At 40.7% G+C, this 112,986-nt stretch overlaps 3 protein-coding genes across 7 annotated transcripts; 1 reads left to right on the top strand and 2 right to left on the bottom strand.

Moving 5' to 3' along the window:
- The first annotated feature begins 10,147 nt into the window (after window positions 1–10,147).
- GRSF1 (G-rich RNA sequence binding factor 1) lies at window positions 10,148–24,643 on the top strand. Its single transcript, XM_029911918.1, has 9 exons — window positions 10,148–10,489; window positions 11,988–12,141; window positions 14,461–14,616; window positions 16,453–16,596; window positions 18,883–19,018; window positions 21,946–22,130; window positions 22,264–22,388; window positions 23,908–24,043; window positions 24,274–24,643. Exons 1-9 carry the CDS (start codon window positions 10,196–10,198, stop codon window positions 24,330–24,332), a joined length of 1,389 nt encoding a protein of 462 aa, XP_029767778.1. The 5' UTR covers window positions 10,148–10,195; the 3' UTR covers window positions 24,333–24,643.
- A 5,217-nt stretch (window positions 24,644–29,860) lies between these two features.
- RUFY3 (RUN and FYVE domain containing 3) lies at window positions 29,861–102,289 on the bottom strand. Of its 5 annotated transcripts, none has more exons than XM_024215879.3 (18): window positions 101,969–102,289; window positions 66,187–66,360; window positions 62,146–62,263; window positions 59,426–59,527; window positions 57,461–57,584; window positions 56,401–56,462; window positions 54,672–54,737; window positions 54,501–54,570; window positions 51,525–51,617; window positions 50,980–51,063; window positions 50,121–50,288; window positions 48,498–48,595; window positions 44,440–44,559; window positions 41,368–41,491; window positions 39,408–39,487; window positions 36,950–36,977; window positions 35,205–35,279; window positions 29,861–30,772 (listed from the first exon to the last, which is right to left on the bottom strand). In XM_024215879.3, the coding sequence occupies exons 1-18, from the start codon at window positions 102,204–102,206 to the stop codon at window positions 30,629–30,631; spliced, it is 1,968 nt and encodes a 655-aa protein (XP_024071647.3). In that variant the 5' UTR covers window positions 102,207–102,289; the 3' UTR covers window positions 29,861–30,628. The 5 variants fall into 5 exon arrangements, with proteins under 5 accessions (XP_024071647.3, XP_024071648.2, XP_024071649.3 ...); XM_024215880.3 differs by lacking the exon at window positions 101,969–102,289 and adding an exon at window positions 90,682–91,215; XM_024215881.3 differs by lacking the exons at window positions 29,861–30,772; window positions 35,205–35,279; window positions 36,950–36,977; window positions 39,408–39,487 and having other exon boundaries at window positions 41,375–41,491; window positions 44,440–44,579.
- A 7,973-nt stretch (window positions 102,290–110,262) lies between these two features.
- On the bottom strand, window positions 110,263–112,986 carry UTP3 (UTP3 small subunit processome component; the record flags this gene model as incomplete). Its single annotated transcript, XM_024215889.3, has 1 exon — window positions 110,263–112,986. A coding segment is annotated over one exon (1,068 nt), but the record flags the coding sequence as incomplete, so codon positions are not given.

The raw sequence follows: 112,986 nt of genomic DNA, 5'->3' as shown, positions 1-112,986 counted from the left end.
CTCCAAACACCACCCATAGCACCCTACTTCCTCCCATCCAAACACTACACCCCATTTCTACAGCACCTCACTCCCCCAAACCTCCTACTGCCTCCCTTTTAGTACCTCACTCACCTAACACTACTTCCTGCAACACCCTCTCCCCAATCAAGGCACCCCCCTACCAGCACTTCCTCCAAATACCTCCCACCTCTCCCCCTATTGCCTCCTCCCTAACCTCCAAGAATCCATTTGCAACAGGACAACTGTCTCCACCAAATCCCCAATAGCGTTTCCCTCATAACAAGCCTATCAGCATTCCAGACCTTCCCCCAAACCTTCATTAGTGCTTGCCCCATCCAAAGCCCCTACCAGTATTTTCCTCATAACATACCCTCAACACCTCCCCATTAGCATTTCTCTAAACTGAAGAGTCCCCCACTACACCCCATTCCCAACACCCACCATTCTGCACTAACATCTCCCAGTAACAAGATTAGTCTAGTGGACAAGGCACTGGACTGGGACTCTGAAAACCTGGGTCCATTTCCCAACTGACTCACAGATTTCATGTCTGTCCTTGGGTAAATCGCATAATCATTCTGTGCCTCAGTTTCCCATCTGCTGCAAAGACAATAGTTCCCTATTTCATGAGGGTGCTGTGAGGATAAAATCCACTAATTAGTATGATGCAACTCAGATATTTTGGTGAAAAAAGACATTTAAGTAGATAGCAAATCTATCCAAAGCCCCCAACATTCCCTCTCCCCAGTTCTCCCAACAGCCCCACAAAACACCCAAGCCCCCCACTCATACCATTTTGTCATCATCCCCTTGCCTTCACTAAAGCCAAATGCCCCTTTACACACCAGCATGCCTCCTAACAGCAAAACCTTCCCAATTTACCCCATCTCAGGCCACCCCAACAGCAAGGTCTCGCAAAAGCCCCTTCACCCAAACCTCCACCACTCAGTCCAGTCCACACTGCATACCCAGGACTGCCAACCTGTGTGTGTACTATTCATTACCTTAGGTGGTTCAGATAAACCACTGAAATTATCCTACCTCTGTTGTTTGTACCCCAAGTTCAGGCCCCTCTTTAACGTATGTTTCATATAAGGATGCAGCACTCCCTGCTAAGACTACAGCTGCAGGAAACATTACTGTATGAGGAAAATATATGGCTTTAACTTACAAATTGTCACAGGACAAACGTGCATCATAACATTATGCATTCTGCAGCCTATCGGCCCTGAGCCCTCCCTCTCTTCACCAAAAGGAATTTAATAACCCGTTAATGTCCTATGAGTTAGGTTTGCAAGGAATATAATACTTTGCACTTCTATAGAACCATTTTTCCCCCACCCTGAAAGATTTGCTTTAGTTCCACAGGAATTAATTCAGGGAACTCCTATGTCCTATACTGGAGGACATACTAGATGATCGCAGTGGTCCCTTTTGGCCTTATAATCATGAAACTATTAACCTTCCATTCAAGGAACTCAAAAAACATTATCCCGATTTTACAGGTGTGGAAACTGTGGCACACAGAGGTTTATTTGCCCACCAACAAACAGGAAATCTGTGACTGTCAGAAATAGAACCCACAAGTGCTGGCTCTCACATTTCTACTCTAGTCACTTAACAATTCTGAGGAAAGAAATCAAGTGCTTTAAAAATATCAAGACAAGTAGGAACCCTAGTTTAGCATGTAATCTTTGTCCAACCAGGCTAAACCCAGCAGTCAGTTAGGGCCACACTTCTGAATTAAAGATCAGGGCAGTTACAATCCAATCCAGTTTGTGCAAACTGCTGCACTCAAACTTCTTGGAAATTGCCAGCATTGCCCTTACCTGAGCCCCCACCCTAGCAACTTTCCTTTTCCACAGGAAGGTGGAGGTATAATCTCTTTTCTCATTAACAGGAGTTCAGTGTGCAAAGTGCTAGAGATACATTTTGAAATAAAAATCAATGCAAATAATCGTAATATTTTGCTTGCAAGTTATACTTTGATTGAATAGTGGGGAGGCAGGTGTTCACGGTCCGGGAACCCCAACCGCAGGGGGCGTCCAGTGTTCAGGCAGATTGGGACCCTCTTCCTTTTCGCGCACCCGGATCCAGGGACCAATTGGGACTTCCCTCCTCGGGGCTGCCCAGGCGTGTGCCCAGCCCTTCATGCGTGAGGCTGTCTGACCGAGATCACCGCCGTGCGAGGTCGAGCAGCTCCCGCAGACCACCCAGGGGTCCAAAAACCTAGGGAGCTGCGAGGCTCAGCAGGGCTAAACACGGTCATGAGAGCGATCAGGGGCGTGCTGCGGTCCCCCACCACACCTGACGGGCCCACACCACGCACACCCCGCGGCGCAAGCGGCAGGAGGTGGGGTGGCCATCAGCGTTGGTGGGACCTTCATACCGCCCTCTCGCTGGAGCCCCAGTAACCCCTGCTGCCCTCCCTGTCTGGGTCGCTGACTTCTTCTCTAGGTTTTTTTCCCCCTTTTCTTTTATATGGGGGAGAGGGATAGCTCAGTGGTTTGAGCATTGGCCTGCTAAACCCAGGGTTTTGAATTCAATCCTTGAGGGGGCCATTTAGGGAACTGGGGTAAAAATCTGTCTGGGGTTTGGATTAGATTAGATGATCTCCTGAGATCCCTTCCAACCCTGATATTCTATGATAAGGGACCCAACATCTGGGTGGAATTCAGGGTGCACAGCACCTCTCAAAAGGTGCTCAGCAACTGATAAAATCAAAGTATTGGAGAATAGCTGCAGGCCACATTTTTGGGCTGTTTGGACTGTGCTTTGGGTGTCCCTACCTTACAAGACAACTCCTAGATCAAGCAAGAGACTCTTACTTTTCTTGGTCTCTCACCCAGTTGCTGCTTGTATTCTAGTCTAAACAAAATAAAAAGTGCAATCTAAAGATATAGGCTGTTGGTGAAACCTTAGCCCTATTGAAGTCAATGGCAAAACTCCTATGGCTTTAGAAGGCCCAGGATTTCACTCCTTTATTTAGTTGCTGGGTGCAAGCAAATGCCCGCTGCGGGATCCCTGAATTCCACGTCAGTGGCTGTAGAGTCTGTCCATGTGGAACAACTTGTAGGATCAGGGCCATAGTTTGAGACAAACAAACAAAAATGCAGTTTAGCATTCAAATACATGAGAAAGGCAGGAGACCTTCAGGGTTGCTGTAAGGCAAGTTAGACTTTGCCAAAAGATGTTAGAACTTAACACAGAGTTTTAAAATGTTTATAGGATAAGTTCTAGGGTTTTTTTTCAATAATTTGCCTTACAACTTTGAAAGTCTCCTGCTTTACTCATGCATTTAAAAGTTGAACGGCTTTTTCTGCGTTCCAAACTAAGTCAGAATGTCACGTTGGTGTCTCCCTGCTCTATTCATAATATATTTTAATACTCTGTATTCAAGACACTTTTTTAAAAAATGATTTATTGGGGAGAATTGGGGTGTAATTAGAATGCATTTAAGATGACATTGCACTTTTATCAATACATTTGTTAACAATCTGTATTTAGAGGGTATTTCTGCATTTGTTGGCCAGGTAGATCAGGCCCTATGCCAAAAAATATTGGGGGGAAATGCAAATGCAGATCTATTCTGGTTTTGACCTGAATAATCCGCATTCCCTCCTCCCACCCAAATGCACTCTTCTGCCTGCAGAATGTTGTATTTTAGTAGCAAGCTAAATTTCAAAGTCTTACTGCAGTATACTATAGAAGACGCTTTACCTTGGTAACTGTCATGGGAGATTACATAACCTGTATACTTTATGCCTTGTAGCATTTTTCTATTCCTAAGGGCAGCAGAGTTGTTTATTCCAGACAGTGGGGATATGAGGAATCAGCAGCAGACTGCAGTGTTACATAAGCATAGAACTGCTCAGCTGAGCAAGTAAAGACATGTTGAATCTAACAGATAGGAGGAGACAGAGGGCCAGCACCAGCGCTAATAGGTTCTTGGGCTGCCACAACATCCACAACACCAACCTTAGTGCTTGGAGAATTAAGAGCCAGAGGGCCTTATGCTCCACTAAAAGTACTGCTCACAGGAACCTGATTGGAAGAGCTTTGGAGCCCCTGATTGGAGCGGGTACACTATTTAAGCCGGAAAGAGACAGAAAGTAATCTGTGCAACAAGATGGATCTTTGTTTCCTGCTACAACATACTGTGCTGTCAACTACTTGACTCCCAGCCTTGTCCCCGACTTCAGTCATGCCCTGCCCTGTTCCCTAATCCTTTTTGCTGAGTCCAACCCTTGGTTTGACTCTCTGACTTTGATCCTGGGTCTGACCCTCGTCTCTGACTGGTTCTGACCCTTGGCTCCATTTCCTGTCTCCTGCTCTGACTACTAGCTCAGACTGCCCATGATAGCAATGGCCTCACATCTACTTTACCACAAAGCATAAAAAACTACTTCGAAAGGGCCCTAAAGCTAACACTTGACAAAATGCTTTGGTTCCAAATGAAAGTTTCCAGGTTCTATTCACTAATCAACATTAATTCATTTGGTGCTCGTAGCACAAAAATGTACTTAAAATGATAGGAAATATGTACTTTCTAAGGTGTATAGTGAGAGGAAAACAATGTTTAATCACAACATTCACTTCTGCAACTAATATAATGCAGTACATTAATGCCAGGGCTCTAGGAATATTGTACCCTACATCTTGGATGAACTCTACAGTATATAACAAGGTGGTTTTTTAGCAGGTGTATTGTTTTCCTGATTAATGTACGGTATTTGTCTCCAGGGGAATGGATACCTAGATGACTGATTAATATGATAACTGAATATTTACAGGTGGATATCTGACAGACTCCATGGTCAGTACCTCTAGAGTTATTTTCGTGTACTAAATCAAATCCTGAACAAACAAGCAAAGCATGAATAAGTGATTTTTACCCCAGGAATTACAAAAGATTACGTGACGGAACATAATTCTCACCCCCAAACCAGAAGTAGGACACGTCTTCAACCTGACCATGTCCAGTTATGGCTGGGTATTAGGAAGAATAATAAATATGGTCATTTGTTACCTCCTACACATCCCATGGATTTCTTCTACCATGCTGTGTGTGGCCGCTACTTCCTGACATGCTAACAATATGCATCTCTGAGATAAAGTGTGGAAGCTTTCTCCAGAGATCTCCACGGTGTTTGTGATATGGAGTTCCTTTGCATAGGTTCATGCAGATTTTATTCCCTCATGCACTGAGGCTCAGCGATGGATGTTTTGCAGTATCATTCAATGTAGCCCAGAGTAGGCACATAATATGATACTACATATGCACAGGGTTTGCAGGTTAGGCTATTAGAATATAGAATAGTCTCCTATGAAAAATCATGGAAACCCCATTACTTGAATCATTTAAAGTAAAACAAATCACTTATGACTATACTGAAGGCAACAATTGTGCTTTGGCAAGATGATACGCAGAGTATCCTACTGGAAGAGTAGCACCTGTTCTGATGCATGACTTGTTCAAGACTTTTCTTCTTTCTGCATCTCAGGCTACAGAAAACAAGAATTTGTGTAAGTAATTTTTAACACACCTCTTTGCTACCAATAACATCGTTAACAATGAACAATACACTGTCTTCCTAGGAATATAAATCCTCTAAATCCTTAATCAAATATGATATTGATGGGGAAGCTCAGAGGTACTTATAACAGATAGGCTTTCTTAACCAGGGTTTCTGACGAATAAATAAATACAGGGTGCATTTGACATATGTAATGAACCTTTTTCTTATCCTGGGTGTAGGGTCTTTGCTTCATTAATACATTCATGTTTACATATAAATGTTTTGTTACAGGAGTCACAGTGATGCCTGGAAGATATCAGTGTCATATTAAGCCATAATACATGTGGAATCATTGTCATATATTGCTTATAGGCTGTTTTGCCAACAAACTGTTGCCTGATAAAGGTAATCTTGCAGACACTTTGAAAACTGCAAGATGGGTTCTAGAATGGGATACTATCCACATAGATATTCTTCACATCAGTGGAGGAACAGATATGTTGAAGGCAAGATGGGTGAAAACAGATGTGCATACACCTATTGTTGAAGGGAATCCTGCTTGTGCCCTACTCAGTTGAGAAATCTTCAAGAACAATTTCTCTATATGAAAATAAGATCTATGTAGCACTGCCACAGTCGGCGAGGCTCAATGATCTGGTTATGCAGAGAAAAGCTCTCTGGCCTGAAAGCTGATTTATGTTATAGGTCAAACTGTCAAAAGCAGCTTCTAAAATTGTACCTGCAAAGTTTCTGCACGCAAGTTTTTGTATATGCAAAACTTGGGTCTGCATATTCAAATATATATTATGAATGCAAACCTCGGGTTTGGCACATGTAAAAAACTTGAACATTAAAAAACAACAGGCTCAGCTTTAAAAGCTGGGCTGAAGCCCCTTTGCAAAGTCATATATGTGACTTCTTGTGTCCAAAATCCAATAAATCTGAGAGGAGTGTTGTCCAAGGTAACAAAAGTCCAACTCAACCTATTACATAAAATTGTTTATAAATATGAGCAAAAATTAGGAGAGAAATAGATTGGTACAAAATGGGCTGTTTATTTTCAAAGAATGGTAATAAGGGGCCTTCAAGGCTCCTGGTAAAGTCATGCGTTGGCATAACAAGCTCATTCTAGAAACGGGAAAAAGTGTTTACAGTTTAAATCACCAAAATGTTTTGATTGGTTAATTTTAATGGGAGAGGTTGCCGCCCCTTCTTTGACATTGTTTATCTGGGCTTGCACTAGATAGAAGCAGTGGAATGTGAGACTGAAAGGTGTGAGCTTCACCGTCTTGGCTGCCAATACCCCCACCATCTTCTGGAAGCCTGGGATCCACCATGACAGCGTGGGTTTTCACTGTTCCAATTCTAAAAGAATCCTTACCGGAGCAGAGCAGAGAGAGGGAAAACCAGAGAACATCACCAGCTTTGGCTACATCCTGACAACCTTGCAAGCAAGCCTTAGGGTCCTGCTGTCACGTCCTCCCTCATGTGTCATTTTCCTTTCCTACCTTTTTTCTTTTCTGCATTATTTCTTTTTGCCTCGGACTGCTAAGAATTTGGCTTATTTGGCCACGATAACTCCACCTTTTTCAACACTGCTGTGAGCCTGTGACCAGAAAGGCCAGCTAACAGCAATAGCTTGAAAGCCCAGTGCACAGGTCACAGGGTGGCTGATCAGATAACGAGCTGGGCCTGTGTTACTCCCAACACTGAGGATGTAAGTGAAAGTCAGTACGAGAAACAGAAGCTGCATATCTATTATTCTTTTCTTTCCCCTGTTGTATGCTTGTCTCATCTTAAAGGAACAACAACAGCAGTTCTATGCCATCTAAAGTAACCTTTTCTCTCCGCACCAAAAAAAAAGGACAGTTAGGACTGTCTTTAATACCAATTAATACCATGTAAAAGACTCTCAAGCGTAGTGATGGTGGTGGGTTTCCCTATGTACTCCTTTAAGGGAAAGGGCATAAGGAATAAATAAAATAAAACTAAAAAAAACCTTAATGCTTTACATTCCATATACTTTAACTGTTTATCCTTCTTCTTCGGTGTCTTTTTTAATAAAAAGTTTAAAAGATTGTAATGGCGGTTATTACAATGGGAGTAAGCCTACAATAACTCAACATGAAACCCTGAACCACACTTCACTGTTTAATGTTGTAACTGAACAAGCCTTCATTTACATCTTAAACCTAATTGGGCCTGAGATACCCATTTATCAACCCAACAGGACACATGTATCTTAGGGCTTGTTCACATTTTACTCCTGGGGAAATTCTGCGCCACTGCACATGTGCAGAATTTATGTCTCCCGCAGATTTCTTTGCTTTCTTGCAGAAAAATGACTTTTTGATGGGGAAGCAAAGGGAAGCCACAAGAGCAGTCAAACGACCCTCTCCAGCAGTATGTTTTGGGTGCACAAGGCAGCTGGCAGAGAAGTAAATCACTGTGGGGCAGGGGGCAAGACTGGGGAAGACCCGGCTGGGCTGGGGAGGTTGGGACTTCCTCTTCCCCTGCATGGCATCCGGGGCTATGTCAGACCCACCCCCAGATTTCTCCCAGCTGTAGGAAGCTCTGTAAACTGCCCCCCACACACACTTCCTGCACCCATCGCTCCTCAGCTGTAGGGGGAGGGATCACTGTACAGGGAGCTGCTCCCCTATCTGCCCAACCCCCATGCATCCAGACCCCCTCGTGCCCAGACCCTCCCGCCGAGCCTCACTCCCCCCGCACCCAGAATCCCCTGACAAGCCCCACTCCCCCTGCACCTGGACCACCCCGACAAGCCACCCATACCCAGAACCCCACCCTACCAAGCCCCAACCCGCTGCACCTGGATCCCCACCCCACTGAGCCCCACTCCCCCTGCATCTGGACCTCCCCACTGAGCTCCCCACACCCAGACCCCCCTGCTGAGCTCTATCCCCCCCACCCAGACCTCCCGCACTAAGCCCCAACCACTTTCATCTGGACCCCTCTGCAGAGTCCCATTACCATTGCACCTAGACCCCCCCACACCCAGATTCCCCCACTGAGCCACCCGCACCCAGATTGCCCCACACAGAATCCTCTTAACCCACAACGGGATTCCCCCCATGCTAATCCCCTCCCTGCCCACACCTGATGCACCTGGCACAGAGGGGCAGGGCCCTGGGATGTTTCTGGGGCAGGCCCAGTCCTTGCGCTGTGTTAGGTTTGGTGCAGCCTCATCACTGAGTCCATGTCCCGTGGGGGAGGAAGCTGCACAATGATCTCTCATCTCTGTGCAGCCAGTGGCCTGTGCTTCCCAATGCCATGCTGGAGCCTCCGCATTTATATGACATATAAAATTTGTAGAATTTTAAAATACTGTGTGCAGAATTTATAATTTTTTTGCGCAGAATGCCCCCAGGAGTAACACTTAAAATGCTACAGTGGTGCAGCTACGCTGCTACAACACTTCAGTGAAGACACTACCTGCATTGATGAAAGGGCCCTTCCTGTCAGCATAGGAATTCTACCTCCCTGAGAGGAGGAGAATTCTCCTGGTTGACCTATTGCTGTTTACACCGGAGGTTAGGTCTGTTTAACTGCATCACCAGGAGTGTGGATTTTTCCAAATTAATGTAGTTATACTGAGCTAATTTCCTAGTGTAGATCAGGCCTTATTCATTTGAGACAATTCCTCTTTTTCCTGCTGCCTCCACCCTGTTAGTTGCATAATTTCTTTTGCCTTAGCGACCAAGCTTTTCAAAATAGGAAACAGTGTTTTAGAAGGGAAAATAGGAACTAACTATAATTTAAATGGGAGAGGACAACATGGTTAAATGATTAAGGCAGGGACATGGGAGTCCAGATTCATGGGTTCTTTTCCCACCTCCGCTAGACTCACTGTTTGAGCCTAGAAAAGCTACCCAAGCGCACCATGCCTCAGTTTACTCAGCTGCAAGATGGACATATTCGCTATTATAACACCACCTCGCTCTTAAGTAGACTTCAATGTGCTTTACAAAGGAGATGGGCATTGTTAAACTGAGCCACCGGGAGGTGAAGCCCCTTGCTCAAGGTCACCCAGCAGGCCAGTGGATTAGCCAGGGACAGCGTGCTGAGTCTCGCCCAGTGCTCTACCCACTAGGGAACACCGCCTCCCTCTTTCAAAGCGCACTAAGCTAAAGGGCGACCAGGCTCCCTTATTCGGGGTGGAGCCTCCACCCAGTCATGGGGAGCCGCTGCTCCCGACCAACCCCAGGGGCAGACAAGCCCTGACCCCTGCCTTTGGTCGGTCTAGTCCAGGTCTTTTCTCCAGGGGTTTCAGCAACCGGGTGTGTGTGTGTGGGGGAAGGTGTCTCTCTTCTTCCGGGCTCGGAGCGTCCACACTAGGAGTTACCCGGCACGACCCCCGCCCCGTGTAACCGAGCGCTCACAGCCCCCTAAGCCCGGTATCACTGCAGGGGCTAACCACAGCCCGCCCGGGGCAGCCCCACACGGGAGGGGGCGGCGGGAGGCGCTAAGCCCCCAGGCCAGGCCGGGCCCCGCACGCCATGGAGGCCAGCCCGGGACCCGCCCCGCCGCCGCGCCAGGGCCTCCTGGGAAGGGGAGGCGGAGCCGCCCGCCCCGGGCCCCCTGGTGTCCCCGCAGCAGCGCATGTGCCGGGCCTGCTCCGCCTTCGCCGCCGCCTCGCCTCGCCGCCGCCCATGGCCGGGACGCGCTGGGTGCTGGGCGCGCTGCTCCGGGGCTGCGGCTGTAGCTGCAGCAGCTGCCAGCGCACGGGGGCGGCCTGCCTGCCCCTGCGCCCCGCCGCGGCCTCCGCCTCCGGCCTGTCGGGCCGCCGCCGGCTCCTGCTGCTGCTGGGGAGGGCGGCCGCGCAGAGCCGGGGCCTGCAAGTGGCGGTGGCCGCCGGCAGCCTGCCCAGCCCGGCCGGGCCCGGGTTCGGGGCCTTGCGGGGCCCGCTGCTGCACCAGGCCCACCCGGGGCGGAGCTACGGCCTGGTACGATGGGCTCCCCCCCGCCCCCGGCAGCATAGGGGGCGCAGGCCCTCAGCCCGCACCCCCTTCCCCGGGGAACCTCCCCCCACCCTAGGGGTCGCTGCCCCCCGTTTCTTGGAGGGGGTCCCCAAAGGGGCCGCTGTCCCCTCCCCCGACGTCTTGCCTTCAAATCTCGGGGGGACCCTAAAGGGAGGGTAACTGTCCCCCCGACTGACCCTGACCCCCAATCTCGGGGGGGATCTTGTGGGTGTTGCTTCATCCTCCACTGCCCCCAGATCTCTGCCCAAGTCCCTCTAAATCTGCTCCCATCCCTTCAATCTGCAGTGGGGCTCCCATCCCTAGCCTCTAGGGGGATCACTCCCTTTTCCATCAACTTGCCCTTCTCTAGGGTCACTAGGGGCAATCTCCCACTAACTGGGGTCACTCTCTGGCTCCCAATCTGTGGGTGATATAAGATTATCCAGGGGAGAGAGGCTGTTTTTTCCCTCCCTCATGTTCTTGTTCCTGTATGTACTCCCTAATCTTTATTGGCCACTGCTTCTGTTTATCCCCAGCAGGTCAGTGGAAAATCCACTTATTGGAGCCCTTATAGGGTTAAGAAAAAACTCTTGTCACCCTTGGGAGAACTCCTCTGCCCAGTGTTGAAGGTCACCTCTGTTGCCTTCTCCATCATGCCTAGGCGGGGAGGACATTCGTTATCTGAGATGTTAAATACCCAGCCTCTTGTCAAGATAGCAAATTAGAAGCCGTAGACTTTTTTGTATAAGTAACTTCTCTAGAATGCTATCCTTCTGTAAAATGACTGTGAACTGTTGTATACAGGCTTTTTTCTGTATTGTCTAATTTCTTGAATACTGAGATTTGTGTAAAACTTTTTTTTAATGATTAATTGCCCAATTATGCTAGATTTGTAGCATAGCATAAATGGTTTTCAGAGGAAGGTCTTGGGTATCCTGTTGCCATTAGGCAACTGGTTCAGGGTCCCTAAAATTAAGTTTCTCATTACCTGTTTAGCTCATTGATTTCACTATTCCTTCCATCCTTTCAGTGAGGAGGGTGTGGACTTTTCAATCCTATGTTTAAGCTTAATAAAAAGTAAAACATAGTGAATTTTTCACAGAAACTGGGTCTGTGTTTGAGTTTGTAACAAAATATGAATAATCTGAGTAGTTTTCCCTTTTCTTCCAAAGATTTCAGGCACCTCTCAGTCATTAGGCATTATCTGTGGTGGAGACCCTGAAAAGCAGACTTTAAGATATAGTTATTTTTGTTTAAGTCATTTACTACTACTGGGACTGAAAAAATCTTTATTAGGAGCAATCCTACAGTTTGACCGGGTAATCTAATGGACTGTTTTTATCTCTGTTTACTTCTCTGAACTGCTGGTGATAGCCAGCACAATATTCATTTAATAGTTTTAACACAGAAGGGAATTATTACTGAAACAAGTAGTTGAGCAGCTGTTATTTTTTAAAAATAATACTCTCCTCTTTTTTCAAAGGATTCAAGTTCTTCATTTCAAGATGAGTCTCCTCCACTCTCAGAGCATGAACCAATTCCATCCAAGACAGGAGAGGAAGATGATGTGTTTCTTATCCGAGCCCAAGGATTGCCATACTCTTGCACTGTTGAAGATGTGCTTAACTTTTTCGCTGGTATAATATCTGGTCTTGTACAGAGATGTGATGTGGTTGAATGTATTTTTAAATATTAATGATTGACCCTAAAACTTAAATCCTGTGTTTACTATTCAGTTACATTTTTATAAGTATTTGATATGGTGGAGCTATTTATTCTGTGTTCAGTCTCTCTTTGTCTCATAAGGGTACAAATTAGGGCTGTCAAGTGATTAAAAGAATTAATTGTGATTAAAAAAATTAATCACGATTAATCGCACTGTTAATAATAGAATACCATTTATTTAAACATTTTTGGATGTTTTATATATTTTCAAATATTGATTTCAATTATAACAGAATACAAAGTGTACAGTTCTCACTTTATATTTTTATTACAAATATTTGCACTGTAAAAAAGAAAATAGTATTTTTCAATTCACCTAGTACAAGTACTGTAGTGCAATCTCTTTATCATGAAAGTTGAACTTACAAATGTAGAACTATGTACAAAAAAATAACTGCACTCAAAAATAAAACAATGTAAAACTTTAGCGCCTACAAGTCCACTCAATCCTACTTCAGCCAATCACTTAGGCAAACAAGTTTGGTTCTGATTTGCAGGAGATAATGCTGCCTGCTTCTTATTTACAGCGTCACCTGAAAGTGAGAACAGGCGTTCACATGGCACTGTCGCAAGATATGAATCTTTAGTGCATCTGCCACGTAAATATGTCCCTTCATGCTTCAGCCACCATTCCAGAAGACGTGTGTCCATGCTGATGACAGGTTCTGCTCAATAACGATCCAAAGCAGAGCGGATGGACGCTTGTTCATTTTCATCATCTGAGTCAGATGCCACCAGCAGAAGGTTGATTATTTTTGTGGTTCGGGTTCTGTAGTTTCTGCATTGGAGCGCTGCTCTTTTTAAGACTTCTGAAAGCATGATCCACACCTCATCCCACTCAAATTTTGGAAGGCACTTGAGATTCTTAAACTTTGGGTCAAGTGCTGTAACTATTTTTAGAAATCTCAGATTGGTACCTTCTTTGTGTTTTATCAGATCTGCTGTGAAAGTGTTCTTAAACGAACATGTGCTGTGTCATCATCCGAGACTGCTATAACATGAAATATATGGCAGAATGCAGGTAAAACAGAACAGGAGACATACAGTTCTCTCGCAAGGAGTTCAGTCACAAATTTAATTAGCGTATTATTTTTTTAATGAGCATCATCAGCATAGAATCATGTCCTCTGGAATGGTGGCTGAAGCATGAAGGAGCATATGAATGTTTAGCATATCTGGCATGTAAATACCTTTCAGTTCCGGCTACAGAAGTGCCATGCAAATGCCTGTTCTCACTTTCAGGTGACATTGTAAATAAGAAGCAGGCAGCAGTATCTCCCGTAAATGTAAACAAACTTGTTTGTCTTAGTGATTGGCTGAACAAGAAGTAGGACTGAGTGGACTTTAGGCCCTAAAGTTTTACATTGTTTTGTTAAGTAACTGTACTCCAAAACAAAACAAAACAAAATCTACATTTGTAAGTTACACTTCCATGATGGAGATTGCACTACAGTACTTGTATGAGATGAATTGAAAAATACTATTTCTTATCATTTTTACAGTGCAAATATTTGTAATAAAAATATAAAGTGAGCACTGTACACTTTGTATTCTGTGTTTTAATAGAAATCAATATATTGGAAAATGTAGAAAAACATCCAAAAATATTTAATAAATTTAAATTGGTATTCTATTGTTTAACAGTGCAATTAAAACTGCAATTAATTTTTTAAATTGCAATTCATTCAGTTAATCGCGTGAGTTAACTGTGCTTAATTGACATCTCTAGTACAAATAAATCATTTAACTTTATTTTTAAGGTTACATTTTAAAATACACTCAAATTAGTTGAATTACAAACTCAAAAAATAAAAATTTGCCAACCAGGTAAGGCCTTGATGCTACAATCTGATCCAAGTGGGTAGATCCTTGCATCTGTGCAGAACTCTGCTGGCTTCTATGGCACTCCTCATGGGTATAAATGTCCACCTGTTTAGAACAGATTGTAGGATCAAGGCCTTAAATTGATAACCAGTTGAAATTAAGGCAATGTATGATCCTAGTTGTGTGTATGTGGAGATATCTCTCTCTATATATCTCTAGATAATGGCATCTGTATGGCATTGACTGTCCTGTGTTTGATATACTGTAGTGTGCTGCTTAGGTGAAATTTTTATATAAGATCAGAATGTTCAGTTTCAATTGGACCAGCAGATTATGGTAAGGAAGAAACACAATAAATCAATATTGTGCTGTTTCCTTAACTGTATCTTTTGTGTGTAACTTTCTAGACTGCAGGATTCGAAATGGCGAGAGTGGGATACATTTCCTTTTAAACAGGGATGGCAAACGCAGAGGAGATGCTTTGATTGAACTAGAGTCAGAACAGGATGTGCAGAATGCCTTAGAAAAGCACCGGCAATATATGGGTCAGCGGTATGTGGAAGGTACGTTTAATCCATCTGTTTTGAAAATAATCTACATGTATTAAAACAGGCAAAGACTATTTCGGAGCAAAACTAAAGATATTACTGTGTTGGGGAACCGAGGGGAAAGCCTTTTAGAAGTTAAAAGGACTGGAACAGTAACTACAAGAAATGTGGTTGTGGCTGTGAAGACTGTTGTATATCAACCAGTGTCAACACACACAGTTTTACTATTTAGTACCTATAAGCAAAAACCTTTAGGCATTGTTCAGTGTTGTTGTTTTTGTTACAACTCTTAATTCTAAAGAGGGCCTGGAGGGTAACTAGAGTTAAAGCTAGCTTCCTGTTTCGAAGTTTATTTTCAAATACGCTTTCCCTCTCTGCTCCCAAACTTCACCAAAACCAAATGAATCCCCTTGAAAGCTCAACTACTACATCTTATCCCACGATTCCATTTTATGAAGAAGGTTGGGCAAATAATACAAAGAGCTTTGGAGAGAAGGGGATTGAAAAGTCATTGTTTACTCTCCAAGAATTGCCTTACATTTTTTTGCTTGTCATTTCTCTGAAATGGATTTACACACTTCAGCCCTTTCTCCTCCTGTCATACTTCCAATAGAACTGGTTGGAAAATGGATTCTTTTCCCATGGAAAATATCAACAAAGAATATTTTATCAAAATTGTCCACAAAAAATCAAAATTTGAGACATTTTGTCCAAAATTAAAAACCATTTCATTTTTGAAATGCCTTCACAACATGGGTATCATGCTCCCATCTTCCTCTATAGGCTGGGATTCCTGGTTGGACTCCATCTTTCATGATGCATCGCAGTCTTCCCTCTTGATGAGGGAGGCTGTGTATCGTGGCATTCATACGGCTGCAGTGCATTATGGTATCCCCAGGGAATTCTGCACCCAACAATTCTGCGCCTAATACTTTAGAATTCTACATATTTGATCTGTCAAAATAACATAATATAATCATGCCATTTTCAATTATTTTGGTAATTTATTTCAAAATACCTGTCAGCAAGTGTCTAACAATACAGACAACAACAACAAAGACTCAGGAGATGTTTTCTGACCAATAGGTTCGTTACTAGGTAGATTAATACAGAACGTTGAGTAATTCATTTAAACGAGCATACAGAAACGTATTTCCCGCATCCCTCAGAAACAATGCAAAGGCTTGAGGGAGTCGGGTGATAGGTGAGTCAAGGGAGAGGGAAGTAATTGCTGGAAAGAAGCCTGGAAGTGAACCTGGAGAGTTGTTAGGTGTGGGTGGGAGAAGTATGGAACAGGATTTGGGGTTTTTTTTTTTTGGAGGGGGGAGGAATTGTTAAGGGGTTGGTGAGCCTCCCCCATGCAGACTCTGGCTGACCCTTAGCCTCTCCCATTCAGTCAGGCCCCTCTCTCCATGTGTCCCTGCACTCCCACTCCCTATTCAGTCAGGGCACATCTGCCCCTGTCCCCCTGTGTTTCCTGCACCGCCGCTCCCCATTCAACCAGGCATATCTGCACATGTTCTCCTGTAGCCCTACACTTTCATTCAGCCAAGGATACCTGCTCCTGTCTTCATCTGTCCCTGTGACCCCACTCAGCCATCCCCAATCCCACACTACAAGATCTATCAGTTGCTGTGTGGCTTGCAGATTCGAAGGTGATGCCTTTCCCCATCACATAGCAAGTCAAACGTTTTTTAAACTTCTCAGGAAACCCAAGCAAAAACTACACTTAAAGTTGAAAGAATCGAATTGCTTGAGCCCAAAACCAAGAAAAGAATGTTTCTTCAGGGTGACTTTGTAGGGGTTGGGGTGCAAAGGAAAATTTACAGTCTTGTCTTGTATTCTTTGCAGTTTTTGAAATACACAATGAAGATGTAGATGCCATATTGAAGAGTCTGCAGTCCAGTTCATCCCCTGCAGTTAACGATGGAGTTGTACGCCTCAGAGGCCTTCCTTACAGTTGTACTGAAGCAGACATTTCAGAGTTCTTTGCAGGTGACTTAAGACTTTTCTTTTCAGCTAATACCTTCTAAATAATATCTTCTGCTTAGCTGATGTAAATTTGAGTTGTAGAAATTCAAGTGCAATATGGTGATGTTGTCGTCTCATGCTGTCTACAGGACATGTTGATGCTTATGGCTGTCACAATTTCTGGGCTAACTTCATTTCTGACCCTTCCTGGTCTGAGTGCATTCAGTCTCAGGCATGGTGGCATCAAGCAATTGTCCCACTCTCACACCGAGCCTTTGGCTGCAGTCCCCTGATACTAACCATGATTAACTTGGCAGGTCCGATTTTAAATTCAGAACCTGCTGCCTTCTTCCCTTCGAGGGCTGTGACCAATGGTATCCAGTGACTAGACAGCCTTCTTAAAGCAAACAGCTTCACAGAGTTTAAGGCCAGAGACCACCAGATCATCTAATCTGACCTCCCTGTATATCACAGGCCACCAGCACCCGCATGCTAAGCCCAACAACCAAAATTAGACATCCCACAGGAGACTAAATCACTGTGTGCCACAGGCAGAGAATAGGAAACCACTGCATTTCAGAAAAAAAAAATCTTAAAACAATAAACCGACTGTAAAATGTTTGACAACCTTCTGCATGTGGATACTGGCAGGTCTAAGCTTCCTGCTGATACCCCTACATGGCAGTCTCTGCCCTTGACTCACAAACCAGTTCACCTCTTTACTTCAGGCAGTGTGTCATCCTGCTCAGTCTTTTGATCACCCTCCTACACAGCTGCTAAGTCATTTTTTAACAGTTTATAACCCTTTGATCTTTTCACTCCCAGCCCTGGTAAAACAAGCCTTGCAGCTCTGTAGCAAACAAAATGTTGTATCCTTGAAGCCAGTATCTTTCCTACTGTCTTTCCAGTGTGTGCTGGGATGTGCCCTCGCTGAATTAAACCAATATAGGTGTATAATAAACCTTTCACTAGCCCGACTATAGTTACACAGTCTGTCTCAGTCACGAGGTCACCTACAGTATTGTTAACACACACATACAGTGCAACTCCACATCTGCTGCTCTAGCATCCTCAGTTGTGAAGAAAAGCTTCAAAATCTGGGCTGAGGAAGGCAACAGTGCAGCAGTTACAAATTCTGCCGACAGCTTCTAGAAGAGGGAGAAGCAGCACCCATTAAGATTTGGGATGCATGCCCAGCACCAAAGCAGAACAGAACCCCGCTGCTGAGGGGCGGCCCACGCAGACTGGGGAGAGAGTTGGCTTCCCTTCTGGGCTCTGCAAGATGGGCTTCCACTTTGTAGAGCCAAGATTATGATGAAAATAAGATGCAAAAGTTAAGGCACATAATAGATAAAATGGTGCCAAAATCAAATGTCACTGACGGTATATTGTGCACCTCTTCATAATATCATCGCTCCTTTCTTATGTAGTTTGAGCATTGAAAGAGTTAATGTTGATATTTAAATGATCCTCACTAGGCATCTTAGTTAACACATGGTTGAGATGAATGTGACATTCTCATAGCCACTGTTTCAGGCTGTCTGCAAACTCAGGCAGATGTTTCTGTGTCACCTTCAAAACATGAACAGAATGTGTTTAAAGTCATAACAGCTAGATATCGTAGTTGTTAACGAATATAATGAAGGAGAACAAGATGACAGCCCTCCAGGAAAAAAAAAAATCAGGTGAGCAACTCAGCCCAACCTGGTCCATTTCAAGCCTTGGTTTAGAGATAGCGTAGAGTTTTAGAAGCTCTACGCTATGTCAAACATCATGATTATTATATCTCTGGCTTCTCTAGAGTGTGGCAGAAAGGATTGCACATTGGAAAAATGATTAATCATAATTTAAGTATGGTTGAATACTTCCCCGGACTTCTGTGTGGGCTGGTAGAAATTGAGAATAAGACTATTCTTCTCAGCTGAGCACCTGCCAGCCGTAGAGTAGGGATAACTTGTTCATGTGCTTTAGGTCCTCTGTCCTTAACCAACCAACCTACCCTAAACAGAAGAATGTAGAGAATTGAAATCTTGTAGTAATCACTTATTTTCCCTTTGAAAACTCAGGCAGACCAACATTTCAGAGAGTAAAGCTCATATAAAAGTAAACTTTATGTACAAATCAAGGAAAAGGTAGAAAAGGAATAAGTTTAAAAAAAATCCAAAATGTTCAGTACTTGATCAGTTCTATTCAGGGCAACTTGAACTGTCAGTTCAGAAGTAGGTACGTTTTCATCTATTTAAAACAAGAGAAGGAAAACTGCGTATGCTACAGCTCACATAGAAAATGCCTTTTTTCCCCCCCCTAAAGGTTTGGATATAGTTGAGATGACTTTTGTCATGGATCAGAGAGGAAGAAGGAAAACAGGAGAAGCTTTTGTGCAGTTTGCAGCACCAGAAATGGCAAATCAAGCCTTGTTAAAGCATAAGGAGGAAATTGGGCATCGGTATGTGTTTCAGTGTGGTTAACTAAGTGTTTGTGTACATTATGATTTTAATCTAAGGATACAGAATAACTTAAAGCTTGTGGCTATAAACAGTGAACAAACATAACTGTGTTCACCTTTTTGTTCCAAATTGTTCATTGACAGTATGCTCTTTCACTCCCCCTCCTTGCTTTTCCCCATTCATACATGCTAGCATGAGTGTCGTTGGAAACATTTTGTGCAGAGTGGAGACTTGGTGAGATGTTTGGATGTAGTATTTAGAATTCTTAAGGGAATTGGATGTTTCATAGACAGTGAAGGTGGAAAGAAGCTTCTGGGACATGTAGTCCATTACTCTGCACTAATCGGGGATTCTGGCTTTAACAATGCCCATCTAATTTAAATGGGAACATTATGGAATAATTTGCAGGAGGATGGGGAAAGCATCTGCTGGGCTGGGATAGTCTTTCCAAGGCAATTTTTTTGATGCCTGCAATTAGGTGGAATCTGGTGCATGCCAAATAAAAAATACGTTCTTCTGAAATGTATTTTAAAGAGTCATCCCTGTCAGAGGTATCCAGACACTAGCAAGAGGGAGGAGTAACAAACTGGGAGGTGTCTGCTTCCCCTTTAATTAGAACATGGCTTGACAAGTATATTCTATCTATTAAAATTCTTTCCTAATATTTAACATTTTTCTTTTTCCTTCTGTTTAGTATTTGTAGATGGTTGTCATAGCTATCTTTTTCTCTGTGTTTTGTTACCTTATTTTCACCTGTAAATCATACGTGCTAAAACCTCGAGCGTCTTTGCTCTCCTTTGCATTTCCTGCACTGTATCCGTTATCTGTAATGAAGATCTCTTAGTTGTATACAATACTGAGCATGGCTTCACCAACGTGGGATTGTTGCCTCTGTCATTACATACAAAATCCTTATTAACACATCCCAGGATAACTGCTTTTGCTTTTTGTTTCTTTTTGTAGTTTCGGCATACTGTGAGCCTCTAATTTGACATCCCTCATCCCTTCTCTCCCCTAGATTTTCCTTCACATTATTGCTTTCTATATCCCCAGCTATAACTAGGAACTGACTAATTTAGCAATTGTGGTTAAACACTATTGAGGCCAACTTAAATACTGTTTCGTCCAGCCTGTGTGAACAGGATCAAATCAGGGTTTAATTAGGTTCTTAATAAAAGGGTAACCTAGATAGAGGCCTAGGCTATTTTGTGATAACTTCCCCCCTTTCATATAAGTGGGGCCCTATTAGTATGCCTTGATGTTGCAGTTCATCTTGGTCCGTTTTTCTAAAACATTCTATTTATCTAAATTGTGTTATCCCATTCATTTTCACTCAGTTCTTTAAAGATTGGGCCCCCTGGCAATCATCTTCCACTCTGTTCTTGATCCCCGCCTAATTTTGGATAATATACGTTTCAATAATTAACTGTTCTTCCTTTTTAATATTTCCTTGTGTTACATCTAACAGCACCTTAAAGAGAAAGGACATTCTAAGTGACTTTCCCCTGTCCATGCAGCTTGCATCTCTCGGTTTAGCCACTGAAAATAGACTAGATGGTTTGTTTTCCTGCACCAGTACAGTGCTGATCCACTGGAATTCATGCTGCTGCAGAAGTTCAAGTTTAAAAAACATTTTTTTAAAATGCAAATTATTCCTTATTTATGCACCAAAACACAAATTTTGGTTCTGAATTAAGTTGATGCCATCCTTTTAAACACTGAAGTAGACTCCATTTAAGAGACTGTAGACTAAAGATCTTGTCCACCCCAAATTGATGTTCTATGTGGCTTTTATTATCACGACTGTTGCACAGAAATGTGATTTGTCTCTTCTCTGGCTCCTAATGTCCCTGGGCACCATCTCTGGGTTCCCCATATTCCTGAATATTCTTTCTTGTCTCTTAGAAGCCCTTCTGAAGGGGCTCAGCACAGTTGATTGCCATTTTCCTGATCTCAGCACTCCCATTTAACTGCTCTAGGACTTAGTACCTTGGATTGCATGGTACCTAATAGCTTGTAAGATTTAAAGACCCAGAATGGCTAAAAGGCTTGCTTGGGGCCTTTTGATGGTTTTATTCAGGTAGGGAAGTATGGAAAGAGGGACACTGAGAGGTGTTGGTGCATTTGTTCATTGAAGGATGAGAGCTGTAATTTTACAGTAGATTTCAATTAGAATAAGACACTTGTCCATCTTATGCTTGCGTCTTTTACCCTGATTAATTTGATTCTGGATCTTTTGCAATTACACTGTTTATGGCCCAACCAGTTTTGTATCAAAACCTCAGTATTTCTAGGCAAGACTGTACTGAAAGCTTTAATGAAATTTACATGTATGAAATCAGTGCATGCCATTGGAACACCACACTTGCAATTGTATCAGATGAAGAAAGTGGTTCATCTCATGCTCTTTGGAACTGTGCTTGTTATGTAGAGATCATGACATTATTTTCTTCTACATGCTTTCCTAACTTATTCTGCTATTTTTAGTACTGAACTGGTCTGTAGGAGTGCTGCAAATGTTAAGACCATTCAAGTGGCTGCATAGAGTCACAGAAGTGTTGAAGAGCAAACTGCAGGGTTTTAGAATCCCATCAACACTTGAAATCACTGTGACCATTTTGGATTTACTCCGGAGAAGCAGCAAGTAGTTTTTAAAGCTTTAAAAGATTCATTTTAAGTTGCAGAGGCAGGCTTACGTGGTGCAATTGAAAACTTAGCTTTAAGATGATGGTCCAGAATTCTCTGCTTCTTAATGAATCTCAGGGTAGCTGCAAGTTGTGATGCGTGATTTCGAGCTCCCACAGAGCAGCATCCAGTAGGAACTGTGATAGCATTGCACTTGAAAGTAATTGAACATTTTTGAAAATTCTGTATTCTTTCTATGGGTGTGTGGGCGTACCATGTAATCTTTTCCTTTTAAATCTAGATATATAGAAATATTTCCAAGTAGGAGGAGTGAAGTTCGAACCCATAGCGGTTCGTACTGGGGGAAGAAGATGAATACTTATCCAACTACTAAACTGATAAAAGAATCAGAATCAGTCTTTGAAGAAAATGAATTGAGTCAGCCCCTAGAACCGACTGCAGCTTGTGAAAGTGAAAAAGAAAAGGGTGAGTTCTTGCTTGTTGCATTTGTTCTTTGAAGCACCTTTGCGTATACTCTTGCTTTTGTCTGCACCATGTACACAAGCGTGCAAGAGTGTAATGTTGCAAGTACTAATGCTGCTTTTGTTCACTTGTGAAGACTCTTACAGAGAAGTGATTGACAAGCCTCGGGACGCGTCAGAATTCGGGAGTACCTTGTCACTGCTGCATTTTGTCCATCTGAGAGGTCTGCCTTTCCAAGCTAGTGCCCAAGACATTGTAAATGTACGTTACAGTATGATCACATGACTGTACAGCATTAGTGACAATTTAAACCTTGATTACACTTTGAAGAGTATCAACCTTTTGTGCTATAAATACTTTAATGTTGCCTAATTTCCAGATGGATTGCATGTGGAAACGGGGGATGTTTTAAAGAGTTGGAAGGACAAAATTCAGACACATTGTGGGGGATGGTAGGTGGGCGCAGAAGTCAAGGGATGGGTGGGTAGAACAGGTTCAATAGCTAATTAAAGCCGTATACTTAAAGTGCCCCACTTACTGCTGTAAATGTAACTTTTGGTAAATGCACATATAATTTCTGCCTTGGAGTGTGACCTTCCCAATCCTAAAAAATCCTCTAGCTCTGTTACAAGTAACTTGGCTTGTGGTATCTGAGGCTGTAATCCAGGTCATTATTCCATAGTCTTCGGTCTTGCATATTTTATTTAACATTTATGGTTCAGTAGAGCTTAGAGGCCTCAACTAGGTTGGTGTGCCATTGTGGTAGGCACTGTTCAAATTGTCTGTTCTAAATTGCTGCCAGGCCTTGGTTTTGTGCTAAATTATTTGAGCTAGTACTGCTATTAGCAAAAGGCCAGAGCGTGGGGGAAAAGGTAAAACTAATTTGAATTCCAAGAGCAACAAGAACATTAGAGTGTGAAGCTTCACTAGGAGAATATTTTTGGGTAAAGATGTTACAAACAAAATAGACTATCGTGCTTTCTTCTCCCCATTCTATCTTGCAGGTGTTTTGTTAAAATAACTATAAGAACAGATTTTTACAATAGCTTAAGGCAAACCACTGTGGATGACTGTGCTCTTGTGTACATGTTCATGCCAGATCTTTTAAATAAACTTCTCTACAGATCAATCAAAAAATCTTGATTTAAAACTGAATGGGTTTGATAAGATTTGTCCGATATAACCAGCATTTGTCCCCATGTTTAGCTGTAAGCATGGCTATGCAATGGATACAGCTGATAATTTGTTTTTTTTTCTGGTGAAAAACAAAAGTAAGCACTTCCTCAAAACAAAGTAGAATACAGTTCATCTAAATAGGTAGGAGACATGGAGTTTATTCTGACAAGCAGGACACTTTTCAATGCAAAGTGATGCATGTTGGGGCACAAGCAAATTTGGTCTAAAGGGCTTTTTAGAAGAAAATGGGTTCAGATAAATGATTGTGCTTATCTAAGCAGCATCAAATTTAACTGACCATTTTATTTCAACTTGGGTATTCCCTTTATAGCGAGAAACCAAGTTGTAACAAAATGGTCAGCTAACTTTTATGCTGGAAGGAATCTTGTATATAAGTGGAAGAAAAAATGGTGACCAACTGTAAAACATTAATTGTATCAAATAGGAGTTCCCAAGGTTTGTTGAAATATTACCACTGCAATAAACTTGTAGAATTAAACTACATAGCTTACCTCCTCCCCGTTGCTCCATCTTGCCTTTCAGTTTGACTCTTACCTGCTAGCCATATATATTTGATCTTTCACTTAGGTTTTGTTTTCTTTAGTTTTTTGCTCCACTGAAACCTGCAAAAATCACCATGGAATATAATTTCAGTGGGAAACCTACAGGAGAAGCAGATGTACATTTTGAGACTCATGAAGATGCAGTTGCTGCTATGGCCAAGAACAGGTCACACGTGCGTAAGTAATGCTTGCATCTTTTTCTGCTGTGCATTATTGCTGTTGAGCCCGGTAGTGCCAGTGGGCTGTCTACTCATCATGTAGTACAGAGCACCTTTCAATTTCTAGGCCTTGAATTGTTCAGGCCTGAAATGATTAACTCTACTCAGTGTGACTGTTACATGCACTATATAGACTTTTTTTATTATTCAGAAACTTTATAAACAAAACATTTTGTAATTATTCCCCAGAGCATAGATATATTGAATTATTCCTGAATTCATCTCCAAAAAGAAAACAAGATTGCTAGTGACAGTGGCACAAACCCAAACTAGGTAAGTATATTAACCCCCCTTCCCTCCTTGGTATGTTGTTTCCAAAGATGGACAATTTGACCCTTATTTCATAGGCTTACTCATATAGCACAGTGCCAGTATGCAGTACTTTAGCTATTGAAGACAAGTAGTTTAAAGTCGAAATCTAAGTCTAGAATGTTCAAACAACCATACTTAAAGTTAAGCATCTAAATTTATAATGAATTTCTCATAGATGTCTTATTTCAGGCACCCAAATTTGAATATTTTGACCTCAGGACCCATCCAATTCCTGTTGAAAATATTCTTTTCACATTAATGGAGTTGGATCAGGCCCTCATTTAGACAACACTCAGTAAAGCATGACAGAACTGAGTGGGATGCTGTGGTACATCAGACTCTCCAGTTAAGCAGTGACCTTGTGCTGGAATTCAGGTTTTAAAGGGTTCCCATCCCCCAAATCCACTGATTCTCTGACTACTGTGGAAGGTGAAATGAAAGTCTAGGCTCATGAGTTTCTCAGTTGTGGAACCAATTTTTGAGAGTTGGGTGTAACTGAAAAATGTATTGACCATTTCTACAGCAGTGGAGTGCTATGAGAAGCAAACCTTGTAACCCTTGATTGCATTTGAAATAGCTGACTTGTTCAACATACTTAGTTAGTGACATGGGCGACATGTTGCCTACATCATGGGTGATGGAACTGGGCAAACAAGAGAATGTATGTTAGGGAGCAATCTTGACTGACTTGATTCTGAGGAAGCTGGATCAAAAGTGTTGTTGCCACTGGCCAGGATCAAAATGTGTTTACTTAAGCAAATACCCTTTAAAGCTTTTCATGATAACAGCTGGCTTTCTGTCAGTCATCCTTAAAAAGCCCATGTTGTAGCTGTGCTTGGACTGTGAGCCTGCTACATAAAGTCCATGTGACAGAGAACCATCATGAGCTTTGTTCTAGCATTGAGGTGGAAGAAAGCAAGATGCTCCACAGGAGCATGATACTTGGATCATCTGAGCCAAGAAAAAGGGGTGGAGATTAAACACATGCAGTTGAAGATTTTGCTGATTGAAGTCTATTTAACCTGATGAAATGTAGTTGCCTGTAGTGAACACCTGGGGCTGCTGTCCTGCTGCAGGGAGATTGTCCTCAGGCTATAGGGCTCTGAGACAATTGTAGATCCTTCCCTTAAATATCTTCTGCAGAATATAAATTTTGGCTTTATTTTTTTAAATAACTTGTTTTTGATTGAGTAGACCTTTAGATTATATTCCCTGCATAGAAGAGGGTTCCCATCTTTCCCTCCCTTTGCTTTCCTTGTCTGAGCTCTCTAGCAAATGCAGTGGTAGATGGAACCCTCTCAAGTGCTACATTGATTAGGTTGGAGGTAAGGGACTAGCTGAGTTTCAAGGCTTTAATCTTCCTTGCCAGGTGTAGCAGACACTTATCCCATGCATAGCTTGAAGACCACCTCCACTACTGCTTTTGTTACTTGAGGAAGCAGTAAATGTTCTACACTTGCACTACACATCTCCTGTGAAGTCTTACAAGAGTATTTAGTAACATCTATGACCTCTTTAATGTGCATGGTAGTGAGCAGTCTGGTTGAAAATAGGTTAATTTGCAGAACATGATTTGGATTAGCTCTGTGCTTGGATCTCCTCCACTTCAGCAGACTTGTCAAGAGAACCTGCTTATACCATTTTAAAGAGCTGATCATTTTAGTGGTGGCTTAATTTAGGTAAGCTTTGCATGCTCCTCACAACTTGAGTTATATTCATTCTTGTTGAGAGCTATGCACAGTAGAGAACTCTCAAACAACACAAGGGGAAGGGTGTTGGGGTGGAAGAAAAACTGAGCATTTGGCAAATGAGAGCTTCTGATGCCTAAATCCCTAACATTTTTTCCTTTTTCTTTTCAGTAGGAAGCAAGAACTGTTTTGTTTGCTCATCATTCTTGGAGCTAAAATACAGGTGCTCCTGTTCAGTAGCAAAGAAACCATAAGACATCTTGTTTTTTCAAAGGCAATTCAGTCTGTATCTAAAATTATTCCGTATGGGTTGGTGTAGTAAAGCGCACAATAAATTGTGTTCACACTGTGGAATGTGTCTGTAAAAACAGAATTAAGGTTGAGTCCATTAACTGTCCTTGTATTACAGTAATTGCTACAGTACAGGCAGTGTAAGTTCTGACACTGACACTGAAATATCACCTACTTGTGTTGCATTACTAATCAACAGCTTATTTTTGACATAAGCTGCTTAACAGTTCTTAGTAGGTAAGAACTCTATGTTTAGAGATTCCAGCAGTAGTTGAGCATCTGAACAATTATGTCAACTTAACAAGGGCCGAACTATCTCATAGCTTTAAATTATACAAATATTCTAGAAAATGCAAAAGCATGGCATTGAGAGTCTAAAACACAGAATGAATGTGTTTCTAATATAGATTTTGTAATGGTTCCACAACTCTTACCTATTGCTTAACAAGTGCTTTCCTGTCATCTAAAACTGGCACCTCTTATCCCATTGTACTTAAGGATGGAGTTAACACTTTAAATTGTCTGAGCTTATTAAACTTCTACAAATGTACATACAGTCTGTGGGGTGAAAGGTAGCTGTTCTCTACAGTGCTTAAAGGTACCTACCCAAACATTTAATCAAGGATGTTTCATATTTGCTTTTACTGGATAGTTTCTAAACTGCATATTGTATAATAGCACTGCTTTCCTCCCCCCCCCAATGTACTTTGTTGGGAGACTGAAAGGCATAGCATCATGAAGCTAGACTCAGTACACAGTTGGAAAAGGCTTAAGGTATCTTAAGCTTTTACTGTGATGGTGAAACTAATTTCTCTTCCCTTTTCCATTTTATCACCCCAGCTCCACATGCTGAAATTCATAGGGAGGCATAGGCTGTGATATCAATGTGAAACGCTACAGTTTATAGGTATCTAGTGTGTACCTCATCCTTATTTTTCCAGTCCCCACATGAGACAAAACCAAGCACAGTCTAGTGCTCCAGCTGGGAAAGAAATGATTACATTACCACCATAAGCACTCAGTCCTAAACAAAGTGTTTGAGATTTTGGGGGGGAGAGGTGCCCTCTATTTATATGTCAGTGTTTTCTGGTTCAACTGCTCCCTTCTTGACAAAGCTCTACCACCGCCTCCTGGGTTTAAGAGCTAAGCTGAATTCCTTCACAGATTACCTTCTGTAATAAGTGGTAGAGGCCAAACTAACCTTACGCTTACAGGTGAGTAATCCACATTGTCTTCAGTAACATGGAGTTTAATAAACAGCTGCCAACCCACCAGAAGAAACAGAATCCAGCTCACTCTTAGCTGCATACTGCTGCAGTGCCAGTAAAAACAGGTAATTAAGTAGATGAATGCACACAACCAGCAAAACTGATGAATAAGGTGCCACTTGTGTAAATGGTAATGTTCAGAACTAGCAAACAGCGCTTTTTAATGCAAGTGCCACCTTCCAGATAGTGATGCATTTATAAGGTTACAACTCAGCCTAGTGCAGAAGAACAATCCACAAGCAGAAATGAGAAGCAACTGTGATGGAGAAAGTATTCTTTAAACAGTTTTATTTTGTGTGGAACAAGTGGGCCAGAAAATATCTTCCCCCCCCCACTTAGCTTTCAGGGCTACACCTACAAACAATATTGGAGCAAACATGCTTGAAGAATTTCCCTTAGACATGGTATTCAACATTGTGTACAGTAATGTAGCCAGCACTGCATTTACAAGTCTTTAATACTGAGGATGACATCAGAGGACCTATGTAGGAGCCATCTTGGAGCTCACATTGTAATTCTGACATTTAATTTTAGCTCTCTTCCTGAATCTCAAATGTACACAAATATGTTACTAACTCCTCATGGCTGAAGTAAACTTAAGTTGTTGAGCACAGTAGAGTTTATGTAACTGGGAAAACTTGTTTATATATGTGACTATATCCTGCTTTTAAAAATGGAGACTTTAGAATTGCAGCATTAGTATTTAAGAAGGGTAGCAGCAACTTTCCTTTTTGTGAAGATCAAAAGAAGGTATAAAGGCAACCAAGGAATCAGCTACCATCTTGGAGCTTCTAATCACACTCACAAGGGAATATGGACATGTCAGCATTGACACATGAAAATTAAGCACTATAATATCCAAATGCTCTCAGAATGGCTTACATTTCATTTTCTACTCGGACTAGCACATTTAAAATCCTGTAGATTTGTACAGTATATGAATATTGAATATCCTCCCTGCAAAAGCCATCAACCTCACCTTCGGATAAAAGATCCATTAGTCAAGTATCTTTTCCAGTCAAAGTGCTGTCCCTGACTCTGCACTGGTGACCCTAATTAAAAAACTGTCTTACTGGAAAATAGAAAGTTGAACATATGAAAGCACCATATTTCCCACTTAGATTCCAAACACAAAGCTACTTTATTTTTTAATTCCTCCTGAGAAGTTGCTATAGTCAATTGCAGGAAGATATTCTAATATTTCCCCCTTAAAATAGTAGTTAAGAAACCATTTCAAATTGATCTTGTAATGTTTTCCTCTCTATTCCCCCTACTTTCTTGAGTCCCATTCACTCCCTCCTGTTGGCTCCTATGAAAGAGGCCCCACTAGTTCCCTGCAGTCAGGTGAGGGAGAGTCAGACTAGATTATATACTGATCACCATCACTGGCCCAATCAAGTGGCCTGATCTACACACTTTCAATGTAGTTCTAACAGATTTAATTTGCATATAATCACCTTTAGAGAAATAAACCAGGTTTCCCTATAGATTTGTACAAAAATTAATGCAACACCCTCCAATACATATAAATATACATAAGTCAGTTTTCTAACGATTACAATACATTCTGTGGTCTTAATGGTTCAGTTAGGTTTCCAATACAAAGTAGGCCAAATAAACTAAGCCCCTCTCTTTGGGGAGGGATGCATACAAGCATTTGTAATTTTGCAGTTTTGGCATGGGGGGAGGCTGGAGCCCTCAGAGAGGTACAAGTGGCTGTATACTTCAGAAGGAAGGTGTGTCTTTTGGTGTAGCAGAGAAGCCTTAAATATGACATCTTACTATGTCAGATTATCTTTGTATGAACCATAAAACCTATTTGAAAGTGAATTTCAGATTAGCACATTTGAGCCTCCTGCTAGCAGCCACTCCTCCTTGTGGCTAAAAAATGATCAGTCTTATGACTATATTTTAATAAAAACAACACATTTGCTGCTTGAACAGCTGATTAATGTGCACGACATTAGTAGGAACAGTATGTTGGACAGAATGTACAAACATGCCCCTAAATATTCTGTTTAAATAAAGACCAAGGTGTGTTGTTTTTTTCCCCCCCATTTAAATATTTTGGAATCAAGATCCATCCTCTAATTATCAGGTCGAGACAAAACAGACTTATAGTCTTTAGAATGTCACAGCTACCATAAGTCACGAGAACCTCCCCTATAAAGTTCAGAGGTGTCTGTTTTTACCAAAAAAAAAAACAACAAAAACAAAAAAACCCACAAAGTTGTATTTAAATAATGTTTGAGTATTTTGCAATGAGAACTTTCAAGCGTACTGTGCTGAGCGAAATGGCTGCGATTCAGTTCTCGTATCTCACACACTCCTCAAAAAAATAACCCCCAAATCTTTTAAATTTTTCCCCTCAACTGTTGATGTTACTCCACACAACCAAACTGGAGCCCAAGAGAGGACTGAATTGAGTAACAATGTGCCCCACACGTTTAATTCCCAGTTCTTTTGTGAGATTTTTCTCTTTGAACTGGAGCATCACAGTTCAGTAGAACTGCCAAGGACAGAAGGGAAAAGGGAAAGTGGTGTTTTAAGCAGAGCCACACATGCTGGTGAAAAATACCTTCTCGTTCTTTGTTTCAGTTATCATCTGTTTCATTCCATTTTGCCTTCAAACAAAGCACTTAAGTAAACCTTCGTACATGCGTTTTTACCTCTTCTTGTAGTTGCCATGGTACACGTATTAAGGCTACTCTGACACGAAACTCTGAACAGTTCTTCGCACAGCAGCTCATGCCTGAAAGTGGGGGTGTTTTCCTTAAGGAAGGCTTGGACCAGCATTTTAAATTGACAGTTGTGAGAGAATGTGAACATAATAATGTACTTCCGCTCTTTGACCTTGCAAGAGCAGAGGGAAAAGAGAGCTTCTCTAGAAACTCGCCTGAACAGCTTCAGACCCGAGACCTAAGCTACAAGATTTTATAGCTGGACCAAGCCTTGATTGGTCATCACTGTCCCACATGCGGAGTCCTACAATGGGCTTGTCGAATATTGCTGTATCAGCTGTTTGTGACATGTGTTGCAAACACACTCTGGGTTAATGCTGGATGGAAGGGGCAGTTCATTAGCTGAACAGGCCTCACAGAAGATTCCGCCACAGTTCTTGCAAATGTTCTAAAAAAGGGAAAGAGGAACGAAAAGTGGAAACTACTGTTAATGAGATGAGAGAGACCGCGCCAGCCAATCACAAGGGGCCCAATAACACCACGTGAAGTAACCAGGTTTTCTCACTAACATTCAGTTGGCCAAAAGACTGTACTTTGTCCCTGCAAAGGGCACCTGAAGCTTCTGTCCCTCATCTATCACTAGAGACTACCTGTTGGCCCCTCCACCAACCTTTGAGGGATAAAAGGTTCTTTCCCAAAGGATGAGAATGTTACTTCCGCAGAGTTCCTAAACCCAGAGAGTAAAAATCAAAACCCCAAGAACAGGCTGGAGCAAATTTCACAAACTGTACCCAGATGTGATTTGGCAAAAGTCAATTTAAGCAATCAATACTTAAAAATTCAAATGCTAGTTAATCAGAACACACAGCTACATATGAAACCCTAGTAGTAAAAGTCTTATCCACCAGAGCTACACATGTATTTTTAATTTCATGCACATTAGGGCTGTTAATCACAGTTAACTCACATGATTAACTCAATTAAAAAAATTAATCAGTTTTAATCACACAGTTAAACAATAATAGCATCCAATTTAAATTTATTAGATTTTTAGATGTCTTCTACATTTTCAAATTAGGGCTGTCAATTAATCGCAGTTAACGCGATTAACTCAAAAAAATTAATCGCAATTAAAAACATTAATCGCATTGTTAAACAATACAATACCAATTGAAATTTATTAAATATTTTTGGATGTTTTCTACATTTTCAAATATATTGATTTTAATTACAACACAGAATACAAAGTGTACAGTGCTCACTTTATTTTTATTATAAATATTTGCACGTAAAAGACAAAATAGTATTTTTCAATTCACCTAACACAAGTACTGTAGTGCAATCTCTTTATCATGAAAGTTGAACTTGCAAATGTAGAATTATGTACAAAAAAATAACTGCATTCAAAAATAAAACAATGTAAAACTTTAGAGCTTACAATTACACTCAGTTCTACTTCAACAAATCTCAGGAGTTAATGCTCCCACTTCTTGTAGGTCAGCTGAAAGTGAGAACAGGCATTCGCATTGCCCTATTGTAGCCAGCGCTGCAAGATATTTACGTGCCAGATATGCTAAATATTCGTATGCCCCTTCATTCTTCGGCCACCATTCCAGAGGACATGCTTCCATGCTGATGATGCTCATTAAAAAAAGAATGCGTTAATAAAATTTGTGACTGAACTCCTTGGGGGAGAATTGTATGTCTCCTGTTCTGTTTTACCCGCATTCTGCCTTTTATTTCATGTCATAGCAGTCTCAGATGATGACCCAGCACATGTTCGTTTTAAGAACACTTTCACAGCAGATTTGACAAAATGCAAAGAAGGTACCAATGTGAGATTTCTAAAAATAACTATAGCGCTCAACCCAAGGTTTAAGAATCTGAAGTGCCATCCAAAATCTGAGAGGGATGAGGTGGGGAGCATGTATTCAGAAAACTTAAAAGAGCAACACTCGGATACGGAAACTACAGAACCTGAACCACGAGAAAAGAAAATCAACCTTCTGCTGAGAGGATGAAAATGAACATGCGTTGGTCCGTCCAGCTTTGGATTGTTATCGAGCAGAACCTGTCATCAGCATGGACGCATGTCCTCTGGAATGGTGGTTGAAGCATGAAGGGACATATGAAACTTTAGCGCATCTGGCACGTAAATATCTTGCAGCGCTGGCTACAACAGTGCCATGCGAACGCCTGTTCTCACTTTCAGGTGACATTGTAAACAACGCGGGCAGCATTATCTCCTGCAAATTGTAACCAAACTTGTTTGTCTAAGCAACTGGCTGAAGTAGAACTGAGTTGACTTGTAGGTTCTAAAGTTTTACATTGTTTTATTTTTTAATGCTTTTTTTTGTATATAATTCCACATTTGTAAGTTCAACTTTCACAATAAAGAGACTGCACTACAGTACTTGTATTAGGTGAATTGAAATATACTATTTCTTTTGGTTTTTTTTACAGCGCAAATATTTGTTATCAAAAATAAAGTGAGAACTGTACACTTTGTATTCTGTGTTGTAATTGAAATCAATATATTTGAAAATGTAGAAAGCATCAAAAAATATTTAAATAAATGGTATTATTGATTAATCGTGCAATTAATTGCAATGAACTTTTTAAATTGCTTGACAGCCCTATTTCAAATATACTGATTTCAATTACAACACAGAATACAAAGTGTACAGTGCTCACTTTATATTTATTTTTGATTACAAATATTTGCACTGTAAAAAAACAAAAGAAATACACCTCTACCCCGATATAATACGAATTCGGATATAACGCGGTAAAGCAGTGCTCCGGGGGGGCGGGGCTGCGCACTCCGGCGGATCAAAGCAAGTTCGATATAACGCGGTTTCACCTATAACACGGTAAGATTTTTTGGCTCTCGAGGACAGCGTTATATCAGGGTAGAGGTGTAGTATATTTCAATTCATCTAATACAAGTACTGTAGTGCAGTCTCTTTATTGTGAAAGTTGAACTTACAAATGTAGAATTGTGTACAAAAAAAATACATTAAAAAATAAAAAAATGTAAAACTTCAGAACCTACAAGTCAACTCAGTTCTACTTCAGCCAATCGCTTAGACAAACAAGTTTGGTTACAATCTGCAGGAGATAATGCTGCCCGCTTTGTTTACAATGTCACCTGAAAGTGAGAACAGGCGTTCGCATGGCACTGTTGTAGCCCGTGTTGCAAAGTTTACATGCCAGAGGCGCTAAACATTCGTATGCCCCTTCATGCTTCAACTTGTAGACTGCTCTCTTTTGTTTCATCTTTTTTACATTATATTATTTTTGAATATAAATATTTGCAAAGTGGGCACTCTATACTTTGTATTCTGTATTCTTTGTATTCTGTAATTGAAATGAACAGATTTGAAAATGTAGAAAAACATCAAAAAATATTTATAATAAATGTAAATTGGTATTCTAGTATTAACAGTGCCATTAAAACTGATTAATCGTGATTAATTTTTTTAATAGTTTGACAGCCCTAATATACACATATATGGGAATGTATAGATGTATGTGCATAAGTTATATTGACATATATCTACAACCAAACACTACTCTCATATTTGGGGATTTATAAAAAGTTGGTATAAGACGTGCTGGAATTTGCAGTACTTTTGACTGGTGTGCTTCCTCAAGGCAAGCTGAAAAGCTTCTATAGAAATCACATTGGAGACTCCACAATATTAGCAGCATGTATTCAAAAATAAAAAGGATGTGGTTTACATCCAATGTTTAAGTGGCGGCTTTACCTACCTGCCAACACGGGAGTTCAGGGATCTGTGTCTCTCGTGCCATAAGGGCTGGTGTCCTTGACACCCAACATTGTCAAGAAAGCAGCTCCTTGCTCAATTCCTCGAGTCAGTGACACTCAATAGTTCCAGAGGAAACACAGAACCCCTCAGTTCAGGCCTTGGCAGATACACTAAAAAGCCTTTCAAGTTCTCCCTGAACGTATCCATAATGAAAATGTGACCCAAGCGGCCTTCTAATAGTGGTAATTTTTAGAGCCATAAAGCTAGTGCTATATATAACATGGGACAAATCTTTATGGAACACGAACAAATCTCAGAAAAAATGCCAATTATGCAGGAAGGATTAGGTGGGTCTCCCAGTGATGTTACCAGCTTGCCAGAGGAAGTAGGACAGCAGGGTCCTCTGCGGGTCCTGCTTTCCCTTCTCACCACACAGACAGGGGTTTTCCTATCTAGCTCTCTCAATGCTATTGGGAAGAGTTCAGTAGCTGTGACATGACAGAGAGGACCCGGCAGCCTTAGCAGCAGGGATGTTGGGGGACTGAGAAAGGAAAGTTAATTTAATTAGGGCTTCATTTTCTCTAAGTGAGATGAAGGCCCACTGTATGGCACCATTTCTGTGATTCTGGAAAGGAGAAAGGGCCAGGGAAGAAGAGTGACCTGTTGAAAAGAGAGGAGAGAAAAAAGTGAAGATAAAGGAGAATAAAGGGGGAGGTGGCAGGAAAGAAAGTGGAAAAATGAAATAATGAAAACCACGTGTTCACATGCTCACTACTGACTTTCTCTGGCAGAAATTGGGGGGAGGGCTGATTGTGCTCCCAGGTGTGGATGGGGGGGGTGAATTAAAGGCAGTTCTTCGGGGGAGGGACGCATACCAGCATTTATCATTTTCCAGTGTCAACAGCGGGTGACATGGAGGATCCTGAAGCCCTCTCTGTTTAACAGCTTTGTCCGAATGGGAAGGTGGACAAACACGTATATCCTGGTACCCAGGTAATTAAAGGGAAATCTACTTGTATTTATCAGCTTTTAGAAAATAAACTTAGAGGGCACACATGTGCTACTAGGCTGGCCAAGACACACAAGCCTCCCCTTAACTGAAGTTACCTTTGTTTTGGTGAGACTGCCTTCCTCTTGGCACAGCTGGCATATCTGTGATTTTCCAGGTCCAGATGGCAGTTCCTAAATCATTAACAAACAATTGCTCAGCATTACTTTTCCTGCACCCTCCATTTCAGTATTACTGCTTGTGTCTGCTACCCTCTGCCCTCACAATGCAGCTTTCCCTTTTCCTAGTCAATGTGAGGCACAGTCTGATTGCTCAGGAAGTGGGCAACCTGCAGGAAGCATTTATTTGTGCACATATACAAACAGGACCTCAAACCATTCAGAAAACCACAAGACAAACTGCTCTTCTGGGAAGAAGTATTTAACTCTGGCCAATCAACGTCCAGAATCCACTTCACGGAGTGTAACTGACTCCCTGAACAGTGGCTTCATACTCCAAGCACTGAGTCCTGGAGTGCCCAAAGCCAGAGTAAAAGGGCTAAATGCAGCAAACCAACAAGGCTGCTAGGGGAGACCGATCCTGCCCTCCTAACCTGGAGGGCACCTGTGCAGATGGGTCGGGGACACACACACTCAGTCACTCTGCAGTTGCACCACACTCATTGCCAAGATGTCTGAGCGCTTTACACAAATTAATGCAAAGTGTAAAGAAGCCATTCTTCTGTCTAGTCTAGTTTGCGGGTGCTCAGGCTGCAGCCTCCCTGCCCAACCTTTGCGCTGACTGTTTCTCTGCACTCGGAGAATGCCAGGGCTGTGGGGTCTGGGAGGATCTGGCTCACAACGCTGAAATCCTTACCAGCTCCATTCTGTCGACAGTTACACATCCTAGTAGTATTTGTTTTGCTTCACTTTCTCTTGCTTTCCACTTACCCATATGCATATGGCAAACACACTTGTACTCGGTCTCTATAACTGATGCTTATCCTACAACTGAGCTACCTTGTGGCATTTATTTCACATTTTTAATTAACTTCTTTCCTATCAATTCAAACGTTTTTAGAAATCCCCCATTCCTAACATCTAAGGCTACCATTACAGGGCTGAAATATTTGGAGTGACACATTCTACTGTTCTATTAGCTTTAAGGCATGTTTAGGATCAGAAAAGTGACTATAAAATGGCATTATCTTATTCAATATTTCTGCTCCTAGTGTGTTAACAAATCATATTTTACTTTCCCAGCAGAAAATACTTTTACAAGTATTAACCCTGCAGAATGAAAACTAAATGGATGAGTGAGCTGGCCTCAGGCATCAATGCACAAACACCATTGCCAACTGAGTTCCAATTGCAGAATCTTTAGCATTGGCAATGATGCATGAGCCAGGAAGAACACAGCTTGACATTCAGAGCCCAGAACGAGTCTGCAAGCCTGGGAGTTGTCGCTGTGCGTGCGTTTCGAACCAAACCATCTTTCTAATTGTAAACAGGACCTGACTGATCCTGAAGTCACTGATGGAGACAGAACATGAAACTTTAATGTCATTTTCATAATCAATTTTCTGATCCTAACTGTGCTTTACCAGGCACATTATTTACATGAGGGTAGAAAGAGACTCAACTTTGATACGGAATAACTTGACAAAGCCCTGGCTGGGATGATTTAGTTGGCGTTGGTCCTGCTTTGAGCAGGTGGTTGGACTAGATGACCTCCTGAGGTCTCTTCCAACCCTAATCTTCTATGATCTTAAGGGTGCATGGATTGAAGAAGAAATTGTGAATCCATAAGACTTTTCATCATATTTGTACTTTAGTGTTTCAACATAAGCAGAAGAAATACTAACCTGCTCTTCTTGTATGACAGACTGTATCCTACAATAAAAAAAGAAAACAGTAAGTTAGCAGTATCATTTTATCCACATCTCCCAGAAGAAAATAGCTTGAGTCTCGGATCCATTCTCACTGAAGTTGTTTCTTGTTTGTTTCTTTTTTTAAACACAGTACCACACTATTTTTGTTGTTATTTCTTGAGGTTTATAAAAAGCACCTATTATGAACTCCATATGCTTGCAAAATGTAAAACCATTCATAAACACATACGTATTAGGGAATACAAGATTATGTACTGTGGTGTCAAAACCTATAAGCATGAATGTGGGATGGTCCCCTTACACATTAGTGGCAAAGTCGCTAATTAATTATACTTTGCAACCTGAGTGTCAGGTGCCCATCCCAAACTCATGCTAATATAACCTTTAACCACACCAGCATGCATTTAATATACATTAATGATGATCTGCATAAGAAAAATACACAATTAGGCTCATGCCGTTTCCCTCCTTTATGACATATGAAGAAGACCCAAAAAGTTTTTTCCCCTCCCCCAAAATGTTTTCTTCTCGGCATTATTTTTACGTTAGAAATGTAGATCATGTCTATCTAACTGATGTTATTTCACTATGATGAGAACTAGTGAAATAACATCACAAGAGCCTGGAGCAAAAACAGAGAAATGAGAGGGGAAGGGATTTTTAGTTAGACTGTGTAAAATGGCTTTTGGTAATATCTCTTTAGCTTCAAGAACTAATTAACATTTTGGAGAAAAGCCTTTGTTAAAGGTTCAACATCCCCGCAACTTCAACTAACATGTGAAAGCTTACAATATTCTTCCTCTTAGATTCTCCCCATAAATCCTCCTGCAAAACCACGGAAGACAGGAGTTCATATTTCTGATATAGTCCAAGTAAAAATAAGCAGGGGGGAAAAAAAAAATCTTAAAACCTTCCAGGCCATTTTATATACCATAAAGCAGCTAAAAAGGGCACAAAAGCCCAGTTAATAAAAAAAGATCCTTTTCAGGTCACCTGTAGTTTATAATAACCTGTCTCTCACACAGCATTTCTTTTTAAAAGTGATATTTGAAGGGATTACATAAGTGTCCTTTACTAGGCTTTGAACAAAAATCCTGATTATAGACCTGGGTCCCGACTACAGAAATACAAATTTAAAACGTCTACCCGTTTGAACACAAGTCTTTACCTCATCTCCCGTTGTTGTTTTTTTAAATAATCTTCTAGATAAACAAAAACCCAGCCAAAACAACATAGTCTTATTTTCTGCTGTGATGTTCAATTCACTTTAGCACATTTAAAAAACTAAACTCTTATCTGAATGGGATTTCTACATTAGTATGTTTGTAAGTATTTTGTTTTATTATAGAAGCCATTTCTCTCTAGAACACCCCCCCCCTCAAAAAAAACCCCAAAACAAAACAAACCCCACAATCTTTAGGGTCCAATACATCTTGTTCTTGGTCCTCAACGTTATACTATACCAAAATCCAATACAAGAACAGGGCTTTTTTCCTGAAGCACTAATACCAAAGGGGCATGTCCCTGCAATTTCAGATTTGTGTCTGCAGAACTCCTACCCTGTCAAGGCCTAAAAGTCAGCCTAAGCAATAATGTTCTCCAAATGAAGAAAAAAGAATTACAGCTATATATGAGGTGGCTCAGAGGTAGCTGGGAGAGGAACAGGAATCTCTTCATCACCTCCCCCATTCCAGAGCAAGAAAGCCTGAAGCCTGGCAATAGAATCCGTTTCCCGACTCAGCGCTGTGACGTAGGCACAGTGGAGAACCTCAAACAGTGGGCACAAAGACCATTGCAAACCTTTGTTTGATAGGAGAACTGCAGAACTCGACAAGTCCCTGAGTGTGTTACACACCCCTACAAACCCCTGCCCCCACACAAAAAGCACAATGGGAAAGACAATGCTGGAGTCTTTTCCAAAAGTTTGAGAAATAAACCATATTGTGAACTCCTTGTATGAGGCAGACTACAATTGAAGAAGCCCAAACCAGCTCTAAAACAGGAAACTTCAAGTCCCTCCTGCGTGCACCAACCCCAGAACCACTCCTAAAATCCTGAAATGCCAACTTCTACTACACTTAAAAGTGAATCCCTGTTTCTCTCCCAGGTTACTGTGTAATTGAGAAGAGGAGATCATACCACCCTGGAACTTTAAAATCTCAAATTACAAGTGTCTTCACTTCAAACAGAAAAGTTTAAACTTCACTTAGATTTTAGCATATTGTTTTATTTAGGGTTGGGTTTTTTGTTTTGTTTTTAAGTGAAAGAAAGGGTAAGCCCACAACAAAACTAAATTCTCACCAACACAGTAATTGATACCTTTAGCTGAGAGCATAACAGACTGCTTTTCACATTGCAGAGAAGAACAGAGACAGGAGTGGGAACTGTGAAAGTGAGAAAAAGGGGAAAGGGGATATCTTTCAGTCCATACTTGTTTGGAAGAACAGCATTTTCCCCTCTTCCAGGCTCTCTGAGTCTGGCATTTTCTTCCTGGATTTTCTGCTTTCCATCCTGTCAAAAGAAAACATATTTACAAGTCTCTGAGTATTTCACTAACTGCACTCTACACATTTAGACTGGGATTTCCAAGGCCGCTTAAATGACTTAGTGAACACAAGTCCCACTGACTTTCAATGGGATCTGTATCTAAACCACATGGGTGCTTTTGAAAATCTACCCTTTGACCTCTCACACCAGTGTGGTATACGAGCACCAATCTAAGCACACTAGCTGTTTGCCTTCCTCTTGCTGGGCAGAAAAAAAAACCTGAAATGTCCAAGCTGGCTTCAGATTTTTGGAGAGGTAATCTAACAATTTTTTTTTTTTTTTGAACTGGGAAGGAGGAAGCATAACCCAGCCACCTGGACTGGTATAGCAGAAGCAGGGAGGGTAAATATTACTTTATAGATTTACTCTACAAATATCAATGAGACAAAGGCAAATCCCCAACCAAACGTAGCATTACTTTTCAACACGACTAAGAAAATAAATTGCTATCTGTATTAGTGAGGGTGGGAGCGTGTTAGAACTTTCTCAGCACGATCCATACCTATGATAGTTGCTAGAAATTTGAACTACAGCTTGGACAGGGCATTAAACTGCTGTTAAAATGATACACCTGTATAAAAGTAAACCATCCATAGACCACGAGACACAATAAAAGGAGCAGATGTGTTACATAAATAGATACTTCTGTAAATTAAACCCGTATGTTCCCAAGACAAAGACATGCATGTCCCATTCTAGTGAGAGTTCCACAATGACACACAAATGGAGGAGGATAATCCCATGAAGAAAAGGGCACATCAGAAAAACAAAATCAAACCCTGAAGCAATGAAACATGTACAATGAGAGAAAAGAATTATTTTGCCTTGCAGCTGAATAGCTTGCTTTGGTTTGGAAAGATCAAACAGCAGCTGGTTTTGAGAGCCAGCTGCAATAATTTTTTCATTCTGACGCCTTTTGTTATTGTAGTGTAACAGCTGTTTATAGACCCAATGCTTTTGGCAATTAAGTTATCAAGAGGCATTGCTAACTTTTTTTAAAAAAAGTTATCAATGCTACTGGTTAAAAAAAATTACTGAAGAACTAAAGAAGCCCTCAATGGAGAGAGCAGTACTGCTGAAGTCTCCTGGGGAAACCCAGTGAAGATTAGCCACCTGAAAGAACAGGTGCTGCAGTGTACATGCAGAGTACAGAAATACCCCGTACTATTTCATTGTCTTCATACTTGAGAGTTATGCTAGTGTCTCAGGAAGAGCTGCCCTTTTACTGACACTTCCCAGGAAACAGCCAAGTCTAATAATGTACAACAAGGCAGGGAGAGATCAGATTTTCAAAGTTGTTTTAAGACAAGTTTAGTTAACATGAAAACCAATTTTTTCTTCAAGAATAGAACTTACAACTTTGAAATGCTGCTCTCTTATGCATTAAAAAGCCAGCTTCATTTCTTGAGTTCTACTCTATTTCAGACTGTCAGCATGGTAACTTCCTGCTCATGATGATGTGAAATTATTTTAAAGTGATTTACTCTTAATGAGATGTATTGATTAGAGTATCTTTTATATTGCATTTTTCTTTAGTAAATAGTGCTGATGAACACAATCAATTTCAAGATTCTGTCAAACAGCTGGGAGGGAGGGATACACTCTTATATTACAACTAAACTTGTTGCTTTTAAAAAGACCTCTCAGGCTGAAAAAGGAGAACAATTTCAATTTCATGGTGTGTGAATTAAATAAAAATTTACATGAATTTTTCCTATCCTGACTTCTACCCTCATACCTTTACTACTGCAGCATAACAGCAACGCATATGTGCAGTGATACGAAGCTCCAGATAAAACAGTAGCTAAAATTAAACCATATTTAAATGTGAACAGTGACAATACCATTTTTAATTGCATCTTCTGGAAGCCCTTGCCTTGGGCTACTGTGATTTTGTTTTCTTGGATACCCTGGTGGATTGGTGACCATCTGTCTCTTTCCCGTTTCAATTCTTGTTCAAGTTGACCCCTGCAGTAGAACAAAAGGGAATTGTGGATAAGTGATCTGATTTTACATCACCCAATATGCACAGCTATTAAAAAGGTGATTTATGTTTTTAGCATAAGAGGGCACAAAAGAAATCTTCATTACCAGAATTTTCAGAACTGTACACCTCTGAACGAATTATCCCAACGTATGTTTAACAAGCCCACAATGCGTAAAGTCTGAATCTAAATTCTGGATCTAATCCAGTCAAACTTAATTTTGTTTAGATGTATGAAATGTGCACCCATTCACTAAGTCTGCAGGTCCTTAATTAAAATATACAGTCATATTTTTAACATCTACTGCCAACAACAGTACACAAACTGCCAGAGTCCAAATAGCATGAAATCAGAAGCAACATCTTCAACCAATTTCCAGGAACATCCTTAAAGATGCTTCCCTTCCTGCCTCTCACACAAAACCTTTGTCACTGGGGTGCTTTCCACCATGGCTGGAGATTAAAATTAGGCTGTGTTGGAGCAATTTTGTTCTCAAGCAGAGGGTTCTCCACTGAGAGTACCCTGCCAGCAGATCCCAAGTGTTCGAGTCTAGGGACTGTTAAGCAAGAGCACATCAGCTCAAAAATGGGCAACAAAAATGATTGGGGGGCTGGAGCACATGACTATGAGGAGAGGCTGAGGGAACTGGGATTGTTTAGTCTGCAGAAGAGAAGAATGAGGGGGGATTTGATAGCTGCTTTCAACTACCTGAAAGGGGGTTCCAAAGAGGATGGATCTAGACTGTTCTCAGTGGTACCAGATGACAGAACAAGGAGTAATGGTCTCAAGTTGCAGTGGGAGAGGTTTAGGTTGGATATTAGGAAAAACTTTTTCACCAAGAGGGTGGTGAAGCACTGGAATGGGTTACCTAGAGAGGTCACCTCCTTCCTTAGAGGTTTTTAAGGTCAGGCTTGACAAAGTCCTGGCTGGGATGATTTAGTTGGGGATTGGTCCTGCTCTGAGCAGGGGGCTGGACTAGATGACCTCCTGAGGTCCCTTCCAACCCGGATATTCTATGCTTCTGTGAATGATAAATGAAGACTACAGAACACTGCAGGGAGCCCTCAGAGCAGATAGGTAATAACTCCATGAAAGTGACGGAAATCCCCGCTCTCAGGACTTTTAGAAATACACTGGGCAGAACATGAGAATATACTGTAGGGAACCACCCTGGCTCCAAAAATCAAGGTAAGTGAAGGGCAATAGGTAGCAAAATTAATCAATGTCAAGGGATTATTTTTAGAGAAAGAGGCTAATGACCACTCAGAAGAGACACCAGCATCCTGCCCTCCTTAAAAAAAGCAGGCCCTATTTCCACCCACAGTGCCCATACCTCTCTAATCGTTTTTACAAACCAGGAGGAACACAGGTCTAGCTAGCACATAGCCCAAAGTTTCCAGAGCACAACCCAGGACCTCAGGGAACAGAACTGGGTGAAAATCACTTGAGACATGGATCAGTGCCCACCGATGCACTCAATACCATACAGGTCAGAGCGGTCTTACCTGTAAGATTGTATGAAAACTCATCAGAGCAAAAACACAGTTTCTTAATATGGCAATCCAGTTCAAGGAAGCAGTTTACCACCAACATAGCTACCTCAAGGGCCTTGTCTACCAACAGAATTTGAACTTAACTAAATTGACTTAGAAATCAATATAAATACAGTGATAAAAGAGTGTCCACACAAGGTGCTTGCACTGATTTAGCCGAATTAATTTCTAAACCAATTTAGTTAAATCAGTGCAACGTGTGTGTGTGTGTAGACCAGACCTAAAGCCCTTTTTGCATCTGATAATATTGCTAGCAGCAAAGACACAAAGACTAGCATTTTCATCCTGTTTGATGCAGTCTAATTATACTATTGGCAAAATTTTCAAATGTGGGCACATAAAATGATGTGTTTGTGGGAATAGTTGTGTCACAAATGGGAGCTTAAATATATTTGTTAATAAAAGCCCCCTCAGTCATCACACCCTCCCCCCCATTGTAAACATTTTGTTTTGTATCACTTCACTTTAGCAGACACCTTAAGGCAAAAAGAAGTGTGAGGGTACTCAGTAAAGGGAAAGAGGTCAAATATCTTTTATTCAATGATGATTCATAGTGACCTTGTCATGGGACAGAGAATGTATCATGTATGCAAAATGAGAGGCCATCTTCTATTTCATGGTAAAAGGGTCTGTATTTTCCTGATGTTAGTAAATTGACAACTCTGGAAGAGGAATATGATAGTTTTTCATGCTGAGTTTTCTGTCCTGGACTTTCAGATCTTTTTTTGGTTCCCACCAAAACTAAGGCTGTTTGTGGATTAAAAAAATACAGGTTTATTTATTAGGTTGGTGCCCAAGGATATTTATTGTCTCAGTCTCCTAAAATAGTAGATTTACTTACTAGTGAAAAAGAGGAAACTGTAGATGATAAAATAGCGGTAGCATTCCTGATTATGAATAATCACATTGTTTGCTGTCTAGTCTCTCTCTAAGGTTTATAATCTATAATACAAATGACATGATTAGAGCAGAACTGCATACTGCCAGCCTCTCTTCATGAACTTTTAACTGCCTGGAGAACATTTTTATATTTAATTTCCACCCATGGTGTTCCACAGACTGTTTTTGTAACAAGATTTTTCTTCTTTTAGTGTTCGATGGTGCACTGGACTTGTACTATTCTTGTCATTTTTCCTGATTACGTATTTTGTAATTTTCTTTAAAAGTGGTAAGTTTTTTTAAAAAAATGCAGTTGCAACTCAGATGTCCACATTTGAAAATTTGGTCCACAACATATCAAAGCACTTCCCCATTCTAAGGTTACTCTGCTTGTGTCTAGGATAAACACACTCCCCCATTTACTATGGGTTTTCCCTGACATTTCTGACCTGGCAGAGAAAGCACACCCAATAAATACATTAGAAAACGGTCTCTTCACCGCTGCTTGGTGAGCTGTTCCACTTCCATCTGAAGACTGTTGATCTTGTCACCAAATTCCTGCTTGAAGAGCCGGTTGTCCCCCTCAGCAGACTGACGTTCTCTCTCTGCCTGTCGCAATCTGGATTTGAGCCACATGAACTTGTGATAAAAAACAAAAGCCATGGTGGGGAGGAAGACTGAATTTAAACAAAAATAAACCCAAAAAAGGAAAACAAATTGTATGGTAAAACAATGGGAAGGATGAAAATATTCTAAAGAAAGACAAAATGTAGGTGAACCAGGCAGAAGAAACTCTGATTTTCAATGTTTTTTATTCTATTACTACAGTTTACAGCTATTAGATGATAAACATAAAACATTTTATCCATATTCAAAGCAAACCTCAAGTACACAGAATTTTAAGTCAAATTTTATTTTAATGTACGTTACATTTCAGCTTTACACATGTAACTGGAACTTGCAACATAGGTTATCTACTATATTTAGAATTAGTGCATTTTCCTGGTCTCTTCCACAACTATCACATCAGATTAAGCACACAGGCATTTACACCACAGCAACCTATACTCTGGATCAAATATTAGACATGTTGCCAGATACTTAAGTCTTCAATCCTACTATAGCATTGCTGTGATAGGAGAAAGTTTATTGTCCACCAGAAGAATTTGGCAGGGGGTTGTAACAATCCTAACTAGCCATTTGGATACCCTGATGAAAGCTTTTATTCTGTAGATCATTCAAATGAGTTCAGAATAAAAGATCACAAGGTTAATTTTGTGTTTTCAAACATGTGACTCAACAGCCAGTCTAAAATACTTAGTAGTTGTTTTCCAGGGAGTCTTATAAAGTCTGCCATTGTGCAGTCATCAATTTTACAAGCTAAGGGGTGATACCCACCTGTGTACTGGAGGGCAAGATTGAGCCTCTGAGATTTTTAAGTGTGTCCAGTGCGAATTAATAGTTTTTCCAGCTGCATGAGAGTCATATAAGTCTCCCACTATGTGTCAAGGAGTCCTATTCTACAGGACCGAGTGGGAAATTTACACGAGACAGAATTTTTGCAAGCAATTCACAAGGACAAAAAACTATTAAACACAGAAAAAAACCCAAACTTGATTTCTTGAAGCAAAGTATTTATAGAATTATTTACACCCTAAAGCCTGTATGGGACCAGCCTGGTGACCTCTTGCGACCATAGGGAAGAGGACACTAACTTACAATATTCCAATCTACAATTTTAAAAAATTTGAAGTGAGATGTTAAGCTTATGATTATTTTTCCTAGTCAGAACCATTTCTAAGCTTTAGTTGGTCTTTCATTATTTTGCCAGAACTCTCAGCAAATTCCCTATTCGCATCAAGCAACAGAAACTTAGAAGCAAATGTAACAAGTGTAACAGTGAAAGGCAGCTATTTTGATTTGTTATAGGCTAGCTACTCTGAGACAAGGACTGGCCAGCAAAAAACTACTACTTGTTCCAATCCTTCCTCTCTCTCTCATTTTTTTTAACCCCAACGTATAAAGAGCAGAATATTTTTGTAAAATGTGTAACTATTCCTTTTCTAGGAAGAGGAGAGACCAACAGAACAACTGTCTCTCCTCAGCTTCCTTCAGTTAGGAAGAACTGCAGTATATTTCTAGAGGGAATTATGGCAGAGGTAGAAGGCAATGAAAAGATCAGGAGGTTCTACTGTAACATTACTCTAAGACATCTAGTTACTAATTTTGTCTTCATGAAGTTTAAAGGAATCTATGGTTGATTTACCTCCCCACCCCAAGTCACTAAGGCAAAATTGTTGCAAGTAGTCTTGGTTAATGAGGACTGGATCTTCATGGTGACAAGATATTAAGATGTAATGCCCATTTGTCCTTGTTTTGGGGTTAAACCCAAAGAACAAAAGTGAAAGGGTAATGGTTGGGAATACGCACATAACTACTTTCAACTACTTCCAGGGACACATTTTCTTTGTCTACTTCATAACTGGGTAACAGAGAAAACTAATTTGGCTTCCCCAGAACTGGCCAATCGGATATTGGCATAGAACCACACATCTAATACCCATTCATGTTGAAGACTTGTGCTGTATACAGTACGTATCAAAGGTATGTACAGAGCCACAAATCTCTCATTCCTTAAGCTTTCCTTGTGTATTTATTGGCCAACTCCTCTGTAGCTTAACAAAGTTTATATGGCAAAATAGGAAGCTTCTACCAAATTTTCTCTCTCTGAAAAAAAGCCCAAAGATGTTAAAAATTCAGCAAATTCCAAATCAACTTTAAATGACAATTAACATTTTAACAGTTGCTTTTAACTATTCTTAAGGTTTTTCCCCTCATAACTAAGTTTCGATGTCAGAGTTGTGAGGTGACCAGTTGCAAAAATGCCTAATGGTGCTTATGGATCAGTTTGTTTGCTGCACTATTTAAGGCTTTTGCCTGTTTCACCAAATCTTTTTCACTATATGAAAAATGTCAGAATGATGATGTGGGGGGAAAATGGAAAAAAAAATCAGTAAGAGAAAAGTTCAAATCAGTTAACTGAGCAGATATTGTAGTACATTCAATATAATGTCTGTATAAATTATGAAAGGGTAAACATTTCTCAAAGAGCCACTCAAAAGACTACAGAAACACCAACTCAGAAGAATTTGATGAAAGTTACACACACTACAATAACCATCCTTTTACTGAATAAGGTAATAATTGTAAAAAAAACCATAACTATTCCCCTTACTTCTGTCTTTATTATTTCTAAGTGAAACAGCATTTATCTTTAGGAAATGCACCTCTCATGCTCACCAGTATCATTTAGGATCATAACATGGGGATGGATGCATAGGTGGAGACACTTTGGAGTAAATAAATACAGTTCCATTTGAAGTCAATTCACACCAGCTGAACCCTCTGTGAAAGCAACTGTAAGAGGCTCAGCTCCAAAGATGTTAAAGAAAAAGGAATGCAACCCCCTGAGATCCTCCTCTGGGAGTGAGTGGTTTTACGTCTGACCTCAGAGTCCATCCCAATTATGTGAGAGTTGGTAGTCGGTTGTCAGCACTGTCTCACTAGGATAGGTATTTGAGAATGTGTCCGCATGGCACTAATGGATATTGTTCCCATCCGCCACCTCTGCTAGCTCCTAGTGCCAGAAATAGTCCTCTACAGTCCCAGCCCCCAAGTTAGTTTCACTGTGCTTTCTTGCACTTCAGACCTCCCAGAAAGAAACATGGGTCTCAGTTTTCACAGAGATGGAAGTTCCAGTTTTAATATAGGATAGTTTTAAAAATAGAACTAGAGTCTTATGTAACAATAAGCATATTTCAGCTCTGACTGTTGTAATCCTTGTCCTTCATGCCCGCACTACTGTATTGCCATCCCTACCATCTTGTGTCTAATATAGACTGTATGCTTCTGTGAGTCATCCATTTGTAGAGTGTTAGTGGTGCTGTACAGACCTATTTAAATTAACAATAGGCAATTAATTACCCAGTGTTACATCTTCACATACAACAATGCTGACAAGGATTCCAATAATTAGCTTTTATATATGTATGCTCTGTTTGTGTGTATAAAACAAGCATCTACAATAATTGATATTTTAGCAGGATGTTCTCATTTATAGAGGATTTTCCTGAGCACACAAAAGAACGTCCTAGCTACCAGTCTATCATGGAATTACTGCTATAGGGCCAAGTCCTGCTCTCTCTACTCATCTGAATAGTTCCACTTACTCCCATGGGACTGTTCAGGTGAGTAAGAGCAGTAGGATTTGACCCACTGTTGTAATGCCCCGTTCCGCTCCCATGCTATTCAATGGGAATTTTGCCACAGACTTCAACGAAAGCAGGCCTAGGCCACTGAATGCAACTCAGATAATATTAACGTTTCAAAAAAAATCTGTAAAGGACTCTTAGAAATAGCACTTAGCGTGTCTGGGATATTTGTTTAGCTCTGTGTAACAAGTTTATCTAAAAAATATGCATTTTTAGCACCTGCAAAAGTATACCACATACCACAGGGAGACATTTATATTTTGCAATAAATAAGTTTCATTTTTACCTTTGTTCAAGCTGTTTAATAGTAGCAGCCATCTGATTTGTCTTCTCCTCCAAACGGCTGTTTAATTCACTCCTCTGTTTCACTCCCAGGTCTGAACTCTGGAAAGGAAAGTTACCTAATGTATTCAGTAAGCAGTGATAAATATGAAATAAACTACACTGGAAAATGAAATGGAATTGGTGATACTAAAACAGGTAAGAAGGAGTGATCCAAAGGGCAAAGATCGGAAGCGAAGATTAATAGTGGGGACAAGCATTTCCCCATGTCCTGGTAAGTGAGTAAGTAAATAAAGAATTTTATTTTATATATAAAGTATCATATCTGAACCCATGGCATAGACTGATGTAGTATCAATACTACACCATCAATTGTGTTGCACAAGAGTGCCAGTTGCCTGAACTGTCAACTGTCTGGGCATTAGCTGTCTGGTTTTGTCTGAGTAGTCTGTTCTAGTGGATTTCAGTGACCAGTGGAACTATATACATTAAAATAATAGATTTTACTAGACAGATGCTATCATGGTTTTGTTTTTATAAATACGTGGTGTTTACAGTGATATAAGTTTACTTTTAGGTTTGGTCGTTAGAGCTTTTCTTTAGAACTGACTTCGCTTATGCTGCAGGCGGTCCTCTAGAAGCAGAAGTTATAAGGACTATGATTTTGAAACCCTGTCTCTGTCCATGGTAACCCGTACAAATGATTTCATTTTATCATTATATACCATAGCAAGTGATACTTTGTGTGTTACAGTAGAGAACACAAAAGGAAACCTCATATAAGCTGTGACTGAGGACAGCCCAAGTCTAAATTGGCAAATGAAATTAGGAAGTAAAACCACAGGCTACGGATTCTGAAAACGTTGCTGCGTCATCCTAGTTTCTACAGTTACTTAAAACTTGTGCTCCAGTCTAGAGAAAGTAGATTATACACTGTTGTACACAGTTATTTGCACTAATAAAAGTGAAATGCAGCAGAAAGGGAGCTTGCCCACACACCATTTCCCATAAGTATTGGGAAAAGATCCATCTCCTTAGTTTCTAGCATGTTAAGACGGGAACAGAAGTGGAACTACTGAACACTGACCAGCTATGCAAGCTGCTCCAAAAACAATATCAGGTGATTGGGAGCATGCTGCTGAGACATCCTTACCCAACAACTCTCAAAACAGCCATGTATTAGGGGGAAATTACTGTCTTACTTTCAACAGATAAGTGTTTAGATATCATGGGATGCTTTTTCCTCACAAGTCCCGGCATCTGGTGAGCATTTTTTATTTTAAAAAGGTATGAGCCAGCCTTGTAGTGCTGGCAAACCACATGAAGGATCCAAGAGCAGACTCTGACTTTCTACAGACTCTACTGCTTCTGGACCAAGTCACGTTCAGCTTTCCTCAGTTAGAAAGGTTAGCCGCAATGCAGGCTGAGGGTAGAAGGAATCAAATGGAATCCATAGTGAGATTAGGAGATGGGGAAGGATAGGGCAGGGAGGAAAAGAAAAGGTATACAAGTGACCCTCTTCTTCCCCCACGAATGACTTTCTGATAAGAAAAAAAAGTAGTCTAGTTGGTTCCTACATGTCATATCTACAAAGGGACCATTTCATTTCATTGGCTTCCTTCCCTACCTGCAGCTTGAAGGAGAGTTCATGCTTTAGTGCCCTGAGATCATCTAGTTGCTGCCTGAGTGCCACTAGTGCATCCTGCTTCTCACAAACATCTTTTTCCAGCATCTTCATGGCCAGCTCCATCTCCTGTCTCATTCCAATCTGCACCTCTAGTTCTTTTTCTACATCCTGAAACACACACATTATGTTTTATAACAAGTCTTCTGACTAGAATACGACTGAACTAATGTGTGATAATCCACCCTGCCCTCCACCCCATCAACACATACTATTAATCATGTTGCACTACAAACATCTTATTGCCACTATAAATAGAATTTAGAAACTAAATAAAGGAAAACAGATACCATAACAGCCAAGTATTATAGCTATGTATATGGCTTCACTGGCAACCAATCAGAAAACTCTATTTGGGCCAAATTTATATTTTTCATTCGTGAAATGTTTGTAGACCTCTTATTTCACAAGAATACCCCTTTCAACCATTTTCCCCACCCTTATCCCATGTGCTGTATAACAATAGTTGACAGGTGTCCATGTTGTAGGCTCAAGTATATCATTTGAATTTCTTAAATACAAAAATAGAAGCTCAATGCATGTTTTGTGTGATGTTGAGCCAAATCTGGTAAGTATTCTGCTGTGAAGCAGGAAAATTACTTCTGGTAGATTGTTTTAAAACAAAATGAAGTTATTAGGCAAGGTTATTAATGGTTATTAAGCAAGGTACTTTGGAATACTATCACCCTTACTTGCATCTTGGACCATAACACATACCCTTTGCAAAAGGTTAATTGTTAGACAATGAATGACTATATAAAACAGAATACTTTACCGAATTCTGAGTTTAGACCAAGCTTACCAGCCGTAGCTGAGTCTCCTCCTTTAACTGTTTCCGTGCTTCACTCAGTGCAAGTCCATCTGCAGTTCTGTCTTGCTTAGTTACCTAGAGTTAACAAAGAGAACAAATCAGATGGCAAACTATCAGAATCCTCATATTTGTTGATTTGCTTCTGCTGTTTTCAAACATCGATAGTCTTCCTTGAGTTAATACAGAAGTAACACACTTGTGACATTACTATTTCCCTTCACCAACACGCGTTATTTAATGCCATCATGTATAATCAGTCTAGCCATCTGCAGGATGTATATAATAGAATTTTAAGTATGAACAATTTATAAAATCTGATGAAATATCTTTATAATTTCAAAAAGTAGAAAGATTCTGCAGTGGATACCAACATCTTTTATCTGGTTAAGTAAAATCTTTGAAACAGTTCTATGGAGTTCCCCTTGATTGTAGAACAAAAGATGGACTTGAGTAATGAGAGTGCCAATGGCACAAGTAAGTGTGATTCCCACTTAAAAAAAAAAAAAAAAGAAGATTCATAACATACACACACTGACCTTACGATTACTTTCCAAGAGGTAAGAACTTTCTTCTTTAACTCGTTCCATCTCTTCTTGCAGTGTTATAATCCTGTTGTTTGCAACTGCAAGCTGTAAACAAAACCAGAGAATTGTAACTTAGACGCTGATGTTTCACTTGGCTGAATGGACAGCTATTTACACTATTTGGATACCAATGTGCTCAGGCATTTTAGCTAAGGCAGTGATGGGTGCGATATGAGAATCTTAACAGAAGAAAGATCTTCACTGGCCTACTTGGGGCAGTGGTTCTTTGTCCTATTCCATGTTGGAATTCCTGGGAGAAAGACATCCATGACCAATAGATTACTTATTTTAATACAGAAGCAAACCAAAGTAACTTGGAAAAGCTTTCCCACAGAGCGAATTACTTTGTAAATCATAACTTATGTAACCTCCTCCACTTAACAAAAGCTCAATGACATTGCAAGATGCTGGTTGAGTGGTTTCATTATATGACAAAACTGGGTAAAAAGGATCCTGACAAGACCATGATTCTTTTGTACAGTTCATGCAAAATGCATTAATTGATATGACATGCAACACAATTAATTAGCTATGTGCCGCAAATAGTTTTAGTGGGCAGAGTTGTTACAATGTCAGTTATTACTTTAACCAGTATGGAGACTCCACTGAGTGACCAGAAAATAAATTGTTTATCAACAAATACTTTGATAAGTACTGCAATTAATTTGGTAGGAGACATGAATAAGTTTGATTAGCACAGCATATGAATTTTGCAGGCTTTACAGTATAACTAAAAACAGCAGCATAATCAGGCTGCCATTTAAAGTACTCAATTTTTAATTGCACAATATAACAAAACTTTTCTTCCTTCCCCACATGAGTAGATACAGTCAGATCCACTAGTGAAATTGGATGCTAGAGGAGAGACTGCAAAACTTTTTACATTTGTAACAGGACCATCTGAATATGTATCTTTGGAACTGTTCACTAACCAACTATATAAAGCTATCAGGAGTGAGCAAAACATGAAAATGTAAGGCCATTTCTGTTCTTTTCCAGAGATTATTTTCATTTGTATTATCATAGCACCTAGAGATCCTAATTAATATCAGACCCCCTTTGTGCTAAGAGAGTCTACATCCAAAGAGCACCTAATCTAAACAGACAAAAGAGACAAGAGTCCAAACTCATTATTCCCCATTTTACATGGGAAACTGAGGCAAAGAGATTAACTGACTTGTCCAAAGTCATACAGGAGGCCTGTAGTAGAACAGGGAAGATTAGAATGCATTTCTGGCTTTAAGGTGAACTACAAAGCAAAAATGGAAAAGGGAAAAAAAAGTTATACCTAGATTTGTGTATTGACTGACCTAAGTGACCAGTCTGTGGGGGTTTTCTGCAGAGTGACATTTTTATTTATATTCAGCAAATTTTGAGCAGATGCAGGAAAAAGTCATCTTTACATTTCAACGTACACTATTATAACACCACGTAAGAGCTGATACAGAAGCAGATATTTACCAAAGAAATACATTTTAAAACAAACATCCTCTGATAATTTCTTCAAAAATTCCTAGTTCACTGAAAATATTCATAGAGTCACAGGTTCCAAGGCCAGAATGGACCATTGAGAGCACCTAGTCTGACCTCCTGTATAACACAGGCCACAGAACTTCCCCCAAATAATTCCTGTTTGAACAAGATCCAATCTTGATAAATTGATCCAGTGATTAAATTACCCTCACCTTTAAAAATGTATACCTTATTTCCAGTCTGAATGGGTCTAGTTTTAACTTCCAACCGCTGGATCTTATCAAACCTTTTTGTTTGTTAGATTGAAGAGCCCATCATCCACAATTTGTACTTTACCTAGGTACTGATAGACTGATCAAGTCACTCCTTAACCTTCTCTGCATTAAGCTAAATATGGTGATAGATTGAGGAACTCAAGTCTAAGTCATGTTCTCTAATCCTTTAATCATTCTTGTGGCTCCTTCTTTGAACTCTCACTCATTGAACAACGTTCTTCTTCAACTGTGAATACCAGTACTGGACGTTTTATTCCAGCAGCAGTTGCACCAGTGCAAATACAGAGGAGTAAAACAGCCTCTCTACTCCTACTTGAGATTCCCCTGTTTACACATGCAAGGATCATATTAGCCCTTTTGGCCACAGTGTCACACTGGCAGCTCATGTTCATTTGATTATCCACTATGACCTTCACGTCTTGTTCAGAGTCCTCTGTCCCGTAAGCATGGTCTACGTTCTTTGTTCCTAGATATATACTTTTGTATTTGACCACATTAAAACGCATTGTTTGCTTGTGCCCAGCTTACCAAGTGATTCAGATCACTCTTTATCAGTGACCTGTCCTCTTCATTATCTACTACTCCCCCAATTTCTGGGTCATCTGCAAACGTTATCAGCGATGATTTTATGATTTATTTTCCAGGTCATTAAAAAAAAAAAAAGGGTAAATAGCGAAAAGCCTACAACTGATCCACGTGAGACTCCACTAGAAACACACCTGCTTGAGGATTCTCCATTTACAATTACATTTTGAGACCTATCAGTTAGTCAGCTTTTAATCCATTTAATGTGTACCATGATCATTTTGTATCATTCTGTTTTGTTTTTTAATCAAAACGTTGTGTGGTGGCAAGCCAAGATGTCTCATACAATGCATTCTGGGACACATTCTGATGCCTTCCAATAAGCAGAAAGTATCAATAAGATTTCAGAGACGAGAAAATGATTTTTTTAAATAGTTAATTTTAAAAAGCATTCTTTTGCGGAGGGTCCTTCATGCCTAGTTAGTGGCAACAAACACCACAACCCTGTGCTTAATTCAGTTTTCATTTCAGCTTTCCAGTTCACCTTTAACAGACAGCAATCATTACAACTTAATTCAGGAATCAGGTATCACTTCTGCCTTAATTCAGGATTTCACAGAGCAATGAAGACGCACCCCTTTTCTGTTACACCTACCTCCTCAGTAAGTTTAGTGTTGGATTTTTCTAAAGCATCCACCTTTGCCTGCAGATTGTTTACAGTGGCACTGTCAAATCAAAGAGAAAAAGCTACTGGTTACTTGAAAAATAAATATAACAACCACTCTATGTCTCTTAGATCATACCATAAGAGAAAAGAACTTGTTACCTTAAGTGTCTATTGAGTTCTTCTACATAATTTTTCTGGTCCAGAATAGCAGTTATCTGACCATCTCTGAAAAACAGACACAGTGAATAGTCAGTGCTTCCTGATATACAGTTCTCTCCCAACCTACAAGCAAGGATTGTCTCATGGGACTATAGGAATGGCTAAAGCACAGGCAATGACCAGCTCATCTTTAATCCTCCAGATACTGGTCAGTTCTGTGGTGTTTCCTGAGGTCTCTAGGGGGCAATTGTTCTTTACAGAAAGGAAGGCCTGTTACCATTGGGAAGAAAGGCCAGGACTACCAGGCAGAGCTAGTTCTACCTCATCCAACCTTCCCTACCAAGAATGTCCCCTCCATCTTGACCTGTTTCGGTTGTCGCTGAAGTGGGGGGGATTCCTAGCATGGAGCCTAAAGTGGTTCCCTGATGAAGTGGGCTGTCTAGGGGCCAAAAGAAGACTATAGAGTGGGATCATTCAGCAGATGAAGGGGAGAGGAGAGGAGAGAGAGAAAAAATTTCTCTTTGCTCCCTTCTCTCAACTTCAGATTCTAAGGTCAAGGATATTCATCTTTAAAGTTCTCAGAGTAGACGGGTCAGTGCAGACAACATTGCTATCTAAGAACCATCTGTACCTGAGAAGAAGGCTATCTGAATTGTGATGGAGTCTACAGGACTGAGTGTGAATTCCTCCATGTGACACATACGCATATTGAAAGATGAGAGCAGTTGTAATCTGTGCCTTTATATAAATTAGTTACAGCCCTTGGACTTTGGACAAGTTGTCAGTACAACCTTTAGCAGGACAAAGTTTGTATAATTTGCACAGAATGCCCAATCAATCAAGGAAGACATTTTGATTAGCAAAAGAAAATTCAAATAAACAAGTACCAGTATTGTTCTGCGTACTGCCTTCAAGCTTAACAAAACAAAGCCATACCCCTATGATCCACTCAACAAAAGCTGAAACCAGACTTTGTTTCATGCATTTCCAGCATGAAAAGTTAAATAAAAACAAATTAATTTTCAAAAATGACAAATACAAGAGGAAAGTGTAAACTACCTCACTCTGAAGACTCAAGGTAACACCAAATGAATGGAAAATGATAGAACTTCTGATCAATGAAGAAGAGGATTTAATGGATTTCAGAAGTACAGCAACTCATATTTGTATGTTTTATATATTCCTGTATTTTTCCATCTCCTGTTCCTATACAGTGTTATACATCTACTTGCATATATGCAGGTACAAGAACTCAAACTAATCCGATAAGTACATTCTGGTTCATTTACGCAATGGGGGATTTATTTCTTATACATCCCCCTATGATGCTAGAGATTGAAGACTCTTCTACTGGTCATATAATTGTTTGGAAAAAGAAAATCCCAAACCACGCAGCGCTCAAACTGAAAGAGCTCTAGAAAATGGCCTACCACAAGTTTGATTGCTGTGCCTTTTTGCTTTGTAAAATGCTCTCTGATTTAATTGTTGGTTAAGTCAATAAAAGCAACCCCTCTTCCCTGAGATTCTGGATACTTTCCTGTTCTTTCCTTTGTTAGCTTTCTGAATTCCATCCCAGAACTATAATTAGAACAAAAATGGAATTCAGCATGACTGCAGTGTTTTAATTAAAACTATAGGATTATGGGGCAACTTGTAATACTACTCAAAAGCCAAATAACCTCCTTCCCCTCCCCCTCCCCCAAAAAGGAAAGTTTCCCTTTGTACTTACCCTTCATTGCCCTTACTGCTGTTCGTGTCCTTCAAGTACATTGAAAAATCAATAACTCCAACCTACAAAGGAAGATTTTAGTATTTTACATATGGCTGTATAACTCTTCCTAAATATTACTCTTTTTACCTACACAATTTCAGTGTCACTGGTGTGTTTATAAGATCAATGCATTTCTTATGATTTACAATCTAGGATAAATCCATTATACCAACAATCTACCCAGAACTGATAAAAACAAGGATGAGCTCAAGTAGAAGGTCAAGTTGCTACCCTTTGCAATGTAAGTGGAGTACTGGAAGGAGGGAACGACGGCAGATCTTGATCAACACACTCCTATACACACCAGCTACATAAGCTGAATCAGACATGCATGTTAACTTACTTCCCTTTTGTTATCAGCTATAAACGATTTCCTGACACATGCTTTTCGAAAAACTAATACTCCTGACCCCGGTCAGAACAGCATTCCCCCCTTCTTTTCAGTTCTCTTCTCCAGCTTCATTTCTCAGTTTTCACTTCCTCCTCCTCTGCCATGCAGTAAGTTTCACTCTGCTGTTTGTGGCCTGTATGCAGATCACAATGAGGAGCAGCAGCAAAGAGAAACAGAAGGGATGGTCTCTCAGGCTGGTCATTTAAAAAAATAAATGAACAAAGGGAACAGAGGCAGTGGCACTCTGCCAGTGTAGAGACAGATCATTGCTGCACAGTAGGTAGCCGTGGAAAGTGTTGTGGCAGCACTTCTATGTAAAAAAGATGTTACATCTAAATGTAGAAACCAAGTACAAAAGGTTCACCTCCAGTGGCAAATATTAAGTAGGAGGAAGGTAGAAAAAAACAATAGCAAATAAGAGAGACACTTTTTATCCTGCAAAACCCAGTGTCACTGTTTGGAACTAATACAATCCCAGAAGCAAATACTTACAGTATTCCCTTTGTTTAACTAATTGGTATAATCTAAAACTATACAATCAAAAACCAGCATAATTTTAGTGAGTGCAATTCATCCCAGAAATACTTATAACAGCTAAGTATTATGATGATTATTAATATCCAATACCTGTGAATCCAAGTCTTCTCCTTTCATGCAGAAGTTTGCATCAATGACATTCAACCCTACTAGGAGGCCAGCAATTATGTGACCTTCCTCTTCCATTATGAGAGCATTAGGCTCGTAAAATTCACTGCAAGATGCACCAAAAGAGACAGTAAGTGTTACATGACTAAAACCTTTAAAAAACAAGTTGGAGTTTGAAGAGACACTTACAGATAAATTGGCATGAGCTCTATTACCCACTACACTCCTGCCCTGTGATCTTCTAAGACAACAATAAAGTGTTAACACCCTCCCCTCGTACCTGATTAGATGGCCGGCAGCTAGTGGACAGTCTATACATCAGTTGTACGTGGCTCTATCAACATACTGCTGCTCTGACCTGAGAGAGATCTAGAAAGGAGGACCTCTCAACTTGCTAAGCCATGAATGTGAGACAAAGGCCCAACATAAGGGAGGCCTGATAGCTCTGTAGGTATATCCTGCACATGGTAAGTTACTGCAGACAGGTCTCGGGTTTCCAGCTTTGACTGATGTAATATATCACTCATTTATTTTTCAAATTAAAAGCAAAAGAGTCATGAATGCTAAGCTAATATTAAACTTTTAAAAAGTTGCATATCCTAATTTTTCTCTGTTATAAACCTCCCCTCTGACAATAGACCACCCTACATTTTCCTAGTGGTAATTTCAAGCTTTTCCACCCCCACTCAAGATAACTGAAGGAATTAAAAAATGAATATTCATAAAGCCAAAAATATTAAAACCTCATAAAGAAAAATAGGCATTCAATTATGCAATACTACTTAGCACTTTTCATCCATAGATCTCAAAGCACTTTACAGAGTATCATTATTGCTGTGATGGGGTGACCACATAGGCCTAATAGTGCCACAGCCTGTACCTGGAGGAAGAGCCAGGGTGCAGGGATCGATTGTAAACAGGCTCAGCTGGGAAGGAAGAGGCAGGGCCTACAAAGCCAGGAAGCTGGCAACAGATGGGGCTGGGCAGCTGGGAAAGGGCAGTCACTCCCTGGGAGTGTTTGGAGGCTGCAGAGGTCTATAGCCAGCATTGCTCCCTGAGAGGAGGGAGTGTGAAACTGGCAGACCCTGGGAGAAGGAAGGGTGAGCCACAAGAGTAGGAAGCAGCCCAGGGAATACGCAGCAAGGTTGGGGACTGAGCAGATTTTGGCTGCGTGTTGTAGGGTTCCCTGGCTGGAAGCCGGAGTAGAGGGTGGGCCTGGGCTGTCCTACCCGCTGCTGGGGAAGTGGCACTAGAGAGGCAGTGAATGGGAAGTCTGCCTGGGTCACTGTGGGAGTGACAGAGAATTGCAGGACTGTACCCCAGAAAGCGGGAGAAGAAGAGGAACGCTGAGTGAAATAGATGGAGGGCTGAGTCAAGAAGAGGACAACACTGAGGTTCCTGGAGAGAGAGAGGAACTGCAGACCAGAGATGGACGGAGCGATGGCGTGCCAACCACAGAAGGGGCATTGACCTCGAGAGCTAATCCCCAGAGGGACCAGGAGGTAGCGCCAGACGAGCAGTGAGAGGCGCACTCTGTGACAATTTCCACTTTATGGATGGGGAAACGGAGGTACAGAGAAGTGATGTGACTTGCCAAAAGCCCTGTGCCTTATCCACTGAACAACACTGCCTCCCCACTATACAGACCCCTTACTCCGGTTACCTGTGTTACAGCACCTCTTTATAATAAATGAAATGTTTGGATCTTTTGCATGCTGTTATTATCACACTGGAAGAAAATGGCTTTTGCATCGCAAGCAGAAAGCTGAACAGTTCCCCATCCCTCAAAACAAGCTGTCCCAAACCAGAAGTACAAGTATAGCTGTTACTCCAGTGTTGCAGAGTAATAAAAATGCATTACAAAATGTCCTTTTGAGTGGACCTACAACACTTGAGGACAGAGAATGAAACGAAACTCTCAGATTCAAGAGAGAAAGAATTGCTCACCTGAGAAGATCCTTTCTGTTAATCAAAGCTTTCATGTATTCTGAAAGCTTCTTCTGCATTAAGGCCAGGCGAAGCCAGGCTCTTCCTCTACCCGCAGGCGTCCTACCAAAGCCCAGAAACAAAACAAAGAAATTACTCACATATTATAAACATATATATTCACACAAAGCTTGAATGTCTTACTTTGCTTGAAGTCTCTGCAATCTACACATTATCTCAAAGTTGCAGCTTTCAGCAATTACTGTAGGTGGAAATTTGGGTATGAAACTGCAAGTGCCCACATTCAGTGTTTATCCATGCAATCATTTGTCTTTTTCTTCTATTTCCCATCTTCCCTTTTTACTCCTCTTGGATGCGGTTTCTGCAGAGAGCTAGCAATACTTATCTAGACACAGATTATCGGAAACGTTCAGAGAAATCAAGTAATGGGGCATGGATATAGAAATGGGTCAAACGCAATTGTTATACTAGGCAAGTTAATAGAACAATTCAGCCACACTCATTCTGGACTTTAATACAGTGTGGGTGCCCAAATATCTCTCAGGTAACCAATCCTCAGCCTGTTGAAGAGCTAAACAGGGGAGTTGGAGTACTGATTAAATATGGTTCTCTCAATGCTAGGTCAAGTTCTGAACGTATCACACAAGAATGTTTTATGGTTCGGAGAGTTAATCTTTCACGCTTGCCTCCTTCCCCCATTTCGGCCAGCAAGTGGAACGTACACGGTTTTAGAAACGTAGAAACTGACATGCTGGATCAGAGCAATGGCTCACCTAGTCTGATATGCTGTAGAGCAGCCAGTGGCCAATGCTTCAAAGGAAGGTGTAAATCCCTCATATAAACAGTAGCATGATTAGAGGGAAATTATTTTTCACCTCCCAGCACTGAGGTCTTGGCTACACTGGCGCTGTACAGCGCTGCAACTTGCTGCGCTCAGGGGTGTGAAAACGGCTGTCGCGGAAGCGCTGTGAAGTCCAGAGTGTAGCCAAGGCCTTAGTCAACTGGCTTGTATCATGAAGCATGTGGAAGCCTTAATTTTCTTATTCCAGCTAGTGTAACCGAAGATATTTTGTTATCCTTGAATGTTTTCTTTTTTAATGCTACAGTGCTCTGGGCCTTTGTAACATTTTGTGCCATCAGTTTACATGTGTACAAAGGTTGGAGTTTTTGGGTTAATCTGTTTTTAATTTTGTCGCCTTTTAATTTTATTGTTTATCCCCTTGTTCTCTTATAAAAGGAAAGGGTAAATAATGCACCCTGACCCTACAAGCTGTACCATGCAGGCAGACTCCGTATAGAACTCCAGTGAAATCAGGGGGCATGAGGCTCTAGCCACACGGAACAACTTTCAGGATTAGAGCCTCAGTTATGAATACAGGAGATACTTTATATGATTTGTTATTTTATGTACCTGTGTCACGTTGCCTATTCATCTCCTCTCTGAACTAAGCGGTCTTAATACTTAGTTCCTCCTCATGGGGCAGTTTTCCTACGCCTCTATTCATTTTTGTTGCACTTCTGTAGTTATTTTCTATTTCTGCTATATTCTTTTTCAAAAGGGGAAGCAAAACTGAACACAGTATCTCAGGTTGCTATGTAATATAAAGGTACTTTATTTCCAGAACTATTCTGTCTCCCTCACGCAATCTAACATCTTGTTTGCCTTTTGGGTCACTACCAAGTCTTCCTTTTATTTAAATTAAAAGAAAAGGATTTTAACAAAAAGTCAATCAACCTCTATCTCCAGTGTTCCAAGGTATCACAGAAAATTCCTATCTAATGTTCTCCCTCTTTTTTCAATCCCTCCCTCTTTAATGCCATTTTTCTTGAGCTAGAGTGAAAGATTCAATAAGGTCCCTCCACATATCATCATTCATTTCTTGCCAGTACTAAGCGTGCAGTTGTTCAGGAAGCCCCCTTGCTCTTTTATAAAGAGAAAACATCCTCTCCAACACTAATTCCTTTGCTTGTTTTGGTTAGAAGCTGCAGATAAAGACCTATTAATTGCTTTCACTTTTATCTCTTACTTACAATTAAACCCTACAGCATTGAGTCAATTTTGGATTGTATTATCAGAGACATAGCATGCAAGTCACGGAGGTGACAGTACTGCTTTACTCAGCGCTGGTTAGGCCTCAGCTGGAGTACTATGTCCAATTCTGGTCACCAACGTATAGAAAAGATCCAGAGGCGAGTGACAAAGATGAAGATGATCAAAGGGATGGAATGGAAGCCATATGAGCACAGGCTGAAAGAACTGGGTATGTTTCGTTTGGAGGTTTTCAAAAGGAGGCTGGAGCCATCTGTCTTGGATGGTTTAGATAACAAATCCTACATCTTGGCAGGGGGTTAGACTAGATAATCCTTGCGGTCCCATCTAACCCGATGGTTCTATGATTCTGCCTGGAAAGCAACAGATCAGGGGACAGGTCTACACTGCAATAAAACACCTGCGGCTGGCCAGTGTCAGCTGACTCAGGCTCCCAGGGCTCAGGCTGTGGGGCTGTAAAGTTGCAGTGTTGATGTTCAGGGTCTGGCTGGAGCCCAGGCCCTGAGACCCTCCCAGCTTTCAGGGTCCTGGAATCCAGGCCTCAGCCTGAACGTCTACACTGCAATTTTATTGCCCCGCAGCCTGAGCCCTGTGAGCCAGAGCCAGCTGACATGGGCCAGCTGCGAGTGTTTTACTGAAGAAGTGTAGACATACCCAGGATTCCACTTACTTAAGCCCCGGCAGATCTTTAACACTTGCTGTGATCTCTCCAGCTTCAGGAACAAGCTTCTCTACCAGCTCCAGAGGTCCCCAAAACGACTTATTTTGTCCCAGAAAAGTCTTCTTGGCTAGAACAAGAAGATATAAATAGACCATTAGTTTCTCTTGCATCTGTACTGTCTTAAATACATTCTCAAATTTGTTCAAAGTGGAACTAAAAGCAGAAGTGAGACTGACCCAGAGTGTCTGGCCCAGTAAATGAAGCAGGGCCAGCTCTCCTATGCTAGCGCAGAGGCTGCATTTGGCAAATTAAGGAGGGCAAGGTGACACCTGGGGGCTGTAAGGTCAGGGAAAGCCGTGGTGAGAATCATTCAGGAGAGGGTCTCTCAGGAAAGCTGCAGAGAGCAGAAAGCTTTCTGAAGGCCCTCCCTGGGAAGAGACTGTATGTCTGGGATCCGGGAGAAGGCTGAAGGTGGGAGAGCAGCAAGAGGAGTTTGCTGGCTGGCGTCCTCAAGCCAGAGAGCCAGTACTGGAAGAGGCTGAAGGCAGGAGCAAGAAGCAGAGGGAGTTTCCTGCTGGCTCTAAGCTGGAGAAGGTTGATGGCAGGGTTGCACATCAGCTGGAAGGGCTGTGCAGCTTATCCACTGACACCTCCAGGGCCAGAGACCAGGACCCAGAGGAGCCATGACAGGGCTGGGGGAGTAAGAGATGCTCCCAACACAGAGACTGTGAGGGGTCCCACCAGGAAGAGCAGGGCTGCACACTAGCTGAAAGGGCTGTGCTGGAGAGCCGAGGCTTGGGGAAGGATGCTGGAGCTGTATACTGAATGTACCATCTGGACTATGCTGGGGAAATCTGGGCGATGGTTGTGGGACCTTGGTTATGATTTATGTTCATGGAACTTTTGTAATAAATGAACCCCACAAGGACTATCTTTATACTTCGGAGGACTCCGTAGACTATTTCTGGGGACTCTGGGGGGTGGGGGGAAGAAACTGAGGCAGGTGTGCCAGTCATGCCACAATCTGCTACAGGAGGGTGCTCCAGTCCAGACCTCTAGAAAGTTCTGGTTTCAGAATTATTACTGACAATGCTCTCCTGCAATTTATATTTAACTTCCTGTAAACAGCTGGGTTCAGGGATAGATTCAGAACCAGAAAATTAGACTTACTACTTGCCCAGTGTGTGACTGATTGCTTTTTATGTCTTCACGCATAGGAGATATTGCTATCAGTATGTATAAGGACACTGCACTTGCTCAGGGCTTGAAACAGACACTTCCTAAGCAAAGGCAGATACCAAATATGGTACCTAGGGGCCCACCTGCGAGAGCCAGAACAACATACAGGTGAGCACCCTAGCCTCTTCACCAATAGCAACTGCTGGGCTAGAATTTCTACCAGGATGCTGTCATGGGCCTTCCTTTCTTCTAGGTGTGGGGTGGCATCATCTGTCAGATCAGCATCATGCTAGTAAGTAACAACTCCATCCCTTCTAGCTACTGGAAGCTTTGTCTCTTTACTCTCCTGTTCAGCCTCCAACACTCCTTCAAAGGGTAGGGTCTTCACTACTCTACCCCTCCCATAGCCTCTCCCCAACACCTGCCTCCACCCTTGCGCATAGCTTTCTCAAGCAGCAACAGCATGAAATTAATTTGGTTGACAATTTCACAACTATTCATAGGATTCTGAACAGCAGCAGTGAAACTGATCCAAAATTTGTTCATGCCAAAGCTATGGACAGCACTCGATTCAAGGAAGCCGTCTTTTTGCAAAGTTGGGTAGACAACATTTAGGGTTTTGAAAATAACCATCCAAACAATAACTAGTTTGTTTCTGTTTCTAACTTGAAAGCAGAAGTTAATAGCTTAGACATCCACACTCATGATGGAAATTTTTTCACTCACTACTGATGCGACAAGTTAATTTTTCTAAACCTGCATTGTAGCCCCACTTTGCAATGCTGATGTTCTTCTACTGTTATAAAAAAGGGAAATTAATCCCCCAAGCAGACTGCTACTACAGCCAGCATAATAATTAGTAATTCAATAAGTACTATTGTAAACCACTAGAATAGCTTTGCAGGAGGTACTTATAGAAGCTGCAGAGAATTTACACAACCTCCTGTCCATTTTTCAAAACAACTGCAATTTTCGTTTCAACAAAGTAACAATATTTCATAAAGGCAGTAAAAAAAAAAAAATCAGTGAAGACTGTTTAACATTTGATTAGGTATACAGATTATAAAATCAAATACACACTGCTTGCCCATTTTGAAAAGTGGACTTCAGGTTTAAGCCACAGAACCCTGAAGTTTACAAACGTAACAAAACTAATGAGAAAAGCTCAGTCTACAGTAAGCAAGAGGAACAATACTACATTTCTAATGCATGAGGAGGAACAGAAAGTTAGGGCATCATAAGTTTGCTGAGGAAGTAATTTTCTCACCAATCATTCAGCAACAGTTCCTAGTCAATTGTATTCAATCCACATTGAACAAAATTGATGTAAAAATTACAAGAAACTGTAAAAGACAACCCTACACACTCCTTACAGATGATTATGCCCAGGAGCAGATTTTTTCAATTTATGTCGTCACAGGTCAAATGAAATCAAATGGACTGACTTTGTTCATCGTTTCAAGATCATATTTAAATCAGACCAGAGGCTGAGCCTCCCAGGGTTACAGTCTTTTCTGTGCAACTCCCTCCATGAAAGGGAAGTCAAAATCTCTCTCCTATTTATTTTCAGAATTCTTAAGTCTTTTCTGTTGGGGTCATTTTAGCTAAGATTTTTTTTAATCCAATGATCATTCAACTCATGTAACGTACTTAAAGTGCTCACTTAAAATAATACAGTGTTCTTGTAGTTCATAATGTTGGCTTTTAAGGCCAAACTGCCAACTGGGCATGTAATTTTGGATTTGTGCATATATACACCTATATGCACGCACAATGATGTTCCATTATGCAAGCCTGGCACACACAAAATTGTGTACACACCTTCGAAGATTTGGGATTTAGGTTTTGGAAAAAGGAAATTTAAACAGTGGCTTGAAAAATACATCACCAGTTCAAATGTTTCCCCAACGTTAAGAGAAAAAAGACCTACATACACCACATAACACAACACATCTGTGTTGGTTCCTTTGAGGAGTACAAGTTCTTTGGCTTGGTGCATGAAAAAAATTTATTCTTTTATCAGGTGCTGGAATCTACGGTGTCAGATCCTCAGCGCTTCAACGGGGACAAGAGGACTTTAAAACTGCCTTGCAACAGCAGCTGAGGATTCTCCTAACTGTGGGCTGATGTAACCAGTCCAACATCAGCCGTTTCTGGCCCTGCTGGCATGGTGGGTAGTCTGGAGCACAATGCATGTGAGCAATCATGATTGGCAGAACAGTCCCTTGGGAATGGGCATTCACTGGCATCAGTTAGAGCAGTCTTGAAGCTACTCAAATTTGCAATGGGGATTGGCTCAGCCCTGGCAGTACCTAGGTTCAGAGGGGCAAAAAGTTAGTGTAAAGCCACCTAAGAATCCTTGTCCCCCTTGTGGCTGCGTATACCCCAGGTATGCTAGAGCGGCAGTCCATTTTATTTTATGTACTACAAGGACTCTATATACGTACCAAAACTCCATAGCACAGGACATTCTGAAGTCACTTTAATTTACACCATGTCTTTGTAGGACATCTGTCCTTCTGCTTCTTAAAGGTCAATTTTTTCATTATTATTACTAGAATAAATAGCTGATGGGAACGAATGCCTCTGGCATTCACCATAAGAACATCAATCATGACTGATTAATTTATCACACAGAATGCAATGTATAATTCCAAAGGGATTGTACTATTTACCTGTAAAACTGGTACATCATTTTAAAAGCATTGCTTAAGAAAAATGTGGCAATATAGTATCTGTCTTTTATTTAGTCTAATTTGGAAGGTAAAATTAAAAAGTTAGATTTTGAAAACGACGATCCTTGGCGTTCATACCCCCCCCCCCACACACAACGCAGAGAAGTCAGGTAGGCATTTACAGGCACATTCTTACCTTTCAAGCCATGTTTAAGGCAGTGTTCCATCACTACGAAGAACTGCTGAAGAGGTGCATAGTCAGAATCTAGTGTTCTGCCCAGATTAAGTGCTGATTCAATCAACCCCTTTATACTCAGTTTAGCCATATTCATCAGGTTCATGCGTTCATTAGCCATGAGATAATTAGGATCTATAAGAAATCAAAAGACAGCATTTGGTAACAAGAGTTATTTTTAGTACAGTGTATCATCTTTCTATTTCCTTGGTCTTCAAAACTAAGGAATTTAAGGGCTACATTTTTCAAGTGGCAGTGGCCCAGTTTAATCTGAGCCACACCACTCAGGCCTTTTGTTAGGAAAAAATTTCTCTATCAGAATTGACCAAAGGCTTTTTAAAAAAACTTTATTGGCAAAGTTGGAAAACTATATACAGATACGAAGATAACCAGGCATATGCTGAAGCTGCCCTGATATTTAATTAGTTAAATGAACCTTAAAAGGAACAGTGTTGGAAGACATTCATTAATAGTTTACTTAATGTCTTATAATGCATTACTGAATGTCATGGCAGCCTCACTTGCCCTAAGGACTCATGTAATCTGGCAGGAGGTTGTACCTTTGTTGCATCCAGAAAAGACTGAATAGAAGGAGGCAGGCAATTAAATGCCAAGAGTACTTTTGCTTGTAATTTGCTCCTCTCTCAAAGACAAGGAACTCTAAATTCAATTCAGAAACTATAAGTGACACACATATAGGAGAATGAATCTTTTTAAAAAAGCAAAATATTGTACATACAAAAACAAAATATGAACAGCAAGGCCTCTGGGTGGTACTGTGCTGATCCTTCAAGTTCTAGTTTGAGCCCATGTAGAATAATCAAAAGCACCACACAGTTGAGACTTAAGAGAATTGTTTAAAATTTAAAAAGCCTGTTTGCTCTGAGCACTACTGATATTTGCAAACATGCTCCTCTTCCTCTTAAGGATTTATCCACCAATTTATCATCCTCTGTCTTGTCTCACATCTCCAACTCTGATGTCTTCTTGTTAATTCAACTGCAACACACCCCAAACTGAGTTGCTTCCCACTCAGAACTCTTTCCATCACACCAATGTTACTAAAATCCATCCTTCTTGTGACCACCAACTAGTCAAACTGCAATTAATTTCTTTTGCCTCCTTTCCATCCCCACTTCATTCAGGCTTTTTATTTTATCTTATAACCAAAGAGAGTTCCAGAACAGCCTTCCCAGGGGAGCAGTGGGGGCAAAAAACCAAACTGGCTTCAAAACTGAGTTTGGTAAGTTTATGGAGGAAATGGTATGATGTGACTGCCTACAATGGCATGTGGCCCTTTGATGACTGCCACTAGCAAAAATCCCCAACTGGTGGCAATGGGACCTAGAAGGGGAGGGCTCTGAGTTACTACAGAGGATTCTTTCCCAGGTATCTGCCTGGTGGGTCTTGCCCACATGCTCAGGGTCTAACTGATAGCCATATTTGAGGTCGGAAAAGAATTATCCCCTGGGTCAGACTGGCAGAGATCCTGAGGTTTTTTGCCTTCCTCTGCAGCATGGGGCCTGGGTCATTTGCGAATTTAAACTAGTGTAAATGGTGGATTTTCTGTAACTTGAAGTCTTTAAACCATGATTTGAAGACTTCAGTAACTCAGCCAGAGGCTAGGGGTCTATCACAGGAGTGGGCGGGTGAGGTTCTGTGGCCAGCGATGTGCAGGAGGCCAGACTAGATGATCACGTGGTCCCTTCTGACCATAACGTCTATGAGACGGACTCTCCTCTCACTGCTAGAACGAGAGTATGGACAAATTATTTCCCACCTCAACTACTAAAACTTCCTATTTTCAGGCCTCTCCTCCTTCCAGCCCATCCAAAATGCCAATTCAAACAGTATCATTTTTTGTCACTCTGCCCATCTCTTTAGAGCACCATCCACACTATAATCTTAAAAAAAAAAAAAAAAGCCAGGGAGCCTACGTATGACATGACTGTCCCCTGACAAGGATGAAAAGTTGTCACGTACCACTACGCAGAAAATCTGGATTGCTAAAGTGTTAGCCCATATATGGGTTTCAGTCCCGTCTACAGTATTACTTTCACTATTGTAACTGGGTCCCTCAATTGTTATATTTTAGCACAGACAGTGCCTTAATAGGGGGAAAAGCAATCACGTGTTTCACAACTCCTTTCCTGCCAACATCACTTCCTTGATGAGCTCTTACACTCCCCCTTCCAGCTGCCTACTTTCCACCCATTGACTATTCCTTTGTGTCTCTGCCTTCTTACATACTGTCCCTTTCACTTGGAACTGCGTGCCAACTAACGTATGTCCCTAAGCACTCTTCTTTCCTGCTTCAAAACGTTCCTGGAAATACATCTTTTTGCAAAGCTTTCCAGCTGTAATGATCAACCACCACTGTGTGTGTTCAGATTTGAATTGTACTCTCATTATTTTAGACTAAAAGCTCCCCAGGGCAAGGGATTCCATTCTTTGTAAGGCACATTCTACCTGTTATAAAGCTCTACGTGCACAAGGGGTGGGTCTACACAGCAACTAGACATCCGTGGCTGGCCCTGCCAGTTGGTTTGGGCTCACGGGGCTTGGACTACAGGGCTGTTTCTTTGCTGTGTAGACTTTTGGGCTCAGGCTGGAGCTCAGGCTTGAGGACCCTACCAGGTGGGAGGGTCCTAGAGCCCGGGCTCCAGCCCAAGCCTGGAAGCCTACACTGCAATGAAACAGCCCCGTGAGCCTGAGTCATTCTTCATTGCAGTGTAGACATACCCTTTACCACTTAGTATGCAATCTGCCCATTCACCACTTTTGTTAGTAGTTTTAGTAGACCTAGTGGCAGAAATGACTGAAGATCACTAAGTGTCTCTACTGAATGGTATTCTGCCCTACAGAAGCATGCACATATTCAGCAAGCAAGTGAAGAAAACAAATATTTGAAACTGAAGCAAGATTATATATTTCTATACTTAAATACCTGACAGCTGCTCAGCTACGTATGGTGATGGAAGCCATTTAAGTACCTGGATAGAAAAACCCTAAGCAGTAGTAACATAATCCAAAACACTATTTCCTCTCTTATAATGCATATCATTAATATTCCAAATTACAAATTTCATGCTACATTTACTTCAAAAGGAAGAGGAAATCTGAGGGGAAAACCATATTTCACATTTTCCCTTTAACCAGTGGATAACGACGGGAACAAAACTTCAACATGAATTCACCACAACACACCAAAGTAATCTATGCACTTCCAGGAGTGTTGGTATGGAACAGGCCTGTTAATGAAAGAGCAAATGTATCTTTCATGTTATCTAGTGTGAAAGGCTCTGCTCCCCCATAGGTGCTGCCTAGTGATCAGGCATTACAGGCGCTCTTCTGTCTTGGTGCCCCGCTCTTGATAGTTGCTCCAGCACTGCAGTAGTCTGCCCCCTTCTGAGGCTCAGACTTCTGGCTGGGCCACAAGTTGCGTCCATGTCTTCCGGAGTATGTAAAGAATCCAACAAACGCTAGTTCTGATGACCAACAAGGGGCGTCAGGCTTCACCTGGCCGAATTCCCAGAGGCGGGACTCTCTAGAATGTGGGGTCTTCTGGTCCTCAGTCTCTAGTATCAGGAAGAGACTTTTTTCCTCCAGCCCCATAGGGGTGGGTAGGGGAACCTGAGCCTACCCTCTCCTCCGGGTTCCAATGTCCAACGGTAGGTCACTGAGTCCTGCACTCTGGAGTTCCACGCAACAGGAAACAGCAAAGACACGTAAAACAAAATAAATCAAAGAAATCTTCAACTTAGCAAATATCTAGTCCTTTTCCTTCAGCAAGTTGGGCAGACCATCAGTAGAGAGGAGCTCTGGCAGCTGGGCCGCCCATAGTGCTCCTTTTGCAGAGTTCAGAGCAAAGGTCACCTCCACTGGCTTCCTGCAAGTGAGCTACTCTGCTCCCCTTTTAAGCTCCTCCACCAGCCGGTGCATGCCTTGCAGGTGTGACGTGGGCCCAGAGCAGCCTCCTTGGCCCCTTCCTCTCCAGTGTGGGATTGTACACCTCATCGGACCTAATAACTCCATTCATTCAGAAGGTTAAGAATTTTTTTTGTTTTTTTCTTAACATTAAGGATTAGCAGATCTCACTCCAATTCCCAGTGGACACTGCTATAAGTACTAACTGACCCTTACTGCAAAACAGTAATTGAATGGGCATAGGAACCAAATTACCTCTTTACCCTAAGAGATGTTCTCTTCATGTCAGGGCTGAATTACACCTATGAACTGGGGAGGATACATATGCACTGCCATTACCTGTTCTGGACCTGTTTTGTGGGTAGAAGGCTTCATAGCTGACACTGTTCACAAATATTACATTTACACACACACAAGGAAAAAGCAGCTATTATAATGTACCTCACACACCACCAGACATGCACTATTTTTCCTCACTATCGTTACTTCCATCCAAATTATTTTCAAAAGGGAGCAAAACTTAGTAGAAACACATGGCAGCCTCCAATCCAGGCACCAGGACCACAAATGCCAACTAAGAACATTAAGAGACTATCAGCACAACCCCAACACTGACTGTCTACAAACGTTTCACAGACTCTCTGCAGAACATTAACATGCCTAAAAACAAAGCCACATATCTGAAAATATTTTTTCAGTCTGTGGCATTCCTTACTTTGGATGGATCGATGCAGTCTTGAGCTTCCCAAATCGAAGGGAAGTGTTAGTGATGTCAGAAATAAAGAACGGTTACTTACTCAACAGTAACTGTGATTCTTCAAGATGTTGCGGTTAGTACACATCCCACTGTATGTGTGCATGAGCCTCGTGCATGCAAGTCCAGAATTTGTTTTGAATAGCACTGTCCATCAGGATCAAGGATGTGCCCTTGTGTCTCCTTGTTATCCCATAGAGGGCATAAAGGACAGGATGGCCATTATCCTCGGTTCCCTTGCAATTCAGAGCCTGTGTTGCTAAGGCATCCTAACAGTGGGGCTGGAGGGCAGGCCACATGATCTACACCAAAGCATGTCATGCTGATATTGTGGACCTTGAGAGAGTTAAATTCCAGTCCCACCAGTTTCAGCAGCAGTATAGAGTCTAGGGTCTTTAATACTGCAGGCCTCTACTGCATCCATATTGTTTTGCAATGCCCATATGGAAAAATCTTTTCCATTTTGAGGAGTACATCTTCGTCATGGAAAGTTCCTGCTTTGTATGAGAATGTCCAGAAAGCAGTCTCTGTCAATAGTGCTCAACTAGTCAACATCCAAGCCATCAGGTCTGGTTGCAGGATCTGACCTTGGCTCTGAGAGGCTATGTCTGGGCAGGTTGGGAGATATGAGAGGCTAGATGATCACAGTGGTCCTTTTTGGCTTTATAAATCTATGAATCTGCAAGAGGTCTGACAGCCAAGAACGTTTCAGCCAGTAAGACGCTATCAGAATGACTGTAGCCTAATCCAGTCGGATCTTTGATATTATCCTAGGGAAATCATAGGAAGGCGTATGAATCCTCAAGACCACCAAAGGTGAAAGGCATCTAGTAATGAGCCCGACCTCACGTCTCTTTGAATCAATAGTTTGAGCATTTGGTGTTGCCTTCTGTGGCAAACAAATCTATTACAAGAATCCCCCACTGACAAAATATTAGCTTTTATGATGGACTTCTGCAGTGATCAGTCATGGTTGGCCACTGCCATGCCTGCTCAGGAAGCCTGCTAGGTCACTGCTGACCCCTGGGAAGTATAGTACCAGTGGTCCTTTCTCAGTACCGTCTTTCTAGGCTAGTTTTCAGTGTTGCTGGTCTGCTAGCTGGGGTACTGGACAACGCTAGATTGCTTGTTAGCAGAATTCTAAAGTTCATCTCCTCAGGGTTCAACAAGACCTTAATTGATTGTTCCAGAAAATGGAGCTTCAGTCTCACATCTCTTGAAATGCATCCTAGAATACTGCAGGAGCTCACTGAGGAGATATCTGAGCCATTAGCAATTATCTTTGAAAAGTTATGGAAGACGAGAGACATTCCAGAAGACTGGAAAAGGGCAAATATAGTGCCAATCTATAAAAAGGGAAATAAGGACAACCTGGGGAATTACAGACCAGTCAGCTTAACTTCTGTACATGGAAGGATAATGGAGCAAATAATTAAGCAATCAATTTGCAAACACCTAGAAGATAAAAAGGTGATAAATAACAGTCAGCATGGATTTATCAAGAACAAATCGTGTCAAACCAACTTGATAGCTTTCTTTGACAGGGTAACAAGCCTTGTGGATAGGGGGGAAGCAGTAGATGTGGTATATCTTGACTTTAGTAAGGCTTTTGATACGGTCTCACATGACCTTCTCATAAACAAACTAGGGAAATGCAAACTAGATGGAGCTACTATAAAGTGGGTGCATAACTGGTTGGAAAATCGTTCCCAAAGAGTAGTTATCAGTGGTTCACAGTCACTCTGGAAGGGCATAACGAGTGGAGTCCCGCAGGGATCGGTTCTGGGTCCAATTCTGTTCAATATCTTCATCAATTATTTAGATAATGGCATAGAGAGTACACTTATAAAGTCTGCGGACGATACCAAGTTGGGAGGGGTTGCAAGTGCTCTGGAAGATAGGATTAAAATTCAAAATGATCTGGACAAACTGGAGAAATGGTCTGAAGTAAATAGGATGAAATTCAATAAGGACAAATGCAAAGTACTCCACTTAGCAAGAAAAAAATCAGTTTCACACATACAAAATGGGAAATGACTGCCTAAGAAGGAGTACTGCAGAAAGGGATCTGGGGGTCCTAGTGGATCACAAGCTAAATATGAGTCAAGAGTGTAACACTGATGCAAAAAAAGCGAACTTCATTCTGGGATGTATTAGCAGGAGTGTTGTAAGCAAGACAAGAGAAGTAATTCTTCCACTCTACTCCGCGCTGATTAGGCCTCAACTGGAGTATTGTGTTCAGTTCTGGGCACCACATTTCAGGAAAGATGTGGACAAATTGTAGAAAGTCCAGAGAAGAGCAACAAACATGATTAAAGGTCTAGAAAAATGACCTATGAGGTAAGATTGAAAAAATTGGGTGTTTAGTCTGGAGAAGAGAAGACATGATAACAGTTTTCAAGTACATAAAAGGTTGTTACAAGGAGGAGGGAGAAAAATTGTTGTTCTTAACCTCTGAAGATAGGACAAGAAGCCATGGGCTTAAATTGCAGCAAGGGCAGTTTAGGTTGGACATTAGGAAAAACTTCCTGTCAGAGTTGTTAAGCACGGGAATAAATTGCCTAGGGAGGTGGTGAAATCTCCATCATTGGGAATTTTTAAGAGCAGGTTGCAAAAAACACCTGTCAGGGATGGTCTAGATAATACTTAGTCCTGCCATGAATACAAGGGATTGAACTAGATGACCTCTCGAGGTCCCTTCCAGTTCTATGATTCACCACTGAACAAGATGTGAGGTTCCTTTAAAGAGCCACCCCCTATACGGAATGAATATATTACATTTTACTTAAATCTCATTAAATTATCACAATTTTTTTAATTACTTTCCCATCACTGGGAATGACTGATTACCAAGCTATTGTAGGTAAACAGAAGCTTATATCTTTGCAATCAGACAGTCGCTCTACAAGAGAAGCTCTTTCAGTGATATCCCAATGTAATACCAAAACACTACTGCAATATTGAACTGTCGTGTCATAGTACTTTTTTGAATCCATTGATCAAATTAGTATGGAATAACAAGGCAATTACCCCCAAGAGATTCTATTTACAGTAGAACCTCAGAGTTACGAACACCTTGGGAATGGAGGTTGAATAAAACGTTATGCTGAACATTGACTTAATACAGCTTTGAAACTTTACAGAAAAAAATGCTGCTTTTAACTATCTTAATTTAAATGAAACAAGCACAGTTTCCTTACCCTGTCAAATTTTTTTTTTTTTTTTTTTTTTTAGTAATAGTAGCTTACATTTAACATAGTACTGTACTGCATTTGTGCGTTTTTTTGGTCTCTGCTGCTGCCTTATTGCGTACTTCCAGTTCCAAGTGAGGTGTGTGGTTGACTGGTCAGTTCATAACTCTGGTTATCGTAACTCTGAGGTTCTACTGTACAACACAAATAAATTGCTAATGGAAAATCAAAGAAACTGTACAGAACAACTTCATAGGTAACATGTTGCTACTATTTCTATATTATTTAACCCCCTGAATAGATTCAATTCACATAACATACTGTACCTTGTTCCATTGTTCAAAACTCTAACCGACAGCCTTAGCATGCAGTTCAAGTGAACAGAGTTTTCATATAACTAGAACACCCAGAGGGATTTATAGAACTGCCTACAGTTCATGCTGGAACACACATGACTGCTTAAGCTACAAGAAGCACAGTTCAGCTAAAATCACTGTATATATATAGTTAAGTTCAAGATCTTAGATCTAACCCAAGTACTCTGCAACTTTTCTCATACGGCCACTATCACTGTAAGCAGCTCTGTTTGATTTTCACCATTCATAAGAAGCAGCAAAGAGTAAGGCTCGGGGTAGAGGTGTATGTCAAGTCAATGTAATTGTAACATCTATTGATATTTTGGGTCATTTACAGTAATAAAATATTTTCCTAAAACAAAAACAAAAAAAGAAGTTAAAAACCCACCGTTACACACTTAAGAGGATATATCTTGGGGGGAGGGATAGCTCAGTGGTTTGAGCATTGGCCTGCTAAACCCAGGGTTGTGAGTTCAATCCTTGAGGGGGCCACTTGGGGATCTGGGGCAAAATCAGTACTTGGTCTTGCTAGTGAAGGCAGGGGGCTGGACTCGATGACCTTTCAAGGACCCTTCCAGTTCTAGGAGATGGGATATCTCCATTAATTACTATATATATATACACACACACACACATACACACACACCATCAAGCTTGCCTTGGTATCTTGCCTTCACTACTATAAATTAATCAGGGAAGATAAAAATCTTGGCCGTCTATAAAAATCAATTTTTCTTATTTAATAAGATATTTTATTTACATGTGAAGAGTTCTTTACTTTCTTCCCGTTTTATAATCTTAAATTGCTAAACTAGATATTTTATACGTTTCTTTAATTAGCTTCCTAATTGTTAGTAGAATTTCAGATTGTAGATTTCACACTTAAAATGCTCATCTAGGCTGTAAAAGACAAATCCAGGATCTCATTAACATCCTTACTATGAGAACACCACAAACTCAATCAAAACACAACATTGATAAGTAATCAGCCTGTGCTATGTTTGCAACCAACGTTACCTTCCAATATACTGAGCCTCCACAAGTCAAGAAAGCTGAAATGCTTCAACAAGGCTATACTGATCTATAACAGTCTGCAGTTTGAAGATAATGGGACCTGAGCACCTAAATCTTTTAGGTACATTTAAAAATCCCATCCTCAGGTGCCTAAATTTGGGCTTAAGAGCCTAACTTTAGGCTCCTAGTTTCAAAAACTTGGCCTGTGTGTATAAAAGAGTTCACAATTATTGTGCTAAGGTATTTAAAGTCTAAAAAAAAATTAATTAACGCTGAAGCAATTTTGTTTTAAGTTACAAAGATTTTACTCACTAAGAAAATATTAATCTTTTGGTTTTTGCCTAAAGCTGTTTTATAACATCTAAATAAGGTACCCTATCACTATATTTTCAAAAAGCATTTGTAATTAATTTTGTTATATAATAGCACAAGTTTTCAAGTTAGTTTTACAAAACCTCAACATGAGAAATCCACAACTGATTAAAATTCAAGTGATTTTAATCAATTATTTAAACTGCTTTGATTTATATTGCTCTACCCTGTAAATTTACATTACAATTGTTGTATGCAGTGTTGCTGTAGCCATGTTGGTCCCAGGATATTAGAGAGAGAAAGTGGGTGAGGTAATATAACTGTTGGCTCATGAAGATGACAGCCGAAAACAGCATTCATCAAGATAAATAGGTTAATCCCACATCTTTTACAGTTTCCATTATTGTCTCATCTTCATTTTAAGTCTTTACACACAGGAACCATAGCTATTTGAGAGGTATGACAGATACTAATTTGTTACTAAGCAATTTCAATTGCTTTTTGTTTTTCATTATTTTTTAAAAAATAAATTAAAGAATTTAGAAGGCAAGACTATCCAGATGGGACCAACGTCAAGTTAGAGCAAATTTGGAACCAAAAGTCTTCACAATATCCTTTCAAAATGTAAGTAAGTCAAACTCAAAAATACATGCACATATGCTTATAGTGACTGAAGATATTTTCTTTCAAACCCCAACAGTAGTAACTACACCTCAATATCAGAAGGCAACTAGTCCAGTATATTTAGACTGTGAACCCAGTTCAATCAGACAAGCATATTTGCAGAGCCACAGATATTGCCATTGCAAAAGAATACTGTAGCTGGTGCTTAGGATCAAAGTAACACATTCAAAGCCAATTAAAAGAGGAAATAATAGCTGAAAGATGTTGGTGTGGCACGCACCTTCAGTATCATCACGCAATTGCTCCACCAAATCTGTCAAATCCTCCCAAGAGTCTTTGCAAACAGCAAAAAGAAAGGAAAAGAAAGATAAAATGTCATGCAAGCCATGATCTAAAGGAAAGAATCAAAATCAAGATATAAGAAAGGGAAAACGGAAGAGAGATTTCTGTAATACAACACTCAGTTTGCAGTAGTAAGAGATTTGTAATTCAAAAGGATTTATTAGTCTGCACAAAGTAATATAGCAAAGCTTTATTAGAGAAGAGAAAGCAATTATTGCATAGTTAGGTTTGGAGATATATGTTTGTTTAAGCCTTAAGGCTGATACTTCTGTAAAGCATTTATTAATTAAAAAATCCAACTAGAAAGCTGTATCTTTATTTTAGAACTATACAAATCTAAGTACTGAAGTTCTCATATTTAACTTTATGCAACTTCAGCATCTGCCTCAGTCCTCTTTCCATATGACCACCTAAATATTCCTACAAACGAAAAACAAGCCCTGTAAGCATTTTGGGGTTTATTTTTTTAGAATAAAATGCATGTAAAACCAATTAGGATAGAAAGGACCATAACTCAGATTTCCAATTGCTGCAGATATGTCCAAGATGACTTCGATCATGTCACAGTTTAAATTGTGTCACAGAAATGAGGGTGCACTGACATCTCCATAATAAAATGTCTCTTACTCTGTGATGCAATTCTGTAGACAGCTGATAGGCAAGGGGGTGGAGGTAGAGATCCTGGCAGAGAAATGAGGATGCGGGAGGAGGGGGGGGGGAAACCTGTCTTAACATGCTCCGTAATTCTCTGTTATCAACACCAGAAAACAAAGTTACCAAACAAGAGTGTATATACTCAACATGATTCTGGGCTTCATACTTACATTAAGTTTTTCCTAGAGCAAATTTGCAGTTATATTGGGTGTTTGACGGGTAAGGAAGGTTGAATTCCCTCTTATATGCCAAACTCCAGCAAGGTACTGAGCAAAGTACACATTCCACTAAGATCTCATTCCTGCCCCGTCCCCCCAGAAAGCTACAGCTAACCTTCTCCTCCAAAGAAACTGTGTTGATTTGTGAATAGCAAAGACAGTCATACCCTGCATATAAAATATAGTGAAAATGTGATAGAGATCCTAAAATTATTGAGCAGAAGATAAGTCTTCCATAACATACTCTTACTGACCAACCTTCACATTCTAAAACTAAACAGCTCATTCTAATCATTTTTTTGGAAATTAGTTTTACACCTGAATTCTTGTATTTTCCAGATGTCCAGTTTTTCTTATTCTAAAGCAAATCTGTTGCATCTATTGAGTGTAATGGAGTGAAACTGCATTTCATTTTCATAGGACAGAATCGTTATAAGTATTGAAGCTAGTGTCATTCAGTAATTTAATATTTGTGGGAAACACTTTCTATAATGAAATTATTTAAGATAAACGTGCCTAATATCTACTGGATACAGTTTTGTAGTTTAAATCATAAAAGGGTCTAGTCATTCTTGTTAATTAATAGGATTTACATGCATGGGTAAAGAACAGCCCCAGCCCCTAATAATTCCGTAATCCTTATTTACATACATGTAAAGGAATTCCACTGGTTTTGAGTCACAAACACATCACCAGCAGAAGTAGATGATTAAACAAAGATTCATTCCTTCTTTGTGCAAATGTTCATGGTAATAAAGAATAAATGAGGAACAAACCCACAATGTTAAAAATTTCCAAATACAATGGTTAAGAAAAATGTCCACTAGGCATCAGCAGATTGATAATACACTTTTTCCTTTTCCTATGCTTTGATTTTTGTCATCCCCCACATCTAACAAATGCATAGTACAAGACACTTGTGAATCTCCAATTCTATATTTGCTTTCTTTCCCCCAATCCTCTCTGTTCCCATGGACCCCCACATCTAAAACTTACGACATCATAAGGTATTTTCCACCAAACCCGAGGCTTTGCTATTATGATCGTCTGGTCTACATGCCTGCTGATGACTGTACAAACAACAGATTTGATTTCTTATCGCTTTTTAAAAAGTTAGATATTATAGTGTGCCTTCCTGCAGTGACCTTCTGACATTTCCACCGTTTTCTTTAGCTGTTAATGCACAAAAATATCCCTGAAGGCCAATAGGTTCTAACATATGAATCACGATATCAGGTCACATCAGTGAAGTCCAATTAGTCTAGTATTCTGTGTGATTACGTTAGTCAGTACTAGATACTTCAAAGGAAAGTGCAAGAAACCTTTTGGTGGGCATCACATGGGACAAATCTGGCCCACAGGCCATATATTTGACATCCCTGAGCTAGGGTTTTAAATAAAAACAGATTTCCAGGGAATTTTTTCACACACCACCATAGGCATCGATCCTATTCACTTTCAGAGCAGGGAGCAGCACAGGAGCTGCATAGATTTGAGCTGATAGCTGAGGCTAAAGGGACCATTATTCGCTGCATAAAACCAAATTCATGAGAAAGAGCGTGTGAGTGAGTGAGCGAGCAAGTGACTGAATCAACTTCAAAGTTACACTTTTGTCTAAAATCTTATTACTACAAGTAACACACAAAATTAGTTTAACAAATTTAGAGCAAAGTGTTTTTGTTTGTTTCTTGTTTATTTCTTAGTTCACTTGACAGCACTTTGTGTATGGTCAGTTTCTATGTTAACTCCGTGTTATCAGTTTTCCCCTACTTGTGTGGGTCTCTCACACAGCAAAAAGGAACAGAAACTTTTTTTTTTTTTTTAAGAGACAGGAAACACTCAAAATTGTGAATGCTGGGGACAGCTGTAGTAAGTGAAAATACTTAAAATTCATTTTTTAAATGACTATTTCATCTTCATGGAATCTCTAACAGCATTTCTACTTTTGCCAACATCATCATCAGTGTTCCAAGTCTTAATTACTGTATATCAACCCAATTCAGAGTATAAAAAGATCAAGACTTTTTATTTTTTCCAGTCTTGAACTGAAAAGTTTTCACAGTTCAAATTAAATTCTTGAAAAGTCTAATGTTATGTATTTTTAATATTAGATAAAAATAAGCATACTGTGAAGCTTTTCTTCGGGAAAGTGCAGGAAGAAAAAAGCTTTAAGGACAAATTCATATTAAAACCATCTAATATACTAAGTATCAATGCTGCCTGTGTTGTAAGGAGAAAAATACAGTGACATTTTACATACGTTATAAATACAATAAATTATCTGTAAGTAAGTGTATCTTCATCTATTTTCCTAATCAGAGAGGTGTTGCTACTTTAATACACAGTAGAAGTATGGGGTTAAAGTTACTGTGCAACAGAACACACATGCATGCTGCTTAAAAAAAAATTAGAAAACTAAAAGGCTGAATGAGCTGAAGCAACCCCCAGTCACAAACGATTATCTCTGACAATGTGTGTACATTTAATATATCTACTAGTCAGTAATAAGTGGCTCCTTTGCAGTACACAGTACTGCATTCATCAGAAATCTTTTTCCCCCAATATCGTCACACTAGTGTCAAAGAATCGTCTGCATTTTTAAAATTTTCCTTTAGTTACTTAACACAATTTGTAAAGACAGTTTTGTCCAGTGTACAAGGATGATTTTAGATAAATTCTACTCAATCTTGATTAAAAAGTATTCATAAACATTAATTGAACGAGTAAGGAAATGTACAGGCAATGAGAGAATGAGTGTGTATGACAGGGCAGCTGTCCTCTGTGCCACCATTTCGTTTCTGCTACGAAGAACCTTATGAAATGGTGGCTACTACTGAAGGGCCCACATATATTTCCATTAAAAAAATCCTTTGTCCTACCCCTTGCCTTTATGGGGGTGATCATTCAAATTTGCAATTTTTTCCTTTAAGATTCTAAAGCAGACAATACTTAAAAGGTCACATATACCGAAACTCATAATAAGTAGTGCTGCTAATAATGGAACCTGATCATACATATGTTCTCCTGTATGAGACGAGGCCTTAAGCAAAAATTCTTAAAAAGCAGAAAATATGAGGGCATTAAAAAGAGCTGCATTTTCATAAGCAAATAAGATTAAAAAAAAACCCAAAAGAGACTGAGTGTCCAATAAGCTTCTAACAGCTCTGTTGACTGCTAATATACCAATTTTTTACAAGCAATTAGTGAGGAGAAATATTACATAACAGCTGTGTACAGTTTTCTAAAAATCGAAATTATGAAGAAGACAGACTTGGGTTGAGATAGAAACCCCTTAAAATATTTTAAGTCCAGGAAACTATAATGCCAGTGCCCAGGCCCAAGCCCACTGTGGCTATCCACTTTAGCATAAAGCTTTCCCAAACCCATCACTCATTACCTTGGCCTGTATACTGTGAAGAAGAGACAACGTAAGTTGTGACAAACTGGTCAAAAAGACCATATGGGGGAAAAGTAGTGAGATTCCATAGCACTGCACAGCCTCAACCCCCCACCCCACACACACGAAGGACTTAACTACAAATTAAGGGTGGGGGGGGGGGAGAGAGAGAGAGGGATTGTGGCCTGTGACATAGTGGGAAGAACAGAGTTAAATGAAATATCTGCTTTGAATTACATGTTTTTCTGACTGATGGGAGGAAATGGACAGCAACAGGGCCTAAAGCCCAGGACAGGTATTCCTTTAAGTTTCTTCATTTAAATATCCCATATATACCCCTCATAAAAAGCGGAGTAAAATCCTATAGCACTGTCTCACACACAAATACCTACCGTATATACTCATTCATAAGCCGAATAATTTGGGTAAAAAAGTGACGCATCAAAGAGCGGGGGTCAGCTTATAAAAGGGTCTACACCAAAATTTGATTATTTTAAACTCTATGGAGTCATTGAATTGAATATCTAATACATTGTCGTTTTGTTTACCTGGAGCATCTGCAGTCATGAAGTCCCTCAGCTCCCTGTGGCCGCGGTTCGCCGTTCCCAGCCAATGGGAGCTCAGGGGCTCCATGCCTGCAGACGCGCCAAGTAAACAAAACGTCCCAACCAGCCAGCGGTTACCCTGACGGCCAGGAGCCAAAGTTTGCCAACCTCTGAAATATAGGGTCGGCTTATGAAAGGGCATACAGTTTTTGTTATTTTTACCTAACCATCTTGAGGGGTCGGCTTATAAACGAAAGGGCTAATGAACGAGTATATACGGTATATATTTCAAATCAAGCAGACTTCAAAATTGTAGTTTTTAAAAACTAACGCAGGGGCACAGGATAACCAGTCTCTGCTTGAGTTCCTACTCAAAGATATCAAGGGTCTCAGCACAGAGTGTGACAGGACCTTTAGCCAGGCTCCCACTGTTGTACTAAGTCCACATGTTAGAGCATTGGGCTCTGTGGCTTCCACAACGATTTGCTATTGCTTTCTATTTTCCGTGGCTCACCTGCCCAGGCCCACCGTATTTTCTAACGTTGTGTTATGCGGATGTAAGAGAATGGCTTGCCACAATTTAGTACAATGCTCTGGCATTTGTGGAATAGGAGTCCTCATGGAAATTTACCAAAAAAGTGTTACACAGCCTTAAAATTTTATGTCAGATTCACATTCCTCTGAACATGCTTTAAATGGAAATAAATATTTTGTACATATCTATTATGGCCCTAATAAAGGAGAACCAGAAAGGTATGCTATATTTAAAAAGGACACACAAACAAAAACAAAACCCCACCATCATGTTGGAAAATGAAATTAACATGATGCAGGATTTAAGCAAAAGTTAATCTGAGGGCCTTTAAACCAGCTTGTTATTACCTACTATGAAATGCTTGACCTGGAAACATTAATTTAAAATGCCAATAATCAATGTATACAAGATTAAAGAAATACTGCAGACAAAAATTATCTGGGAATCTACAGACTAAGCTGGAGAAGACAAGAAGTCTAGGTGCATTTCAACCAGAATTCACACTAAGAGTGGTTGGAAAAATAAAGGGTTTGAAAAAAATCCAAGAGATTTGGTGTTATTCAGTTCCTTTTCTTTTCCTTTTGCAACCATATGCACGGTGGAAATATGGAAGTTAACAGACTACTCAGCATTAAAGTTATGCAAAATTAAAAAGTTTTCTTTCACAACATCAAGTGAAACTTGTCCTCTCATTTCAATTTATGCACAATACTGAAAAAATACCAATTTTTCTATTAAAATATGAAACCACTATTAATTTCTGTTATCTAGGTAAACGTATCTTATGTCTCAAATCGGTCCCTTCTCCACTTAAAAAAATAATCTCAGATACTATAACCCTGAGCAATTTTCTCAGAAATGGGCCTAATTTTCCTGTTTGCAATAACAAATGAAGAAAGTCTGAATTGCTTTGCATTTGTCTATGAATATTTCACATTTGTCCACTCAACATCTGTGCGTATCATAAACTGTGAATTGTGTGTTACATTTTCACAGCAAGGAATTATATAAAAAAAAGGAAGAGACTGGAAACAGAGTGGGGAAAATTACATAATCAACGACACTAGTAAAAATGTCATAACAGGCTAAAAAGGGTAGACTGTATAAACAAAACTGAGAATTTCACAAACAAAAATCAAAGCTTTCCTGCACGTATATTAAGGGGAAAAAGGAAAAATGCCTTAAAGATCATGAAGTTGGCCACAAAGTGTCAATTACAAAAACTCCTTCCAAGCAAACATCACTGCATCAACCAAGCTAATATCTGAAATACTAAACTAAACTTTAAAAGTAGGAACGTACAAAAGGAAACAAGACATCTGTCACAGCCAAACCCCTGGATCTGGGAACTTACCGTTCCCATTGTAGCACTGTGGCTACATTTTTGCTGACATTATTTGACCTTGGTGTAATCTGGCCTCCACAGATAAGATTAACTCATATCAGAGGTTTCCTCCTACCACAGCAACACAGGCATCTTTTTCTTATTCCTCATGCCATTCTGAAAGAACCATTTTTCCTTTCCTAGCCATTGCACCATTTTCTCCAGAGACTTCTGAAACCATCTTCCTTGCTTCACATTCTAGTTTGTAGAGCTTCCAAGAGAAACTCTACAAACTCATCCCCCATGAACCCATCGCAGGGACCTTCCACGTGCTTCCCAAGATACACAAAACAAGGGAACCCAGGCAGACACTTCATATCTGGCCACAGCATTCTTCCTGAAGGACTATCAGGACTTATGGAAACCATCCTCAAACCACAGACCACACGAAGGGCCAGCTTACTCCAGGACACAACCGACTTCCTCCATAAACTCTGCAACATTAACAGCCTCCCTCAGAACACCATCCTTGCCATCAAGGATGTCACTTGCCTATACTCTAACATCATTCACAATGATAGCATAGCTGCCTGACTCCAATATTTACAAGACAATGAACAACCCTCAGATATTCACCCCAAATATCAAACTCATCCATTTCATCCTCACCCACAACAATTTTACAATCAACAAACATTTTGTCCAAACCATGGGAACAGCCACGGATATGAGGATGGCTCCTCAATATGCCAGCCTCTTCACAGGCCACTTAGCAGAAGAATTTCTGGACAAATGCACCATGAAACCAGTGATAAACCTGAGATACATTGATATTATTTTCATCCTCTAGACAGATGACAAACTCCTTCATAGATTTCCACTACAACTTCAACCACCACCACTGTCCATTAAACTCTCTCTGGAACACTCCCACACTAGCATCGACTTCCTGGACAATACGATCAGCTTCAGCAATGGAACCCTTCAAACAACTATATACAAGAAACCCACGGATCACCACACCTATCTTCATAGATCCAGGAACCATCCCAAACGCACCAAGAAATTGGTTATCTACAGCCAGGCGCTCAGATACCACACAATAAGGTCCGAGGACAAAGTCTGGGATACACACCTTAACGCTGCCTTCACCAAATAAGGACGCTCCAGAGTAGTAGACTGCATCATGGAACAGGCAACCCAAATATCCTGAGAGAATCTGCTTCAATACAGAAATAAAACCTCCTCTGACCACACAGCCCTAGTTATAACCTACCACCCCACACTGGAACCCTTTTGGGGTATCAAACAACTACAACCCACATTTGATGGGGAACCCATCCTGAAATAATTCTTTCCTGAACCCCCTCTTCTGGCCTTCCAACAACTCTCCAATCTCATCATCAGAAACAAGCTCCCCACAGACCAGGAGACACTACATGTGGAAAGTGGCATCCGACTCTGCCACAACAACAGATGCAAAACCTGCAGACGTATATCCACTGCTAGAACAATCAACGTCCACCACAACATACCTTTCAAGATTCATGGGTCCTAACATGCCTATCACAACATGTGGTGTACTTCAGCCAGTGCACTAAATGCCCCAACAACAACTATATGGATGAAACCAGACAATCATTACACTCTCTAATGAACTCACACAGGAAAATTATGATAGACAAAAACACAGTATCACCCGTGGGTGAACACTTTTCACAAAGTGATCACTCTATATCTGACCTATCAGTCTTCATCCTCAAAATGCACAACATTTTCAAAAGACGAGCCTGGGAGCTTAAATTCATAACTTTGCTAAACACTAAAAATCATGGTCTTAATAAAGACATTGTTGTAATAAGCCATAAATCCAATCTATAATCCACTAATCCCCCTTTTTGTCCTAACAAAAAGGACGAGGAGTACTTGTGGCACCTTAGAGACAAAGGCATTTATTTAGGCATAAGCTTTCGTGGGCTAGAACCCACTTCATAGAAGTCCACTATGGGCAAGTAATTGTACAACTGGTCTTCTGTTCTATTCCTATCTTTACCAATGACTCCCTGCATGATCTTAGGCAAGTCATTTAACCTCTATCCCACAATTCACCCATGTCTCCAATAGATATAAAGGTACCTCCCTACTTTACAAGGGTGTTGGAGGCTTGATACATTAGTATCTGTAAAGATCTTCACAGTCCTTGGATGGGAATTGCCATGTAAGTGCAAATATTCTTTAAGAGATTCTTCAGAAGGCATTTTTATCTTGCAAAAAGGCAACCCATTTTCTTTCAAGAATACAAAAAGCTGCCTCCTATTGTTTCAACCAGGAGTTTAGACTGCACTCATCACCATAATATCAGAGTGCCTTACAAAGTCATAATCCACTATGCAATTTAATCCTCACTCTTCCTCTCCAAATAGGTTGTCCCCTCCCTCCGTATTGCCCCATTCCTCATTACAGGAGGAAAGCTGAAGTCAAAGTGAGTTTTACAATTGTTTCTCTCTACAAGCATGTTAACATAGGTAGGCCCCAAACATGTAACTCAGGTCTTAATGTATGTCACTTCTCCCCCCCCCAAAAAAAATGTTTATGCTGCTACTTGGGAAGGATTTGAAGAGTCTGTAATGATAAAATAAGTAACAGATACTGTTTTATTTTGAATTTAAAAAGATGGAAGAACACCAGTAAAGAAACTACAGAAAAACAATTTTTAGTTTAAAAAGATAGCTCAATACATGGTGCACTATGTTGATGGAGTAATAATATATGGGCAACGTTTAAATAAAGCATTTATTTTTGAAGTATCTATATAAATTCTTCTTCATATAAAAATGCATTAATAAAAACTTTAAAAACTCCTGGCCAAAAGCAAGAAAAAGATTCAACCCAATTTGATGTTAAACTGCCAAAAATTAGATTAACATGAAAGATGTACCCTTTTACCATGTAATTGAGTCACTATAATTCAGCTTTCTAAATATAGCGTTTTAAAGATAAGGGAAGTAGTGTATTTGATACAATAAATTCTTCCTCATATCAAATAAGTCTCATATAAGGCAGCTGTGATGCATACTGCTCATGCTCTCAATTACAAACTGATCCCATCAGTACTAAAATTATTAACCTAATGTGAAACTCCGGCTAAAGTGAAGCCATGTCTTTCAAGGGAGAGGGGAGAAACTCAACAGAACTTTCACTCCACCTCAGATGCACTCATCTTCAGCTATCCTTATGAAAATTCATGACTATTTTGCACTTTGCAGTTGTCCACAAAAGATCAACTCTCAATGTGGTCCAGCAGCAGAGCCTCACGGGAAGTTAGATGAGGGCAATAACATATATGGTATAGTCTACATAAATAATAAATCAAAACTGACTAAACAAAAAGCTCTCTTCATTGAGTCTTCCTTTTACGGTGTCCATCATTCTCTCTACTTCTCCATCCTCCTTTCATTTATTGTCCTTTTTTTAACTCTTTAATTGAAAATTAATACTTTTTGTTCCCTAGCTTCTCTTTCTTTATAAGCAAGCACAACACCCCTTCCTGTTTCTTATTTCCACTCCCACTAGTTTGTTGTCATCTGTGACATGTGGACACCATAAATGTGGGGGAGGAACTTACTACTTATGTTATCTGAGTACCTATGAGCCCCAGTCATGGACTAGGACCGCATTCTGCTAGGCACCGTAGAAACAGAACAAAAAGACTTTAAACTCTTTGGGACAGGGACTAAGTAGAAGACAAGAGACAACAGATGATTCCAATGGGTCCAGGTACAGGAAACAGAGACACTATTGGTCACTGTGGTTTCAGCACACCAGCCACCTAGCCATTGTCAAGTTATTTGTTGCCATCACAGCAAAGGAAAATTTAAAGGAGGGATTTGAAGGAGGATGTGATAAATGAAGTGGGGGGTATCTCCCTTTAATGGGGACCCAACCAGCCAGCTAGCTGTAAAATCCCTCTTGGTAGCTGTTCTCTACTTGCTTTACTTGTAAAGGGTTAAAAAGTCCCCCAGGTTAAAAAAAAAAAAGTGGGCACCTGACCAAGAGCCAATGGGAAGGCTAGAACTTTTAAAAAAATGGGAATAAACTTTCCCTTTGTCTGTTGTTCTCTGGGCTGCAGGACATGGAGCATCAATGCTATAACCAGAAATGCTGTGTAGGGTTTGAACCAGGTATGAAAAAGTATCTTCCATACCTAGAAGAAATTATTTGGATAGGGAATGTTTAGTTAGACACAATCAGGTTTCTCTCTTATTTTGGCTTGTGGATCTCCTCTGTGCTAACCCCTGATGCTTTTGTTTGCTTGTAACCTTTAAGCTGAGCTCCCAAGAAAGCTAGTTTGGGTGCTTAATTTTTGGAATTGCTCTTTTAAAATCTAGCAAAAGCCTAAGTTCTTGTATTTTTTTCCTTTTTGTTTTTAATAAAATTTACCTTTGTTAAGAACAGGATTGGATTTTTGGTGTCCTAAGAGGTTTGTGCATATTGTTTGATTAGCTGGTAGCACAGCTAATTTCCTTTGTTTCCTTTCTCAGCTCTTCCCCGTCCAGGGGGGTGGGGGTGGGGAGGGTTGAAAGGGCTTGAGGGTACCCCACAGGGAGGAATTCCCAAATGTTCCTTCCTGGGTCCAAGAGGTTATTTTTGCATTTAGGTGGTGGCAGCGTTTACCAAGCCAAGGTCAGAGAAAAGCTGTAACCTTAGGAGTTTAATACAAGCCTGGAGTGGCAAGTATAATTTTTAGAATCCTTGCGGGCCCCCACCTTCTGTATTCAAAGTGACAGAGTGGGGATTAGCCTTGACAGAGGATAATGAGGTAGTTTGTGGATGTTTATGGGGAGCTTCTCCCAAGTGTGAGGGGCAGCATGGAAAAACCACAAAGGTGCTTGTTTGAATATTTAACAAGTGAGCGAGGGAGGCTGGCATCCTTGGGAGGCGGAGGTCAACCTTTCAGTAGTAAAGGAGAGATGATAGGCAGGGTCGGGATAGGGTGCGAAGGGCCTTGTAAGTGAAGACAAGTAGCTTATGTTTGATGCAATAGATAAGAGGGAGCCAATGAAGGGAAGCAGTCTGGTGCCAGGCCAGAAGCCCATCCCTGGTTCTAGGGTGCCAAGCCTAAAGTATCTGGACCAGGGTGGGATTTACTACCAACCTTTATTTGTAGTAAGGCATGATAGCTCGGACACTTTGTGTCCATCCCCCAACAAATAAACTAGACTTTTTAAATTATAGAGAAATAAATATCTATATAATGCCAGTTTTATTATATATTAATTCATATCTCAAAAAGGATTTTTAAAAATCGAATGTGTCTGTGGAATGTTCCACACAATATTTTCTAATAGCTTCTGATATTTAAAAGATAGCTATCATAACAACTAGATCTAGAAACTAGATTACTTACTGTGCATGCAAAGTAATTACTTTGGTAGATGATTTTTCTTTTAGTATTAATGCTTAAAGTTGTCTTTAGAGGTATTTACATGGTTTGAATTAGTACACAATCATATTAGGGAAGTAGGATATATTTTCAACATCTTCTGTGAATAGTTCTATTGAGTCAATATGAAATTTGTTAAGCAGAAGAGGGCCAAAACTGAAATAAGTAAAATTCTACTCCATCATTAACTTTGGGGTTTACATGCAGTGGGACCTGGATCTAAACAATCCATAGTTTACAGAATCAAGATCTGATTGAATAGGTTTTCCAAAGCCACAATAATCCCCTGTTTTCCCATCTCCACTATTAGAAATACCCCAAGTTTCCCAAAACAGCATTAAGATAATGTACTGTAACAGCTCAAAAGGGTAGCTATATTTTATCACACCAACCCACACTACTCCAAAGAACGGTCTATGAAAAGCAAATACCGTAAGAGAAAAATGAAACAAATTCAAAGAACATTAGAGTAAGGTTAAGGCTGACATACAGAGAAACAACAGTAAGGAAATTCCAAGTCAAGTACATCTGTTCATCCTTACATCTCCCATTGTTTGTATTACTTCAGATACTGTAGGAATCTCAAACGTGTGTGCTGCAGCACCTAAGCACAATGGGACACACTTAAGATGGAGTTTCAGTCTCTTATTTTGAAGCCTTTTGCTAGTGTCAGTCTCAATTACTTTGTCTTTGTGAATAAATCTGAGCTAATGGATTTCTATCCCTGAAATCGTTTGACAGGTGAAGTTTAAACTATTATTTTTTAACCAGGGAGAATCTTATTTAATTTCAAGAGCAATTCATACAAAAGAAATCCCATCTAGCAAAATATCAAAATAAGATGATGTTACTATTTGACAATGGCAATGTCAAGTGGTTTGGCATGGATTTACATCATGATAGTTACTGAATAAGGGGCCTAATACTGAAAGGTATACGCCAATTGGTGTCAGTCATTTCAATAGGAATTCAGCACTTTGCAGGATTCAGTACTAAGTGACTACTGGATCACAAGTAAACAGAGTAAAATGCTTCCATGCATTATTGACCATTATTTTTTGGAAGAGAATGTATGGGGGTTTTGTTTTGTTTTGTATTCTTGCAAAGCTTTACGTTGGTTCTTTCTATTTCTCAACTTCACTGTACTTGTCCTGTACATTAAATTGCTTTCATCACAGCCCGATCACAAATAATCATTAGTTCCCTTAGAAAATTAAAGACAGAAATGTGTTTTATGTATCCATATTTCAGGCTTCAAAGCCATCTTAAATAATGGCACAAGATTCCTGACAGTATCATCACATGATATGAGATATAATTGCACAATTCCTTGGGGCTTGTCAAAATTCTCCTCATATCACATATTAATCAGAATGATGTTGATGTGCTCCATTTTTGAATGCTGCCTGTTTACAAGACAGCTGCAAATTTCTTAATAACCAATGTTTAAATACGAACATCAAGATAAAATGCATCTTTAACAAAAATACTCAGGTTATTTTCTTTCATGTGCAGATATGACAATACAGAACCTCATCTCTTATAATGCAACTTTGGGCTTCTAAATAAAACAACAACAACAAAACCCAACACAACAATGACCCTCAAGAAAGAAGTCTGATTTTAAAAGATACTTCAGAATCTTGTCAGAATTTATTTTATATTATATATAAAAAAAATTTGGCTAAGGCATATACAATTTTGGTCATGTTTTCCAGATTATGTAAGCCCTTGAATGGTGAAGCCCCTCCCCCCACACACTCTGTAGTTGTAACAATGAGATGGCTGCAGGGCTCCCAAGGTAGAGAATTGGACCATACCTTCATGGGTAGGTTCTGGGTCGGGGGTAAGTGAGATGTCATCCAGCTCGCGCAGGCAGAGCCATTCTCCATCCATTGACACTCGGAATTTGCAAAGATAGATGGTCTCCATGGCAGCCTGCGTGATCTTGTCTGTAGTGGGGGTTGGCATATCGCTTTGAGGCGTCAAGGCAGACATGATGACTCAGCTGGCACAACAAAAAAGAACTAAAAGGAAAAACCTTCTGAGGAAGATAATAAGAAATACCTTGCTGTGTAGCAACAAATATGCTCAAATCACACAAACTGCAAAATCTTTTTCATATATACAGCAAGGTATAAATGATGCTCCTCTTCAGTTTCCTCCTCCTTTCTCTTCCCCAACTATCTTTTTCTTCAGCTGTGCTAGATGCTATTAATCCTAAGCAACCACAGAAAACCTGGTCACTGCATAAAAGAAAAAGCTTCCTTTGCTAGTTACCAAAACTGAGAAAAGAAAAGCCAAAGTAATATAAGTCTATAGGAATAGATAGAATTGCTAGAATCACTACTAGTCTCTTTCTCCCCCAGAGAAGCCAGGACACAGAGTGCTAATAGGACTGGTTGTGCGCAGCAAGCAGGGTGTTGACCAAAATGGCTGACTAATGAACTGAACTGAAAATTCAGACTCATGTGACCAGCTGCTCAGATCGTAGGGCAAGCAATTCCCAGGATGCTCTATAGATGCTGCTGATGCAGGGAGAGCAATTAGGCTGATCTTGCTCTCACCATCCACAGCCTCTTTTCAGACTACGCTAGTCAATCTGCGATCAGGCATAACATAATGCACATATTTCTCATCAGTCCCTCTCATAGTACAAAGGAGTGGAGTGTCTATTTGATGACTACAAAGAGAGATTTGTATTCCTTTCACGTGCCTGGGTGCTTCTATATAAATCAAATTGGGTGTGCAAATTATGATTGAGAACTAGCTTCCAGTGAGTTTAAGTTTCTCAAAAACTACCTTTTAAACTGAACTTTCCCAACTAAACAAATATTACATGGATTTACCCTCTCAGATAGTAAAACAAATTTGAACAAACCTTCTAATTTTAAGTGTTTGCAGTGCATCATTGACCCAGATTTTAGCCTCCACTTTTTTTGTGGTATTATACATTATAAAGGCCAGACTGCTAACTAAAAATTAAAATTCTCCATTAAAAACTGGTGCAACTTTGGGTAAATCCAAATAAAAGCTGTTGCCACTGAACATGAAGGAAAAATTGAAAGATACTTTTTAAAGAACAAACTGGTAACCCTGCCTGGTACCTTTCAGGCAATTTGACTCCTCGTGCCCTTAACCTTAACATGCCTCCCGTGAGGTGGGAATTGCAGTCTGCTCTGTGCCTGACACCTTCTACCCAAGCTGGTACCTCAAGAAATCAGTGATCTCAAGGTCACTGCCTAACCATGGTAATCTACATGACAGGACATAACCACCACTTAAGGTGTATATATAAACATACATACATACATATAAACACCAGACAATAACCTCATGTGGTATTTAATAATTTTAAATAAGATTTATATTAATTCCAGTCCTCCGTGACTGTAGTGTTACATATGAATGAACTGCCCCCACATCAACACAATAGGGCAACCTAGAGGCATTTTACATTTAAAACTACATGAATAAAAAAGTATTACATAGAAAACTGCCCTCCTACCCAAAATCAAATTTAAACAGAAACACCTGAATGTTTAAATGCACAGAAATGTTAGTAGTTTGAACGGCAGAAACACATGACATTTCACTACAAAATTCAGTTCCCCAATAAGTATGTCTCAAAAAAGGGAACAGAAAACAGTCACCAAGTTAAAAGAACAGGAGTACTTGTGGCACCTTAGAGACTAACAAATTTATTAGAGCATAAGCTTTCGTGGGCTACAACCCACTTCTTCGGATGCACCAAGTTAGTTTTCACTGTATTTATGGAACTGGGGGGGGAAGTCAGCAATAGTTTACAGCAGTTATTTCTAACAACAGGCAAAGAAAAGAAGTTGCTTACCAATATTTACCAGGAGTGTGACAACTGATTAGTTAGAATATGTACGCAGTCCCCTTTAAGGTAAAATAAATAGTTCTCTAGTGTATTGTTACTGTGATATAATACACACAGCGCACATGGCAAAAATGATAGGTAGCTTTCTGAGAGAAAGCAACTCTTTTTTAAAAACACTAACAGTAGTTTACCATGTTGATGAAAGAGTATAAAAACTCGGCAAATATCTCCAGTTTTAAATGTTTGGATTTTATCACCACCACCACCCTGGACAGTGAAACTAGACGGGTCAGTCTCTTTATTTAGTCAGTCTTGTTTTCAGGTTCAAATACAATATCATAATACTTCAATGTTTATACTTTAAATACCAGAGCGGAATGTTTGAACAACAAAACCACACAAAATAAGCAATATAATTTTTTTTTGTTAAACCTAATTTTGCTTCGTTGGTTCTTTTAATACAAAACCTGAATTTTGACCAATAGTGGTTCTTAAATGGCACTTGTAACATATGCCACTTAAAAAATAAAAAAAATCAATTTTACCTTTGTAAAGCTGTCCTACCTTTTTAAAAAATAATCTCAACTACACCTGGCCTAGAAACTAATTATTTTATCCAGTCATCTTCAATAAAGAATGGACCCTTTGAATATTTTATTTGAAAGGTTGGCAGAGTTATTTTTAAAGGTATTTGATGCATGTTTTTGAATCCCTGAGAATTCTTTTAGTCTGATACAGACTAACTCGGCTACCACTCTGAATTCTTTTAGCGTTCTCTGGAATTGGTATACATGAAAGTTCTGGTTGCGTCCTGACCTTTTATTTAAAAAAACCGTTTAGACCTTTTCTTTGCAAATATATTCTAAGTGTAAGTTGATATCGACAACATTCAACATGAATGAACAGCATGGCTGCTAACAAAAGTATATGAGAAAAATCAGCTACTACCCTGAAGAGCAAAAACTGTAGTTATCTTTAAAAGAGCACTAAGGGGTGGACATCCTGGGATTCACTGCCCAGAGAACCTTAATTTAGTACCAGGAAAATTGTTTGAAACAACTAAAAACAGAGCTATAAAACAAACATGTTCACACAATACAAAAGGGGCAAACATGGCTTCTGTATATGAACATCGTGCCTCAAAAGCTATTAGAATAGGGAAAAAATGATAAATATTTTTTGTTTTTCCATGAACACTTTGATATGAAAAACAAAGCAAGCACAGGGCAAGAGGTAAAACTTTATTATGGCTCAGAAACTGGTCAAGGGAGAGGAATTATTTAAGTTCAGTACCAATGTGGGCACAAGAACAAATGGATATAAACTGGCCATCAGGAAGTTTAGACTTGAAATTAGACAAAGGTTTCTAACCATCAGAGGAGGGAAGTTCTGGAACAGCCTTCCAAGGGGAGCAGTGAGGGCAAAAGACATATCTGGCTTCAAGATTAAGCTTGATAAGTTTATGGAGGGGATGGTATGATGGGATAGCCTAATTTTGGCAATTAATTGGTCTTTGACTATTAGCAGTAAATATGCCCAATGGCCTGTGATGGGATGGGATCTGAGTTACTACAGAGAATTTTTTCCTGGGTGTCTAGCTGGTGAGTCTTGCCCACATGTTCAGGGTTTAGCTGATCGCCATATTTGGGGTCGAGAAGGAATTTTCCTCCAGGGCAGATTGGCAGAGGCCCTGGGGGGTTTTCGCCTTCCTCTGCAGCATGGGGCATGGGTCACTTGCTAGAAGATTCTCTGCACCTTGAAGTCTTTAAACCATGATTTGAGGACTTAAATGGCTCAGACATAGGTTTGATACAGGAGTGGGTGGGTGAGATTCTGTGGCCTGCGTTGTGCAGGAGGTCAGACTAGATGATCATAATGGTCCCTTCTGACCTTAAAGTCTATGATTCTATGAAAACAAAGTATAGGACTAAATGGTGAAGGAGGCTAATAGTGGGTATCACTTCGTTAAGCTGGAAGTAGCTATAATATGTTAAAGGTATTGCAAAAATTCTGGTATTATAAAAATATTTGAAAGCTAGGAATTTCAGATCAAAGATTTAAGCAACTGACAAACACTACAGTTCTGTAAAAAAAATTTAAGACAAGAATTTAAAAATTAAGTTCAATTTTATTAAATGAATCAAACATCTGAAAGCAAGCCAATCCATTCTACCATTACTATTTAAAATGTTAACTTTAGATAATAGGACTTACTTTAAACTTTGGTCCTGCGCATTAAATATCAACTAGATTAGTCCAATAGGGCAGGCCAATATTTTTCTTTCCTCTCCTTTCTTTTTTATTACAAAGTGACAAAAAGAAGAACTTTTTGAACTCCGGTAAGTACCTCTACTTTTAAAGTGACAAATCAGGAATCCATTGTCCACTTCAGATGTAGAGGAATGAATTCTAATTTACGCACAGACCTCACATATTACTTCTAAAGGCAATACTTAGTGTGACATTTTAGTTCAGAAGCCAAAAACTAGGCTTGCAATAAAAACTGAGTTACGGCCTTAACCATACAGAGCCTACCAACTCGCCATAAAGGGGTTTAGAATAAAATGGCAAAGTTTTGGGATGACAACATTATTTTGGTTATTCAAGACGGGAGAAGACTAAGGAATTACAAAACAACCGACCAATGCTAGGTAAATGTACAACACTGACAGATGAGATTCAATGAAGATAAAGTACTCACATACATAATAATGGGCTCTAAATTAACTGTAACCACTCCGAAAGAAGATCCAGGCAACACTGCAAACAACAGGATAAAATTGTGACGCATATACGTCTACAAGTTTCATGGCGTTAGAAAGCCAACCACTACCTGCCAGGAATCAGGAAGAAGTTTCCCCTACAGACAAGTTACTCCATACTTTTCACCATAGGGTTTCTTGTGTCCCCCTCTGATGAATTTATATGGCCACACACAGGCTATAAGACTAGACAGGACATCAGTCTGATCCAAAAGGGCAGCTCCTATGTTTCCAAATTAAATAAATCCTGATAAAAATCAGTTTTCCCCATTCCCCAGCTATGCCACTTGCAGATGGAACTACAACCTTGATATTCTGTTCCTGGTGTCCAATATCTTTTCCTTCACCTTTTAACTTAGCGGGATATAGAAAGGCAGGTGGCAAAAAATCACCCTTTGCATGATTTCCCTGATATCTCTGCTCCTGCTTTCAATGTTGTACCTCAATGACAATGGCAGCATGCCCCCCCCCCCCAGTTCAAGAGTTAATATATCTTCCACACACATCGTTTTGGGGAGTGTATCTTTTCTGCATAAAATATTCACCAGCCAACCCGCTCTATAGGTGACATGCTATAGGATAATCAGTCCCCACCCTGAATGTGGGCATAGGCAGGATCCAACCCTTCATTTCTTTGCTGCAGTAAGACAGGCAGCCAGGATTTTCACTTTCCACATAGGAGGCACACGTGCAGTACGTCTCCTGCAATTTGAGTCCAGCAGGTTAAAAATATAAAAGGGCAGGAGTGGAGAATTTTTTAGGCTCAAGGAAAAAGATGGAATCCATTATTTCCATGAATACAGTGATAGACTTTTTTCTTTGTGCAACAAAGGTGTTTCAGAATTTAGAATACCTATGTTACTAAAAGTACAACTGAAAAAGGGGAAGGAAGAAGCTACCAGAGCCATCATGATCAGATGGCCTCCCACTGGAAGCCAACAGGAATTCTGCAGAGTAAAGGCAGCTCAATCAGGCTCTTAGTTTTTGTTTTAAAAACCTTCTATGGATTTACTGCAGCTTACCTTGCCTAAACACATTTTATTCTCCTACCTGTTCTCTCTGCTTGTCTAGCACTGGCTGCATCTTTGCCTCTTGGAGGAAGAGTCTGACTAGCATTCATCCAAGAGCAGCTCCTGTTGGCATGAACAGCTTTCATGATCTCTCTGTCTTAACTCTTCATCTCAGTTCATGTTTCAGCTGAAGATATAAGTATCTTGCCTTTCTTTGCCCTTACTGTTTCTCTCTCCCTCTGCTACTTTTTTTTTTTTTTTAATTCAACAGTAATGTGGTCTGGGATACAATATGTGTAAATCACAATGGAAAGAGCCATCGCTTGTACACGGTGCTGGAAAAACATCTAGTTTGTGTCAAGGACATGAGAAGAAGTAGTCACTACACAAAATAAAACTGTTATACTGTATGATAAATTCTTGGTGTCTGTTCTTCAGCATCTCTGCATATCTTCATGCTATTTTGAGCACACCTGTCACCATGGGCCCAATATGTTATCAGCACATGGCAAGCATGGAGTTCAGACCTGCAGCTCTGGTATTACTAACATTATGCTAAAATTAATGAGCCTAGATAGCCCACGCTTCAGTTTAGTTTATTTGTAAAAGTAGCAGCATAGTGTATATTGTGTACAAGATGGTTAGATAACTACAGTGTCAAACTATAGCAAATAGCGACTAAGACTATAGTTATTTACGAATCATGAACATACTTCATATTTTCAGAATTTTCAACTCTAGACTTCAGTTGCTTTACAGTTTACAAGCCTCTCTTTCCCCCGTCTCCTCAAGTTTTCCATTCGTACTCAGGGCCACCTACATTTGAGCAGGGAGTTGATTCCCAGTTTGTGTAGATGGTTCTCAGACTAGCACCTAAAAATAGCAGTGTGCCCACGGTGGCTCCGGCTAGCCACCCAAGCACGTACCCAGGGGTCAGGCAGGGTTGTACTCGGAACAGCTAGCCCAAGCGGTCATCTGTGCTTTCACGGACACGCAGCTATTTTTAGGCTCTAGCCATGGGTGGCAGGTATATAGGCCAGGGAAGGCTAACACCTGGGCCGTGGTGGCCCTGCCCCTTTCCTGAGGCCCCCACCGTCTGCTGCTGCCTGCCTGCCACAGCTCGCTGTGTCCCTCCTCCTCGGGAGTGGGGGAGTGAGGAGGGAATGCGATGAGCCAGCAGTGGGTGGGACGGTCTGGCAGGGGAGTGAGGCGGCTCAGCCATGTGCTGGGGCTGGCCAGGTGGGGAGGTGGGGGTCCGGTGGCTCACCTCGACTTGGGGCTCGGCGATGCCACCCGGCATGGTCGACGACTCGGCCCAGCCCAGCATGGCTGGGGCGTGTGGTGGTGGCTCAACCATGTGGCTGGGACCGGACTGGCGCTCGGGAATGGCCAGGTGTGGCTGGGGTGGGTAGGCTGGGGCTCCTCCAGTCGCAGGGCGGGGGCCCTTAGGGCTCCTCCTGTTATGGGGTGTGTGTGTTCGGGGCTTGGGGGGGCAGGGCCTCAGGCAGAAGGGAGTGCAGCCAGTGGGCTAGCCTCCCCAAAGTAGGGGGCTCACCCACTGCCCATGGCACTAGCTCGAGTAGCATAGGCATGTCGACTTCAGCTGCGACTCAATTCTCAGCTCAAATGTAGAAGTACCCTTCGTCTCAATGTATATAATTCACTTTCTTCAGTTGCTAAAATACACTTTCAACCTTTTTTCATTTGCAGACCCCTAAAAATTTCAAATGGAGGTGCAGACCCCTTTGGAAATTTGACATAGTTTGAAAACCACTGTTCTATCATAATGACAACCTTTCGTGCACCCCTTAGACATAGTCTGCAGACCTTCGGGGGTACGTGGACCACAGGTTGAAAACCACTGTATTACAGCATTCCCTCATGCAATTTACAAAGCTACTGGCTATCTCAATTTCCAGCTCGACTGTAGACCAGTATAAAGTTCCCCCTTCATTAGTACACATCTCACTATAAAGTAAAAACCATTTCCTCCCACCAACAGACTCCTATATGAAAGAACACAGTTAAATATAATATGAACACCAAGAATTAAATGTACAGTTTTTCTGATGATTTGTGTACTGGTCATTTACGAGTAACAGCCTTATAATGTACACAGAATGCCATATCCATGACAAACTACATTTCAGCAGAACGTACTTATTTTCTTGTTTATAACAATCATTACCTCCATGTCAGGCATAACCTAGCTGATCATTAATTGCTGGGAAAAGGGCCCTTTATACACCTCAATCCCTCAACTCCCATAATCATTAACTGCCAGGAAATACCCTTCCCATTAGCTGTACTTAAATCTCTTCTCTCCCTTTACTGCTGTGCTGGAGGGATTAAGATTTACAGAGTGGTTTTAGATTCTTGACTGAAAAGCACTGTAAATGCAAAATACGGAAGTAATCTTACTACTCCTTAGTTTACCTAATTTTTTTAAATGATGGTGATAGCAAAGGTTAGGGAACCCAGGAGAACCCCCCACACAAGCAAAAATTTCAATTCTGGTGGTGTAGGATCATAAGGCATAAAAATATTGTCTGTTGCAGGGGCTGCCTCAAGCCATGATAATATGAATAAGAGATATTTAAAAAGTCTCAGTGAAACAAGGCTGGAGCTCACCACATATGGACTCCCCTATTATCAACACCGAGGTCTTCTGGGATAGAATGGCCTGCTGCCTTGTGGGGTATATATGTTAGGGGAGATTTCTGTAGTCTGTAAAACTTATGTTGCATGTGGTATGATTTTGATATGAATAGCTTATGAAAGATCATCTTTTTCTTTTCTTTCCTCCCTCTGCTTTATATATATTTATGCTGAAGCCTCTCTCTGTTTGAGTTCCTTTCTGGAAACAAATGAGCACCAGAGGGTCCTGACACCTGGGAATCAACTGGGTGGTCTTAACAACAAATGGTGGAAAGAGACAGGGACTAATTGCCCTGGTTTAATCCTGAAAGCGTAGGTGAGGCTTGATGAGGAAAGCAGAGACTGGGCTAATCAGGACCAGATAAAAACAGCTCATCTAAATTTGGGGAGGGTGTAAATCAAACACTGCAAACTACTGGCCTCCTGAACCGGCTGGGGCAGTTAAGCTTCCTACGCTGGCACAGCACACTGGGGGGGAAAACCTGGCTGGAGAACCTGAATGTTGACTTTGGGATTTTTATGTTTGGAATGTTTTGGCACAAATCCTTTCCCAGCTCAGGAGAGGACAAACAAAACTTTTATTTCACGCGAGAGAGATAAGAAAGCACGTGTGAATCGTTTTATGAAAGCCAGACCCACCACTCAGGGCATTTCAGCAACATCTTTATAGACCACCCCATCAATAAACACACCCACCTCACAGAGCACTGTACTACTACAATAATAATAGTAATTATAACTACTCAGGGATACCTTAAGAAGTTGCGAAGCCTCTCAGGCCACAGAGTCTGCAGGTAAGTAAGGCTAGTCCCCGAACTGAAACGTAAAGCAAATCCCTCCAGAAAAAAAATGTAAACACTGGTTTATTGTTAATTCCAAAGAAGTGAGACTTGGCAGAAAAGTTTGCTGCTACTGCCCAGACAGTGAATGAGCAAGTGTTGCTACTGCCTGTGATGCAGAAAGTGAGAATGAGAGCGAGGATGAAGAATGCTGACCTGCATGCAAGTTTGACCCAGGAGAAGCAGACAAGCAGCACCATGGGAACAATTTATATTTCCTCTTTGCTTTACTTCCCACTATGTCACATCAGTGTCTCAGTCAGTGAGCAGGAATCCAACTCTTGACACAGGTTATCACATAAGCAGCTATCACCGTGCAGGTAGAGAAGCACAGTGCACCATATATATAAAAAATGTGTTTGGTTTTTTTACTAGGCTTCTTCCAAAGACTTCTGTATTACCAACAGCTGTTGCAGAGCAACACCTAGGAAGAGAGGAGGGTACTCTTGAGTTCTTATACTGGCTTTGACTCCCTCAGGCTTGGGCAAACCCATTAAGCTCTCTGCCTCAGTTTCCCCATTTGCGCAATAGAGACCCACTCAAAAGGATGTTGTAAAAATTAGCGTTTGCAGGACACTTTGAAGATTAAAAGCAATATATAAAATGCTACATATTAACAAGAAAACCTTGGAGTATGCTAAACTCCTCTTAGTAAACACTGCATGCTTGCAATAGGGCAGGTTAGACACTTCCATCCTATAACCAGCCTTTGCTAAAACACCACAAATAACCTATCCCCTGTCACAGACTGCAAAATAACCCTACACAGTTACAAAACCTTGTCAAGTGGAGAAAAACACCCTATATAATACCAATTTGCTTTAGGACACAGTGGCAGGAAGTGGGCAGTCAAAGCCAGCCTATCCCTGAAAACCCATACCCATCCTCTACTCCAAGCATGTCAGTGTAGCTACCCAATTAAACTTCAAAGGACTGAGAGCTCCTTCCCCAAAATGAGCAGAGTCGAGTGGAGTGAAGTGGAGAGCGAGGCTTGTGATTATTTTTAATGTGGTAGCTGAGTTTCTGGATGAGCATTTCACGCAGCCACGCATACCGAAGCATCTCCTTCCAATGTATCTTCCACAACTTTCGAGGCCCCACCTGTCTCCCGCCTTCAGCTGAGATACATACACTTCACTCTCCTGTTGGGGTGATGACAGTGATATGATGGAGGGAGCGCTATACACCCCCCTCTTCTGAAGATTCTGCCACCAAATTCAAAGGAGTTTTGGTGTGATTTCCCCATATCCAATGGAGTCATTACTCTCTGGATACTGCTAACTCTTCCCTCCCAGAAACGACGGATCCCTAGGGTTCACACAAATTTGAATGGAATGAATCAAAGTGATAAATCAAAAATAATTTACAGAAGTGCAGCTATCTCCTCTTCTAATTACAAAGTACTGTAGTCAGCCCACCATGCTATATTATAGATCTAGTCAATATATTTTTCAGAAACAAAGTACAAACATTTCCACCAGAGCGCAGCTTAACAGAAGTTACCTCGGCCAGTTGTGTTACCTCCTTCCTTGGCAATGAAACTAGTTTTCCATTTAAGCGGGAACCCTCCCCAACCCCCCTTGCCTCTTATCTCTCTCTCTGACACTTACATCCCCATGCCCCAGGGGTTTATCACAGGCCCAGGGGATGCTGTTTGGGAGACCCCCTTGTTGAAAGAGAGCCAGTCAGCCTAAGGGAAGAAGGGGGAAGGAAGGCGCTGCAGCTGCAACCACCCTCAAGACCCAAGTTCAAGTCCAGGGGGTGTCTGAGGAGGAGCGAAGCTGGGGACGAGAATTGGGGTGGGGGGTGAGAAGGGATGAGGGAAGCTGGAGCTGCTGAATTGGGGGGAGGCGGCTCCGAGGCAGTAGAGGGGCGCAATGCTGGGGAAGGGAAGGGCAGGGCGCCGGGCAGACCGGGGTGCGGTTCGAGGCCCCCGGGTGCGGTGTGAGGCTGCGAGGGGAGGAGGCGGCGCTGGGCGGGGGGCGGCTACTCACGGGGCCCGGCTCTGTCCTGTCCCGACGCGGGCCCCGGGGAGCTCAGCAGCAGCACGGGCAGGGCGGCGGCGCCGCCGGGGGGGCTCCACACGCTCTGCGGCGGCAGCCCGGCGCCTCGGTGGCCCGGATAGAGCAGGAAATAGGGGGGAGACTCGGGGGGCGCCTCCTCCGCCGCCGCGTCCCCGTCCGCGGCCTCCAGCGCCCCGGCCGAGGGGCTGCGCCCACCCCGCTGCTCCATGGTGGGGGGCCGCGCCGCGCCGGCTCCGTCCGGGCAACTTTCCCCGCCGCGCTGGGGGCGCAGCGGCTGCCGCGAGTCCGCCTCCGCCATGGACACCGGCCCCTCCCCGGAACGGCCGGCCCCGCCCGCAGCTCTCCGGCCCGGCCCCAGGGACCCACCCCCAGCTCAGCTCACCCACACTCCCCCCCCATCCCCGGGGGTTAGACCCCAGCACCGCCCCTCTGCCCCTTGCCACGCTCCCTTACACCCCCCCCGCAGGGGTTACTTCAACCTTAACAGCCCCCCCACCGTCTCCTCTATGCACCCCACTCCCCAGGGGTCGGCCCCTCACCCACACTGCCGTCCCCACAACCACCCCAGCGCCTCAGGCTGTTAACTATTAACCACCCCCCCACACACACACCGTACAACTCTAAGGGGGGTTCACCTTCCCATCTCCCCAGCACATTCAGCCACTGAAGGTGTCTGAACCCCCACACACGGTGGGAGAGTGTTAGAAAGTCTCTCCTGGGGGGCTCCCAGCCCCACTGACACCTCTGCACACTTAGTCGCTCACTCATTAGTGTCCAGTTCTCTCCCTCACCCCTTGGTGCTGCCAAGATCCAGATTGCTCCCTGGCCTGTATTTTCCCCTCTTCTGTCCTTTAACTTCTTCATTGTGTGATTTAATGCTGGAAGTCTGGGGTTTGGGGGGTTTTTTTTGGGGGGGGAGAGGGCAATTTGTCCAAGTTGCTTTATTAAACAGAGTTGTCCTGCACACACTAAGTAGTATTAATTAACAAGTATACATAGATCTTATTTTATAGTTAGAAGCTCTCCATTCATCTTTCAAATATGATTTCCAGCATAGTTATTTTGATTTAGTTTACTAGAGCAGAATGTATCAGGTGCTATTTTCCTCCTAAATATGTACATTTGTAAAATGACTGTACAAAAGTTTGCTGTACCTCTTTCTCTCTCTGTCAATATATTAATGTGCTTACATGGCCCTCATCACTGTAGTATATGACACCATGTCTGATAGCTATTTTGTCTTTGCTTCTCCATTTTTCTTGGCAGATACACAATATTGAATAATACTTATATATAATGCACATATATAGCACTTTGTTTTCCAAGCACATTATAAATACTAATTTCCTTCCTAAAACAGTATCAAACATTCAAATTACAACAGAAGAACTATAAACATGACAACTTTAGCACTGCCTCTATTTTCAAACCAGGGGACTGGACTATATTACACCTCTACCCCAATATAACGTGGCCCGATACAACATGAATTCGGATATAACGCGGTAAAGCAGCGCTCTGGGCGGGGCTGCGCGCTACGGCGGATCAAAGCAAGTTCGATATAACGCGGTTTCACCTATAACGCGGTAAGATTTTTTGGCTCCCAAGGACAACGTTATATCAGAGTAGAGGTGTATTTGTGCAGGTTGTCACATGAGGAGTTTTCCTCCTTTGTGAGGAATGGGTAAACTGTGCAGATTTAGGCCTCAGGTTATTTTCTCTCATACATTATTTACCAGTACTGGTTTCTCTTAAAGACTAATAGCAAGAGGTATTGTTGACCAAGTTTTTACCTTTGTAAATATCATCTATCAGACTACATAAATATTAGGAATTACTTTCAAAACTTCGGTGACATGGCAGGTTTAACGTCTGCCTAAGTTATTTGAATTTCCAATGTCTCTATTCCAAATAAAAGCTAGAGTTGATTGTTTACACTTTTAATTAACTAGACAAACAGGACCTAGTATAAATAAGATGAGAACAGAAATAGAGTAATACAAACATGCAATTCCAAAAGATGACCTACAGCTGTAGGTCACAATTATGGATTGTTTATGAAGGAGAAGCTTCCAATATAATCTAACAAGATGTATTTTCTATTTTTCAAAACATCCACACCAAACAAAACTTTTATTCTACAGCATTTCAGAAGTTTGTTGCAGGCTACATAAATAGTATTTTGTTCTTAAAGTAGATTTATGGAAGTTGGCGTGCAAAATTTTGCAATGGCTTACACACTGTGCCATCTGACTAAAGTAATTGAACCTCATAGGTTAGTCTATACAGCTGATTCAGATGCTGCATGTTTACAGAAGACACATATCATACCTTTCCACAAGAACAAATACAAAAGGGACTTGCCGGTGAGAGGCAATCTAGGCTCTATTCTGCACAACAGATTTTCTGTACAACTTACATAAATCTACTTTAAGAACAAAATACTATTTATGTAGCCTGCAACAAACAATCAACTCTAGCTTTTATTTGGAATAATAATAATAAATAACCTTTCCTTTGCCCCTGCACCTGTTGATAATAATAAATAACCTTTCCTCCTGCACCTGTTGATTTCAAAGGGCTTTACAAATATTAGTAAATCTTCAGTTTTCCCCTCTGAAGTAGGGAAGAATTTATCACCACCATTTTGCAAATGGAGAAGCTGAAGCAGAGGTTAAATGCTTCTCTCCTCAAGAAAGGATTTTCTGCAGTGCCTCCTTTCTTCTCTCTCCAGTGCCCAAATTTTAATCAGTACCAACACCTGACAAAAAAGCGAATACCAACTTCCCTTTCCTTTTTCCTGTTAAAAGGACATCACCCAACACACACTGCTTGCTGGCTGAACAGCAATTTAAAAGTACCCTAGTGTGTCTTCCCACGACAAAGGTTAACATATATAAGAAGGAAAGGATAATCTTGTGATTAAGTGCTCAATCCTGCAAGGTGCTGCGTATCATCCACTCCTAATGACTTCCATGGGAGCTGAAGACACTCAGCACCTTGTTGTATCAGACCTTATATGGGAAGATCTACATTCTATTTGGGTCATAGACATCTTTATGCAACTATAAGAAAGTCAAAGCTACTTTGTGCTTCAATTTCCTAGCTGCAAAATGGGAATATTTATATATACTCCTCCGTTACAGGAGTGTAGTGAAGCTTTCTTTATTTGGTATTTTCAGATCCTTGGATAGAAGTGCAAAGTTATGTTATTTAAGACAAATAACTAGCTCACATATTAATCAGAAAATTGTAGCTGTAAAAGATGGGCATGAAGAGTTTGTATTAAGATTTTCAGAGGTGGAATAAATTTTGGTGTTGATTTTAGGATTCCCACTTTTCACCAACTTAATTCATTTTTCTTGAATCTTGCCAGACTAATTCACAGGTTCTGAAAAATATCCTGTCTACAATCTTTCTTTGCATCATGTTGCAACATCATGTCATATTGCAATGTAATATTATTTTCTCTCACAGGATAAAATTGCAAAAGTGGCAACCTCAAGACAACTCATTCCTGAAAACTAATTTTTTTCTAGTTCTGCCACTAATTATTTGCTACCCCAGTATGGTAGAGTTTTCATTGGGTTTTGTCAGTGATAGGAAGAGTAAAGCAGTGTAATTGATATTTTGTTTCTACTAGAAGTTCCATAGAAAGTAGAGAAGATGCAATGCACTTGTGTCGTTTTAGGCAGCTGCAGGTTTACTTTTACTTCCCTACACTTTTGATTTAGAATGGTCTGTTGGGTTTCTACCCTCCATTGTATTGTCTGTTCACACATCCAAAAGCTGATGCTGTCTGGATGACTATAGAATAATTACCAGGCGAATAGACTGGTTGTTGTGAGTGAGGGGTGTGGATGTTTACAAGAAGATTTAATTCTATAGCAGACAGGTAGACCTGTCTGTATATTTCTCTTGCTCGCTTTGTCTCAGCAATGGGGAACGTATGCTCAGTAGCCAAGGTCACATATACAAAAATAAAGCCAACCACAATAGGTGCTGGTCTCCTTTGTGTCTGAAGTTACCAGAATCTTTGGTGTCCTGTCCCTCTTGCTAGAAGGTGATATCTACAGGTCTTCTTAGTGTTTTTCAAATATATATTTTTGTAAAAATGTTAAAAAGAAAAATTCTGGTGAGTCATGCAGCTTCAAGTGTGTAACTCCTGAACATAAAGGATGAGGAGAACCTGCAAATGGTCTGGTCCAGCTTACTCATAGAAATTACAGCTGGATGGGAAGACATATTAAAGCCCCCCCAGGAATCCCCTCACCAAAAATCTTGTTTGCTGAACAGGAGGTGAATAGACAGTAAGGCAAGGGCTTTGCAAAAGTTTACAGAAGTTCCATGCTATGTTTCATAGCTCTAGCATGGCCATTTGATCAATCTTTTCTCTGCCTCTCCAAATCCTTCCTAATCAGTGCATCGTGCCAATCACTAAGCAGAAGTACTTTGTGGCAGAGGTATAACCTCATGTAACAATGGTAATTTACATGTCAGTTTTTTCTGTGAACAAGGAACTTCGTTAGAATAAGGAAAACATTATCCATAAACCCATTGCCTCTCTTTGTCACTATAAAGCATTTCCCTAATTTCTTCCCAAGCTTCCTTCCTGAGTCAGAGGTAATTTTAGCACATCAGGTGACAGTCCCAAGGGGGTCCCTGTGACCGAACCCTTCACACACACATCCTCTCTTGAGGTCTTTAAAATCATTTACCATCAGTGTTATCAGTAGCCTGCTAGAAGTGTCTTTTAGTTCCACTTAGAGACATAATTACATTACTTGCCTTGTAGTGTTCAGTAGCCCTTGCTTATTCAATATATTTAAAAGCCCCTATTAAAAATTTATTTAATCTTTCAAAAATGAATACTGTCTAGGCTCTGAATTAGCAAACTGTAAATAAGATCCCAAGAGATTTCCTTTTCAGGTTGAACAGGTTGGCACTACTTTCAAGTCTACAAGATTATGTGCACCATCTACTGTCTGGACTGTGGTATAATGTTTCCTAAAAGACTAAAGGTACAAGCTAAAGTCAGTATGCTAAATTAATGTTGGCTTAAGTTATAAGTCTACAGTTTCTAGAGGCAAGGACATTTTTGATATTGAAAAAGGGAGAAATGCATTATTATCAGTTTCCATAAATCTGCTTGTTGTCAAAGGCCCATCAATTTTATACATTATCACAAAGCATTCTGCATACTTTGTTTGCCCTCAGATTTTGCACATTAATTTGTTAGCTGTGTATGTTCTACACCTTTAAGGATATGAATGGTAACAGGGTGGATAAAAATCAATTTTTTTATTTAAAGCGGATTTTTTTGATAAAATGTTTTTTGAGGAAAAAACCTATCTAAACATAGTTTTAATTAAGATACATTATAGCTCAAAGATATCTCATCATGGAATAGGGATTATAAATTCTAATTCTATTGTATGAGACAATATATTCATGTAATGTTTAAGAAAAGTTTGGTAAATGAGTTCCAATAGTTCATGGATTAGGGACCCAATTTTATGGGGTTCCACAGGCTTCTGTATAGATTACTTAGGTTAATCTTTCTATCTACCCAATGGGACTCAGTGCTCGGTCCAGAAGATACCATCAGAGATGCTTAGTTTTGCAGTTCTCAAACTGTTCTTATGTTCAGTTCTCAAACTGTGGATTTGTGTCTCCAGAGGTACCATGCTAGTTAACAGCAAAAATGTTTTTAAATAAATAAATAAATAAATAAATAAAATATAGAGGTGAGAAATAACAGACCTCAACTCTATTGTCCCTCTGCAAATTTGTGTACAGAGTCAATCCCTTACCTCTCTCTAAAAGTGCAAAGTTTCAAAAAGTTCAATAAACAGAAGATTGTTGGGGGCGGAATAGATCTGGACAAGGAGAAGAAGTCTGGAGATAAATGTGAGAAGCGAGGGACATATGCTTGTTTTGTTAAAATATTATATGTTGTTGAAGAAAAAAATCCAGAATACTTAACGTTGTTGTTTTACTTAAATAAAGCAATTTAAATGTCTGTCTGGTGATGTTCTCCTCCTAATACAGCATGGCAAGAAAAGCCTCCAAATATTAATGAGTAACTGGTTGAATTGGAGATAGTTCACCTCCCAATGACTTCATAAATATCTGCTTCAATTACCTTTGGTAAATGAAATAACCAAACAATCATTCATTTTTTGATATAGCTGTAAAACTAATCTGAAAAGTTCTCAAAATAAATCACTGTTTAAAAATGTATATAGTGTGTACCTTCTAAAAATTAAACTTACATCTATCTCTGAGTTGTGAAGAATATGTATTAAGGTTATAACAACCAACAAGAATGCACTTTTATGTAGAAAACCATGATTAAATCGAGTCTTCCTGACTACTGATTTAAATCAAATCCACCCTGAATGGTAATATGAAAATCATCTTAACAGGAAATGAGCTTTTCAGTTAGTGGCCATCTGAGTAATAAGATCAATTTGTGTTTTCAAATTTTTTACACACTGGTATAATCACCCAGTTGGGCTGAGGTTTTGATATTCCCTTCCCCATTCCCCACCCCCACTCTTTCCCCCCCAAAAGGACAAAGGTCTATTTAAAAAAAATCCTAAAAGTCACCTATAACTGAGGTCTTTCCAGGAGTGCAGCTAATGTACTGAAACAATACCAGCTGTGAAATGCACAATGATTTTTTTTGCTTTATCATGCTCCCAGCACAATTAGTAAATAAAGGTAACAGTGATGAAGGAGCACTACACTTAGGGTGACCAGATAGCAAGTGTGAAAAATCGGGACAGGGGGTGGGGTGGGGGTAATAGGAGCCCATATAAAAAATAGCCCCAAATATCAGGACTGTCCCTATAAAATCAGGACATCTGGTCACCCTAACTACACTCCCTCCATATTTAAGGCTAAACCTGGGTTCCCATCATAAAAGGCTTAAGATGAGCAACACTAAATAAGGAAGACATATTTTTGTGTCTGCTACAAGAGCAAAGGACTTCAAATTGCTACACTGTTGACACTAACTTATTCTTATTCAATCCCACTGGCAGTGACACTACAAGGACTGAGTGTACAGCCCAAGCATTTGCCATTCATACGCAGACAAGTTTTACAATGTACAACCACCATGTTACAGAGGGCATAGTTCAGAGCCAGAATACCTTCAAGGAGGAGATTTTCAAAAGCGCTGTTTGGCACATTTCTTCTTCCCCTGAAGTCAAGGCCAACAGTAAAATTTCCAGTGATTTCAACTGCAGCAGAGTTAGGCCACCACTGAGCACTTTTGAAAATCCCATTCTATAAAACATGTAATAAATGCATCTTTCATAATAAAAATCAGAGTTGAAGAAACTTGTTGGCTCAACAGCACCACCAATCCACTAATATTTGGGATTTTTACACAAGACCTTTTCAATGGAAATTTGGTAAATTGTGTGTGTGTGGATTGTACCAGCAGAAAACACGCACAGGGTCACAAATAATCATTCCAGGACCTGAGGGATCCCTTGCTTCATTCCTACACCTATCTGCAGTCCTCCCTCTTTCTCTGAGATGTTGCTACAGCATGGACCCCAATCTCACAGAGAAGATGGAGGTGTGAAAATCGCCCCCACTGCTGCCAGCCACTAGTGCTCCCTGGCCCTCTGGAGTAGCCTGCATTGGCTCACCTCCTGCTTCTAAGGTGCCACTGCTCAGTGGCCAGATCAAGCTCAAGTTCTCTGTCATACCCACTACTGAAACACAAAAATACTAGTTTGTTACCAAGGTCAAATTAATTACTGGTTCTATTCAGAATGCTGCTATATGGTATGTATGGTATTTGTATGGTGTAAACATGTACTCCTGTGCTGCATTTAATCATCAGCCAAACCATTCGTAGGTGCAGACAGGTGCAGCACCACTGAAGTCAATGAAGTTATATGGATTTACCCTGAGGATCTGTCCCTGTGTATCCACATATTGAGATAAATTCTGTCTTTAGAATCACACTGCACAGCTCCAATTTCTGCAGTAATTGACGTGACTAGTACACAAGCTGAAATCAATCTCCTTTCATATGTTCCAGTCTGACTATATTTCTGCTATGCTTGTTTTCCCACCTGTTTTGTTTTCCTTTCACAAAAGCTTATGTACATTACTCTGGGGGGGGGGGGGGGGGGGAACAATAAAGTAAGTGGCACATAACTCCTGAACTTGTTCCTCTAGGAAAAAGCGATTAGACTGAGCTGAACTCAAACATACATATTTAATATAAAGAGAAAGTGTCATCTCTGCAGTATTATTACATAACCAAAGACTATGCCAATGAGTGTGCAAAACAGATTTGCGTCACTGACATGTTACCATTGTGCATCATTGCTGAACAGCAGCTGGTTGCCTCCCTACATTCGAGGAACTACACATTTCAGTGATGCTGTCTCTACCGTTTATGGACTGCTCATATATTTAGATTATTGTTAACCTGTCACAGCCTAAAAGTCAGAATATTGATTTAGTTATGATGCACTTTCAAATCTTGGATTCCCCATGGAGATTGTCACAAGGTTACTAATTACAATAGCGATTTTGTAATGTGGACATATGTCCACTAACCCACTAATTTCACATAAACCACTGGATAGATTATAATGACTTTCATACACTGCTAACCTGGGACAAAAATCAAGCCAGACTTGCCATCCTGAGATATGAGCACCCAAAACTAGAACTTAACTGGACTTGTGTGTGTTCAGCATCTCTCAGGATATGGCTCACAGTGGTGCAAATTACACGGTCGCATTTTCAAGAGAGATTTATAAACTCCTGTCACGATTTCAGAATAACCAGAACTGTGAGTGGTCTCTCAAATGAAACTGTCATTTTATTGATACTTCCCAGCAGGACTTTCAGTCTGAGATTAAAACACAGGAAATGCAGTTCTCCATTAGAATGCATGGGAAAAATAGGAGACTTTGAAAGTTGCTGAAAGTATGATTTAGCTATAAGTACAGACAAGGACAAATCAGAGCAGGGGTTATAGCAAAGGTTAATGATTTTAAATGAACTGGTGCTGGTCAATTTGCCCTTGTCTCTGCTTATACCTCAACTGTGCTCAGCACCAATGCAAATAACAGATTGCTGACAACCAATTACTAAAATGGTAGTACAGACCAGGCCAAAGACAATGGGTTAAACTGTTTAACCACTACATAATTGGCCCACTAAGTATAGAAAATACATAAGCTTGTGAAGGTCACAGCTTTCTACTGAATTGCTAATTATTGCTTACTAGACCTAAGATTTTTTCTTGTTAGTGATTCATTCCCTTGTATAATTAGATTATTATCTAATTCTTACCTCATCTACAATTTTCCAAAGAACCAGAGGAAAGGTGGGAGCAAAGTAAAGCAGCCATTAGAGGAACTACCATAGCAGGCACCTAATTCTACAGCTCATCACAGTTACTGGACCAGAGAAACAGGCAACAAAATAGGTAAAGGAGATGGCAATTGTAGCTGCACACATTTTACTCCCCAACTCCCTCTACACATAGAATCTTTTTGCAGATGCTGCCAAGTCTCTTCCCAATTGCCAAATCCTTTGGCACCCTCTGTAAAGTCCTACCCAACCTAATTCCCACCCCGTCATCCGTATTTCACTCCCTTCCATCACAACCTTTTCTGCTTCTCAGAGAATAACACCATATAGGGAAAGTTACAGTAAGAGACAATGATGCAGGGAATAGCTCCTGTACACAGGAGTGAGTGTTCAGGGTTATTTTTAGAGAGGTGTACAATTAAAGGGCTGGTTGAACATTCTGTTAAAATATATATTATATACTTTCTACATTAATAAGTATTTAAAAACCCACAATGTTCTATTTAGAAATGATTTATTGTGTTCACATCCACGATCTTCAGGTCCACAAATCGCAGAGGGAATCATTTAAGCTTTATGCTTTTCTTAACTCCAGCACGAATGCCAGACAGTTCACCACCATATCTTTGCTCTTCTTTTCGAACCTCACGAACCTGGCCCTTTCTACGAATCTTAGCACGCCTGAATTTCTCACGATGCTTGACTCTTGGGTTACGATCAATCTTCTTCCTTTTGGGTGTAAGGCCTTTATTCTTGGCAATCTGATATGTTATACCTCGCTTTTTATTTGGATCTTCTTCGAGAACCAATTCCTCTTCCATAGCATTCTGATCTTCTCTTCTCTTCCTCTTGAGTTTCATCTTCTCCTCCATCTCCCTGTAAAATTTCAAGGCAGCCTCTTCATCTAAGTCTGAATCATCTCTTGGTTCTTTAGCAGCAGCCTCAACAGTAGAAATCTTAGGAACAGATTTTGGTTTATTTTTATTAACAGTTCTCTGAAGAAGCATTGTCGATTGTTTCTTTCCTCCTACATCATTTCTCTCAGTATTGTGGAGCTCATTAAGGAGCCATTGGACTTCTGATGATAACTTTTCATCCACAATCCCCAAGTCATTGATTAAATTTCTGTAAGCAACCAGTCTTTCAATAACAGGGTGGCCCTGAACTGGAATCCTCTTTGATTTCAGAACCAAGTAGAAGCTGATATTGGTGCAATAATTCAAATAGAGATGATACTTGGTCTGCAGGTAACGGCTGCCTTTTCCCTTCGGGATGATCCCATTCCTGACCATGTGCATGAGTGGATCCAGTTCATCCTTGAGCTCAGTTAACTTGGCTTCAAAGTCCTGAATCAGCTGCAGCAGCTCAGGTGACTCTTGCTTCAGCAGCTTCAGTTGCTCTTTTCTGGAAAGCGTCTTCAAATCCTTGGCGATCTTCGGCCCCGTCTCCAGCAGCTGGGTGCTGCGCTGCTCATCCGCGTAGGCCTGCACCAGGTCCAGCCCATAGTCGTCTTCGCCCAAGGCCTGCGCCAGACGCTTCTGGATGGCCTGAGCCTCCTGCTCCTCCTCCAGCTCCTCGGCCTCGGCCTCCTCGCGACTCCGCTTGTTCTTCGAGCGGGCAGCGGCCCCGTA

The sequence above is a fragment of the Terrapene carolina genome, unplaced genomic scaffold (assembly GCF_002925995.2).
Source record: "Terrapene carolina triunguis isolate 2854851 unplaced genomic scaffold, T_m_triunguis-2.0 Scaffold136, whole genome shotgun sequence".
Lineage (NCBI taxonomy): Eukaryota > Metazoa > Chordata > Testudines > Emydidae > Terrapene > Terrapene triunguis.
Note: the sequence above shows the minus strand (reverse complement) of the source record. Positions and strands in the feature narration are given on the sequence as shown.

Excerpts from the sequence above, each read along its gene's own strand:
- RUFY3 (XM_024215879.3), bottom strand. The coding sequence starts at position 102,206 with ATGGAGCAGCGGGGTGGGCGCAGCCCCTCGGCCGGGGCGCTGGAGGCC. Across the intron at positions 51,618-54,500 it reads ACACTAAACTTACTGAGGAG|CTTGCAGTTGCAAACAACAG; the intron begins GTAGGTGTAACA and ends TTTTGTTTACAG. Across the intron at positions 30,773-35,204 it reads GCAGTCTCACCAAAACAAAG|AACATTTGCAAGAACTGTGG; the intron begins GTAACTTCAGTT and ends TCCCTTTTTTAG.
- GRSF1 (XM_029911918.1), top strand. The coding sequence starts at position 10,196 with ATGGCCGGGACGCGCTGGGTGCTGGGCGCGCTGCTCCGGGGCTGCGGC. Across the intron at positions 22,131-22,263 it reads TGAAAGTGAAAAAGAAAAGG|ACTCTTACAGAGAAGTGATT; the intron begins GTGAGTTCTTGC and ends TCACTTGTGAAG. Across the intron at positions 22,389-23,907 it reads GTGCCCAAGACATTGTAAAT|TTTTTTGCTCCACTGAAACC; the intron begins GTACGTTACAGT and ends TGTTTTCTTTAG.